Source organism: Heterocephalus glaber, unplaced genomic scaffold, assembly GCF_053883595.1.
Source record: "Heterocephalus glaber isolate CG9 unplaced genomic scaffold, H.glaber_assembly_v1.0 deba00001606, whole genome shotgun sequence".
NCBI lineage: Eukaryota > Metazoa > Chordata > Mammalia > Rodentia > Bathyergidae > Heterocephalus > Heterocephalus glaber.
In genome coordinates, this window is record NW_028258377.1 from 27,077,294 (window position 1) to 27,221,472 (window position 144,179).

At 35.0% G+C, this 144,179-nt stretch overlaps 1 protein-coding gene and 1 pseudogene across 2 annotated transcripts; one reads left to right on the forward strand and one right to left on the reverse strand.

The window, feature by feature from the left end:
* The first annotated feature begins 49,219 nt into the window (after positions 1-49,219).
* Positions 49,220-50,493, forward strand: LOC101725325 (heterogeneous nuclear ribonucleoprotein A1 pseudogene; annotated as a pseudogene).
* Positions 50,494-55,535: 5,042 nt separating this feature from the next.
* Positions 55,536-110,765, reverse strand: Gabra1 (gamma-aminobutyric acid type A receptor subunit alpha1). 2 transcript variants are annotated; one of them, XM_004836431.4, is made up of 11 exons: positions 110,551-110,765; positions 109,942-110,155; positions 107,530-107,618; positions 104,104-104,216; positions 90,791-90,858; positions 85,024-85,244; positions 81,809-81,891; positions 76,767-76,910; positions 65,405-65,557; positions 60,050-60,252; positions 55,536-58,395 (listed from the first exon to the last, which is right to left on the reverse strand). In XM_004836431.4, the coding sequence occupies exons 3-11, from the start codon at positions 107,601-107,603 to the stop codon at positions 58,084-58,086; spliced, it is 1,371 nt and encodes a 456-aa protein (XP_004836488.1). In that variant the 5' UTR covers positions 107,604-107,618; positions 109,942-110,155; positions 110,551-110,765; the 3' UTR covers positions 55,536-58,083. The 2 variants fall into 2 exon arrangements, with proteins under 2 accessions (XP_004836488.1, XP_004836487.1); XM_004836430.4 differs by lacking the exon at positions 110,551-110,765 and having other exon boundaries at positions 109,812-109,961.
* Between the last annotated feature and the right edge of the window lie 33,414 nt (positions 110,766-144,179).

Here is a 144,179-nt window from a genome sequence, read left to right on the forward strand (position 1 = left end):
GTTTCAGGCTGAGCCCTTATAGTTCACCATCATGCTCTTGCTTACAGTGATTTTTTAAAAAAATTAGTACATGTTTGCAGCACATACATTTTACAATCATGTCAGGAAGGTGGTACATGTACAGAGTACAGCTTGTTTCTTTTTTAAGAAAAAAGATTTTCCCCTTTCCTACCTTCTCCTCCTCTAGTTCCCCTTTCCCCTTTTCATTCTTGTTGATATTATTAATCTTATTTCATGTTTATGGTGCATAATGTCCACATCATTGAGATTATTAGGACCTTGTACATGGCATATCTTTATTCTATCTATTTCCTCATTCCCTCCCTTCACCCCTCGCCTTTGGTCCCCTAGACCCTTCCCATCTGAAAAACATCATCCTCTTGTCTCATTCTATCCTTCCTTTATTTTTCTCTTAGTTTGTACTTTGCCATACTGGAGATTTCTCAAAAAACTAAAATTAGAAATACCATATGACCCAGCTGTCCCCCTTCTAGGTATCTTCCCCAAAGAGCTTAAGACATCATACTACAGTGATACATGTATACCAATGTTTATTCCAGCACAATTCATAATACAAAAATATTCTGGTAATAGCCTGTATACCCATCAACAGATGAATAGATAAGGAAAATGTGGTGTCTATATATAATGTAATAGTACTGAGCTATACAGAAGGTTAAGTTTGATATACTTGTAGGCAAATGGATGCACCTGGAAAATACAATGTTGAGTAAAATAAATCAGACACACAAACTTGAATATCATGGTATCTCTCATATGATTTTCAGTAGCGTATGATTTTAAGACATGAGATCAATGAACCACATTCTCAAGACTTTGGTAGGATATAATTTGACTTTATGAGGGAAAAGATGATGACAATCATTTTACTAATTTTCAGCATGGTTCTCTATAAAAGTGAAGCTAATATTAAAGAACATGCAGTGGAGAAATAAAGAAAAACTGGCAACTGATAAAATTTTTTGATTCATGGGATTCCCAACATGACTAAAATCTGCCCTGAATATTTCATTTATACAAATTAATACTTTAAAGTATTTGCTTTATCATATTTGAGCTGGGTTTCATCACTGCAGCTGGAGGGCTTTTCAACAAATGCAATAGAACATCAACACAGTGTGCGAGGATCTTTAGCCTTTGATTTGATAGTCCACTATGTAGTTTACAAATTACCCACACGAATGAATTAATCTGCTGTGATTCTCAATACAAATTCTCTAAGAGCATGCACCATCCATGTTTAATCTCTGAAATATCTCCCACTGGATTATTATTATTATGTAGTAGATACTGAGTGGATGATGGATTCTAGTAAATATATTTGAATATTAGGGAACAATAGTAAATTATACTCTTCACTAAATTACTAAATTTAAATGTAATTTACTAAATTACATTTGATATATAAATGAGTCACCCCAAAGGAGAAAGCTATTCCCACCACAAAAACAAAATACCTTTAAGCTACATTAAATCAGAAGTACAATTCATTTATTTTTTCTTTCTGGTAGTTAAGAAATGATAACATTCATAACAATTGCCTAAATGTAATAATAATAATAATAATAATAATAATAATAATAATAATGACAGTAGCTAACTAATGTTAAGTGCAATTTCCATATGCTAGCTACTCTGCTAGGTACTTCATAGGTTTCATCCTTGTTATTAATAACAGTACTATGAAAATATATTATCCTTCTTTTGCATGTTATTTTCCTAATGTTTTGTACCTGAGGCTGAGCACGTTGTTTTCCTAACATTTTGTAGTGCTGGCACTGAGACTGAACTCAAAGTCAAACTCTAGATCCCAAAGACTGTGTTTTGAATAAAGTCCATAAATATTTTCATGATAGAACATGAATTCAACCACCAAAGATTTTATACTTTATTAGGAAGGAAGAAGTGCCTTTAAGTCAGACTTTTGTATTTCACAAAAAACTATCCAATCTTTTTGTATAATTTTTTAATAGAAAAATACTAAAACCCAATTTTTATTGATTTTCTAGGGGGAAAAACCTAAATACACTCAATGTGTCTAGCTCTATTTTTGCAAGAATTAAAAAGACATATATTTTTATAAAACAATGTCATGGTTATATTATTCAAATTTCTTCATTTCCTTGGAGCACCGCATTAGTGCTACACCCTGCACAGGGAATGGAGTTTATATGGAATGAGAGTTCATTAGTTTCCTGATGAATTAGAAGCATCTGTGAAGGTGAAAGACTGCTCTTCCAGAAAGGACAAAATAAAATAATATTAATTCTTTGTAAAGGAATAAAAGTATCAACATTCCCAGAGAAATTGATACACAGTTGGCCTTCATTATATTCTGAAGATTAGCTCCAGGACACAACCTAACCCACCCCCTTGCCATACAGTAGACACTAAAATACATGATGCTTAATTCTCTAACATAAAATAGTATAGCATTTGCATATAACTTTTGTACATCCGCTCATATATCTAACACAATGTAAATTATGATATAAATGGCTCTTACAGTCTATTATTTAGAGAATAATAACAACAACTAATCTATAAATGTTCAGGATACAGGAAAACTTTAAAAAGTATTTTCGACCCACAGTTTGTTGAACCTGTGGATACAGAACCCAGGAATATAGTAATCCTACTGTATCTATTGAACTAAATTTGCTAAATGTATTGAGTGTTATTTTTATGTGAGATTTAATTAATGCCTCTGTGATTTGTTTTTCTAGAAGTAAATATTTTGTTTCATTAACAACTAAGTATACATTTTTCCTAGAGAAATTTGGTTCATTTTTCTACTGTAATATGTGTCAACTACTTGACTTTGAAGAGCGAATACATGATTTAAACATTTTACAGAAATCAAAATATTTAAAAGAACTCAGTTGGGAAAAGTAAAAATGTAAACATGACAGACTCCTAACCTTAGGAACTATACAAAGAGTTGAATTTTATCTTCCTTCAACTCTTTTAAAGAACAGTTATTTCCTGAAACAGAATTTAAAATATACCCTAAAACTCTAGTAAATCTTGTATAGAGTTCTTCCTCCTTTTTTTTTCTTCTTTTTTTTTTTTTGGTACCAGGGATCGAACTCGGGACTCTGCGCTTACCAGGCAGGCACCAGAACCACTGAGCTAAATTCCTGGCCCATGTATGAAGTTCTTTATGGCGGCCTTTGAAATATCTTAACAATCAAGAAAATAGGATATTTATTCCTCTACTTTTGTATCAGATGATGTAAAGACCAGAGATAGGCAATACATTTTATTTTTATTTTTTTTACATTTTATTTTTAATACAGCATAATATGTATTTTTAAAGTTTCTTCTCTAACAACTATTTATAATGTAAATTATTTCCAGAGTCCTAATAAAAATATAAAAAGTGGAAATATTATAAAAAACCTATAATCTGTTTAGCTTGTTCTCATAAATTGACTTTCCTGTTGTAATTGTAAAGCAATGAGTTTCTTAACAAGGCTTATACATAATATGGATTTTTATGTAATTAAACCTATTTCATAGTCTAAGGTTTCACTTTCGTAACTGGACTCTGGTACAGTGTAAGGCAGTCCACATTTCAGTAAGAATAAAGCACATAGAAAATCTGATAAAAGGAGGTGCTTAAAACATCTATTTTTAAATTTTTAGTACATGAAGCAAATACCGAAAGAAAATTAGTCCGGTGAATATAATCCTTGGATAAAAGGATTATGAGTTACACATCATGTGTATTTCTGATTTGGGTAGGTGTTTATGAATATGAAAGGACATTATTTCTTCACAAAGAATGTGCATTACAAAGATATCTGCTTTCTTTCACAAGGCCCAGTGAATATCTTCATGAGATGACTAGGCTCCAGGTCAGAGTCACTATTGTGAATAGAAGAAAACCTAATTCAGAGGAAGGCCAAAAGGAGGCAGGGACAACAGATACAGGCTGAGGATGTGTGCATGATGGCAGGCCTAGAGACCCTACAGAAGGAGACAGAACAAATCCGTTAGTCCAACTCTCCAAACATTTGAGCCTGAAAGGTTTAAACTATTTCATTCTCAAGGTGCACATATTCTTTTAATTGAAATGAATATTTGAAGGCTAATACTGTAGATATGAAATCAAAATAAATAAATATATGAAAGTATTTCTAACATAGTTATTATTATTTTACTGGTTAAATTCCATAATATTATGAATGGAATCCAGTTTACACAAAAATGTATCGACAACTTATCAAAACCAAATCTATTTTCTAATTAGTGACTGCTATGGTTCGGCAATTCATATTCAAAAGATAAACTGTTTTAAGACCACAACAGGCATTAAGTCAGACACTCATCACTCAGAAATGGATGCCGTTATTTTTTCGGTTACAAATATAGTCACGGTGAGATTGAATAATTGGAGTAAATATTCATCTCCTAAGTGGTTGGAGTAAGCTTTGAATTCAGGAAAGCTCAAGATCCTTTCTATTTCTACCTCAGTAGATGCGGTTTTAATCACAACACTGAACTGCCTTGCTTATAGATAATATATATATGTTTCTTCCATCTAGCTGGTATTTTCTAAGAACAAAAATTCATTATACCTTTGCAGAATTCAAAGAAATTTAACCTGCTTGCAAGATTACTGTGACAGGATTTGTTATTAGATTTACAATTAAAATCAAATTGAGGCTGGAAATTTCAGATCTTTTAAGATATTCTTTTTATAGTTCAGTAAGTTATACATCTAACTTTTGTTTGTGCATATAGCTTTGATCAGATATTCCCTGGAAATTTAAAACATGGTTTTCTATAATTGATATTCACTAATCAATCTTTAAACTCTATTAACTCAAGATATCATTAATTCCTTCAAACAATATTTAGTGTTCTTAGCAGGCACTGGGGACAACATAAGAAGGAGTTGAGCTCTGAGATTAATGCACAAAGGTAGGGAGATAAAAAGGCAATTACAATACACAGTGTAGTTAGAATTAGATAGAGGAAATACAAGCTAGCATAGAAGCACATGAAGTGTCCCTTGATAAATTTTTAAGTAGGGGAGGAAAGGAAGTGAAACCTGGGCTGATAGCAAAAGATAAGAACAGTTTTCTATCTGGAGACAAGTGGAAAATATGTTTTAGCCTGTTAAGAGAACACATATGATGGTCCAAGATTCAAAAGACTGAGCATCAGTGACTTGAAGAGTGTTCTGAAATGAGAGCAGTGATGTGGCTGGTTGTGAGTTTAGAAAAACACAGTATGTATTTTGTGCCTGGAGAAGCCATAGGAAGCATTATAGAGTCCAGTCAAGAGGCTGTCATAGTAATTCAGGCTACAAAGAATGGCACTGATAGGAGTGGAAAGAAGTAAATAGTTTTGAGAAATGGTTGCAATAGAATGAACAGGGCTCTGTGAATTTGATAAGAATGAATATACATAAAATGATTTGAGTATAATGTCCAGGTTTTTGTTATGGTGTCTGCTATACTCACTGATATGTTGGTCAAATTAAGATTGCTCAAAAAGGAAAAAGTAACCTTAATCACATTTGGAAACAAGCAAATAACTGTGTTGTGAGTGTGTGTGTGTGCACGTGTGTGTGAATGTGTGTGTACATATATACACAAATGGCAGAGAGTCAACAGAGAATTTTGTTATTAAATCAACAGCAGATAGAAAATATGAAGTGGAAATAGGGTTATGGGAGCATCTACAGGGATTTTTATCCCTGTACTATGCTTGTCTCTTTCTAAATGCATTTGTTTCCTCAATCAAAAATGGCACCAAGGATAAATCTTTCCATTCAAAATCTTTCACTGGTAATAGCAATGTCCAGAAATGTGTGCATAGAGCAGGCCTGAATTGCTAGGGATTTAATGGCCTGGAAGTGATCCTCAATCAGTGAGGGACAAAATTGATGGAAAAGTAAACCAACTCGTATATCTCTCTGCTGGGAGTTGTAAAGTATGGTATACGCAGTCTTTCTGAGGGTCCCTAGCACACCTGAGCTGCCCCTTGCCACAAAGAATTCATTCATTAATACACCCTTCATTGACTTTCCCTCTTCCTCACCTTATTTTCCCTTTCTCTCATTATGCTCCCTTGAATCTTGTCACAAATAAATTGTTTGGGACTAAGATCTTTTTTCTTTTGACTGTAACTTTGTATATTATGATGTACAATATTTTCTGTTCATTTTTAAATTACATAAAAATATATAGATGAGAAACCATTTAGGCTAATTCACGAGGTCTTGCATTTCAGAGGGCCCTTACTCTGTTGTACAGTAAAGTACACTATCTTTAGTAGGCAATGTTTTTCTTGGTTGAGGATATGAAATATTTCATTTGATTGTGTGATTCTCTTTTACTCTATGGATGCTTTAGTTCTTACTATTTGATTTATTCATCCCCTTTCCCTTCAAGCTTCCAAGATGTATGGTCTTGCTGTAGAAATAGTTTTCTTTTAAGACTGGCAACTCCTGTTCTGAACAGTTTTCAGTCCCTTCCTGTGTATTCCCTTCTAGCCAGTATTCTGATCACCCAAAGCCTTAGACCCATTTCTATTATTTCCTCACTGGGGTGGACCTTCTCTCATAGGGAGTGCTTTCACTTGTGTTCTGCTATCATTGGATCCCTCTCAGTGTGGGCCTGTATTGATCAAGGGTAGATCAAGTTTGAACACATCTTCCTACCTACATGTGAACTGAGAGGAGTTTCATGCTTTGTCCTTCCACTGTACTGTCTACATGAGCTTATGAATTTTGTTTATTTAGATTCTCCTTTTATGGATCTGTATTATTATTGGTGAATGGAGATTAATTGAAGTAGTTGCCACTGTACTATTTTTTGAAACTGGAAACTCTCCTTTAGAAAATTTGAAAGTTCAGGTAAGGACCCTAAAATTCTGCTCACAGGCAATCTGGGATATCGACAAATAAGACAATGTCACTGGAGAAAATAGAACAAGATGCCTCTAGTACTAAAAAGGAAGGCTGTAGTAACAAGCTCATTTCCCCAATTTCTCTTTGCATTTTCTTATTTCACTATTGGGAGGGAGATAAAATGACGGAAGAGGTCTGGGGAAAAGTCTAGGTGAACATTTTTGAATTATAAATATTGCTGTTTGATACAAGATAGATTTCTCCTTTTACTGGCTGACCTAGACAACTTAGTTAATGGTCCAAGCTTTACTTACATCACACATTATTTCAAAATAAATAGGTTATACCTCTTTTAACTTTCTTATATTATAAGAGGTCAAATATAATAGTTTTCTATTACACTACATAAAAATGAACAATAAATTTGAAATCATATCGAAATAAGTATGTGGGTAAATTGTTAATCTGTTAATTTGGCTGCTGTGATAGTTGCTACTTTTTTGTCTGTGATTCTTCCAGCAGCATCTCTAAGGGTTCTAGTAAAAATGGACTTAGTTCCTTGTTTGTGGAGGCAAATGTGCTTGATGTAGCCCTATTGGTGTGTTTCAACCAAGTAGTGGGGACGCTGAGATATATACCAAAAAAGCTAAAAATCTGAAAACAAACAAAAACCTCCCCAAAACACAAAGCAAACCCTCCCCAAAAAACAACAAAAAGGCAAAACAGTACAGTTACTTAGAGAGAGAAATGACAGAAATGTGTGTGTGTGTGTGTGTGTGTGTGTGTGGTTAAGTTCAATGTTTTGTAGAATTGTGTAAAAGACTAAGCTACTTCGCTTGCCAAGTTAAACCCAGCTAGGCCAAATACTGTTAGAGCTCCCCCTAATGGACGTAACTGATGCAGGCAGACAGTTCAGCCTGCGTATTTCCCTAACGACTGAAAGAGCATTAAATGGGTAACATTTGCCACTTCTAACAGTTAATGTAATGGTTCAGAGCAAAACAAACGTTTCTTTCTTAATATTAGAGAAAACAATTGCACTTCTGAGGATAAAAAAGGCCCCGTTTTTCTCTGGATGTACAATCACAAATGTTCTTAATAGAGAGGTGACATAATTGAATGCTACCTTAAAATAATCATGGACATTTTTCTCAATGAAGTCATCCCATTTCAATTGATGCAAAATATATTCCTTTACAAAGCCTGAAAGGAAAAAAAAATCTGTATTCGGAAAGCATTCAAATTCCATTTACGCCATGAAAGGATATCCTGTTAAAATTAATGCGGGTTGATAATAAAATCTCAGGGATTCTTGTCCTACTTCAGGTCTAATGCAGCCAACATGTCTTTTCTTGCTGCCTCTTGAGAAGGGGCAGCCACAGTCCCAATATAAGGTGATGAGATACTTCCTTTCCACCCAATAGCAGTGATATAGCTTACTATGAGTGAAATGGCAATATCAGAATTTGCATGTTTGAAAGTAATGATTATTTAGCTCCACAGTTTACTTTTTGTTTCTCCTTTTGGATAAGAAAAATTATTTTGAAATACTTTCTAAAGTAAATCAATAAAAAGTCAATCACATTTCTTTTTTTAAAATTTTATTTTATTGGTACATTTTAGGTATACAATATAAAGACATTCATCACTGGAAATTTGCACCTTTACATAATCTCTCTTGGTTCTTATTTTTCCCCATTCCCCTGGCCTCCCTTCAACCCCTCCATCCCTCCCTATTTACAAAGACTTTGTTTCCATTTTTTCATGTTCTCATATTAATTCCATTCCTTTCTTTCCTTTCCCCTACCCCTCCACTTCCCTTTCCCCTTTGCCCCTTTTCTTCCTATTTCACATTATCTATTATACCTTTTAGTCCTTATTTACACTTTCAGTTTCTCACACTAGAGAAACTAATCGTATTTACACATGTGTGTCCTATTTATTTTACTTAAGAGTATTGCCTCAATGTACATCCATTTAGCAATAAATGTCTCTAGTATCTCATTTTTTATGGATGAGTAGTACATCATTTTATTAAAAAAACACATTTTCTTTATCCAGTCTCCAGTTGATGGGCATTTGGGCTGTTTGCAAGTTTTAGCTATTACAAACTGTGCTGCTATGAACATGGGGGCACATATATCACTTGGTGTGATTCTTTTAATTCTTTGGGGAAGACACCCAGGAGAGGAATAGCTGGGTCAAATAGAACTTCCGGTCCTAGTTCTTTGAGGTATCTCCATACTGATTTCCACAGTGGTTGCACCAGTCCACACTCCCACCAGCAGTGGAGCAGGGTTCCTCTTTTCCCACAGCCTCACCAGCATTTGTTATTGTTTGATTTCATGATGAGAGCCATTCTTCCTGGGGTGAGGTGGAATCTCAGCATTGTTTTCATTTGCATCTCTCGAATGACCAGTGATGTTGAACATTTTTTCATATGTTTATTTGCCATTTCTACTTCTTTGTCTGAGAAATGTCTGTTCATTTCAGATGCCTATTTTTGGATTGGGTCTTTACATTTGGGAGAACTGATTTTTTAAAGTTCTTTATAGATTCTACATAGTAGATTTTTGTCTGAGGAACAGCAGGTGAAATTTTTTTTCTACATTGTGCATTGTCTTTTCACACTGCTGGTGGTTTCTCTTGCTCTGCAGAAGTTTTTTAATAAGAAGAGATCCCACTTGTTGTTTGTTCATGGGCAACTGAGGTTTTGTTCATAAAATCTGGAGTTGTTTCTGCATCTTCTAATCTGTTCCACTGGTCCTCAGGTCTATTTCTTTGCCAGTACCATGCTGTTTTTATCACAGTAGCCTTGTAGTATAGTTTCAAGTTGGGGGTTGTGATACCCCCTGCTATGTCTCTGTTACCTAGAATTGCTTTTGGTATTCTGGGTCTCTTCTTGTTCCAGATGAATTTTTGGATTGTTTTCTCCAGGTCTGTGAAGTATGCTGCTGGGATTTCAATTGAGATTGCATTGAATCTATATAGCAGTTTTGGAAGTATGGTCATTTTCATTATGTTGATCCTTCCTATCCAGGAGCAAGAGATTTCTTTCCATTTTCTGATATCATCTTCAGTCTCTGTTTTCAGAGTGCTATAGTTTTCAGAGAAGAGGTCTTTGATTTCTTTTGTTGGGTTGATTCCTAGGTATTTCAGTTTTTTGAATGCTATTATGAAAGGAATTGTTTGCCCTATATCTGTCTCAGTGAGTCTGTTGTTCGTGTAGAGGAAAGCTATTGATTTTTGTGTGTTGGTCTTGTATCCATATACTTTACTAAATTTGGTTATTAAGTCTAGAAGACTTTTTCTGGAGTTTTTGGGGTCTTCTATATAGAGTATCATGTCATCTGCAAATAATGATAATTTGACTTCTTCATTTCCTATTTTTATTCCTTTTATTTCTTTCTCTTGTCTAATTGCCTTGGCTAATGTTTCCAAAACTATATTGAACAGGAGTGGTGATAGTGGACATTCTTGTCTTGTTCCTGATTTTAGTGTGAAGGATTTCAGTTTTTGACTACTTATTATGATATTGGCTGTTGGTTTTTCACAGACGGCTTTTATCAGATTGAGGTAGAGACCATCTATTCCAATTTTTTGTAGGGTTTTTATCATAAATGTGTGTTGGATTTTGTCAAATGCTTTTTCTCTATCTATTGAGATGATCATGTGGTTTTTGTCCTTGGCTCTTTTGATGCAGTGTATTACATTGATTGATTTGCATATGTTGAACCATCCCTGCATCCCTGGATAAATACTTCTTGGTCAGGGTGTATGATCTTCTTGATGATCTTCTGCATTCTATTTGCCAGTATCTTAGTAAGGATATTTGCACCTATGTTCATTAGTGAGATTGGCCTGTAGTTCTCTTTTTCGGTTGGGTCTTTCTCTGCTTTGGGGATCAAGGTGATGCTTGCTTCCAAGAATAAATTCGGGAGTATTGCTTCCCTTGCAATTTCGCTGAAGAGTTTAAACAGTAGTGGCAGTAGTTCATCTCTAAATGTTTTGTACAATTCATCAGTAACACCGTCAGGACCTGGGCTTTTCTTAGTTGGTAAGTTTTTAATTACGTTTTCAATTTCATTGATTGATATTGAGTTGTTCAGAATTTTACAGTTTTCTTCGTTCAACTTTAGTAGTTCATACATATCTAGGAATCTGTCCATTTTTTCTGTGTTTTCCATCTTATTGGTATATAAGTTCTGGAAGTAGGTATTGATGATCCTCTGGATTTCTGCTGGGTCCATTGTAATCTCATCCTTTTCATTCCTAATTGCTGGATTTGAGCCATTTCTTTCCTTTTTCTGATAAGGATGGCTAAAGGTTTGTCAGTTTTGTTTATTCTTTCGAAGAACCAATTCTTGGCTTCATTGCTTAGTCACATTTCTTGCGAATAGTCTTACATGGTTTCTCCTGTCAAATAAATTAAAAAGGACATTAAAAGAAAAGGTGATGATTTACATTATATTTGATGGCAGAAGGAGCAACTTACCCAAAGAATCATATAAATTTCTTTTTTTCTTTTTAATCTACTAAAAAGAAATTATTGCCTCAGTTCAGAAACTCAAAGTAATACTGTAATTTAAGAGCAAAGGCTTTACCTGAGAAACTGTACAATGTGTCCAATACTAACACAGGCACTTTGTTATTCCACACATCAAAAAGGACTTATCTAATTGGTTCTATTTGAAAATAAGGTTTCTTTCTTAGTAAGAAAATCTACCCACACAAAATCATCAAACAATCTATTTTCTCATTAGCCAGAAATTATATCAATAATAGAGAATAATTCTCAATTCTGGAGCTAAGAAAGAAAGCAAAATTATGGACACTAAGTTTCCGAATGTCTCTTAACTTGAAAAAGAGATAATATCCATGAAAAATGTCAATAGATTTATCTAAATAAGCCTCTCCTTACTTTTAGAGAATATTGATTAATTACTGATATCAACCAGTAAATATTTTGAATATTATTGATTTAATTAAGCATATTAAATAAAGTGATCTTTTGAATTTTGGAATTAGAAAATAATGGAAATATAACTGTTTCTTCAGGACAGGAATCATTTCTTATTATTTTGTGTATTGTTGGGATCTAGCATATACCTGACATATAACAAATATTACATAAATATTTGATAAATGAATGAAGAGATGGATGGATTCGTTAGTTGTGCTTACCCTGCCTTTCAATTTTCAAAGTTAGACCACAGAGAAAAGCTATTGTCAGATTCTTCTCTGATTATTAAAAAATGGTATTACCTTTTATTGTATTTCATGAGTTATTTTTATGTTTTCTCTTCAAACACAGACTAAAAAATACATCTTTTTCCACTATATATGGGGATCTTTTGTCCAAGTGTCAGGCAAATTATAAGGTAGTAATGATAATATAAAATGGATACATTTGAAATACACTTGACTTGGTAGTTCAAAGAGTTTAAACAATACATAATGCAGTTCCTCTTTTTTTCGGGTTTTTTTTTTTTTTTTTTGCTTAAAAGGAAAACCCAGGTTCTGTCTCTATGCCTACTTAAATTTCAGAAAAAAATTATTGAAGCCATAATCCATAGATCACTGAGTATTAACATGGTGCAGCAAAGTTTAAAAATGCCTCATGTACAGGAGGCATTCAAGAAATATTCTGAATGAATTACAAATGGCATTAAAGACAAGTTGATGACGTTGTAGGCATTTTGAAAACTATTACAGCTTTAATAATGTAAATGTAAAATTCATTCATGTTAAGATTTTAGTAATTCACCTCATTTTCTCCCATCACTTTTGGACATTTTTCCTGTTGTACTTAATTTTTATGGAGCCTTAAAATAAAAACAAACAAGGAAAACTGACAACAAAATAAGCTGCAGGCATCTTATTGCTGAAACCAGCAAAAGGTTCACTCATCTGACATGCACTCTTCTCATCAGGAACACTGGCTTTGGAAAAGAAATCCAATGTGCTAAAAGCCTTAGCAACAGAGATAGGGATGTCTTTATTTTCCCTGTAGCCAAAGTGAATAGCTGAACAATGGAAGCCCAAACTTCTAATAATAAGAAAAACAACAAAACAGGCACAAACCTAATGATCAATAGAATTTGAAAATTGTTAATATTTCAGCTGCTATCTAGAAAGCCACGTGATCAGCTTACTCATTTAACATGTTCAGATGTGTTTTAGAAAACAAACAAAATGTTTTCCTTTGATCCTAAATCTATGCGAGTCTATGTAATCTTGATGAATATTTACAGACCCTACCATTCATTACTCAGGAAGCAGCATAGAATAATATAATACTGAACTATTCTGATCAAACATTATCATTTATCTCTACACTGCAAGTATTTTTATACATGTAGGAACTGACTCACAGGAAGATGAAGAAACTTTTACAGAGTAGCACAGTGAGTAGTGGAGTTCACATATGAACACTGATAGTCAGCCCTTAGAACGTTCAGACCTCCTTTCCTAGAGGTTGGAACAGAGAAGATGAGATCTTGCAGGTTTATGTTCTCATCCTAATAATTCGACCTTTCTTTTTCTTTTTTTTTGCAATCATTTTCCTTATTACTACATGCTTGTAGTACATAATGTTTATGCTCCTTATGGGGAGCAGGTACACGTATATGACATATCTTAATTCCTTTTTCATCCCCTTTCCCTTCTCATCTTCCTTCATATCTTGGTTCCCTTCCCTTTTGAGAAAAATCTATCTCCCTACTCCCTATTAACTATTTTTTTTATTTTGCTCTTTATTTGTACTTTAAGTTTCTCATATGAGAAAAACCATACGCTACTTAAACTTGTCTGATTTATTTCACTTCACATTATGGTCTCAAGGAACATCCATTTTCCTACAAATTACTCATTTATCTTTCTTTATGGCAGAGTAGTACTCTATGGTACACATTTTATTTATGCATTCTTCAGTTGATGGGCACATAGACTGCTTCCAAGACTTAGCTAATAACCACTGTGCTGCTATATTCATGGGTATGCATGAACTGAATTCATCACTTTCAAAATAGATATTAATGCATTTCTTATGGCTTAATGCAGTGTTTGAAGTGTCCGTCAAGAACTGTGTTGTAGCCCTCACCATCTTCCCATCGCAGTCTGTCAGAGCTGACCCTGCCAGAGCACTTTCCAGCCAACTGTATTTTTAATCGATTTCCTGCTTGACTGTCTGCTGCTTCTCCTCAGCTAAGCATATCTTATGAAATACTCCATTTCTCTGGCACCATACCGCCATTCCTGATGCAGCATTTTTTGTATGTGTTTTGAGTAAATGGAATCTTTATTTTCCAGTCAAATAACGAAAGAGTCTATATGAGTGATTTCCAAAGCAAGGTGTACAAAAAGAGCATACAATGAAAAAAAAATAATAAAAGTGGCCAGTTTTCATAAGGGGAAATTTGTGTATTAAAAAAAATTCATTCTGAGATGTTTGCCAATTTTTTATAAAGTAAATCTTTCATTAAATGAATTGACTGTATTCTTTTTATCTAGAAAATAAAACAATAGCAATGTATTTTTATTGGGATGTCTATTTTAACTAGTCCATGAGATTCAAATTCCTGGTGTAAAGGAAACAGGACAGAGAACTAATGACATAGGTGGATAATGCAGAAAAGTAAGATTGTAAAAAGGCTTTGACAAGCATATAGGGTATATTGTTTATAATTTTGCTTACAACTGAGAAAATTTTATTGTCATGGATATAAATTGTATATTATAGTTATAATGTATAATATACATTTTTAACCTGTCCTAAAATATAGATTTTATTATCTTGAAGTCACAAGGCTTCTGCATTTCTGTAAGACATCTGACAAAGGTCCAAGAAATATTCTTGGACCAAGTATAGAAAACTTTCATAGCTAATAATAGAGATGGGTGGAATCATAACCTACAAGTAATGGGCATGCATCAATGTTAGGGTGTAGTATTATTGGTCTTTTTTCTGACTTTAGCATATTCAAAAATCTCTATTAGTGATTCAGATGATTATACTGAGAGCTTGTCTATCTAATTTAGAGGTGACAGATATTATAAACAAAATGATAGATATATCAAATATAAAAAAACTTCAAATAATTTTTTATTTTAAAAGAAAAATAATAAGATAATGATACAAAGTGCTATGATTGGTTTACATAAAGTCACAAGAAGAGTAAATTACTTACCCATTAAAATAAAGGTAAAAAAGTATTAAAAAGAATTTTAATTAAATATGAGCTAATTTTATGTAGTACCCAAAAGTTCTGTGATCTCCTTTAGCAGAAATGAATGAAATGACAAAGTCAGCACAAAGAAGAAATGATTTTTTTGAGTAGTGTTTATGACATTCAGAGATGAAAATATTCAAAAGAATCTTGATTACATTTCAGATATTTATATGTATATGTTTATATGATTTAACTCTTTTACTCTGGGGAAGGGGTGTGTGTGTATGTGTGTGTGTGTGTGTGTGTGTGTGTGTGTGTGTATGTGTGTGTGTTTAGGCCAAACTTAGAGATTTTGTAAAGGTATCATGAAGGAAAGATGTCTTTCATTTCTTTGTAAAAATGCTCTAAATTATGTAACATCAAAGTAAATGCCCATAGAAACAGTGTATTAGAAAGTAATAATACAGTTGAAGTTCATAAAAATAACCAGATTATATTTCCTCCCCAAAGATTGATGAGAGATGTAATTACTATTCATACTAATTTAAATATTGTGTGCTGTGAAATATACATAATGTCATAAGTGAATATGTGAGCCATATGTACAAGATAATAAGTCAGACTCAACACCTTTTATATGTTTCTGACTTTAAAAATGTATTTCATTCATGATAAATAAAGCAAATACAAGCTGAGAAAAAATGTGCTTATGAAGCATGTTCCCATTTAGTTAGGGTCAATCAGAAATTCAGTCTGGAAAATAAAGGGGTGGAAAGTTAGAGTTGAAAATCCATCTACCACCACAGGTTCTGTCTTCATTTGAACCAAAATCTCACTCTCCATCTTGTTCCTACTTGTTGTATTAGGCTGGTTAGATAAAACAGATATGCTGGTAAATTTGGTGACATCATACAAGAGGTATAGTCTCTAACTTGAATAAGTGGCTTTTCTTTCCCTCTTTGTTATTTCTTTTATTGTAGATGTCACACCGTAATAATTTATCCCAAGGAGAATATCACCATGACGAATGTCATCCACTTCTATAGACAATGTAGTCCATTGGCAGCTGTAGTTCACCCCTGATTTTAACAGACCGATTGAGTTACCTTGAGTAAATTAGGGTCATGCCAGCAGACTGAAGGCTTTTGGTTGCATCCTTACCTGCCTTGTGTAAAATGAATTATTTCATATGGTAGCCTTTCATTGTGAATAATCAAATTAGCCAATAATACAGATGCCATATTGCACTATTTTATATCTAGCATTCATAATTTCCCAAGTTCATTTCAAGAACTAGTTTCTTTGCTGCTCTTTGAATCTGCATGTTATGCATTCATCTGTATGTTTACTGATTTTGTTTAACATTATTTGGGAAATTCAGCTTAGAAAGTTGTTCTGAGCATGTTTACATCAGTAACAATTGCTGTTTAGCCATTGTAATTCCCAAAGAATTTAAGCTAGTAGTTAGGCAAAAAGTTTATTTATCTTATGTATTGATAAAAAATCAAGTTACAAGTTCATATTAAGTGAAAAATAAATCTCCCATTCCACAACAGTCAATTCTTCTTACAAAAATTATTTTACCATCTATTAATATTCAATATTTCTACAAATGCATATGTACAATTATTTGTTAATTTTAATGGTATTTGACTCAATCACTACTATACAATTTCTTATTAGTAAAATATCTTTGAGTTTATTTCACCTGAAAATCACATAGATTATTCTTTCGATGGCAATATATTTCATTATAGTAAAGAAACGTAATTTATTTACTCAATTATATATTAGTAGAAATTTAAGTTTTTGGGAACATTTTATGATTATAAATTCTGAAAAGAATATTTTTGCCTATATATTATTTTAGAAAAAATATTAAAAGTGGAATTGTAAATGTTAAATTGTTAAAAGTATTGCAAATTATCCTCCAAATAGTTATATAAATTCATCCAGCAGCAATTATGGTGAAAATACCTATTCTTGTACTCTCCCCCTATAAAATTCAAGCCATCTGAGTTTTTAAAAACTCTTATTGATTTATCACTTTATATTACCATAAAAACAAATTTTATTTGTAAAATAAATGCAGAAAGTATACAAACGGATAAAAATTGTTTACAACTTTGTTTTTATCACATGAATTTTTGGTTACTCAGTATCAAAATAGTGAAGACAGAATGGAGAAATAAAAAGCACATTGGTATCTTTGGCAATTGAAGCTGAATATTTTATAGCAAATGGAAAATTTAAATTTGTAATTATTCTCACAACATTTTGAAAGCCAAGTCATCACTTTTTGGATATTAGGGCTGAGATGTGAGTTAAAAGTAGTTGCTTCCTAGGGGCCGGGGATTTAGCTCAGTGGTTCCGCCACCTGCCTTGCAAGCACAAGGTCCCGAGTTCGATCCCTGGTGCCAAAAAAAAAAAAAAAAAGTAGTTGCTTCCTGAAATAATTAATTTTTAGGTTACTCATGGCATTTAGGAAAAAAGTTTTGGGGAGAATATGTGTATAAATCTAGCCAATGTACAGAAGGACAAAAATATAAAGGCATACAAGTACAAATCTATGGCCTTGTGTTCTCATGAGGATCCAAAGAAGGGGAAGGAATTGCTCAGCCCATTTTCCTCACTAGCCTCTGATTCATTTATTTGCTTATTCATTTAATTTAATATGTCTGACTCATTCATTTTGCTTGCTTGTTGGCTAATCTGTTTATTCCTATCTTGTTTCAACAGCCAGGATTAAGGTCACCAACTATATTTTTGAAATCCTCTCTTACTGTATTTATAAATACTAAATTGAAGAATCGTGATTCTATATTTATAGAAAATAAGAGTCCTGAATGAAGAGTTAGAAAATTATAAGTCAAATTTATTATCAGCTTCTGCCCTTATAGCAACTTTTGCTAATTCATTTAACCCTCAGAATCTCTTAACTTCTCTGTAAAACTAGTATGTGAAGAATTAAATGAAATAACAAACATAATCTAGTTCTTACTAAATACCATTACCAATCAGTTTTATAAATTGGGGAATGTAGGCTTAAAATTTATTTATAGTAGGTTAAGTAGTTTAAAGTAGACAGTGAAACCAGTCATAAAATTACCCCCAAAATAAAAACAAATAGAAATAATATCTGAAACTAATGTAAGAAATAATTTAAAAATTGGTGTTATTCTTTTTTTTTTTGGTACAGGGGACCGAACTGGGGCCCTTGCACTTGCAAGGCAGGCGGTGAAACCACTGAGCTAAATCCCCGGCCCATATTCTTAAATCAACTCTGCCTACTGTTTTCTATTTTCTAATGTACATTCAGTTGAATAGCATGAAGTAAAATTGAAGGTTATCTAATTCCTCATTCTATGCATTTGGTCATTACTAGTTAGTACTAACTAGTGTATAATCTGAAAAAAAGGATGTAAACTCTGTAAAAGCGGAAGAAATTCTTTGATAGAACAACAGCCATTCTTCTTCAGCAACTCTGGATGAAATAGAAATGCTATAAAAGGAAAGAACTAACAATTTCCATGAAATACAACACAATAACATGAGAGATGTTAGAAACTTAAAACTTAAGAATTAGAGTTGGAATAAACTGCAAGTCATTGATGAACATGAGCATGGTTTCAATGAAATGGGTGTGCTACATCCCAAAGGAACTAAGCTCAGTGCATAATAAATGACAGGTAGCAAATGACAGCATTATTAGTTCTAGATATAATGCCAGAAGTAGAAATTTACATAACAAAGCACAGTAGTATAAACTTTGGAAGACATATGTTAAGTGTTATAAAATTACATATAACTTTGTGCATATTGGATATTTATTTTTGGTTTGTTTCTTTGTTTCCATTCGGCTCTCATTCTCCTTTTTGTTGGAGAGGTGTTAGATAGGTCTTATCTTTAAAGTGGACTTATGATTCAGTGCAGGGCACTGAAAGCATGACATTTTCAGTCTAGTTATAGGTCTCAAGGCAAACTCCTGGCCCAAGAGAGCCAATTCTAGACTGTTTGCATAGGTTATTCAAAAGGGAGACATTCTCATTTTTATTGACTTTAATCTGAAAATGTAGACACAGGCAGGCAGCTCTCCTACTTCTATGAGAAGCTGGAGATGCACCTGAATTAAATATGTGAAAAGTAATTCTTTCCCTTTTTCCTTTTTTTTTTTTTTTTGGTACCAGGGATCGAACTCAGAACCTTGCACTGTGAGGCAGGTGCTGTGCCACTGAGCTAAATCTCCAGCCCGATTTCTTTCCCTTTATATGTGCTTAACTAGCTTCATCCTTTCTGTTTTTCTAAGTCTGATGGTTGTTTGTTTTTCAGTGTCTGGTTTAGATTTTACCAATTCTTTTCACCCAACTTCTCCCTTGAATTGTCAAAACACTAATAATGAAACATAGCAAATTTTTGGCACTTCCTCCATGTCTGCATTGGACCATTGTAGCTTGACACAATTGTTTTGTGTCCAAAACAGTTCTTCCCATAAAACACACATGGACACGCATGCACTTTGCTTAAAAATAATCAGAGCGGGGAATATATTTACAAATATTTTATTCCCCATAGGACTTATGTCCATTGCTTATTATTTTCACTAACAAGATTCCTAGAAAATACATTTGACTTTCAACTACTTCTCAGATATTTCTTTAAAATGCAAAACAAACAAAACAAAACAAAAAAGCTAATGAGCTTGGTCTCCTTGTGAATTTTGATATGCTCAAAAGTCTACATGCTTTTATAAAAGAAAACATGTTCTGATATTAAAGCTGACTTGATTTAAAGAAATGAGGTTATGTGCACCACCCGTAACTAAGAAATATTTCTCTAAATGTGTCTGGGAATAAGGAGACAATTTAGAGTCAGAAATATTCTTTGGAAAAATGCCACAGTAGTAAATACAAAAGCAACAATATTGCTTAAATAACTATCTATGAAACTTGGAATCAGTAAGTGATGTTTAGACTGAGAACTTTAGAATCAATGACCGTGCAAAATGAAGAGGTTTTTAATGCTATGCCATCATTTATGTCAACCAATTTATGCATTGGCATTCTGAGAAAATAAAGTTAAAAATAAAAATGTTGGCAATGTTTAGGATATTTAGGCTTAAGTGTCCTATATCCACTAGCTGTTTGCAAAAAGTAGCTAGGAAAAAAAAAAGGAGCAATACCACCTGTTACTTTAATTTTTTCACTTCTTTGACTTTCAATCATCCAAGAGATCAGTTGATAATAGTTGTGCTTTGATGTTAAAGATGTTTTTGATGGGATCTGTGAATGTCATTATTATTTTAGCAAGCATCAACTTGATCCCAAAAGCAGAGAAAGACCCAACTGAAAAAGAGAACTATAGGCCAATCTTACTAATGAACATAGATCCAAAAATTCTCAATAAGATACTGGCAAACACAATGCAGAAGATCATCCAGAAGATCATACACCCTGACCAAGTCAGATTCATCCCAGGGATGCAGGGATGGTTTAACATACGCAAATCAATAAATATAATACACTATAGTAATACAGCCAAGGACAAAAACTATATGATCATCTCAATAGATGCAGAAAAAGCATTTGACAAATCCAACATGTATTTATGATAAAAGCCCTACAAAAAATTGGAATAGACAGTCTCTACCTCAATCTGATAAAAATCATCTATGAAAAACCAACAGCCAAAATCATACTAAATGGTCAGAAACTGAAATCCTTCACACTAAAACCAGGAACAAGACAAAGATGTCCACTATCACCACTCCTGTTCAATATAGTTTTGGAAACATTAGCCATGGCAATTAGACAAGAGAAAGAAATAAAAGGAATAAAAATAGGAAATGAAGAAGTCAAATTGTCATTATTTGCAGATGACATGATACTCTATATAGAAGACCTCAAGAACTCCATCAAAAGTCTTTTAGACTTAATAACCAAATTTAGTAAAGTATATAGATACAAGGCCAGCACACAAAAATCAATAGCTTTGTTATACATGAACAACAGAATCACTGAAAGAGGATCTGGAGAAACAGCTCCTTTCACAATAGCATCCAAACAAATGAAATACCTAGGAATCAACCTAAAGAAAGAAATCAAAACCTCTACTCTGAAAACTATAGCACTCTGAAAAAAGAGATTGAACAAGTTATCAGAAAAATGCAAAGACATCCCTTGCTCCTGGGTAGGAAGAGCCAATATAGTGAAAATGGCTATACTTCCAAAACTGCTATATAGATTCAGTGCAATCCCAATTGAAATTCTATAACTATTCAGTTTTTTTTTTTTTGGTACCGGGGATCAAACTTGGGTCCTTGAGCTTGCGCAGCAGGTGGCAAAACCACTGAGCTAAATCCCCAGCCCCTAACTGCTTAGTTTTAAAGGTTACATGTGAAGATAACCTTGAAAAATCAATGTGATCTTCAAATGACGGCCACCCATGTTTTTCCTATGGAAAATCCTAACAGCAAGACAAATGGAAAACAAAGAGTAATTTCGCTCCATTAAATTTCCATGAAAAATATATGGACTTTTACAGAAATTGCTGATTAAAATACATTTTATCAGTCACTTCCAAGTCTAGTTGCTTCAGAAAATATTTTTGTCACATTTATTAACATTATTTGGGTTCTGCTGTCCACTTTAACTTGATTTTGCATACAATTTATTTAAAATTACATAATAATAATATCCGTGTTTACATATTCTTCATTTGGAAATCATTAAAATGTCGTTTTTCAATGTTCTATATATATTGTTAATTTTTGAAATTAAGCTTATCCTTTAATGTGAATCTTAGTAAACATAGCCATAGTTAAGTGTAATTAGATTAAATTATCATAGAGAATGTGTAAAAATAAACAAGTAACATACAGGAGTAAAGTTAGCACTCCCACATCTGTATGTCCTATGTCTTTATTCTTCATGCATGTGACCGTACTACTAACCTGTGTGAAGAATTCCTCATCAAATGCCCTGCCTGGTAAGGAGACAGTGCTGATGTCGGAAGTTGTATTTCACTCTATTAGAGAAGCATTGTTTTTTCAGATATTTTTCTGCACTTCCATAAGTGAAGTTAATTATTAAACACTTTCAAAAGTTCCAATGTACATCATGAATGTTACTTCACAATTATACAAATAATTCAATATTTGTATGGCCATTTTATTTCTATAAATGAATGTGGTACTGGCAAAAATAAAAGGAAGGAGGGGGAAAAGAATTGAAATGTGTTATGTACATATACCAATAAAAATTTTAAAATGTGATTTTTGAATTAATATTTTATATATATATTTAAATAGTCAACTCTTTGACTCTTTAAATTCTAGTTGAAAGATATCCAAAAGCTAGAGCATTGTAATGATTTAGCCATTAATTCTAATTTTATTAAAGATTATGATGATAACTCAACATTCTTTACACATGTTCCACTTACCAAACATTGTGCCAGGTAGTTTTAGGAGCTATTCCTTTGTCTAAACAGCAGAACAGGGAATGTGGTAATATTCCTCCAATTTTACATTGAGGAAACTTTGAGCTACGAGGATTAAGTGATTTAAAGCATAGATCCTCCAACTAATAAAGGGCAGATCCAGGCTTAAGGTAAGGTCTGTCTGGAGTCTGAGATAGCTATAAAGGGAAGAACAAAGTATCAAAAGTATGTACAGCTTTGGTTTGTAACAAGTTACAAGAATATGACAAAGAAATGGTACACAGTTTGAATTATGTTATTCTTTGTTTCTTTCTTAAACTGTAAAGAATTTTTAAGATGTAAATATAAGTTTTTTAAATAAAAATGTCACAGTCTAAAATAACTATAAGCAGAGGCAAAATACATTAGTGTATAAATATATTTAATGATTTTTAATTATTTATAACTTTTAAAGGAAATTGGAAGCCAAATGGCATATGTAACAGGATTCTTTCAATGTTGTATGAGAGAGGAAGGGAGGATATATGTAATTTTGACCACACAATTTGTTCTTATTCTTTTGATCCAGAACCTAACTGCTAGTTTAAGAGAGAATATTTTAACCAATATATAAATATTGATGGATTTTTAAAAAAATGTTTGTCTGATGTAAACCCAGTTACATAAATATTATGGTAAATATTATGATTATATTATGATTAAGACACTTTAAGTATTATTGTCAACAGGAAGAGTTATTTTCTGATATATTTTACAATGAATTTTAAAATGCTGAATTTTTGCTTAGTTTAAATTTGTTTGTTTGTTTAGATTTTTCTTTTTGGTACCGGGAATCAAACTTGGGACCTTGCGCTTGTGAGGCAGGCAGAGGAACCACTAAGCTAAATCCCCGGCCCTGTTTATTTTAAATTTTGTTGATTGTAGTTGCTGTGGTTTTCTTCTCAGTCCATTGTATTATAAATTGCAAGGGTGAAGTTGATAAGACAACAGTGTCATAAGAAAACAGAGAACAGATAAATAAGTTTCAAGGTATATATTTTCAGTAAGAATTGACTCCTGTCATTTTAAGGCAATGGTATTTTTCCCAAGTAGTTTTAGAAACTCCAAGTTTTATTATCTGTTAATTATTATTATTTTGTATCAATTGGTGTAATTTTTGAATGATATTAATGTTAATTGACTAATTTTTAGTGAATTTTATTACCTATATTACTAATTACTATCTATTTTGCTTTAGGTTTATGTTCTTAACCAATGACATGGCCTATTTGTTTAATAAAAAATTTATGTTTTGTATTTTACTTACTGGCTAATTTATATAAATTTTAAGCAAATTACTTCATGTTTTGTAGTAATGAATTATAATTGAAGGGTTTTTTTTCTATGTATTTCTGACCCCTTTGAATTCTGTAGTTAAAACTTCCATGCTATTTTCAAAACAAAAGCAAATGAGTAAAGAGATCAACATGTTTTATAGTAAACAAATCTTTATGACCAAATTAGTGTAGGTTGAAAGGCAAAGTCAAACCCTGACTTTACTGGAAAGATGTATACTCAAGTATTTAAAGTAATTCCCCTTGGGCTGAGTGATACTAGTAATATCAGTAATTTAATTTTCTTCTTTGTGATCCCCTGTCTTTCTATATTTTTCTGTAATGAGTATGTATTCCTTTTGAAACAGTGAAAATAAGTGAAGGCAGAAAGCAAGGAAAGAAGCAGAGATTAATAATATATAAACTTAGAAAAGCTATCTGCTTAATTTATAAATGGTAGCTGATATATTATAATTAAACATGCAGATTCAAATTTAGATTTTAAATGAGTCAGTATCTACAGTGTACTCAGTCCTCAGAAGTGGACCATGCTGGTGGCAGAGGACGATACCAGTTAAGGAGTCTATCATAACATTGTAAGTGAGGAATGACAACTGCCTGAACTGAGTAGTGGTGGGGCGAGGTAGGAGGTCAGTAGGCCAGCAGACAGATGTGATGGAGAAAGTCTTAAAGCCAGTAGGAATGAAAGGCAATAAGTATGCAAAAGGAGTAAGTTTCATCCTGAGCATTACAGAGAGAGAACAGAGTTGATAATCCACTGATAAATCTGAATATTTTCCTGGAAGTCTCAAAATGTGACCACTAATGGATTAGCTAGTTAGAATTAGGGTTACCAACATTCTTCTACAAATTAATTAATAAAAAATCATGGCAATCAATGGAATAGCTGTATCTGTGGAAACAGTGCTCATATGAATTCTGATTTTTTTGTCACTACAAGCTATATTCTTAGAAGGTTGTTGCAAGCTGTGATCGTTGTTTTAAAAAATTGTTAAATGAAACAATAGCACATTGAAGGAAAGAACACTGACTCTGAAAAATGTTTATGGCAGTTTCTTTCAAATAAAAAAAATAATAAAGATGTGTTCTCATTCACTTTATTCACCAGATCTGGCATCATGTAACTTTTGTTTTTTTTTTCTCAAAGTCAAAATGACCAGGAAATGTAAATGTTTTGAATTAATTTAAGACCACAAAGCAGCCCCAATAAAGTAATTAAAGACACAAAAGAGCACTTCTGAAATTGCTTCACAGAGTGGAAAGAATGATGGAATATGTATGTTTGAAGGAAGGACAGCATTCTGAGGCGGATTAATGGCAGTATGTCTTACATCTGTAATTCCAGTGTTCTAGGGGACTGAGGCAAGAGAGGATCACAAGTTTGAGCCCTACTTGGTCAATAGAAGTCAGGTGTTTTACCTCTGCTATTCATGTTATACCGGAAGTCCTAGCTGATCTAATGTGTTAAAAGAAATTATGCAGGTTAAAAAAGAAGAAAGAAAATTGTCTTTCTTTATGGATAATATGATCCTCTATGCAGAAATTCTCAAACAATTAACAAAATTACAGCAACATTGAAGGATAAAAGAATAGTATATGAAAGATCATTGCTTTTCTACAACAGCAATGAACAACTTGCACTTGAGATTTTAAAGAAAGATAGCATTAAATGAGATCTAAAAATTACATAATTAGGAAGAAATCTAGCAAAATACATGCAAGTTATATATGAGGCAAATTATAAAACTCTGACAACAGAAATCCAAGAAAATCTAAGTATATGGATAAATATTCCCTATTCATGGATCAGTAGACTCAAAATTATTAAAATACCAGATCTCCCCAATCTGATCCATAGGTTCAATGTAATTCAGTGTACATATTGTGATGTTAAGTAAATCACAGCAAGTTGGTTTGTGCACGTAGACAAATTGGCTCTGAAGTTTATATGGGATAGCCAGTGGAGTTAATGCAATACTAAAAGTAACATCCATGGTTTGGGTGCTGTGTATCCTCCATTATTTCATGTGTTGGAGGCTTGGTCTTTAGATTGGCAGAAGGGTGGGGCACTTTTAAAAGAGGTGGAGCCCAAAGGCAGTTCCTTAGGTAAACTAGAGACTGCTTTGAAGCCCAGGCTTCCTGTTTGGTGATGTGATCTCTCCACCCACTTTGCTCCTGACCCTGAGCTACACAACCAAAGGAAACCCTTACAAGAGCATATAGAATGCTGTTTGGATTTTCACCTGCAGAATAGTGAGCTAAATAAGCCTTTTTTTAAATCGATAAAGTTAGCCTCCCTCAAGCTTTTTGCTAAAGTATCAAAATGAATTAATAAAAAGCAAAATCAGATGATTGACACTACCTAAATTTAGAAAGCAATATTGTTACAATAATCAAGACAGTTTGGAGTTTATGAAAGAATGTATGGAAAATCAATAGACAATGAAATAGAAAACCTGGGAATAGGCCTAAGTGAAGATAGTCCATTGATTTTTGACAAAAGAGCAAAGAATATTCAATGAAGAAAGGATGATGTTTCTTTTTTTATAACAAATATTTTTTAAACAAGCAAAAGGACATCTCAGGCCTCTTCTTCCTGCCTCCCCCTTCACCAAATCTAGATAGTGGTCTTAATTTAAAAAAGTTAAAATGCATTTCTACCTAAATATGAAATATAAGACTAAAAAATACCTTAAGATAATGTAGGAGAAAGTCTAGTTGACCTTGGCTTGGCAAAGAGCTTTTAGGTGCAAAACTAGAAGCATCTAAAAGGATAGGAATAAGGACAAAATTTTCTCTATGTAAGATACTGTTAAGCCAATAAAAAGCTAAGAATAGATTTAGAGAAAAATCTTCTCAAAACACATATCTAATAAGAGAATGATATCCAAAATATACGAAGAATTCAACAATAAGAAATCGCCTAATTAAAAATTGGACAAATACCTAAAGAGAATGTTTTATCTAAGAAGACAGAGTGAGGTAAGTAGATGAAAGCGTTCTCAGACATCATAAAATGAAAAGAAAAGCAAAATGTAGAAAAAGAAAGAGAAAGTTGCTATGTGAGGTGATAAAGATGTTTCTTGGCTTGGCTGTAATAATCATTTCATCATGTGTATGTATATGAAACATCATGTTCTACATTTAAATATATATATATAATAGAATGAGCAAAAAGACTACTGTGATATATTTAAAAAGATATCAAAGTTGATAAGATTAATTAATCTTACCATTTAATATGGTAAACAATTTTACAGAGTTTATACAGCTACTGCAGAAATATTCCATCTAAAAAATTACACTTCCCATTTTCTCTCCTTTTTTTCAAAGTTCCTATATTTTTGATGACTATTTTCTTTCCCATTAGACTGCTTTTTTAATAAGTTTGCATTGCTCTTATCAGGATTTAAACTATTTAATATATGTGGCTGAAATCATTTCTTATGTCGTGTTTCTCTCCTATATAGATAAGAAGGATTTAGAGAGCAATAGGAACATCCATTTAGCTAATCAGTCTAATGAGAAATTTAGGTCTTTGTCTTTTAAAAAATTACGCTTACATCTTAAACCACAGCAGAGCTTATCAGATAATTTGGGACATTTTTCTATTACCTGATTTTCAGATAAACCATGTAATTGACCAAAATACATACAATGCATATAATCATCAAAATACAGTTAAAGAATGGAAAATAAACGTTCACTGAAAGAATAACAAAATAAGCTTCCCCAGAATGAACATTTGTAAACTATTTCTTAAATCCAAGTGAAGGAGCAGTTGTTTTCAAACTGCTTTCTGGGTAGTTTTAGGGCCCCTCAGAATGAGATCAGAGAAAAAGTGATAGAGATCTTATGTGGCAGGGACCCATGAACCATCAATACCTGTTCATATATATGCAAAACCTCATCGGCTTTCATGAGTGACCTCTATTTTCTATTTTATATGTTGATATGGTTGGCTTTGCTAGAATATGTTAGAAACTTTCTTAATAAAACAAATGGAGAAGTGTTGTCTTGGGTCATCCTAATAGAAAGTAAAATTTCAGCATTCAGACATCCTGAATCAAATTATGATTTATAAATCCTGGCTGTCCATTTAATAGCTATGTGATTTTTGGCAATCCGTACTTTAACTTACCTCAGTTCTTGTTATGTAAAATGAAAACACTAATAGAACCTATCTTATAACTCTATAGAGTTAAAATGAACTCAGTAAATTGATGCAAAAGGGCTAGAGTGCCTGGTTCATAAAAGCATTCATAAGCAATACTAACAACCATCTTAATATTCAATATGTAAAATTGAAGTTAAGAAAGCTAAAAGTATAAATAGCAGCTATTTTCTACATTAAGGTATCTGAAACTTTTCTGAGCAGGGTGTAGATCATTGTTTTAGTTCTGTAGTTCTTAGTATTTGCAAATTACTATTTCCATGAGTACCCAGAACACCTGGGTTTGTTAGAATCCATTTAGGTGTTGCAATTGAAGTATTTTCTTCATGTGAATAATTGCTATAGCACTTTGGAGCATGGTGCTTCTTTAAAGTCACTACTGGGAGGCTTGCTTTCAATTCATTATGGATCCTCTCTTTTTAAATTATTTTTCTAAATTTAAGTGTTGCTTCTTTCCTATCATTCAAAAAACTACAAGAGGAGGGGCCGAGGATTTAGCTCAGTGGTGGTTTCAACTGCTGTGCAAGCGCAAGGACCTGAGTTCGATCCCCAGTACCAAAAAAAAAAAAAAAAAAAAAAAAAAAACTACAAGAGGAAAGGAGAGGAGAGGGAAGAGGAGGGGAGGAGGGAAAGGGAAGATTTACTAGAAGACTGATCCATGATATTCTTTCAAACTTGAAGAGTTCATTTGAGCTGCAGCATTTTGTCAACTCTACCCCCGACAATCATATTTCCTTATTCAAGAGTCAGCTTCAGTTGTGCAAATAGATTATTTTATTTTCTCTTCTGAGGTCATCTTCTTACAGATAGAACAGGCTGTCACTGTATTTATACTGAAATGGGGTTTTGAGTTGCACAGGAACATAGCTGGTAATACACTGCATGATTACATTTAATTTATATTTCAATTCGAACTCTCTTGAGCCCTGGCTCTGCCTTCTCATTTTCCTTTCTTGTGACAGGGTGATAACTATAGATTTCCATCAGGAGCTCCCAAATCTCTACACCTGTTGGTATCCTGCAGCAACCTTTCTTCAGAATGTTTTTCTTTTTGTTTTGCTTTGGAAATTTTGATAGTTTTCCCTTGCACATCTTATTTTGTTCTAAAAAATAAATAAAATTTTATGAAATCTGGGCCACCATTACACAAGCTTAACAAGTGAAATGGCAATTCCTTAATTCAGATTATATCAAGCTTTATTAACATCCGTATCTTCTACTTCATTACTGTCAAATTCCATATGCTGAGAAAATAATTTTTATTTTCTCAAAGTGGGTAAAATTCATAACTGCCATTATTCCAGTTGTAGATGAGCAAGAAGCTGAACTCAACTTTGTAAAAGCTATTGGAACTAGCAAACCTTAAGTTTTTAAATATTTATCACTATTTTCACATGTCCCTTTACCAAGGTTTTCTTCTTTCCTTGCATTATAAGCATCACTAGCATGTTTGGAAGAGTTCCCCTACATGTTACTTTTTCTTCTCAGATAATGATTTTCCTTCTCATGAAACAATTACTGTTTCAAAACCAATGATTGTATAGTAACTTATAACTAGGCAATAAAATTATAAAATTGTGGCATTAAAGTAAATTATTATAAATGATGTAAAGATAAAGAATAATTTGAAAAAAAAACAGGGTATTGGGATGCATAGAATGTCTAATAATGTCAAATTTACTAAGTACTTTCTAAGCCATAGAGCTCTGTATTTAAATCATATTAATAAGTACTTGCTGAGCTGCTTCTTTGTTGCTGGACACTTGTTAGGTACTCTGCTCCACACAGCCTCTCTAATTCCTTTTCTTTCTGTAAGATTACCATCTCTTGAACCAATCTTCTCCTCTCTGTCTCTCCTCCCAGATTTCTCTTCTGCTATCTCCCCTGAATGCCAGGAGGTTTCCAGCATGGCCCATCCCAGTCCATTCACCACTGCTTCTCTTTAACGCAGACCTACGCATCTCCTCCTCACGAACTGTGCAGTGCCACACCACTAACTGCAGTTCAGCATGAAGATTTCTCATCGTGATATATTAGAGTCTCTCTGCAGTATGTGGCTCCAAATCCCCTGCTGCATTTTCTGTCTTTTTACTTTAACATGGTATCCCTCCCATGCATTTTTATTTGGAGGGAAAGTACTCTTCCTGTTTCGTAGTGTCATAGTGTTCTGTGAGGAATGTCAACCACAGTATCTCTCCAAGAAGGGAGCACAGAATCCAAACTAGACAATCAACATCTTCCAAGAACTGATTCAGAGTAGAGCACTGAACCGGACCCAAGGCGGTTAGAGCTAAGACAATGCAATAATTGTGCCCCAAAGAAAGTGGCATGGATCCTTGCTACCAAGATCCCAGGATTCTCTTTGTTCCCATATTTCTTGTTATCGGGCTACATAGCATCTGCTTTGATTATGTGATTTAGCCAGTTCCAGTTAGTTCCATAAATTAAAAAGTCATGGTTGAATTTGGTAGCTTTGAAAGATATTTATTAATACACTCCTTCATAGCTCTTCAACATCTCTTATCATCTCCCACCTTGAGTCTGACATTTATTAAATTTTCTCCCCATTCATTCACCACTTTTTCATTTGGGTCTACATAATTGCTCCTTACCTACTCCCAACTTTGGAGACAAGGTCTCTCTGTAGTTCAGATCAGCCTTGAACTCACTGTGTAGCCCAGGCTGGTCTGGAACTCACAGTAATCATCTCACCTCAGCCTCACAAGTTCTGGGATTGCAGGTGTGCACCACCATGCACTTCTTTTCATTTCCCCATTTACATGGAAACCCCAGTGCTATTATTTATATTTCTGTAATTTCTATACATCTTCAAGAACACAACTTCAGTTTCCTCAAGAAGACTTTATGTCCTAGGCAGTTTATTCTGATCACTTATAACCTATTTATCAACTTACAGTTGCTTCTGTGAAAAAAAAGAACTCCAGTAAGTGTAGAATCCTGGCTTATACTACTCATGTTTTATTTTTAGTGCTTAGCTCAATGCTTTATGTATAAAAATTTTACAAATATTTGCTGAATAATGAAAAATGAAAGGAAGGGGGAAAATTTATTTAACTGTATAATCATGCTCAAAACCAAATATAATCCAAGTCCAAGAAGTTAGGCCTGTGGTTAATACAAAAAAAGTGCTGAGCCAGATTTCTAGGAAGACTACAAAAAGAACATGGGGATTGATTTGGTCTAAGACAGACAGAATTGAAGGGATTGCCAGAAAAAGAAGGAAGACAAGAAAGAGAGGCAAGAGGAGTAGTGTTAAGAGAAAGAGGGAGAAGAAGAGGGAAGAGGAGGTGGAGGAGGAGAGAAGGGGGAGGGGAGAGGTAAGATGTGGAAGGGGGAGGGGAAGGGGAATGAAGGCAGAAGATATTTTAGCTCCAGCATTGCAGACTTTGTATTTCAAAATGATGCTTCTGAAGAGCTTTTTCTCTGAAGTAGCAACTCATCACTATGTAGATATGCTGAGAAATAAATTTTAGCTTATATGCCAAATCCTGAGTTTTAGTGCGATGAGGGCTCTTCTAGGCTTGGCATGAGTGACCATGGTGATTGATTAGCAATGTCTGCCCTGAAAAAATTTAAGAAGTGTGAACAAGTGTGATAGCTATTTTCTATTTATATGTTGGTACAATGCATTATCCTGTAATTACCTTTTGAATTAAATTATTCAACGAAATTCCCAGGGAGCTACAGAAAATGTTAGTTTGACAGAAAATCTATAGAGAGTGGAATGAGAACTATATGGAAAACTGATATAAAATTCTAGAAATATATGTGAAATTGTTAGGATGCATTGAATATAGTTACTCATTTTACACATATGCAGGTCAAGGGCTGGAGAGGATTAAAGATTTTGCCTAAGAATGCCTATCAATTGATCAGTGCTAAAGTTTAATTTTTTAATTTTCTGGTACAGATTTTTAATTTTGCATAATCCAATTTAATTTTCTTTATAAGTCAAAGACTGAATTTAAAAAAAGAAATTTATTAGTTATGATTAACTACTTAGTCTACTTTAGATCCTCCCTTTTAAGATCTATAAAATATGACCTAGGTCACATGATAACTATGTACAAGAAATGGAAAGAAATTAATAGGTGCGAGCCAATATTGTCATTGTGACATTTTACATTCAAGAATAATTTTAAAGCCACTCTACTTCCAATTTCCTTTGAAAGAATAGAGTGCTAGCTTTGAAACCTTCATAAAAATAGCTATTTTTAAGGGAGGAAGACAATATATTATAAAGGGCCACGCATTCCATTATGACTTCTTGCACAAAGCCTTTTTTGAATCTTTATATAGTATGAGGATGAAAATAGATTAGAATATTGTGGGTAGGATGGAATCATGGGAAAAGGTGGGAAGGAGAATTGAGAAGAGTCAGTTATCCAAGGAAGCAGGAAATGTGGAGGGAAACCAAAGTGTCATGCATGATATTTAAGCAAGGCTGTCTTTATCTTTTGTAATCTGGTATTCAATTTTCCAGCCAAATTTTTAAATTATAAATTTAATACATTATTACATTTTATTTACACAGGCAATAGTGGTGACTGCAGCAGGCATGGAGCCAGAACTCTGAAAAACATTCTCAAATTTAAAAATATTGTAAATAAAATAATCAGCACTAATCAGAGTTAGAAAGGACAGGTCTTTGTTATATGCCAAGCACTTCATTCATTCTTATTTAATCACCCTTATGAATCTGTGAGAAAAATTGTCCTCATTTTACACATAAGGAAATGAGGCTTGCACCAGTCAACTTATCCAAATTCATGAAGTTAGCAACTAGGTACAAAAATGCAGTCTTGCTATCTTCAAAGCCATTGAGTTTTACCATTGCAACAGACTGGAGGAAGCCATTCCCTCCTTCGCTTTTTCCTCAGGATCTTGGTAACAAGCCCCACACTCTCTACTTGCATCAGATTGGAACAAATGCAGATCTTTTGGAAACTCCACAGCCATCCTGCCTGGGTGGGTTCCAGGTGCACCATTTGGCTGGGCCTCTCTAATTATTTCTGAGACCTTTCCATCTACTGTTCCTTTTTCCTGAAAGATCCTTTCGCAGTCTTCTCAGCTGTTACTTCCATAGCTTGGAAACCTTACCTGATCTCTCAGGTGAGAACAAAGTGCTACTTCTCACCTCTTCAAACTTTAAAGCCAGGACCGGCCTACCCTACTGCAGCAGGGCAGGGCCTTTGCATATTTTGTCCAAGCACGCATCATGCAGTATTGAAACTTCTGGCAATTTCTCACTTGTTTCGCAGATAATGTGATGAGAACAGGACTTCAATGTCATTCATCCTTCCAGCCTTAGAGCCCAGGACAGAAAGTAAAAACTCACAGGTATTCCAAAAAGCTATTGAATGGACTGAATAATTAACAAAGCTTTCTGAGTGATTCTATGTGTGAGACATTGTATTTAGTTTTTCCATGATTTACCTATTTCAATGAGTCCAGTCTTCCTAGGAGGTAAGTAATACTATTTCTAATCTTAAAAATCAGGAAAATGAGGTTTAGAGAGGGTATGGGATTTAACCTTGTTCACACAGATGGTTAATCCCAGAGGGAATTTGAATTTTGCTCACTTTAAAGTAGAATCCATATTCATGAACCCTGCACTTTGTTAGATCCCTTTCTGAATGGAAATAATTCAAACATGAAAATGCATGATTTTGGAACACTGTCTTGCAAAGGAGGGTAGCATCTACAACTGCCCTCCTGTTCATAAATAAAATGCTTAAAAACCCATTTCCTCATTGTTCTACTGTGCGCCCCAGTTGGGCCTAAATTAGCACCTTTGTCTTTGTGCTCTCCCTCCCATGATGATCACTGCTTCTGGTCTGCTTGTTCATACTTCACCTCTGCATTTTGGGTAGATGAACTGACATTCTCCCTTCGTTTCTAAGCTCAGATTCTGTGCTCACCTCTGAACTCACAGTGCATTCTATCTCTTCATTCATTTCTTTTTTCTTGAGGTATTAGTGACATTTTGTTGAGGTTCATAGTACAGTTTTCTGAGTCCATCTGAACTAAGTTTTTAAGTGACTCAAAAGCATATTAGCTTTACTTTCAATGTGACATTCATCTTACATGTTTTTCGGGTCATCATGAGTCACTTGGCCAGTCTTGGGAGCCAGAGGTGGGTGTGTGAGGGAGAGATAACACTCGAGACCACTGTCAATAAAGGCTGTGCTGCCAGTGAAGAGAATAAGCAGAATAAGGAAAGATGAACTTGTCATTAAATGGGAGAAGTCAAGAATTAGGACTTAGCTAGAATAAAAATTCTCCCATTGAAGCTGGAGAAGACATCTAAATGGCTGAAGTATACCCACTGAGACAATTACTCGGGGGCCGCTAAGTTGTAGTAAAGAAATTTGACCAAGCTTTTGAAAGAGACAATCTGCTGAAGGTGAGTGAAAGGTTAAAACTCCACCTTCTATCTGACAAACCTCTAGAAATTTTTAGCCTTGGGGCTACTTTTGCCTTTTCTTGCTTCTGAAAAACAATTCTTTTATGTTGATATTTTTTTTTGCTTTTAGAATTTTTTACTTAATTTTATTAAAAAAGAATCATTGCCTACAAACTACTTTCTTTTAAACCATGCAAATACAATAAGCAAAACATCTGCAATATCAAATACTGTTTAGTAAATCAGTGAGGACAATAACAATTTTAGGAATATACAATGGGATATATAGAGAGAAAGAACAGACTTCAAATTATAGACATTAACTGAAATTTTAGAAAATAAACCTGAAAATTTAAAGCTCAGTAAATTTAAGTTCTCTGATTTTCAACAGTTTAAATCCAATTATCAGAAATGTTGATGTTTTTGGCTTAATTTTTCTGAGGTTTTTAAATTGATTTTTAAACAAATTTTATAGATGTTTGACCTCTCCTTAAAAGCAGTCCCCTTTGCTCTATAGGATATTTGTATCCCATGAACGAGAGCCAGTGGAACATTTGAGAAGAAAATATTCACGTTCTTTCCCTGTATTATACTAAAGTTCCCAAATTCAAGCCACCTGGACCATTTAGCAGTGCTGATTAAAGAGCACAGGGCCTGGCAGGCTTTAGAAGGCAGCTCCCTGTGCCGCCTGCACTGCCTTGGGCTGTCAGCAGCCTGATGGTCTCCATGCAATCTGTCATTTCTGTTCTGTCCCAATAACCTTTGGCAACCACAAAAGCAAACAGGTGCCTAAAGGCTGAGGGATTCCAATATATGGGTTTTGCCCTTTCTTAATTAAAAAAAAATGTAGGTATGGATTGCACCAGGAGAATTCATTTAAAGGTTTCATGTAGAATCAATATCACCTTTGGGCTTGTTGTAATTCTAGACCAAAGGAGGGGTGGTTACCATCTTTGTTATGAATTTTGCTGTCTTCCCTGAGAAAAAGAGGCTACATTTAAATATTGGGGAAGATAATTATATAGATATTTCTTTCTACATGTATATATAACTTTATATCTATATAAATAACTATATATAGTATTCAAGATACATTTTCTCTGTATATGACTATATTATTTTTTCTGTACCTTTAACTGAAGTTTCCTTTTTTTTTAATATGGGTATATTTATATAGAGAGAGATGGAGGTAGAGATGGAGAGAAAGAAATATACATAATGAATAACTCTTGGGTGTTGTCATCTCAATAAATATAAAAGAAAGAATTAAATATCCAGATACATGAGTAAGGCACTACATCAAAATGTCTAACTTGTCAGTTCCAGAGAGATCTAAACAAAGTTATTGCTCAAGAGTCTCCAAATGGTTGCGAAGTTGAGAAAGATGACCACGAGTAAAGCCAGAAAAGGGTGCTGGATGTTGAGAACAGTAGAGAACTGGGAGCTTCATGCCTAGTCTGGAAGGAGCAGCAACTTAACCCCAGTTCACTGTTCCTTTGCGAAGTGCAGGTCCAACATGGCCAGATTTCCTTTCTATTTGAAAAGCCCACTAACCAGAGTGAATACAGAAATGGATCAGCAGGTGTAATCTTGTCCATGAGTCTTACACTACAACCTAGGCCTTTGTGTCATGTTGAACTATTCAAGGGACTCTAGCTCTATCATTTTACTCCTTCATTTGCATTCCTTTTCCACTGTAAATATCTTTAAAATTTAAAAATAGTAACTTCCTTCGATTATTCCCTTAAATTGGAAAGAGTAGGACACAATAAGAACAGTATGTATTACCCATGTGTGTCAGTGCTCACTACAGAAACAGATTTAATTCAAGATATATAAATATATGAGGATTTACAAGATAGGCCATCTGCAGAGTCAGGTGTGGAAGAGTGCAAAAGAGCTGTCTGTGCATCGGGGATCTGAAGGATCCAGGTAAAGGTGAAAGGCCTGGTGCTCACAGTGGTATCCAGTGTGAGTCCATATCAGGAGGCTAAAGGGTCTGCATTGGAAGACAAGAGACAGATGTCCAAGGTGAAGACAAAGATGAGAGCTAGTCTGAAAGAACAGAAGTGAGCTTTCCTTCTTCTTTGATATTTTTATTCCCTTCAGACTACAGGCCTTTTGATTGATATCACTTATATCTAGGGTGGGTCTTCTGTCTGTAGTGAGTCCATTCAGCCACAGCCAGAACTATGGTAATCCAATTAGTTGGGTAGTTCTTCCTCAAATTGGCACAATAGTTAACTATAACAGCATACGCAGTATTTTAAACTTTATGCACCAATCATTAGAAAATAATTGAATAAGTGATACAAATCTGTAGGTGAAATCTCAAATCCTATTATGGACAGGATTCCCAGCCACCCTCCATCCCTCCACTCCCTGCCCAGAGGAAGGGGCAGCTCAGAGGAGGTGAGCTGCACAGGTGCCAACAGCACCCCCCTACCCCCCTGTCAAAATGAGAAGACACATAAACAAGTCTCCAAACCAGACTTCCAGATCACCTACAACAACCCCAAAGGGAAATGAGATGGAACACTCTGATAGTCAACCACCTGGACTCCCTGAACTGGCAATAAAAGAGGATCTGGAAAAAAATGAAATCAGAATTAATTTCACAGATAACAGCAGAGATTGTGCTCATAGTGCAAGATATGATTAATAATTCTAGAGAAGAGCTGAGGAACATGATGGAATCCTAACATAGGAAACAAATGGAATCCATAAAACAGATGCAAATAGATTTACAGGAGATCAAAAACTCCACTGAAAGTCTACATAGCAGAATGAGCCAATGTGAGGACAAAATTTCAGATATAGAAAATAAGATTGCAATTAGTGAAGAGGAAAAGAAAAATTGTTTCAAAATTGTAAGGGAACATGAGAAATCAATCCAGCAGCTGCTAGATAATGCAAAGAAGAATAACACAAGACTGATTGAGGTCAAAGAAGAAACAGGAGAGAGAGTACAGATGGCATAAAAAAAACTCTTCACAAAAGTAATGGCAGAAAACTTTCCAAGCAGGGGGAAAGAACTTGACATACAGATAAGTGAGGCATATAGGACTCCAAATAGCCTTGATCAAAAAAAAAAATCTACGCATAGGCATGTAATTATTAAGATTCCAGAAACTCAAAAGAAGAACAAAGTTCTACAAGCAGTTAGAGAAAAGAAAAAAATCATATACAAAGGAAAGCCCATCAGAATCACAGCAGACTTCTCAACACAAACCAACAAGGCAAGAAGAGCTTGGAGTGATGTATTGTAAGCCCTAAAGGAAAACAGCTTCCAACCCAGATTGATGTACCCTGCAAAACTATCTTTCAAAATTGATGGAGAAATAAGATACTTTCATGACAAAGAGCACCTTAGGAACTTCATGAATACCAAAGCAGCACTCCAAAAAATTTTAGATATCTTAGGAACAGACAATGAGGATCACAACCCCAAGAAGCACAGCAGAATGAACCCATCTGACACAACAAGAAATTAAATGTAAATGGGGAGAACCCAACAAAAAGAAAAAGTCATGACAATGATAAGTAGTTATAACCATCAATGTTAGTGGTCTCAATTCACCAATTAAAAGAAATAGACTGGCAGAATCAGTAAAGAAACAAAATCCAACGATATGCTGCATACAAGAAACACACTTGATTCAAAATGAAACTCATAGACTGAAAGTTAAAGGATGGAAACAATACTCAATGCAATGGGAACCTGAAAAAAAGCAGGAGTAGATTTCAAACCAACACTGATTAAGAGAGACAAAGGACACTACATCCTTGTAAAGGTAACAATCAAAGAGGAAGAGATGACAATCATAAACATATATGCACCAAACACTAGTGCACCCAACTACATAAAACAAATAGTAATGGACATGAAAAATCAAATAAGCACTAATACAATAGTAGTGGGGGTATTCAGTACCCCACTTCACAAATAGATCAACTAGACAAAAAATAATGAAATACTAGAATTCAATCTAACTCTTGAACAAATGAACTTAACAGATGTGTACAGAGTGATCCATCCCACAACATCAGAATACACATTCTTCTCAGCTGCACATGTCATTCTCCAAAATAGACCACATACTCGCTCATAGAACATGTTTAAGAAAGAGAAAAGAAATCGAAGTTATCCCCTGTATATTATTAGATGATAGTGTGATGAAAGTGGAGATCAGTTGCAAAAGAAACCACAAGAATTTCAAAAACACATGGAAACTGAGTGACACACTTCTGAATAACCAATGGGTCACAGAGGAAATTAAAGAACAAATCAGAAAGTTCCTTCTATTAAATACCAATGACAATACAACATATCAGAATCTATGGGACACAATGAAAGTAGTCTTACAAGGGAAATTCATAGCAGTGAATACTCATATTAGGAAAACAGAGAAAGCCCAATTAAACAACCTGATGTTGAATCTCAAGCTTCTAGAAAAAGAAGAGCAGGACAACCCCAAAGCTCATACAAGGGAGGAAATTATAAACATCAGAGCAGAAATCAATGCAATGGAGACTAAGACAATGATACAAAAAAATCAATGAAGCCAAGAGTTGGTTCTTCAAAAGAATTAGCAAAATTGACAAACCCTTAGCCAACCTTATCAGAAAAAGGAAAGGAAAGAAAACGCCCAAATACATGCAATTAGGAATGAAAGGGATGAAATTACAACGGACCCAGCAGAAATCCAGAGGATCATCAATACCTACTTCGAGAACCCATACGCCAATAAGATGGAAAACACAGAAGAAATGGACAGATTCCTAGATAACTATGAATTACCAAAGTTGAATGAAAAAGACTTAAAAATTCTAAACAACCCAATATCAACCAATGTAATTGAAAACGTAATTAAAACCTTACCAACTAAGAAAAGCCCAGGTCCTGATGGCTTCACTGCTGAATTCTACAAGACATTTAGAGAGGAACTACTGCCACTACTGTTTAAACTCTTCAATGAAATTGAAAGGGAAGCAATACTCCCAAAATCATTCCTGGAAGCAAGCGTCACCTTGATCCCTAAAGCAGAGAAAGACCCAATTGAAAAAGAGAACTATAGGCCAATCTCACTAATGAACATAGATGCAAAAATCCTTAATAAGGTACTGGAAAATAGAATGCAGAAGGTCATCAAGAAGATCATACACCCTAAACAAATGGGATTCATCCCAGGGATGCAGGGATGGTTCAACATATGCAAATCAATCAATGTAATACACTATATCAATAGAGCCAAGGACAAAAACCATATGAATATCTCCATAGACACAGAAAAAGCATTTGACAAAATTCAACATGCATTTATGATAAAAACCCTACAAAAAATTGGAATAGATGGTCTCTACCTCAAACTGATAAAAGCCATCTATGAAAAACCAACAGCCAATATCATACTAAATGGTCACAAACTGAAATCCTTCACACTAAAATAAAGAACAAGATAAGGATATCCACTATCACCACTTCTGTTTAATATAGTTTTGGAAACATTATATGGCAATTAGACAAGAGAAAGAAATAAAAGGAATAAAGATAGGAAATGAAGAGGTCAAATTGTCATTATTTGCAGATGACATGATACTCTATATAGAAGACCTCAAGAAGTCCATCAAAAGTCTTCTAGACTTAAAAAAAAAAGCCTTCTAGACTTAATAACCAAATTCAATAGCTGGATACAGGTCAACACAAAAAAATCAATAGCTTTCCTCTCCATGAACAACAGACTCATTGAGAGAGAAATAGGGCAAACAATTCCTTTCACAATAGCATCCAAAAAACTGAAATACCTATGGATGAACCTAACAAAAGCAATCAAAGACCTGTTCTCTGAAAACTATAGCACTCTGATAAGAGAGATTGAAGATGATATCAGAAAATGGACAGATATCCCCTGCTCCTGGGTAGGAAGTATCAATATAGTGAAAATGGCCATACTTCCAAAACTACTATATAGATTCAATGCAATTCCAATTGAGATCCCAGCAGCATACTTCACAGACCTGGAGAAAACAATCTAAAAATTCATTTGGATCAAGAAGAGACCCAGAATACCAAAAGCAATTCTAGGTAACAGAGACATGGCAGGGGATATCACAATCCCCAACTTGAAGCTATAATACGAAGCTACTGTGATAAAAACAGCATGGTACTGGCAAAGAAACAGACCTGAGGACCAATGGAAGATGCAGAAACAACTCCAGACATACTCAGCCATCTCATCTTCGATAAAGGAGACAAACACTCTCACTGAAGGAAAGATAGCCCCCCTTTTTTTTTGGTGCTGAGGATCGAACTCAGGTCCTTGCGCTTGCACAGCAAGCAGCAAAACCACTAAGCTAAATCCCTAGCCCTAGATAGTCCCTTTTATAAATGGTGCTAAAAAAAATTGGGTTTCAATTTGCCAAAGATTAAAACTAGACCTATATCTCTCTCTATCCACTAAACTAAAATTGAAATGTATTAAAGATCTAAATATTAAAATAGAAACACTGAATCAGCTGGAACAGAGGTTAAGTAGAACTCTTGAAGACATTGGTATAGGAAAAGATTTTTATGAACAAAACCTCAGTTGCCCATGTACTAGCACAAGCAATCAACAAGTGGGATCTCTTCTTACTAAAAAGCTTCTGCACAGCAAGAGAAACCACCAGCAGTGTGAAGAGACTACCCACAATGTGGGAAAAAATCTTTACCTGCTGTTCCTCAGACAAGGGCTTACTATGTCGAGTCTATAAAGAACTTAAAAAGATCAGACCTCCCAAATTTAAAGACCCAGTATGAAAATGGGCATCTGAATTGCACAGACATTCCTCAAATTAAAAATTAGAAATAGCAAATAAATACATGAGAAAAAGTTCAACATCACTGGTCATTCAAGAGATGCAAATGAAAACAACACTGAGATTTCACCTCACTCCAGAAAGAATGACTGCTATCAAGAAATCACCAATAATAAATGCTGGTAGGGCTGTGGGGAAAGAAGAACCCTGCTCCTCTGCTGGTGGGAGTGTAGACTGGTGCAACCACTGTGGAAATCAGTATGGAGATGCCTCAAAGAACTAGGATTGGAAGTCCCATTTGACCCAGCTATTCCTTTACTGGGTATCTTCCCAAAAGAATTAAAAGAATTATACCACAGAGATATATGTGCACCCATGTTTATAGCAGCACAGTTTGTAATAGCTAAAACTTAAGAACAGCCCAAATGCCCATCAACTGGTGACTGGGTAAAGAAAATGCAGTTTTTTAATAAGATGGAGTACTACTCAGACATAAAAAATGAGAAAATTAGTGACATTTATAGCTAAATGGATGCACATTGAGCCAATACTCTTAAGTGAAATAAACAGGACACACATGTATAAATACCAAATAGTTTCTCTAGTGTGAGAAACTGAAAGTGTAAATAAGGACTAAAAGGTATAATAGATAATGTGAAATAGGAAAAAAAAGGGCAAAGGGGAAGGGGAAGTGGTAGGGGTAGGGGAAAGGAAAGAAGGGAATGGAATTAATATGAGAAAATGAAAAAATGGAAACAAAGTCTTTGTAAATAGGGAGGGATGGAGGGGTTGAAGGGAGGGCTAGGAATGGGGAAAAATATGAACCAAGAGTGATTATGTAAAGGTGCAAATTTCCTATGATGAATGTCATTATATTGTACCAATATAATTAGAATGAATAACTGATAATGCAAAATAGGAAGAAAAGGTTCAAAGGGGTAGGGGAAGTGGGAGGGGCAGGGGAAAGGAAAGAAGGGAAAGGAAAAATTATGAGAAATGGAAAAAATGGAAACAAAGTCTTTGTAAATAGTGAAGGGTGGAGGGGGTGAAGGGAGGGCTGGGAATTGGGAAAAAATAAGAACCAAGATACATAATGTAAAGGTACAAGTTCCCAATGAGAAATGCAAATGTGTTGTATACCTAAAACGTACCAATAAAATAATTTTTTAAAAAATCCTATTATGGGCAATAAATATTATCAGTTATTTTTCTTGAAAAGATATGCTGACTTCACGCTTTATTGAGAAAATGTCTGTTTAAGGCCCAAACTTGAGCCTACCAGTTCTTTCTTTTTTGGTACCCCGGATCGAACTCAGAACCTTGCGCCTGTGAGGCTGGCGGCAGAACCACTGAGCTCAATCCCTAGCCCCAATCAGTTATTTTTAAGTAAAAATGATATGCCATAAAACAAGGGTTCCTATGGGAATTCAAAACATTGATTAAGTAATTTTCCTTGATACACCACTATTCATCATGCAACCAGTGTTTTATATACTTTCCATTTAATCACACAAGATTTAAGAAAATGTATGCTAAATGGTTGAGATTTGATAAAATCAATAATTTTGTTGCTTTTTCAAGGACATTGCTAGATGAAACTGTTTTTCCCGTCATGTAAAGTGGTAAGCAATGCAATGACTACCAATAATTTTGATTTTGACCAACTTTATTAATTTTAAAGTGCAGTTTTACAGTCATTTTTACATCATCAACACAAATGTTAATGCAATGAATCAAGGCAATAGTCTTAATACCATTAAATGTTTTACCATATGAATACCCTTTAAAAAAATCACAAAAATCCCTGAGATGCATATGATATCATTATCAACAACCAAACACATATCACAGCAGATGGCTTAATGTTCAGTTCACTTCAACTCCTTCAAACAAAGTTAATTAACATTGCAAAAGGTTAAATCAAACTTACTATTTCTCAATGAAATAGACAAACTCATAATATTAATAATTAAAATATATTAAAATAATTAAATCTAAATGGGAGTTGTGTCTCACAAAAATGTCCCTTTAAAATCTTAGCCACTTTGAACCTATTTTAAGAAAGCTAATGAGTAGCCCTGAAAGACTAGCTACAAAGTGAACTATAAAGTATCTTCGTTCTGGAATAATGGACCTGTGAGTTAATGTTTAATATTCTATGGATAAATGTATGTTCCTGTCCATAGTAGGAATTATAGAAAACTTGTTTTCACCCATTCCTGCAAAAGGAGTTCTGCTTTCTACATAAGCTAAACAAAAACCATGTCCTTAAATCCTGCTTTAATCATGTTATGAAAGTTTATAACAATTCCTTGTCTCCATTTCTAATCTTGCAAACTAATGGTTCAAAACACATTAAGTGTTGGATGAAGTGGCAGACATCTTCCACTTGTGAAGCTGAGGCAGGAGGATCTCTGCAAGTTTGAAGCCAGCCTGGGCCACATAGTGAGTTCGAGGCAAGCCTAAACTACATAGCAATACCTTGTCTTAAAAACAAAAATGAACAAACAATAAAGTCATATCAGGTTAGTGTGAGCTAAGATTGAATCTTGAAGTAGTAAAAATTTTTTAAAAATCTAGGCTACTTGCACATTACAATGGACATGCTTTTAAAATTGAAATTCGACTATATTTCAGAATACGTTTCCAGGATACATGTGAAAATCTAGCTTAAAATACTTTTTCTATATATTAATAGGAGAAATGAATTTGGCAAATAAAAAAGAAAGGCTTCAGAATTGTGTAAGTCTGAACTATTTAGACAATAAAGTTTCCTGATTATTGCAAATATAAGTCTCCATGCTCGCTTAAAGGATCATAGTCTAGGTAACATTCTGTTTCATCTAATTGGAGAGGAAGAACTCACTTAGTTATAGTGTTATTTTCTTTGAAGGATCATTTTCATCCAGTGATTTCCATCTCTTTATTATCATTCATAAACATACCTTGCCCCAATCGACAACTCGAAATTGTTGGAAATTAACAGAACAGTCTAAGCCTAGATACTGCAAGACACCTGAGAAATGTTAAGCATAAAAAGGCAGAGTGAGGGCCGGGAATTTAGCTCAGTGGTTTTGCCACCTGCTACACAAGCACAGGGACCTGAGTTTGATCCCTGGTACCAAAGGAAAAAAAAAAAAAAAAAAAGACAGGGTTAAAAAGCACTGATCTGTGTTGGGCAAGGTTGCCCTCCTGATTGATTGCCCCACTAGTCTGCTTCTTGGCATATAATGCTTGACTGTAACAGAGAGCTCTGACCTCCAAGTGGCCCAAATAATAAAGGAATGTGTTATCTTACAGAGCAAGAAACCCAGGGGGTAGCACAGCCATGCAGTTGGTTAATTCAGTACATTAACCATGTGATGAAGGTCTCAAGGTTCTTTCCATCTGTCTCTTCCTCCACCTGCACTGTCAGGTTCCTCTTGGGGGTAGTTCTTCTCAGGGTTCCATGCCAGCTGCTTTGATTCTAGGAGAAAAATGACATTCTTCCACATTCAGACCAAAAAACCCCCCACCTTTTCCTGCGTGTTTTCTCATGTTAACATGAGAAATTGTCCATTGCCCAGTAGTGAAATTCACAACACATTTTCAGAGTCAAAATTGTGTTATAAGATCATGCCTAATGATATATTGGCAAATACAATGTGACCATCATAAAGTACAGGGTTTTATGGAGAAGGGAACTTCATAGAATAAAGGAGGAAAAAATAGGATAGGTGTTAATTAAAAAGGAGGAAAAAGAAATGTAGATGTTAATTATGTGAGACTGAACCATCTTCAAGGCCTGTTTTAAATGTTTGCTAAAAACCATCCCTTTGATCTACCTCTCTCAATAAAGAATTTGTTGAATTTACTTATTTTAACTTTTTTGAGATATAATTAATATACAAAGTGCAAACACACTCCCTATTTATATTCATATACATGAATATATATATCTATATAGATTCACACCCCTATCTATGTATCTCTCTCTATGTATAGTTCAGAGGTATTCATAGAGCCATAAGATCACTACTATCACCATACCCATTACCTCCAAAAAAATCAGTTTTTGTGAAAATATTTAACATATAGTTAACATAAGGTCTATCCTATAAATAGAAAGTGTATAGTACCATATTGTTAGCTACAGATACCATGTTGTACAGCATATCTATAGAACTTATTTATCTTGCATACAAAAACATTATACCCATTAAGGAATGATTCTCCATTTCCTCCTCCTGCCACCCTCTGGCAACCATAATCCTATTCTCTGCTTCTATGAGTTTGGCTATTTTGGATACTTCTCATAAGTGGAATAATGAAGCAGAATTTCTTTCTTTTAATTTACTCTGTCCATCGTACCTTCTGCTCAAGTAAATTGACCTTTGTTTCCCTCATAAATTCTTTTATTGGTACATTTTAAGTATACAATACAGTTACATTCATCATTGGGATCTTGTACCTTTACGTGATGTATCTTGGTTCTTATTTTTTTCCCCTTCCCCTGCCCTCCCTTCACCCCCTCCATCCCTCCCTATTTGGAAAGACTTTGTTTCCATTTTTTTTCTTTTCTCATATTTTCCCCTTTCTGACCTTTTAAGATGAAAATTGCTCATAGTTACAGTTCAACAAGTATAATATTTATAGGCTAACATGTGTAGTTTAAATATATTTTATGCTAAAGGAATTGCTAAGATTGTATCTTTTACTTTTTGAAGAGTATATAAGATAATCACAAATGTCTGTATGACTTGAAAAGGATGTATAGCTCAAATAAATGATTTCATAATACCCAGAAAGGTGTTAAGAGATCCATGCTTTTGAGTGGACATCTTTCAATGGGCCATTAGTGGGTAAAAGTGGGATTTTAGTAATATCTTAATGCTATTAGAAAATATTATTTTCTATTAGAAAATTATTTAGAAAAATATTATTTTCTATTAGAAAATATTGCTTATTGGAGCATCACATTATTTTAAGTGAAAAAATAATTGTAGAACATCTATGATTACTAAATATTACTTGAACCACTGTATGAAGAGTACTTGTACAAGAAATTCATTAACATTCATTCTTATATCCAGTGGTCTATAACAAACCTTCAATTTTCTTGGTGACTTTGTTACTGATATACTCTTTAGATAGAAACATGTAAACACAACATAAAAATATCCTTGGCTAGGGAGGTAAGATCACATTTCAGATACCACCTTTGCCATAAATGGAGCAAACTGGGTAATTTACTTCCTTGCACTACAGGGACCTCATCCACGAAATGAGGTTACGGCCCTGCATGTACCTTTCAAATTCCATGACCTAAATTTTCACTCCTAAAATAAGTGGCTCTGATTCCTGTATTTAAATGTTTTGAAATGATCCACTACAAGTAAATAGTACTGCTGTATTTGGTGTTTTTGTTTAGTACCATCTATGACCTAGGATTTTAGTAAATCAAGTTTTGGAGAAGATGATTAGGAGGATGAGGATGAGGATGTTATTTTGCCCCAAAGATGCCATTTTCTCCCCAGAGAGACACAGTTTATACAAAAAAAAAAAATGTTGATTTTTTTTCTTCATTATCCTTGTTAGATGTTTAAGCTTAATACAAATAATAGTTGTTTATGCAGTTTTTGAATTTGTGAAAAGTTGAAATTATTTGATTTCAAATGGTGTCATGTCAAAGAGATATTGAGCACCATTAAGTAGATGACTAAACCACTATGTATTTATTTCTGTGATAAAATCTTAAACCTATACCACGCATCATAGTCACACACTTCAGTACTTCAAGACTCAGGATCCTTTCTAGACAAGCTACCTAGTAAATTACTTAATTGGAAATTTTAACTCTTAGCTGTCTTGTATATGTAAGATCTACATTGCTATTCAGATCACTAATATGCTAGAAGAAGCTTAATGATAGATATATTTCAAGGAACGTTGCTTATAGAGAACATTTTTTCTTCTAGGGCTAGGAAAACCTATTTATGGTCCTCTAATAATTTTTTAGGGTTGAAATAACAAATTATTACAACCTGATGGCTTAGGACAACAGAAATTTATTCTCTCAAAATTCTGGAAGCCATATCCTATAAATCAATCTGTCATCAGAGCAGTCATCTCACCAAAGGCTCTGTGGAGAGAATCCTTTCTTGTCTCTTCTACCTTCTGGTGTCTTCTTCAGTTCCCCACAGTCACATCATGCCACCTTCTACCTCCACCTTCATGTGGCTTCTCTGTCTCATATTCGTATGTGTCAAATTTCCCTATTTTAAAAATAATGACTCCTAAGCACTTGTCTTTTAATGTAGAGCCAGGCAACCCAGGATGACCTAATTTGAGACCCTTAGCTTAATTACATATTTAAAAACCTCTTTTTCCCAAATAAGCTCACAATCAGAGATTACAGGAGTTTGGACATATATTTTTAGGCAACCACTTTAGTTATGTCCACAAAATCCTTCCTCAATCTATTACTCTGAACAGTATTACCTATGTGTTCTTAACAGAAGAGATGTTCCTGGAAAAATAAGCCATATTAATCATCTTTCTACTCTGAAATAAAAATCAACTCATAACCTTCATCTGCTGTCATACCTATGGACTGAAAGCTACTTTTAAAATTTGTTTTGTGGTACAGGGGATTGAACCCAAGGCCTTCATACTGAATTACATCTGCAGCCTTTTTAAATTTTTTTATTTTAAGGCAAGGTCTCACTGAGTTGCTATATGGCCCTGGGTGGGCTCAAACTTGTGATCCTCCTGCCTCTGCCTCCCAGAATGCTGAGATTATAATCATGTGGCACAATGCCCAGCTCAAAAGCTACATCTTTTTTTTTTTTTTTTAATTTGGTACCAGAGATCGAACTAGTGTCCTTGCGCTTGTGAGGCAGGTGGTGGAACCACTGAGCTAAATCCTCGGCCCTCAAAAGCTACCTCTTTAGTGTTTTAAACATTCTTTTGGTGTCATCTGGGTTATATACCTATCTGTTCTGTAAAATGGAATAACTAAATGTTAAGACAGCACAGTGAAAAGTCCAACATAAAAGAATAAGTTTATGGATTCGTTTCTGGTTAGAATTTCAGGAATGTGTACCATAACCCTGTATCTGCCTTTACCTGAGGGCTTATATATTATAGCTTTCATTACTTTTTATTTATAAAATAAAGGAGACTTTATGAGATAAGTGACTTCCAAATATGTAGATTTAGATATTATTTGTGGATTCACCATCCACCAGTAATAGTCTGTGAATAAAAACCACATGACTGATATGGAACAGAGAATCACCAATATTATGTTTACATTATGAAGAGACTCACTGTATCCCTCTCTCTGTAATAATTGTGGTGCCAGAAACTCAAGCTATATTTAACTATATATTTTCACAACCTTCGCTATTATACATATCTACATAGGCAGCGCTACATTGGTGCATGCACATTTTCCATCCTCTAAAACAGGACCACAGTGAGCATAATATATACTTCATCTTTTAAGATTATAAAAAAATTATAAGCAATATAATATCCACAGATATTTTCTTGCTCCTAATTCAGTTGAAAACTAGAAGTAATGGTCACAGTAGATAATAGTCACAAATAGAAGGAGCAAGTATTACTGGTTGACCTACAAATTCTTGCGCTGTGGTGTGGAGAGGAGAGCATAGTTGCCTGAATAGTGTCTCAAATTGAATTTCCTATTTAAAGAACAGAGCAATTCGATTTTTGAAGATATTTGATTTGATATGTAAGGATAAAAACCTCTTTTAACAAGTTCGATGAATTTTATTCCTTCATCTTACCTGTACATTCTTTTCCATTTGTGGGTGGAATTTATTAGTTACAGCTTTATATTGAATGAGATACAATCTCCAAGATCTATTTTTAAAATGTTTGAATTCCTTCTCAACAGTAAAATGTGGAGTACATTTGGTAGCTCACCCCTTTGTGCTCATGGATGCCGCTGAGAAAGCATTATTAGTCTCCCTGCCTACTGCTGTCATGTCTAAGTCAGTCTCCAAGCAGCCCGAAACGCTGCAGGAACTCTTCATTGGAGGGCTGAGCTTTGAAACAACTGACGAGTGTCTGAGAAGACATTTTGAGCAATGGCGAACATTCACAGAGTGTGTGGTAATGAGAGATCCAAATACCAAGCCCTCCAGGGGCTTTGAGTTTGTCACTTATGCTGCTGTGGAAGAGGTGGATGCAGCCATGAATGCAAGGCCACACAAAGTGGATGCAAGAATTGTGGAACCAAAGAGAACTATCTCAAAAGAAGATTTTCAAAGGCCAGGTGCCCACTTAACCATGAAGAAGATCTTTGTCTGTGGCATTAAAGAAGATACTGAAGAACATCACCTATGAGATTATTTTGAACAGTATGGAAAAACTGAAGTGATTGAAATCATGACTGACTGATGCCATGAAAAGAAGAGAGGGTTTGCTTTTGTAACCTTTGATGACCATTATTCTGTGGATAAGACTGTCATTCAGAAATGCCATACTGTGAACAGCCACATCTGTGAAGCGAAGAAAGCCCGCCGAAGCAGGAGATGCCTAGTGTATCATCTTGCCAAAGAGGTCAAAGGGGTTCTGGAAATTTTGGTGGTGGTCATGGAGATAGTTTTGGTGGCAAGGACAATTCTGGTCACAGAGGAAACTTCAGTGTTTGAGGTGGCTTTAGTCATAGCCATGGTGGAAGTGGATATGGTGGCAGTGGGGATGGCTACAATGGTAATGATGGTGGTTATGGAGGAAGCGGCCCTTGTTACTCTGGAGGAAGCAGAGGCTGTGAAAGTGGTGGACAGGGTTATGGAAACCAGGGCAGTGGCTATGGCGCAAGTGACACTATGACCACTATACCAATGGAGGAGGCAGAGGCAGCTTTGGCAATGGTAGTGGAAGCAATTTTGAAGGTGGTGGAAGCTACAGTGATTTTTGGTAATTACAACAATCAGTCTTCAAATTTTGGACACACTCAGGGAGGAAATTTTGGAGGCAGAAGCTCTGGGCCCTGTGGTGGTGGAAGCCAATACTTTGCCAAACCATGAAATCAAGTTGTCTATGGCAGTTCCAGCAGCAGCATTAGCTATGGCAGATCCTCTTTAAAGAACAAAGCAATTCTTTCAAAAGGTGTGGCAGTGGCAGAAGGTTTTAATACTGCTGGGAAACAAAGCTTAGTAGGAGAAGAGAGCCGGAGAAGAGAGCCAGAGAAGAGACAGGAAAGCTACAGGTTACAACAGATTTGTGAACTCAGCCAAGCACAGTGGTGGTAGGCCATTGCTGCTACAAAGATGACATGTTTTAGGCAATACTCATGTGTATGGGCAAAAAATCTCAAGGTCTGTATTTGTGACTTATTGTATAACAGGTTATCTTAGTTTTTGTTCTGTGGAAAGTATAAAGCATTCCAACAAATTGTTTTAATGTAGACTCTTTTTTTGCACCCATGCTGTTGATAGCTAAATACAATAGTCTGTTCATGACTCCGAATAAATGTGTCTTTTGCAAAAAAAACCAAACAAACAATAAAATGTATATATTTTTCTCTAATAAAGCCATATTCTATTGTTTCAATGCTCGTTTCCTCTCCCCTCTTTCAGTCATGATTTCAATCACTTCAGTTTTTCCATACTGTTTAAAATTGATTGTTACCTTACAGTCTTGAAAGTGTAGCCTGTGGAATGTTGATATGTTGTATAAATTTCTCAAAATGTGGCCCATGATTGAGCAGCATCAGCATTAGCCAGGGACTGCATAAAAATGCAGATCTGTGGGCACCATCCCAGACGTGTTGAATTGGAAATGCTGAAGACTAAGTCCATCAATCTGTGTTTTAACAAGCCTTTTGTGCCATTCTAAAGCATGCCCGGAGTTGAGAAGTACTGCTATGACCATCCAGGATACTCCAGTGATGAATTCTTTTCCCTGCTGACAATATGTTTGTTCAATTTCAGAACTATGCACCCTCTAGATGAAATAAAGGGCTAAATCTCTTGACTAATGTTTTGGATGAGTCACCTGGCTCATGCGTAGGAACTAGATTATTTACACATATTGGTCAGTTTTGACCCTCAGCTTTACAATTACAGAAAAGAAATCCCTACCTCTGTTTTACTTTATGGTATAGCTGGCCCATTGAGGTTTGTTTGTTTGTTTGTTTTCTGTATTTAGACTCAATTACAACTACAGTGACACCCCCATTGTTGAGTGCCTCCAAGCTTGAACTTTCTATTACTAGAACAGCAAAGTTCAAAAAATCTTCTTAGTGTTTGTAACTTTACTTGGTGGTCAAACTGAAAAATCTGACTTGAAAAAATCTGTAAGGCTGAGAGTTGAGTCAAGTGTCGTGTCTGACAGCAGACATAAAGGGGTGATCCATCAGTCTAACTGCTGTTCTCTCCTAGCAAATTTTTAGTGAGAAAAGCTGAAAAAAGACTAAGAGAAAAGACCCCAGGAAGTATACTGTCAGCAGTCATTATGGAAGGAGGCTCTTCCAAAAAATAACATTTTTCTTTCTCCTTCAGTTTCTCTCCAGCTTCCAGTATGCTAGGAAGTCTCCAAGTCAAGGAAAAGTACCTGTACAAAATTTTAAAAAATATTTTATTTACTATATTATTGCATTTTGATATTTGATGTACTGTATTTATTATGTTTAGATGTTTTAGGGGTTATTTCCACAACCTAGGACTATTAACTGGACCTTGGAACCAGTTATTTGGTTTTTCATTATTTCCTGTGGGAAAAATATGTTCAGTTCTCAAGCTTTTTGGGGTTCGAGCACGAATTTGGAACAAATTGAGTTGGACTAAGAGGTATCTTTGTACTTATTGTCACATAAGGGCTCTATGTTGAGAGAATCCAGTTTTGTAAGAAACTGGAGGACAGGCAGTGTACTGGATACTCTGGTACACAATTGATAACAGTGATACTTCACAACAGTTCTCATTAACTATCATCTTTTATAGGTTTTAATGCAATACAATTTACAAAGCATAGAAGTTACATATTTCAGCCATGTGAGGTAATTCCAGCTACTTGAGATGCTCAGCTGGGAGGATTGCCTGGGTAACTTAGTGAGACACTGTGGAAAAATTTTTTTAAAAATTAAAAATGGGCTGGGGATATAAGTCAGTGGTAGAATGCTCCTAGATTTGCTCTCCAGGACTGCCAAAAAAGGTTGCATATTTAATATATACAATTCTATAAATTTTAGTAAAGTAATACAGTTCTGTATCTATGACCAAAATACAATTTTGCCATATTTTCATTGTATCAAAAAGATCCCTCATGATAACTCCAAACACTCCAGACTTGGACCCCCAGCTTCAGATATAACACTTTGCTTTGGCTTTCAGGACATTAGATGTAAATAGAATCATTCAATATGTGGTCTTCTGAATTCGGTTCACTTACGTATTTTTGAGGTTCATCTAAGTAGCTTCTATCAGCCTTTTGTTCTTTTTTAATGGATAATATTTTCTTTTTCATCATCCAGTTTATGGACATTTGGGATGTTTTTAGTCTGGAGTGCTTTTGAATAATATAATTTAATTCACATAAAATTTTATATGAGGATTCATGCCTTTTTTGTCCTGGGGGTTAGTGGAATCCTTACAACTTATGGTAAGTTTATGTTTAACTTTCTGAGAAACTACCAAACCATTTTGATAGGTGCTTGTACCATTTTGCTTTCTTGTTAGTAATGTAGATGGGTTCCAATTTCTCCACATTCTTAATGCATTTGGTGTTCTATATTTGATTATAACCTTTCTGGGGTATATTTGTTATAACATTGTGGCTTGAATTTGATTTTTGCTAAGGCCTAATGATATCAAGCATTATTCAACATGATCATTGACCATTTTTAAATATCCAAGTATTTAGCCTATTTGAAGATGGCTTGTCAGTCATCCCATGTAGTTCTACAAGCTCTTAATATATTCTAATATGTATGTCCATTATTAGATATACTTTCTATAAACATTTTCTCCTACACTGTGAATATGAGTTTTTAAATTTTTCTTCATTGTTTTAATGTTGTCTTTTGAAGCATAAAAGTTTTTAATTTTGATAAAGGATAATTTATCATGACCATTTTCTCATTGATCCTGACTTGGGATATACATGAACTGTTAACACACAATCATCAAGATTTTTGCCATATGATTTTCTTAGATATTTTACATTTTTACTGATGATTTAAATTATTTGTGTATATGATATGAAACAGTAATCTTTTTACTTTCTAGATGTCTTGCATCTTTTTGTTTTTCTATTTTTGTTTTATTATCTCATAAGCTACATATTTTTAGTGTGTCATTTTAATTCCTTTGATATTTTACTTATTTATTTTGATTTGTTTTGTTTTTAATATTTTGTTCTAATATTGTAAGAATTTATTTTTAACTGATAAAATATATCTATATATACATATATAGCTCATGTATAATATGTTGTTTTGAAATACATATACATTATAGAATGGCTAAATGGAGCTTATCTTCTTATATTTTACCTCATATATTTATCTTTTTTGTGGAGATAACACTTAAAATCTACTCTTAGGAGTTTTCATGAATATCTTATTAACTATAGTCACCATGTTGTGTAATAGATCTATTAAATTTATTACTTCCATCTAATTGAAGTTTGTATCCACTTGGCCAACATGTCTCTGATCCCCACTATTCTACTCTCAATTTCTACGAATTCAATGTTTTTAGATTTTACATTTGTACTAGATCATGTGCTATTTATCTTTCTGTTTCTGGCTTTTTTTAACTTAACATCATTTTTTTTCCAGGATCATATATTTTGTCACAAATAACATAATTTTTTTTTTCTGGATCATGGCTGTAATACTAGCACATGAGAGGATAAATTAGGAAGATTGCCGAGAGGCCAGCCTGAACTACATAGCAAGACCTTGTCTCAAAAAAAAAAAAAAGTCCCATCATGCCTATATATGTCACAATTTCTTTATCCATTTATCCATTAATGTAGATTGATTAATGTGTTATTGTCTTTGAATAAAAGGTCTATCTCTGTGCCAGTAGTCATACTCATTACCAAAATGCCTGAAAAATGTCCAATAATCTTTCAAAAACCTAGCTCAGCTAACATTTCCATATGAAGACTTTTCTCATACCATCCTCAAATATACATTCCCTATACCTGTTCATTTATCAGAAATCATCAATGTTATAGGAATCATTGTAATTATTTGCTGTAAAACTATGAACTTTCCTAGAGTATACTGCCAACTAAAAAAAAGAGATCATGAAATATTTATCTCATCCCCACCCTCTACCAGAAAATGCCGGTAGAATTTCATGTAATTAAACAAAGCAGTATTTAAAATTAACTTATTTATGTGTATTGTGGGTATAATGTAATCAAGTGAGATAGTATCTTTTGTTGGTTGTAAGAGCAGGACAGATTTTAGAACGCTCCAACAGGTTATTAGGTAACTGGTACAGTGAATTTCAAACAGATGATTGGCAATAATGATAATGCCAAGCCCCTTCTTAATCTGATTCCTTTGATAATTATTTGGTGAGCCTTCACATGGATTTGGTTTGATACCCAAGTAATCCTCATTTACTACATTCCTTTTTTAGGATCACCCAGAAATCAATTAATATAAAGGTTTAGCTGTTTCACATGGGCAGTTTTATCTGGATTGAATGAGTCATTTTGTTAAAAGACTTAACATTTTTAACTTTTCTGATTCTGAATTATCTTTTAGAAAGTTACTGTTAAATAGGTTAAAATACAAATTACTTGGTTTTGGTATGGTCACTGCCCCAAAGATTCTGTTACAGGAGGTCTTGTCTGTAGAAACTGGATATAGTTTTATGCCTCTCATCGAAATTTTGTATTTCATTTGATTATAAATACTTTGATCTGACTGGCTACAGAAATGGGGAGCAATTTAATAAAAAATCCCAATTATAAACAATGTTAGGTAATGATTCTCCACCTTGACTACACACAGACACCTAGAAAGCTTTTAAAACTACAGTGTTCAAGTTCTGTCCAGAGTACAATTGAACCAATGTCTCTGATTAAATTTTTTTGAAGTGCTGTTTGTAATACCTAATACTAGGTGTTTAATAAATTTCTGTTGTTTAAACAATTCTTTTCAAATCATAGTTTAGGATCAAACTTTTACTACATCTTGAAAAATCTTCTGAGTGGCCTAGATTCTTGCTAGTACTCAGTAATTTTCACTGCTTCTATACTGGGAGAGATGTTAAAACAGGTCACTGGATGGACTTTTTGATAATACGAAAAGACAGTCAGATATTCCATATAATATTGAATAATGTTAGCTTTATTATTATAATAGAATACAGTATGACATAAAATTAAGAGCTTTTGCTAAACTCTGTAAAGCAATACATGCATCTGCCATAAACAACCTTGATTCATGTTAAGTTTTATTGCCACTTCAGTGCACTAAGGTGCAAGAAACATTCAGTGTCATCTTTTTAAAAAAATTCCTGGGAGTACACAGGACCTGTCCTCTATAAGAGTGTATCTTTATTTTCAAGGAAGACTTAACTAGTATTACATGGTTTAGCAAAGCACTGTAGAAAAGCTACATAGAATAATTAGTCTTCAATAACTGTGCAATCAATTTATACAATAGAATATTACCCACATATACTAACAAACTAAGAAATGATAAGAATGCAGTCCTTGCATAGCAGAAAGCAGACTAGTAAGAAATGTTCACGTCTAATGAGCAAAATACAGACCAAAAGTTTGCCATGAGGAGTCTGGTAGATAAAATGCTCTCAATAAACACATTAGGTTAACGTCGAAAAATAACAAGATAAACAACAACAAAGAAGTTAGAGTCATATTTATTTTATTTCTATACATATATCTACACATAATGCCAGAGGATGAAATGTCCTTGGTAGGGCCTTTATGGGCCTAGCTCATGAAATTTAGGCAGGACCAATTCAAACAATGAAGCACATTTAAAATGAAAACCAGAGTTGGTTTAGGAAAACACAGTGTATTTTCCTACATCATTGGATAGCAGCTTTTTGAGAAAAACATTGCTTAAAACTCAGGTATGTTTCCCAACTGTCTTATTTGGTAATTAAGCTAAAAGTTTATGTCATAGTATTATAAATGTGTTTACACCATGACATGTTGGTTCTGAACACTAAATTTAAATATTTGTGAAACTCTATCAGACAAAGGAGACTTCAAAAATACCTTCTTCATAAATATTTATCTCTAAAACATCTGGGCAGTAATGAAACAGACTAGAATTTTATAGGGAGTATTAATGGACCTCTTTTATTTAAAGCCCTTACATAGAGTACCTACAAATATATTGCTACAATATAAATGAAATGTAATAATATTACTTGATAAAAGCTATTTTATGTACATTCTTTCATGTATTTTATATTGAATGCTACATATGGTACAGCACTTATTGAAATAGTTGGTATCAGCAAATATAGCAATATTATACAGTTGATTTTCTAGTTCCGACTAATGCTTCTCATTTTCTGTTTATATTACATTAGCCTACAATATGAAAGTGTAGTATGGCAGGACTTGAGCAGATAGCAACTCATATACTATTGAACACCAGACAATTTTAAATTGTGGGCTTTCTGCTCTAAGTTTCAAGTTCCATCTGCCTCCTACAGGCTGTTTTGTTCTTAAATGCAGACTCTAAGTGTATTTCTGGAGCATTTAACAACATTCTAACAGCTAAGAGTGGTGATTCCTACACAATATTTTAAGAACATAACTTTAAAAAAAAGTAAAAAATGTACAATCTCGTGCTTATTTACATATATAATTTATATATTTGATTTTTGTTTGCTAGTCATAAATTTCAATCTAAAGCTTTTAATGTTGTTATATAAAAGAATACATTCAGCAATTTCTAAAGCTTGCAAAATATTTTTGCCTTTCTAAAACATCTTCACAATGAGAGTCGAGTGATTATTGGACCAATGTTCCATCTGGAAATGGGGTGGAAAAGGGACTATTTTTAAAATTATTTAATTAATCAATTTATTTATTTTTAGCTTCTACTGAATAAACATCTCTATTAAGATGATTGTTCTTAAAGTCTAGTGGTAAAAGCTTAGATGATAGCAAAATAGCTTATTTAAAGCATTTCTCTCCATCGGATTAAATGTGTTCTGCAGTGAGCAACTGCATCTTTGCCTATGAAATTTCCATGAATTTTAAAATAGCATTAACAACAAAATAATGCTTTGGGGATTTTTTTTAAAAGGGAAAAAATAAGAATGGGAATTTTTTAGCTTTGAAAACAAAATGTTAAAGCTATACATCGGTCTAAAAAACAAAGCAAAAACATAAACACGCCATAGTTTGTGCAATAAAGACAGATTTTTATAAATTTTCTTCATTAAACATTTATAATTTATTCTTTTTAAACACCTTCACACAAAAATATTTTCACATATACAGCATCCTTTTTTAGAATATTTGGAAATATATATCTACAAATGACCTAGGGATTATATTAAACTCTATTTTTCTCTATATTTTTCTACGTTTTCTCACATCTTTGGATCTTCTTTCCCCTCCTTTCCTCCCTTGTCTGTCTGTCTCCTTCTGACACCATTCTGCTTGCTCTCTTGCTTCCCCTCTCAGAATCCTGTTTCCAAGCTGCATACCCTGCTCTGGCCTGGACTGCCAGACAGGGGTATCTTGTTCTTATATGAATTATGGAAATAGGGAAACCTTCAGATTCTTTAAGACAGACGCTATAAAGAAGATGGGAATTACAGTGTTGAGAACAGAAAGCAATTCCCATTGCGGAGGACTGAACAACAGATTGTGACTAAAAGAACCTATTGATGGGGTGTAGGGGCTTTTAGCTGAGGCTCTCTGTTTAAATACGTTGCCCAGTAGACTAAATTAAAGATTCCAAACAGCAGCGGGAAGGCTATTCTTGACAGTCGGTCAATTTTGCTGACACTGTTAAAGGTTTTCTTGGGCTCTGGTGGTTTTGTTTCAGGCTTGACTTCTTTTGGTTCTATTGTTGCACTTTTAGCAATGGTGGCTAAACCAGGATCACCTCTGGCCAAATTGGGGGTATAGCTGGTGGCTGTTGGAGCATAAGTGTTGTTTTTCTTAATGAGAGGATCTTTTACTTTCTTTGGCTGTAGAAGAAAGAGTAAAGCAATTTGTTTAGTAAAGTGAGAAGCAAAATTATAAGATGCTGAGCAAAATGGCCCTGGCTTTAGGACCCAAATGAGTGCTTTATTTAAAAAGCTGAGAAATGTAACTTATGATCATCTTATGGGGATAAATTAAAAACACAGACAATATTTTGCAGCCTTCATCATCAAGAAGTAGACTCTCTTTCCTCACTAGAATATAGACTAGAAAATGACTCTGCCAGAGTGATATTGTGTAAGCCTTGGATCTTAAACTCAAAAGGCTTCCCAGCCTCAGCCTTGACGTTGTGGAAATATGCCCTTGCCAGGAGACGAAGCTGGACAAGATTCCCGAATGGACTGGGCCCACATGCTCTGAGAGGCCCAGCTGACTGCCTGTACCAGGCCCTGGACATGGGAAAGAGGCCTCCACAGATCTTCCAGCCCCAGTTAAATGTGATTGTGTGAGCTAGCACAGGTCACTCCAACAGAATGCTACCAGACCGCTCCTGGCCTCTGATTCAAAATCAGGAGCAAGCACTTGTTGTTTTAGGCCACTAAGTTTTGAGGTGGTTTGGTTTTGCAGCCATAAACTGCTGTGCCAATTATCACGTGCTGCTTCTTGTTACATTTTAAGTGATCAAGTAATAAAGCAGGTTATTCAGGGTATCATGATTTCCATCCTTGTTCCATTTCAGCTGCTCAGCAGAGTAGTCTGTGTAATGAGTAACAACTACAGCTCTTCTCAGAGTTTCTTTCATTTACACAGTTCAAGAAAATGATCATGTTTAGAGCCATGTGGATCAATATAGCTGCCATTGACAATGTGTGCAAACAGAGTATTTGAAATGTGCCAGGTCTGATTTGTGATGTATTGCAAGTATAAAATATGCAAAAGATTTTAAAGACTTACTATGAAAAAATACAACCTAATATACTTCCTTAATAATGTTTTATATGAGTTACATGTTATAATGCAAATATTTTTGGACGCATTGGCAAAAAAATACATCACTAAACTTAATTTCACTTATTTGCTTACCCTTTTACATGTCACTACTAGAAAATTTTAAATTGCATATGTGGCTTATATTTGTGGTTTACATTATATTTCTGTAGGACAGTACAATCCTAGGAGAGTGGATCCTATTCTTTTAAGCATATTGAATTTTGCACATGTTTATTTTAGGAAGAGAAATACCTTGACTTTACAGAAAATTAAGGATAGTTAATTTTGCAACTCAATTCAATTAAAATATTATAGTAATACATTTATGACCAAAGTGATCAGGGTCAAAAAATAACCAAAGGATAATGGTTTTCAAGTTAAAAACTTGAAATATAATGGACTTAGAAAATATTGGAGTCAGGTAAGTTTGCTTCTAATTCAGATTTGTTAAACTTCTTATGTCAGTAGCCCACATCTCTTGTAACTCATTCACTCTACCTGCATATCTATTCACCCCAAACAACCTATTCTTTCAACAATAAAAAATTATAGTTGCACCTAGTCATTTACAATATAAGAAAACAAAGAAAAGAATTCTCATCACTCCCCTGTCTGCACGCTGTCTAATCCCTTTGGTCCCAAATATTCCATCTCAAAGGTTTAAAGAGACATTTTGTGATATATCGCAGACACTATTAAAGCATTTACCTTTTCTGGAACCACACTTTTGCCATCCCATGCATAACCTCTCTTGGTGAAATAGTTCACGGTGGCAAACTCAATCAGAGCAGAGAACACGAAGGCGTAGCACACTGCAATGAACCAATCCATAGCTGTGGCATAAGCCACCTTAGGAAGGGAATTTCTGGCACTTATACTTAAAGTTGTCATGGTCAGCACAGTTGTCACTCCTGTAGTAAAGAGATTAAGTAAATAGGTGGGTCCCTACTGTGAAACTTTACCACCAGAGGTCATCTTACTTGAGCAAAGGCAAACCAATAGCACCATGCACAAAATGTGGTTTTTCATTCATCTCATTTTGGTTTGGGATGAGTCCTATTTTAACCCCAGTGTAGTTTGTCATTCATGATGCGGCAGTGCAAAAGGGACATCTTGGAGGGAAAAACCACTCTTCTTTTGGAAAGATATTAATAAGATCATGAACTTTTAAATGGGTAACTTGGATGAGATAAGGAATGAGCTTCCTCTTTGTACCCAACTCTTGCAATAAAAAATCATAGATTGCCATTCCCTCTGGTCTACAAGAAATATCTAGATCCTAAGTCTTGCATAACGTTCTTTGTTCCAAATGTAGAAACCAGAAACTCAATGATTTCTAGATAATTGATAGGTAAATAAACAATTTCAGGATGATAATTTGCCATGTCATTAACTCTTCTTTCATACTGTTTTGTCTAATTCTAAAACAGCTGCCCACTTGAAGTTCTGGGACTGGTGTGTGTGTGTGTGTGTGTGTGTGTGTGTGTCTGTGACAGTTTGTCAGATTCAAATGTCTATGATCTTTTCGTTTCTGCAAATGCTGCTTCATTTTCCCTACTCTGTAACATCAGCCCTACTGATTAAAATGACCTATACTCAAGGTCAAAACACTTTTCAAGTTGGTCCCTTTTACTTTACGTAGGCAATTAGATGAGTTGATATGTGAAAAATGGTATACTTATTAACAAATCAATACTATTAATGTTAGCCTACAATATGCATTACACAGTAGGTACAATGTAGTTAGTATAATGCTATGAGATTTCTTTAAGTCATTTGAAAATGTTTACAGAACAATTGACAGTTACCCAGTCAGAGAGCATTAAGACACATGCGATGAAAATAATCCTGGCCTCTTTTCATGACTAGTCCCACCCTTACCACTTATTAGGTTTGTGGCCTGAGCTAAGTGAGTTAATTGACAGGGACTTCAGTCTTCCTGTGTGTACAAAAGAGGAATTGCTCTTCATTCTCTTTACTACCTACTTAGCAGTGTTGAAATTCTCAGAGAGGGCCATTTCTTCCCAATCACCTAAATGATTATTTAGAGGATTACTTGTAAAAATATAGAATAGTATTTCAAAGATTATAAATTACTATTACTATGGAAGGTATTCTCATTCCACAAGTCTAAAACTCCAATCTGTAGTTCCTCCTTCTGATTAATTTTAGGAAATCAGCGGATCCCACAGTTGATGGGTGGTTAGTTTTTGTAAGCTGCTTTAAACCAACCAGTATTTTCTTGTTTTCCATGAATTTCAAGGTAGGTGTTCTCTGTAACTACTTTAGGAAGTGATATGATTAATAAGAAATACTATGAAAATTTTTATTAAATTTTATTGTATAAGTTATATATATATATATATATGTTTGGTTCAGGGTTGTAGGAAATAAATCCACTTAGGAGCTTTGGAAACTTTACAGAAATTCTGGGTCAATATCCATATTATGTAATTAGCAAACAGTTTAAAGAATATCGGTTGGAAAACTTCCCTCAAATTTACATATCAATATTAACTAGAGCAAATAGCAAAGTAATTAAAAGTCAGTATTTGGGGAACAGAGCAACCCAGTTTAAATCCCAGTTCTGTAATTGCTGAATGACCTTGGGAAAATTGCCTCACAATCATGACCTTCTAGTTTTTTTTAATTTGTTTAACATTTTTCCTGGCTAATTGATTTTTTTAAGTCTATCTCAGAGAGATATTATTAAGAGAATAAAATATTCTCTATTAAATAAGAGAATAAAATTACTTGTTTAGTACTTGAGTGTCCATCCTTTTGCTTGCCTTAGCTGCATTACATGAAGAGGACTTATTTTGGGCCACATTAAAATTTATAATATAGTTAGTATATACTTTAACTTATTTCAACATCATAAATTATTTCATATCATAACACAAGCTCAAGTTTAATAATTAAATAAGAAAACTTCAGTGTCTGCTTAATAAAAATAAAGGCCTACTTCACAGGCCCACAAGCCTGGATGTGTTGAAATATTATTCCTGGCAATGGCTGCATTTTACTAGCCAAGTTGCATAAGTGCATGTAATGTCTATTACACTTGGGTTTCGATTCATTTGACAGTCCTAGGCAGCACTGTACTGCAACCTCCCCTACACGACATTCTGTTGTTGCCTACATAGTCTGTGCCAGAGCACCATGCAATCGAGTCACAAAACCATTACCAAAATCACTTAATGATGTTAAAAGTGTGTCATCTTGTGAAGCTGCATTACCAGCTCTCCATGGCTACATGGAGTCCACAGGAAGCAGGTCATATGGGCCTGGTTTACTACTTATCATGAGAGTTACAAAAGGCAAAGCAAATGTCTGCTATTATTGAAAATTTCAGTATCCTTTTGGATAAATCTCTACTATGATGAACTCTACTGTTTAAATAGTTTGGCTTCTGTAGGCAGCTGTCAGAAGTCATTTGACGATGGACATGCTCAGACAAATACATCCATAATCCAAGAGCAGTTGAGATGAGCATGTTGCTGGAAGGAGCAATATACTTACTGCCCTAGCGAAAGGGAAAGGAACCAATTGAATTCTAAGTACTAGGCCTGATACATATTTTTCTCATTTGATTCTTAAAACAACACTACTTCACTTTCCTTGTACTCTCACTTGACAGGCAACTGAAGGTTAGAAAGAGAAAATAGACTGGCCGAAGTGATGCAGCTGGTACGTGGTGACACTGAACCTAAAACTTAGCAGCAATTACAAAACAACACAGCCTGTAATAAGAGAGAGCACAATAAACCAAGAATATGATGTTTTCAGTCATAAAATAGGCTTCAAAGTTGTAAGGCTTTTTACTCAGCAGCATAAGGTCTGAACCCATGGCATTTCCAAAATAAACCTGGATAATTGTGTCTTTTACAAATAAATATGTGAATGTTATTTCTAAACATAAACTGTTATGGAATACAACTTGTGTTTGATCATTTTTATTTTTCTTTTGGTGTTTTTTAAATACCAGCAATCCTCTCAGGCATCTATGGCACTCAGAGAAATGTGCTGACTGAAGACTACAAGGAATTGAAACATGTGTACTAAATAAATGTTAAAAGGCTAAAGGTCTAGGGAAATTGTATTTGCAATTTTATCGAACTTAAACATTAGAAATATATAACTTGATACACAGAAATACTTGCCACCGCTGTTTACAGATATATAGTTATGTTCACCAAAAGGGCATGAGTCAACTGAGATTTGAGGTGGTTGAAAATGTTAAGAGCAATGTTTTGGACTTCTAAATCTTTCTGAAATACTTTGGAGACTTTCCAAACAGAAAGGGTAGGAATTGTTAGAGCTAAAAGGGGGAAAAGTTATCTTAAAAAATTTTTGGTTTTCACCATAGTGCTGCACTCTTCCCAAATTCAAGTAAGGCAAACTATAGATAATAAATACACTCTTGTGTTCTGATTTGCTTTTTATTTCCTGGTGAGTAAAAACCTCATCCTCTCAAGGGGCCAGTCTTTAGTGGCTTCAATTTTTGTTAATATTGACAAATGGTCATAAAGAAAAATGAGCTTGAAATGAACTCTCTTACTCTGCAGCTGAAAATCATCTTGCATCTTAATTTAGCTGTGTGCTTAGGCTATTGTCAGAGCACAGGTTTCATGGTTTCCAAGCTGAGACCATTTGCTAAGTTCAGAGGGAAAAAAATAAAAACACTTTTCTGGACATTTGTAGCAAACTTTTCCTTTTTTTTTTTTTTCCTGAGACAACCAGTTTTTCGTACTGTGCACATATGGAAGATATAGTGGGAATTTCTGCACCTTAATAAACTTCAATTTAGATTATAAACTTATTGCTTTTGATTCAGTGGCATAAGGTCTGGACCATAGCAAGTGCCTACCTGCCATTTCCAAAATAAACCTCCATAACTGTGTCTTTTACAAATAAATAAGTGAATGTTATTTCTAAATGAATGGCTGGCCATCAACCTTGTTCCATACTTGGCTCTGCACCATGTTTAAGGGCACAGTCTCCAGATCTAAGCACCTGGGCCTCACTCCTCACCCCTCTGCCTAATACCTTCTGACCTTGGACAGGTTGCTTGTCTCATGTTTCTTTGCTTTCATGTTTATAAAATGGTGCTAATGGCACTATGGAGGATGTTTTAGTGTTATGTAAGGTAATATAGGCTAATTACATTGAACGTGTCTTCTATAAAAAGACTCAATAAATATTCTGTATGGTAGATATGATTATTCAATTCCAAGCTTCAGAATATCACCTTCATGAAGGGAGTAGTCCATGTGCAGTTAACTACTACCTTCTGTTCCTAGGCTACAGCAGTGGCTCATAGTAGGTTTCAAATAAAAATTCACTGACTGAATGAGGTCATATGTTTATTGTAGTGAAATTCTGTGTTTTCATCAGTCTGAAAAGTACAATGGCGGGTACACCTGGAGGCAGTCAGAAATAGCCTTTCTATGAAATATAAACTCCAAAATAATACATGAGGAGGTGGGTTTTTCCTTTAGAAAAGATTATTTCCTTTTAAATAGTTCTCTATTAGATTGCCTTAACTTAAATATTTAAATTACTTAAAATAGTTATAAAAATGTATTTGTAATTCTTCAGAAGTGCGGGTGAAGGGAGGTGTCCCTCTGCTGATGTGTGGCCCTTGATGAGCTCTCCCTACCTAAGGAAATTCTGATTTTGTATATGTAAGGAATGCATTCTAATAATATTTTCTAAGATTCTCAAAAAAATACTGCTATACGTCATGCTCTATAAATGTCTATTTTAAGGTTTCTGTGTATGAGCTTTTAATCTGACATGATGCTTATTTTGCTTGCTTCATGGCTGCTTTGCTATCTCAAAATATGAAATCAAATGTCCATTAATCCCACCCATTTGCATGCACTAATGCAGCTTGCTTGTTATTTAAAGATAGTATTTTGTTTTACATGCCACAATAGCTATGGCAATTCCTTGAACCTTTCTGTTGTACTAACTTCAGATTTGCATGTGGGCTGACTTTTTTTTCATTCTCTCTGCAGGGTCACAGACTTTCGCATGAAGATCTCGAGTGACACTTACCAAAGACAGTTCTTGCTGGTACAGATTCTCTGTTGAGCCAGAAGGAGACTTGTGAGAGAATAACTGTCATTATGCATGGCAGGTATGTTTGAATCACAAAATAGCCAATCTTTCTCTTTAAGTGGAAGTGAGTAGTCATAACAACGTATTCTCCTGGAGGGTAAAGCAGACAGTAAGCTTGAACAATTTGACCTTGAAAAGATATTATTTCTGAGGTTTTCTATTAGCAGCAAAGTCCTGGAACATCCTTCTTTCTTCAGGTGCAGTCCAGCCCCTAGAGAGAAAAGCTTTTACCCAAGAAAGATAAGAAACATTTTCTAACACACACCAAAATGGCTCTCAGGATAAGAGGTACTAGATATTCTTACTACTAAATGCTGCTGCATCATACATTCAAATGACAAATCTGAGCATATATTCATATTTTCCAAATGACTTGAGTGATTAAGAAGGCAGTGTGCTGGATTCCATGACCTACATGGATATACTACAGACACACTAGATCTCCATCCAGTCTGACCACTGCAAAACAGATTCAGGATGTTTACTGGTCTTTGGTGTGCAAGTAGGGACAGCTAGATTCTAGCTCCAACACTTCTTTGAACTTCAAATGAGAAATTTAGCTTGATCTGATCTACAAAATGAGAAATTGCCTAGAATCCATTTTTTCACGTAATTTATTTCCCAGAACCATCCGGTAAGTTTTTAAAGGGTGCAATTTTTCAAATCCCACCCAGAATACAAATTATTCTTTGAATTGCCAAGGAAATCTGCATTTATATTCATTTTTTCTTTTTAAAAATTTTTGGCTGCAATTGTAGAAGTTAAACTTCCTGCCTCACACAAGATAGAAAAGTACTCTACCACTATCACAGGGCTACATACCCCAGCCCTGTAAGTTCACTTCATGGTCTTTCTCTACTCCAACTCCTGGCTTCATTTCGAGATGTGAAGCAGTAGATACACAACCCAAATGACAGAAGAAGGCTTTTATTTTTCTTCATACTGTATTTTTTCAATTACAAATCTTAGAAGATTTAGCCTGATTCACTCAGGAGATATGCTTCACTATCTGTGGGTGGGTAAGGGAAAGTAGGTATGTTCTCCATAAAACAGGATTACCCTATTTAGAACATTTCTCCACCTTTTCCTTCTTTCCCCCTTCAAACTTCACTGTCCTTGACTTATCATTTTTATCTCAAGCCAGGGACATCTGACTTCAGTCCCTATAATGTGACTACAACAGCAACTCAGGCCCCCTTGATCTCCATAACCAAACCCTGTATCTCAATTTGGCTGCTCACCTTCACAGCATTGAATGAATAATGACTGTTCCGACTATTCCTGCTGTTTTGGAGGGTGGGGGCAGTGTTAGGTATAAACCCAGGGCCTCTCCTTACTGAGTCTCACTCCTATTTCTTTCTTTTCTTTTTTCCCTTCCTTCCTTCCTTCCTTCTTTCTTTCTTTCTTTCTTTCTTTCTTTCTTTCTTTCTTTCTTTCTTTCTTTTTTTCTTTCTTTCTTTCCTTCTTTATCTTGTAATTTGCAACTTAGCCCAGGCTAGACACAAATTTTTGGTCCTCCTGCCTTACTCTCCCTTGATGTTGGGATTTTATGGATGAGTACCAGTACTCCCAGGCCCTAACTTCCTTTTCCTTTTTTTTTCTTAATTACTTTTTTTTTTTTAGTAGTAGTACTGGGGAATGAACCCAGGGCCTTCCCCCTGAAGTACATACCCAACCTCTTTTTATTTATTTATTTATTATTATTTTCAAACAGAATTTTGTAAAGTAAGTGAGATATGGTGCTATCCACAGCTTTCATCCTGATTATGCAGGTGTATAGACAGCGACTAAATGCACATCATAAGCAACCTGGTCCTCAAAATAGAGAGTCGTATTTTAGATCTAAGCTAGAATTGCTGAATTTCCAAACTTAGACCAGACAGTATCTGTCTAACAGATGTTTATTTTTCAGTGGTAGTATCAACTAAGTTTAAAATTCGGAGAGCTAACTTTTCCTAACAAGAATGAACAGCACAGAGTCAGGAGTGGCTGCACATACCTGTATTTTTGGTACTCTGGAAGGCTGAGGCAGAAGGACTGCAAGTTTAGCCTGGGCAATTGAGCGACTTAGTGAGATTCTATCTCAAAAGTAAAAATTTCTAAAAAAGGAGCTGGGTAGTTAGCGTTTGTCTATTTACTCAGGATAAAAAAACCTGGACTTGACCCTTAGACACTAGACGGTGATTTAGAAAGAGAAAGAAAAGCAACCATAGTTGATCACCAAATTTCAGTTACATGTGTGCATGACATGAACTACATGAAACTGCCACCTCCTCTCTGTCACCCTTTTCCTCCTCTTCCTTTCCTGTTCTCTATCTTCATCCTCTTATCCCTCTCTTTTCTCTACTCCCCCTCTTTTTTTTTCTTTCTTTTTCTTCTTCTCCTTCTTTTCTGTGTTGCCCAGACTAATCTCAAACTTGCTTTGTGGCCCAGGCTGGGTTCATATTCACAATTGTCCTGCCTCAGCCTCCCTCTGTGTTTTGCAGAGGCAGGCATGTGCCACCGTACCTGGCAATCTTCTGTTTCTTATCTCACGTTCACTGCCCTTCTTTCTTTGGAGATTTATTACAACGATCTTTTAAGCCCTTTCAGTTATATCTTACCTCTAATTTTGCCCTAAATTTTAATGTAGAATGAACTTATTACATATATGAAAAATGTCACAGATTTTCTTACTTAAAAATACATTAACGGATTCCCATTATGGTGGCTAATCCTCATCATCAACATAGCTGGGCAAAGAGAGGCCTAGAAAATTGCTTCAGCACGCTTCCGTGAGGTTTCCTCTAGAGACCATCTCGTGGGGGGCAGTTCACTGAGGGAGGTGGATGCCCCCGACTGTGAGTGGCACCATCCACTGGGCCCAGATGGGTCACAGAGCAGAAGGGGGAGCCTTTCCTGTCCAAGGACCCATGCTTGATTCTTCTCAAGACCTGTTTTTGCGGTGCCATCTTCACAGACACGAGCCTCCAAGCTCTTTGGCTTTTCAGCATAGACTTCCTTCCATCAGCAGCTCTCCGGGGAGCTTCCAGGGATTTGTCCTGAGATGGAGACTGCATCCATGTTCTCCTATTCTCAAGATTCCAGCCTCTTGGCCTGAGAGGCTTTGTTCTGTCACAGGTTATGTACCATGATCATCTACTTACTACAGGCCCCAAAGCAATAGTCACCTGACCATGAAACTCCTAAAACCTGGAGACAAAATAACTCTTTCCCCTTTAAGGGGTTTATCCCTTTGAAGTATTTTGTCACAGCAACAAAAAGATGTCTGTCACATCCATGATCTACATCAAGTTTCTCAATCTCAGGCCGTTAGCATGTTGGACTGGATAATGGCTTGTAGAGGGTTGTCCTGTGGAGTGTTTCATATGTAAGTACATCTCTGGCCTCTATTCATGAGGTGCCAGTAGCTAATAATTCCTCCTTCTCCGGGGTAATAGTAAAAGCTGTCTATAAGCCAGGCATGACAGTACACACTTGCGATCCCAGCACTCTGGGAGGCTGAGGCCAGAGGACAACAAGTTTGAGCCTAGGCAATTGAGCAAGATTCTATCTTAAAATTTAAAAATAAGAAAAGGACTGGGGTTTAGTTCAGTGTGAAGGCCCTAGGTTCAATCCCCAGTACCTCAAAAATAAACAAACAGCTCCCCATGTAGACAATAATGAGAAAATGTCCCAACTGGTGTTCAAGACTTGCCACTTGCCATTTCTTTTTTGTTTGTTTGTTTTTGTTTAAATTCTTTTACTGGTACATTTTAGGTATATAATACATTTACATTTATTATTGGGTATTTGTACCTGTACATGATGTCTCTTGGTTCTTATTTTTCCCCTATTCCCTGTCCTCCCTTCACCACCTCCACCCTTCCCTATTTACAAAGACTTTGTTTCCATTTTTTCCTTTTCTCATAATTTTTCTTTGCCCTTCTTTCCTTTCCCCTTCCCCTCCCACTTCCCCCACCCCTTTGGACCTTTTCTTCCTATTTTAAATTATCAGTTATGCATTTTAATCATTTTAATCCTTATTTATACTTTGCCATTTCTAATATGCACTGCATTCTCATATGTATCCATAGATTTTCATGTCTCAGTATCTTGTCCCAGAAAATTCTATTTGATATCTATGGCTGAATATTTGGTTCATCTATAGGTGGGGCCCAGCTCAGATACTAATTCCTCAGTGGAATAGAAAAAAATACCCTAAGGAGAAAGTGTATTAACCATGGAAATAAATACACTTTCGTTTAAAATTTAGATCTACTTTCTTGTTCTGTAGCTTTGGGCAACTTATGTAATCTCCCTTATATTTAGTTTTCTCTTCTATAAAATAGTACAAAATGTATTATGGCAGAATGAAGATGAATGACTTGCATGAAGATGACACTATATGTGAGTGTTAAAATGTATTTTCTAGTTTTTGTATTTTCTTCACTCTGCTCCCTGATCAAGATTGATGAGAATATAGGAAGAAGAAATACATTCACTCTTTACATAAATAATCATCCATGCTTTATTAATATTGCTAATGATAATACTGGCCACTTATTGAGCACTTACTAAGTTCATTAAGCTTTATAGCTCTTGTTTATATTTATAATTTCTCATAGTTTACATTGTAGTTATTTATGGATTTTATATTGGTCACACTAACTGTGGAGAGAAATAGGCATTTGGATATAGCATAGCCTTATATAGCTTCAGTATTCAACATCTGTCTTTGGTGAAAATGGAGCCTCAAGGTAGCTCAATAAAAACAAAAAACACAAGCACCTCTCTTTTGAAGAGCAAACAAAATGTTAAGTAATTAACTTATTAATTTCTTTTGGTGATGTCTCCAAGGTCATTTGAAAGGGATTGAAGCCATCCAAATTTGAGGGAAAATGCAGGAAATCCAGTTATCCCAAAGCTCTCCTAAAATATACCTGTGTGGACAAAGCCATGTTACATTTCCACCATCCCAGGGATGCACATTATTATTCCTAACCATGCATTCAATTGTGGCCTGCAAAATGTCATCAGCTCAAAGAAAAAATTTCTAGCTTTTCTATATCAGGAAGATGAGTGTCTACATATATTCCATTATCTTTTGTTGTTTGCAATGTGACATTTTTGCAAAGATTCTGAAAAGAATATGATTTTTAGACATCTGAAGAGCTATTATTGGATGTTATATTTATTTTATGAGCAATTTCTTTCCCTAACCTATTAGTGAAAGAATAGAACTTCCAATGTTTTGAAACCATCTTCCTAAATTAAATGCAATCTAAGAAGTTTGGCACAAAAGTTTTACATAAGAGACAGAAAGGTCAACAACATCAGAATCAAGCTGTAATAATTTAAAAATAAAAGAAAAACACAACCAAAAAGCCCTAGTTTCTTACATTGGATTGAAAGTGAGTCTAGACACCAAGTACTTAAGCACTAAGCATGTCAATCTCTTTTCCTCTAATTCAAGAGTCTAGAAGAATTATAATTCAAATATCCTTCTATATTATGTAGCCCCAAAGGAAGCTTGTAAATTATATGTGACAATATTTCTGATACTATAATATAAAATTAAGGAGAATGGAGGAAAAGAAACAGAAATATATTTTTACAAAACAACATTAAATGTTTGTCGGCGGGTACTTCTAATCTCGGCTTGCTCAACAATTAATTTCTGGGAGGTAAATACCTTGCTCATTTCATTTTGCTTCAAGTTACTGATTTGTCCAATTAATATGAGAGTATTCAACTCTCCTGGGATGCTTTGAAGGTAAAATTACATAATTAATGTAAAAATTTTTTTAAAAAATCTGAATATCATGCAGATATATAGTATAAATTTAGAACAGAGAAACCTGTCTTCTCTTTCAAGTTCAAGAAAATAAGCCTTCAGAGCCAGGGACTTAACTCAGTGGTTCCGGTGCCTGCCGCACAAGTGCAAGGTCCAGAGTTTGATACCCGATACCAAAAAAAAAGAAAAAAAAAAAAAGAGAAAATAAGCCTTTAGACATTCAATGAAATTTTATTGAACATCGATTTTATGTGAAGCTATGATGTTCCTTCCCTCTTTTTTTTTTTTTTTTTTTTTCAGCACTGGGGATTAAACCCAGGGCTTCCTGCTGAGCTACAGCCCCAGCCCTTTTTTATTTTTTACTCTGAGACAGGGCCTTGCTGAGTTGTTAAATTGCTCAGGCTGGGCTTGAGGTTACTATCTTCCTGCATCAATTCCCTAGAGTGCTGGAGTTACAAACACATGCTGCTATACCCAGCTTATTACAAATGTTTTTTTGTTTTCTTTGTTTTCAATTTTTTTATTCATTACGTTTATCTTTACATTTTAGGTATACAATATGATGACATTCATTATTGGGAATTTATACCTGTACATGATATATCTTGGTTCTTATTTTTTTCCCCATTCCCCTGCCCTCCCTTCAACCCCTCCATCCCTCTCTATTTACAGACTTTTTTTTCCATATTTTCCTTTTCTCTTATTTATTCCTTTCCTTTCTTTCCTTTCCACTACCCCTCCCATCTCCCCTTCCCCTTTGGACCTTTTCTTGCTATTTCACATTATCTATTATACATTCTGATCCTTACTGACACTTTCAGTTTCACACCAGAGAAACTATTCAGTATTTACACATGTGTGTCCTATTTATTTCTTTTAAGAGTATTGCCTCATTGTGCATCCATTTAGCTATAAATGTCTCTAGTATCTCATTCTTTATGGCTGAGTAGTACTCCATTTTATAAAAAAACACATCTTCTTTATCCAGTCTCCAGTCGATGGGCAATTGGGCTGTTTTCAAGTTTTAGCTATTACAAACTGTGTCGCTATAAACATGGGTGCACATATATCGCTGTGGTATGGTTCTTTTAATTCTTTTGGGAAGATACCCAGCAGGGGAATAGCTGGGTCAAATGGGACCTCTAATCCTAGTTTTTTGAAGTATCTCTATATTTATTTCCACAGTGGTTTCACCAGTCTGCACTCCCACCAACAATGGAGAAGGGTTCCTTTTTCCCCACAACCCCACCAGCATTTGTTAGAATGGCTACTTCTTCCAAATCTTAAAGATTTCAATGTTTTCTATTGCATGACCATTTAAAAATAAATGATATATTAAAATGGTGGTGGTATTTTACTGTTTTGAAAATACTGAACTAGTAATAAGGAGATAAAACTATACTTCTAGATTACTTGGCCTTTCTGAACTTGTTCCTTCATTTGAAATATGAAAAAGTTGATGAGACAACCACAAATGTCTTTTTCACCATTTCTGCCCTTCTATGTTTATAAATATTTCTCTAAAGACCGTGTACTGGGGTTTATAAATGGGTGTGCACTAAATCTCTTTTGATGAATGTTGATCATGACTGTTGCTTCATGATCAAAGAAGACACTTAATTTCCTCATTATTTGACCTTTCAGAGTCATCTTTAAATCTGCTCACCCAGAGAAACCTTTGCATTCTAGATAATAGAATTCTACAGTTTATCTTCATCATCTGTTCTAAGGATTAATGATAGTTGGCTAAGGAGACATCTTAGTTCCCAAATTAATCTAAATTTTCTGTGATCCCTTTTGGTTTGGAAATTATGAGAATTTCTAGTCATCACAGTGTATTTTAAGAATGTGGCATGCTATTACATTCTCATTATTTTCTGAACCCTGATATCATTCCTATGCCTAAGGACCAGTTTAAGTATTCTACTTTTCTGCATAAGTCATATCTCGTGCCCTTTAATCACTGTTTTAATTTTTCCACACACTCTCCTTAAAGAGTTGCTTAGCAAGCATCATGTGATGGAAGGGACAGGCTGTAGATCCAAAGAGCCTTTCTGTATACTTGGAGAAGCTTTGTGCCATCACATGGTTCTCTTGTACTTGATCCGTCATCATCACTAACAGTAATGCTTGGTATTTACTGCACAGTTCTAAGAAAACTAGATCCACTTCTAAGCAGTAACATACACTTTCTCATATCAGTATCACAGAAACTCATGAAATAGATACATGAATCAAATGAACAGACACATGCAAAGAGATGCCAAAGGTAACACAATAAGTGATAAAGCCACCATCTCCAGGCTGTACATTCTTAATAATTTTGTCTTCTCATCTCACATGTCTGTGTTGACTGTTAGTGGTCTGCTATATGGTTGAGAGCATGTACTCCACGGTCAGGCTACTCACCACATTCCATTTCTGCCTCTTCCCAGCTGTGTGACCTTAGAAAACCAAATAAGCCTCCCTGGACATGGAAGTAACAATAATATACAAATTCTTTGTGAGGATCTAAGATTAAAATAGTGCCAGTAATATGAGATAGTTATCTCATGCAGCCATGAGATTTTTTTAGGGCAAGGGCTCTTTGTCTTTCTTCTCTCTTATCTAGACCCATCACAGTGTTTGACAGGGTAAATGAACAAATGATTAAAGGAATAAGTGGGAAAGTGAATGAATAACAGAGACTTAGATTGGATTTGAAATCAATGAGAATTTATCCTTCCCATGCACTTATAACAGTTTAGCTCTGCTGGGTGAAAAAGTGCACTTCAAACTAAGCACTATAACTAATTTTCTTTCTCTAAATGTGATGTCAGACTCCACGAAAGGGATTATGTCTCTAAATGTGTTTACACTGAATTAAAAATTCCCAATATTGTGTTGAGATCCCCATTGTTTTCTCTGATGGCACTGAAATGACCTAGGTATTTTGACTGGACACAGGTCGCTAGGATTACATTTGTGTGTTCAGATGTGTGTTGGTGGCAGGCAAGTAGCTCAACTACTTTTAACCTTGTAACAGGTGATTGACAGTCTCCCCAGTGAGATCTCACCATTCTCCTTGTGAGTGCACCCTGCAGCCATCATTCTCTTGTCTTCTGGCAGAAATAAGGGAGTAATTGCCTTCAGGGTCATTTATCTTAATGTTTCCAGGTTCCACCAAGAGATGCGAAATAGAGACTTGAAGACCTAACTCAAGGTCTTATAGTGACATGGTCAAGGTTATTAGGGCCAGAACTTGAGTTCAGCTTTCCTCCTCTAAGCCATCTTCCAGACTTGTATATACTACTGCATACATAATACTGCATTTGAGTTGTTTTCTGGATGCCCTGCAACTTCTATGCTAGCAATAATGGGTGGAGTATTCCTTGAGCAAACAGTATGTGTCTGTTATTCTGAATGTCCTGGGCCTTGAACAGTGGTTATTTGTCCTCTAAGCATTGTACACTAACTAGAAGGAGAAGAAGAAGAAGAAGGAGAAGGAGAAGGAGAAGGAGAAGGAGAAGGAGAAGGAGAAGGAGAAGGAGAAGGAGAAGGAGAAGGAGAAGGAGAAGGAGAAGGAGAAGGAGAAGGAGAAGGAGAAGGAGAAGGAGAAGGAGAAGGAGAAGGAGAAGAAGAAGAAGAGAAAATCCACCTCCTGAAGCAGTCCTTCCTCAGCTATCCTAATTTATATTCATTTATTTATTGCATTAATTCAAAATATTTATTCAGTTCCTCCTATGTCTCAGGTACTACAGAAAATAATAGAGATACAGAAGACAGACTCACAAAAATGTTAATCACAGCCCTTACGATCCATTTGGATAATTACAGTTTATATGTTCTTCTGCTCTTATTTTGAATTCTATGAAAGCAAGGTCTGAACCTTGTCTATCACTGAATCTCTGGTGCCTGTCATAATATCCAGTTTATAATAGCATTCAATTTTTAAGAAGTAAGCACAGATTATTTTAGTATCTTTTTCAACAAAGCACATTGCGAGAAAGAAAACTCTTCAGCACTTTTCTCGTTTAGGATGTTTTCAGGACTAACAACAGCCACTTTGAGGACTTACTTATAGCATTTTGCAATACTTAGGATAGGGCCAGGGATTTGGCTTAGTGGTTCTGCCACTTGCCTTGCAAGTGCAAAGACCTGCGTTCGATCCCTGGTACCAAAGAAAAAACAACACTTAGGATAGTTTATTTTTAATGTAAAACTATAGCATTCCCATTCTATAGATGAGACCAAGGCTTCCATTTGAATAAATGACTTACCTAAAGTCACAAGGTTGCTAAGTGAGAGAGCTAGCCCTGAGTGTACAACTTTCTCACCGCAAAGCCCATGACCTTTCCACTACTCCACTTGCATTTCTAAGGGAAAAGGTAAGGATCAGTCTTCTCCATTGTTTAAAACAAGGCACATGAGTATTTAAGTTTCTAAGGTAGTTAAGGATATCTTTAAATAAGAAAAAGACAGATCTTGCTAAGGAGAACTAATCCAATATTGATAGTAATAGAATTAACCTATTATTTGAAGGTTCTAGAATTATGAGTGTTCAAATTATGAGCTTTGAAATCTAAAGAAGAAGGTTTTTTCAGAGGAAAATTGTATCAGTGTTCTTACATAGTACTAAAGTATCTTTCTTTAGAAATCACAAATGAAAGTGAACTAAACTGAAGTTTTATAAGACATCTTTAAAAATATTTAAAAATATTCAATATTGTAGTAATTCAACATATTTTAAAATTTTGGGCTTCGTGGGGGGGCATGAGTTTTTCTAATTGTATGTCCACATTTTCTCATAATTATTTGGCTTGATTCTGATATTTGAATTAATACAAAATGGTGATTTGCATAAATAAAACATTATTATTTGAAACTACTTTGAAATCTCAGGTCCATGTTTTTACAGCATCTAGTGTGGTTCTGAGAATGGGATTAGTGAATGAGTTACAACGCAGAAACGTGTAACACTTCATCTACTTTTAATTCCAAACTGGAGTGACCAGTTACATGGCTTCATCTCTACTGGCATTCAATATGGAAGATGCTTGGGTGGAGGTTTGTACAAACCGACATGTAGAACAAATTGGCTTTATGATGCCCCATGTATAATGGTTGCTGTCACAAGTGCACCAAGATTCATTAATTTAACATTTATTTAAATTTTTTATGGCCAAGAAATGTGCTACCTAATCTTCATGGGTTTAATTTGATTCCTTCCAGTGACACTGCACAGTAATGGCAATCACTGACAAAGTGGAGAAGTAAAAACTTAACCCAGATATTCCCCGCAAGGATTCACATGCCTGCCTTCTGTGCTACATTGGCCACATAGAACTAGATCCCTACTTTTGTAGAAACAGAAGCCAAAAGGCATTACATGACAGGTCCAACATTGCAGCTCAACAGATCCTGTTTGGTGCAATTTTCTCTCTCTTCTGCTTGTGCTACTGGAAGAGTCACTGAGGCCTCACATTGTCACAATATATTTTTCTATTATTTTTTTCATATTTGGATTGATCCAGAGATGCTTACCTGTGCTGGACTGAACAATCCCAGAGTCTACTGTTTGTCCAAGAAGATCATACTGGTTTAAGCGTGACCCATCTTCTGCTACAACCACTGAGCGTGCTGGCTCTCGGGTCCACTCATAAACAACTTCTGCTCTCGTGTAAGCATCTAAAAAGAAAGAGTGGGAAATTATGTGTATTTGGCCTCTTTGATTCTCCTAAGTTTTTGATGTGCTGTATCAGCTTCATGTTTCCTATCTCATGATTTCAGAGGGCAAGGGAGAAAACAAAAGCCCATATTCCTCAGTTTTGAAATACCAAAGTACATGTTTCCTGATTCTTTTAGTCATTTTTTTCACCCTTCCAATGAATGATGAATAGGGATCTACAAAGGCAAAGTACCGTGCCAGGTCTACAGTAATGAACATAACAAAAAAGCTGCTGATTGCAAGGGATATACATTGTAGTGGTAGGGACAAAAGCAGATAAGCCAACAAATGTATAATTTAATATAATATTAAGTGCAATAAAATCATACATTAATCAGTAGGAGATAGAGAATGAAGGGTGTGGGGGGTCACTTTAGGTGAGGAAAGGGACCTAGAGTGTCTCTGAGAAGGTGACATACAAATGCACGACAAAGAAAGGAAGAATGAGCTAAACGGAGAAGAGCTTGCTCAGCAGACAAACTAGCAAAGTTTTTCTTTTATTGTGGGTAAAAGATTAATTAATATGAGAGCTTGGCACAGTGGTACACCCCTATAATCTCAGCACTCAGGAGGCTGAGGCAAGAGGATTGCTGTGGGTTTGAGGGCCAGCCTGAACTACATAGCAAGACCCTATCTTAAAAAAATTTTTTTTAAAACTTAACTTGAGGAAGACCAATGTGTCTCCTCTGAAGGGCATGAGAGATGAAATGAGATTAAAGTTAATAGCCTGGGTCCATATTATGTCAAGCCAAGGGAACTTTATGGTAAATATGAAAAGTAATCCTAGAAATTTTGCTGCACAGCCACTTGCAGGGAAAGTCTGACTTTACTCCCTTTATATTGATTTTCTTTTTATTCATCTTTACATCATTATCATGATGATGAATGGCATTATATACCTCTTCTCATTTTCATTTGCCATGTTTCTTTTAACCTAGCCATCTTCTATATAAGAAGTTTGATCATAAATGTTTAATCTATGCAGATGGAGGAGGAAGATACAGGGTGAGCGAGAAAGAGAAGAAAAAAGAAATTCTATAGCTTTTCTGGCTTCTGGTCCCAGGGTAACCACTTTGAATAGGTAGAAATGATGATATATACTCTCCTCTGTTTAGATATAAAGTAATGTTCAAAATTGAGGGAATATCCCATTAGAAAAAGTAAGTTGCTTCCAGGGTGTGTAATGGGAGGGCAAAAGGTGGCCTGACTATAGGAGCCAGCCTCACTGGCCAGTGGCCAACTTCTTCAGTAGAAACAATGGGCACAGTGCCCAGGATCCACATACTTTTGGAAGGATATGAAAATGTTTTAATTTTTTTAAATCAGGAGATAAAACAAAAATAAACTATCTTGAATTATACTCATCTTCATACCGACCTAGTCATAACATACAGATTTTTTTTTTTTTGGTACCAGGGATCGAACTCAGGTCCTTGTGCTTGTGTAGCAGGCAGCAAAACCACTAAACTAAATCCCCAGTCCTTTTTTTTTTGTTCTCGTTTTTTTTCTTTTGGTACCAGGGATCGAACTTGGGACCTTGTGCTTACAGGGCAGGCGGCAGAAGCACTGAGCTAAATTCCAGGCCTCATAACATATAGATTTAAAGGAATGGTTCCCAAATGCAAAAATATCTATGGCCTACAAAAGCTATCATGTGGTCTTGTCTGACCCAATGCTCACCTCTAGGTGACCAGGCTTGAGAGCTGTGCCCAAATTTATATTTGTAGAATCTAAAATATTGTGAGTTATACAATTATGGTTCTTACATGAAAATGGGGTTGCCTAAAAATGATGTAAGTCATGATCCTCAGTCTCTAAATTAAGCTTGCTAAAATCTTCTTTTGGAAGATGGTATATTTTCCTCAAAAAGCAACTGAAAGATGACAACTGTATCACCTGCATGGTCTTTGGGTTAACTGTTCCTATGCAGAGGTCTTTATCCCTAACCAGCAGAAAGTAATGTAGCACTGACAGTTAGAGCCGAATGGAGAGGTAAGAAAAACATCTGCTTTACCGAGTTCTGTGCTCATCAATGTATGGATGGGGATGATTTGGAAGCTCCATAAACATTTGTTGCAGAGTGTCCCACTGTATTTTGGGAAACCACTCTTGCCTACCTTCTTTCCATATACTGTAGTAAGATATTCAGCCTAAATATGGGTCAAAGGATTTTTGTTCACTTTCTTCACCTTTGACATATGTGGATTAAGCCAAGTTAGAGAAAAGACCAGAGGACGAATGGACTGCGCCACTCATAACCCGTCACTTTGTTTCTCACTGAGCAGGACCTGCTGAGCCTGTGTTTCCATGGCCAGTCTTCCCTGTTTGTTTAATTCCCCACTGATCTTATGCTTATGTAAAGCATAAACACTGGGAAAGCATGCAAAACCTGATTACTGTAATCTTTAAAAAATTAATAAATATTTATTACACACATACTTTGTATTACTTTTGACACCAGGAAAAGCCGAGTGAAATTTATCCTGGTCTCACGAAGGTTACAGTCTTCAGATGATAAAAAGTATTCACCAATAAGTAAAACTAATCATTAATGCCACAATAAGCAATAAAAAATGGCAGTGGGCTGAAGGAAGGCTAGTGGGGAGCTGATGATGTAGCTCTCTGGTTGGGCACCCAACTGTCCTGTGCAAGGCCTGGGTTCAATCCCCGGCACAGCATTAAAAGAAGAAGGAGGAGGAAAAGGAAAAAGGGAGAGGACTGTAGGGGCAAATGCCTACGAAGTCAGCAGCGGAGGCCCTAGGAGTTGTCATGTATGTGGAGATGTGGAGACAGAAGAACCCAAGCACACTCCACACCAAGGGCACAGTGACCCTGGCAGAGAAAAGAGCACATGCAGAGGCCCTGCATGGAAAATGGCTCTCATTATTGCTTGAATTCCAGTTTTCCTGTTCCAGACTATTAACTTTCCACTCACAACCTGTTTCTTCCCAAAATACCTCTAATATTCTTCAGGTTACAAAGATGAAAATAGTTTCTTTCTAAAGTCCTTTGCTAATAGCATTTGCAGTGTGATATACACTTGATTCATGAAACATGAATAGATTCCTGCTAGGGTTTTAGAAAAAGCTTTTGTCTTTTTTATATAAGTATGACCTCTTTCTCTCTCTCTCTTTTCCCCCACCAATTTTTCCCATTCTTGATGAAAGTAGATGCAATGGTTGGAGTTTTAGCAGCCATCTTGTGATGGGAAAGAACATCTAAAGGTTACAGCTAGGCTTAGGATATCTTAAAATTTCAGTTTTGATAAGGATATCTTAAAACAGCAACATTGTTAAGATACCACACTATCCAACGATCACTTATCATCCTACATCTAATATGAAAATATAAACCCTTCTCTGTATCAGCTGTCCTTACTAAAGAAATAAATACCAAATAATATGAAAAATACATAATCTCTTGTCTAGATTAGGGGAATTTTAAAGGTAAATAAAAGGACTATTAATAATTATTCCAGGATATTTGGAATAAATCAGTGCTGTTTCAGGCAAAATATGATATGTGATCTTCCCACAAGGCTACAATATAAATGAGATTAGCTTATAAGCATATAAACATTTAACATATTACCTAGCCTGTAAATAACACATATTGTGTGCTATTGTTGTTATCAATGGAGCTGGTTTTCAAGAAGAAATGTAATAGTCTATAAAGTAAAATGTACATTAAAATGAGAAAGGCTGGGAAGAAGGAAGTTATCACCAAAGGCCTATTTAGGCGACAGTTTTTGGTGTAGTTTACCCTTGAGTTTCAGTACAGAATGAGATTTCAAAATAGAGAACGTTGTCTCTCCAAGACTAGAAAGCTAGGAAGCTGCTAGAAGCTGCTGGAAGCTGCTACGAAGACAAGGCCCTCTGTTATTTTCTTTGCTTGCTCTCTTCCTACAGTACCACTATTTTTCTTCTATGAATCATATCTTCACCAAAATAGTTGCTCAGACGGGATGTCTAGTGAGAACAGAAAGCTGGTTAGGTAGTCTGGGAGCTGACTCAGTCCTGGTATGTGAGTCCCCTGCAGGATACACAGAACTCATTATTCCCACTTATTTCAAGCATGTATGCTGGACAGATGCAGAAAGACAGTAAGGAGACCAGAGAACCCAGCTCCGAGGCCTGCTGTTCCCTTGCCTCCCCCAAGGGGCACCTGAATATTTTCAAACAGGAGAAACCCAAAAATTTACTATAAAGGAAATTTATCTAGGATATCATCAAAAGCATAAATATGTTCACAAACTCCACAGGACATCCCAACTCATCTAGAAATCTTTTATGAGTACAAGGAGGGTGAATTCTTTTCTAGAAACTTCCCTAAGATTAAGGTTTTATTATTAAGAAACATCTACTTACTGTCCTTTGCCACCTACCAATGTTTCCATCTGGGAAACAGGTTGAATTATTCTTAAGATCAAACAATGTCAGTAACAATTTAAGATAAACAAAATAATCTTCATTTATTTGCAGGGAAAGGTGTTTTCTGTTATTTTATGAAAAAATAAGACAAAATTTCATAACAAAATAATAACAGAATAACAATGGTATCCATGTGGTATAGGCATCCGTAGTATACTCCTTTTTCTATGGATACAATTTTAACAAAGATAGAATTCTTCCACTAAATGGCTCGATACATGCTTTCTGTTCTAGTAGATAAATAATAACCCTTTTCCTGAAATAATATTCAAAAGTTAAGTCAAGGATTACTACTTATAGGAAGCCTTTGCAATATATTGCTATTTGAATTTTCTTGATGTCTTTGTATCTGACAGACTTCACTAATTGGAGGTCTCTTTTCAATGTCTTAGATCCCTCTTAAGAATAAGAAAAATAAATTTACTCACAGCTTCCAAATTTTAGCGGACAGGCGTGGGCATCCATAGGGAAGTCCTCCAAATGCATTGGGCATTCGGCTCTCACTGTCAGTCTTATTAAGGGAAATATAGAATACAAACAAAAACTGTAAATTAGACACTTGCTGATCATCAGAGTGGGATGTTATTAAATATAGCAAATATATTAACAAGGCAGGAGAGGCGTAAGTTCCAAAGCTACGCTGAGTTCTTAAGCAAATGATCGCAAAATAATTATTTACAACAATGACTGAATTCTATCCATTTTGTGTTTTTTTTTTCTGAGAAAATAGGCAACATTTTGTTGTATCTAGTGGGCAAGTATCACTAACATTTTCCAGAACAAACACCATCTACAATCTACCTTTCCACAAATCTAGTTTATAATTAAACTAGATTTAAGCAAGTAATTCCCTTATCAGGGCAGGAATATGCTAACTACCCTGATTTCATCATTACACAATGTATACAAGCACTGAAACATCACATCAAATATCCAACATATATAAAATTATCATATGTCAAGGGGAAGTAAAATGGAGCAGGATGTGGTATGTACCTGTACCAATTCCCCCATGATAAATGTATTTGTTATGAATCAGAAATATATACTAATAGCAAAAGGAAAAAGTACATACATAAGTGCAAATTCATCTTTGGTAGAGAAGACATTATAGTAAGGATAAAAAAATAAATTATCTTTTCCTAAGGGGCAAAGGGGAAGGGGAAATGGGAGGGGTAGGGGAAAGGAAAGAAGGGAATGGAATTAATATGAGAAAATGGAAAAATGGAAATAAAATCTTTGTAAATAGGGAGGGATAGAGGGGTTGAAGGGAGGGCTGGGCAAGGGTGAAAAATAAGAACCAAGAGAGATTATGTAAAGGTGCAATTTTCCAATGATGAATGTCATTATATTGTATACCTAAAATGTACCAATGATTAGAATGAATAATCGATAATGCAAAATAGGAAGAAAAGGTCCAAAGGGGTAGGGGTAGTGGGAGGGGCAGGGGAAAGGAAAGAAGGGAAAGGAAAAATGATGAGAAATGGAAAAGATGGAAATAAAGTCTTTGTAAGTAGGGAAGGGTGGAGGGGGTGAAGGAAGGGCTAGGAATGGGGAAAAAATAAGAACCAAGATGCATTATGTAAAGGTACAAGTTCCCAATGAGAAATGTAATTGTGTTGTATACCTAAAATGTATCAATAAAAGAATTTAAGTAATAAAAAAATTATCTTTTCCTAAATGCAGCTCTCTGTCTCCTTCCCTAAACTAGCACTGAAGGAATAAGACAAAGAAGGAACAGACAAAGGAGGAGAGTCCTAAAGCTTCATGAGACTGAGACTAGCAGAAAGTCTCCTTGAGAATTTGTATTGATATTATTATTTTCCAACCATTTATTACCGTTTACCAACCCGTGGCCTAGTTAAGCCAGGACTCTACTGGGCTCCTTGTTAGTGCCTAAGATTTTCTGGGAATTTGAGTTCTGTTCTTAATTTTTAAAAAGAACTGTTAAGAAAGTAATTCACTGAAATGTTTGCTCTCAGTTTGTAGAATTGTGAAGGAATTTATATTCATTTCTTTTAAATGATTTCTAGCAAGGTTTTCATTACTCATTAAGTAGCTTAAAAACATGGTACGAGGGTTTTATAGCCAGTAAAATCAAGTGATTATAATACTGATTAAGGAAATATAAAATCTATAGGTTAATGATTAAATTGCATTTTTTTTGTACTGGGGCCTGAACTCGGAACCTTGTGCTTGTGAGGCAGGTGGCAGAACCACTGAGCTAAATCTCTTGCCCTTAAATTGGATTCTTAAGTGTGTTAAAATAATAACACATCAACAAAAATAGTGAGAAATTTCAAACAATGAAGGTATAGGTTACTTATTTATGAAGAACTTTACATTTATCTGAAAACTTAATTGGTAAACTATTCAGGATAAGCAAATCCCTCCCAGAAAATCACCACTTGGGAGTTACACAGACTGGATTTAGGCTCAAAGAAAAATGTAAGATTTTTTTAACTTGAGAAAATTATTTCAAATTTCAAACACATTTAGATCATGCTTGAATTACCTAGTGAGGTCTCAACAAATGTATCCACTAGTCCTCTATTTTATTTCTTCTTTAGCTCAGATATTTTTTCTTATTCTTTAAGTAGTATTACACTTTGACTAGTATAGTCCAATTTCTAATGGAGATTCTCTCTTTCTCTCTCTCTCTCTCTCTCTCTCTCTCTCTCTCTCTCTCTGGGATGCTTGAGTTTGAAAAGATAGTCATTTTGGCAGCTTTTACCCAAGGCAAAATACCACTCTATTCCCATGGGAAATACAGCCTACCAAATTGAGATTTTTCTCTTTATTACCTTTTCATATAAAGGGAATAATTGAACAGTCTGGATTACCAAGTGTTGGCCAGATTTGCAAATTCTAACAAGTCATCTGAGAATGAAATATTGGGGCCCTCCAGAATGAGAATTGGATATTTCAAATTTTCTTATGAGCTAAGAATATCTTTAATTACCTATTCTCGAAATTTTTCAAAATTCTTTTTTGTTTTATGGTGCCTTCAATTAACCCAATGGATATTGAGCACTTATTAGATGCTAAATTTTGCAGGCATCTTGAAAAGGAATAAAGGTTCATAAACCAAAAAATACACACAGTTTTCAGATTAAGCCAAATTTAAGAATATATGGCTAACAATACCATTAATGAATCCATATACTTCTTCACACACATATTCCACTGTGAGTCTGTTTTCTTTTCAGAATTTTATGATTTCCCATATCTTCTGGCTTCTGTTACTTCAATTTTAGTAGAAGTATTTGAGGATATACCACATCTGATAGCTTTTAGCAATTTAATTTAGACTTTTCTGGATATTAGGAGCATATAAAGTTTATAGTGGAGAGAATAGGTTCTACATATTGAATTAGAGCAGGTTGGAGAGATATATTTTTCTATATTGTATTTATTAATATATGTAAATGCTTTTTGTTTTTATAGTCATTTTACTGATCATTTTAATGCTTGCATAATATTTAAACATATTAAGATTTTTGTAGCAGAATAATTTCTTATGATTGAAAAACTGGAATAACAGGACACCTAGTGTCCCACCAGGGTCCATCAGCTTGATGCCTGCCTTTATGTAGAAGAGAAAGTACAAGAGCTGGGTGAACAGAAATGCAACTGTGCTTACCGCATGGTGTAGAGTAAGGTGCCGTCCTCTGTGATCCGCAGCAGCTTATTGGGCATTGTCATATTATGAGCCACAGACTTCTTTCCATTGTGAAAAAAGGTATCTGGAGTCCAGATCTTACTTGCCATTAGGTTGTTTAGCCGGAGAACTGTCATGGGTCCTTTAAATTTTAATCTTTCATCTTTCCAACTTTGACGGAAAAACACATCTATTGTATACTCCTAGGTAATTTTGGAAAATGGCAAAGAGTTCACTGTGATTTATTTTGTAATTCAAATATCTCACAGATAATGCATAATTTTTCTAATTTTGGAAGCAAAATGCGAGCTAGGTATGCTTCCAGAAGTATATTAATGTCAGGAGAATCACCTGTTTGTGTAATATTTAAAAATAACAAACCACAATGCCAACATATTTCTTTGGTGGAAACGTGTTTTATCCTTAGTTAAGTGGAAGGAAGATAAGAGCATCATGCTCCCTCCTCTATAACAACACTAGAAGAAGTAGACTATATTACAATTTAAAAAGCAAACTATGTATAGGAAAATATTTAAATCTGCTAACTCCAGCCATAAAGATAAAGCACAGTTTTAGAGAATCTCCCAGGGTCTCTGAAAACCTCCCAGCACAACCAAGTCAAACATAAGTCTACATAGGTGTGAAAATTCTCTCTTCTTTTTGACTAAGTAAATAATTTTTTCAAGATAAGGTATGTAGACTTCCAATTCTATGAAATTAAGATTATGAAAATGAATAATCCATGTTCAGTGGTAATTTGGATTCACCCCCACCCCCAAAAGGGGAAAAATGCAGAGTATATGGGTGTGTATGAGTGTGTGCATAAGTCATGTGAGAAGTGTGAAAAGTTCATAATCATTCACAGCCAAGGAATCTATTTGATTAAACACAGCATTCCTTATGGTAATACCCAGAGATCTACTAATCTGAAAACGAGCAATATGACTTATCAGCTCCTAAAATTGAAAAGGGTAATATTCATCTTCATTGCGGTGCTTGCTACGCTGGCACTCAATTTGGAACTCAACGGTTTGAAATAAAGATCACCACGTCCTCCATTAATCTTAGCATGCTCGAAACTAGAAGGAAGACTAACTTGAAAACACCATACTACATTTTGCTAATCCTCTAAGGCACACTGCATCTGAAAGCATCTACTTTTTAAATCTTTAGGACATATAAAATAAACAACCTCTGCTTTTAGGTATTTTATGCACAAATTTAAGTACCTGTCCTCTAGGATTTAAGCAAAACTGACACAGACTGAGTGAAGGTTTATCTTTGTGTCATGTGTTTGATATTGTTGAGGCCTTACTGATCGAGTCACCCACAGTGATCAGTGGATGGTTGATAGTACTGATTGCTGAGTGACATAGAAACAAGGAAGTTTAACGTGAAGCCATCCTGCTGATGTAAGCAAGACAAGTTACCTTCCTTATTGGTTAGGATTTTGTGGGGGGGGGGGTGGAAGTGTTACATGAAAGCCACTGTGATATATGATGGGAATTTACTTACCAGCAAGCATTTGTTAAGCATATGTTAAATTTAGCAGAAGAAGAAACTATGTAGGCTTTAATATTGTTAAGAAAACTCATGGAGGAGTAGGACAAGAATAGAATGGTATTTTCCATAAAGAGAGAAATGAAGAAAGAGATTGAATTATATCAGAAAGTCTTACAGTGTGGTAGTAATTGTCAGGGCAACAGGGTGGATGGATCTAGTCTGTACTGTGTATGTTCTCCTCCTCGGGACAACAGGCTTATTACCATTTGATATATGATGGAATTTATATTTCTCACACCCTAACCACATGGTTTCTATTCTTTATCCAACTGAACTGCTTTTGACTAGCCAATAGTAGAGGAAATGATCATTTGTAAAATCAAGATTCCAAAGATGTCTAACCTGTCTATAGTCATATGAATCTAAAATTTTGGTTCACTTGTTTGTTTGCTCCAAATAAATATTAAAAATTAACTTAAAATAGATGTTATCAAATCTTTGGCAAGGTATATCCCAAAGGCAATAATTTTCCCCCAAAAAATGTCTGTCAAAGCTTTCAGAGTCCTAATATTTACATACTTATCATGTTTGCAGCTTCCCTTGTTTACCTGTGCTAGTGGTAGACAATGAGATTTTCAGATTGATTTTAGATATCCTCCCTTTACATAGGGTATAATTTACTGCTGGGTGCATGTGGCAATGCTACCTAGATAAGCTTGCTTTACATTTTCTCCTCTGTGAGAAGTAGAAATGAAAAATGAAATGAAAGCACTTGGTCACTTGGTGGTGATCAAGAGCGTAAATACTTAGCCTCTCATTGTCTGAGAACTTCTCCTGTGTAATTGCTAGGGTACCAGTAAGTGGCTCCCAGTGGCTACTTCTGTAACCTGACCAGGCTCCATGGCCATAACCCATTAGTTCAAGAATGGGCATCTGGAGCTGGATGAGCCAGATCTTCCTCTTTAAGATTTCAGAACACAGAGAGGAATGAAGCAGAGTTGCAGCATTACTCGTTATGGATATAAATTGTAAGCTTTCTGGCTAACTGACCTCAGGTAATTTTTCATACCTTTATTAAGCCCCAGGTTCATCATATATAAAGTGAGGATAACTAACTTGGCTAGTATAAGAAGTGAGTTAACAATTGTGAATGACTGTAAGAATTTCTAAATTACAGGAAGTCTTAGTACATATTAGAAATGAGTATTAGTCGCTCATCTCATTTTCCAAACACAAATTTTTATTAGATTTCTATGTGACTGGGAAAGAAAAAAGTGCTATTTCTTTGGAAGTCAAACTGCAACAGAGGGAGCACCATGGAAGAAAGAGGAAACACATAAGATCTGTTCAAGTTCCAGCCCCCACCAGACAAAGTCTCTCTGAGTTCTATTCCACAGAGTATGTCTCTGAAAAATGTTAGCTTCATTCAGAAGATCTGGGACAAAATGTACACTATGTTCCTAAATAAATACTGTATTAAAGTGTTATCATTTGCATCATTTATTGCCATCTGTGTGTGCTTTCACTTAACACATTTTAAGCACTAGGGAAAACAAGGCCGTGTGATTGTGCTGCCTGGATATTTCTGTCAGAACCTAGTGCCCTGGGAATGTGCTGCTTGATGGCCAATTAATGGTTTTTAAAATGAAGTTAAGGAGCTGCCCTAAATTGTTTTCTATTCCAGATGAAGTCAAATGCCTTGGGAGTGGTGGAGCCCGTAGGGATGGATGGCCAGGGTTCTGCTGCTACAGTTAGGTAGTGGGTCACTTTCCTTCTCTGGAAAATATGGATAGGAATAATAGTTATCTAAAAGGTTTGCAATGAGAATTTAATGAAATGTCATCTGTAAAGCTTCAACATGGAGCCTAACATGTGTAAGCATTAAATAGTAATAAATGCTATTATGGTTATATTTATTAACTAGATATTTTATTGGTTTTTGCTTGAAAAACAACAAAGCGTTTCCTGTTTTGAAAAATACTTTTGTCATTCTGATTTCTAGTTTTCATTTCCTCTAAAACATACTACTCCTTTTTAGATGTAATTCTCCTATGATATAGTTTAAGTGATTAACCTTGTGAACAAGGTGATCAGGTACAGTATCTACTAGCCACTCTGTAGATCAATTGGCGCATGATGACTAAGCCTTTGACAAAAAATCAAACTTTGCCTGATTCAGAAGTTTTAGGCAATAGGAAGTATCTTTACTTAGACTCTCTGTTATCCCCATGAGATAGTTGACCAGAATTTATATGTGAGATGCAATTCATGATAAATACAGAGTTAATAGAGTATCAAAATTCCTATTTTGTAAGATAAAAAACTGAGTTTTTAAAAATCTCAATTAATTTGAACCAATAACTTAAGTATTTTTAAGGGAAAAGAAAAGTGTCTAATTACACGTGGCTTTATTTAGGCACTGTCCCTTAATAACAACTTTTGAACTTCTGTGATGTACCATCGCAGGTGCCAAAGACAGATGGAATTAAAATGCCATTTTATTATGTCTCTTTCCCCTTACTCTATTGTTTTGTTTCTCAAAATGTTGAGAATATGGAAAGAAAGGTTGAATTTAATGGGGCCATGAGATCTTAATTTTTCAATGACAATATATACTCCTGTCATCAAGTAAGCAGTAATTCAACACTTACTCTAAACCAGCAATGAACTAACACCCTGAGGTTTGTGAAACAACTACATCTTTACAATTTTGGGCATCATCTTACAAAAATAAGACAATTACTGATAAAAGAGAAATAATTTTACAAAGTCATATTATGTAGGCTATCAAAAACTAAATTATATTTTATATTCAGTAAATATGGATAATGCAAAAGGAAAGTAAATTTGATATTGTGTTAATAAAAATAATTTCATTAAACACTTGGGTGTTGATTTCGGCTTCTGTGGAAATACAGGATTTAGATGAGTGAAGAGAAAAAAGATGTGCATGAGGCCTACGTGGCATTATAAAAGACTCAGAAGCAAAAATTACAATGACTATTGTTTATCGAGTACTATAGATATACATTTATTTTTGCATCTTTTTTAAGATTTATTAATAATTTAACAGGTACAGGAAACTATAATAATATAAACAATTGAGAGACTTTAAGCCTGAAAAGCTTAAGTGATTTGCCCGAGTTCATGCTGCTGGTGGGAATAAGATTTGAAATCTGCTACTCTGAAACCTGCAGTTGTTCCTGGTCACCCGCAAAGTACATTGCCTCACGTGCATGTAGAACTCACATGCATGACTAAAGCAAGTGGTCAATACTGTGAACAAGTGAGGAATGGCCAAATCATTTATGGATTATGGAGAATAGAGGCATAAAAAGGTTAAATTTGATTTTAAACCTGAATAATTTTGAAGCTTTTATTCTAAATCACTCTAAGATCCTTTGAAATCAAAGGTCTTAATACTTAAATGCTAACAAAGAAGCATTTCCAAAGATAATATCCTATTAATATATCTTTGAAGTATTCATATGGTATGTCTTTATAACCTCTTTATTACGTTTTGCTTACATTGAAGCTGGGCTGTTATCCATTTAGGAAAATTATACAACATTGACAAAGCTCTACTAATTTACCAACTCCCACCAAATTAGATAGAAATTCACACTAATTTATGTTTGAAAAAGACAGGGCAGTTATGTGTTCATCTTATTAACATTTTTGGTAATAATTAGATGAATGTCTTTTGTAATAAGGCACGTTTCCTACTAGTGTATTTTCTTTTAACCATTTCTCTAATTCTGGTCAAGTATCTACTCAACTTCACACTCATTTCTCCTTCATAGGCAAAAATAGTCAGAAATCACAGTACTGATGGCTGTAGCAGTACTGGCTATTTGAAAATATGGCCTCCTTGTATCTGTATATTCTCCTACTTAATATGAAAAGTAACACATAATATAGCTTGCTGAACACAAGCCAAAGCAAGCCAGTCAGTTCAGGGATGGAGAAAAAGAAATAACAGAGTGGTTGACAGCAATAGAAATAGGGCTGACATGGAAAGCAAATACAATTTTTCTATTTTATGTTGTGTGTGTTATGTATGTATGCATATGATGTATGTATATATTATATGATGATATTATATATTAGATGTGATATACAAGGAGATAAAAAGATATAGCCCAACTTTTTCAGATTTTTTCCTTGAAGACTTAGTCTCTATATTTCTTTCAAATGTTAAATTTAAAATGATAGCCCCAGAAACCAAAGATGCAGTGTCACTTACCATATCATGGTCTGAAACCGGTCCGAAGCTCGTGACGAAGATGTCAGTCTTCACCTCGGTTACACGCTCTGATGGAGCAGGAAATTGGCCCAGTGAGTATCTATCCACAGCCCCTATTAGACTTCACCACCGCATACTCATGCCCAAATGGGAAATGTATTGGCTTTGATTAGCTATTTCCAAAACTGGTCCACTGTGTAGTACTGATAATTTACTGCTTACACATGAAATTTCACAGTTAATATTTTCAATGGAGAACAGAACCTAAATATACCACTTTGGAAGGCAGACTTTATGGAGAACTCAGCTGCTTCTTAATGACTTCTTCAAGAATGGACACACTTGCCTAAATGATGCTAAACCACTTCCCATAGTAATAAAAATGTTAGCATAGAGTGTGCCTTAAACTTAAATATTTTGACACAGTTATACAGATACTCCAGGTGTGTCGGCTACTCTTGGGTTATATGCAGCATGCCTTAGCAAGCTTTCTTAACTCTTTAAGGTCTCAAGAGTATGTTTTATAAATAATTGTTTTCTTTCAATAAATCAAAACTGACTCACCTAAATTACTCCCTAGGAAAAATATGACATCTTATGTAATTAGTTTCAATTTCAAGGATGAGGAGACTATATTGTGGCATAGAAAAGTTCATTTAATACATTTGCTTCAGATTCAATGTGATTTTATTATATTGGCCATCACAGGCTATATATATATATATATATATATATATATATTATATATATATAAATTCGTTGTCTTTCTGTGACGATGCAATACTGCTATTTTCAAAGAAATATAGTCACTTGCCAAGACATAGAAAAATGTTGCTTGTGGAAAGGAAAAGAATTTATGAGAGGTGAGAATGAAAAAGATAGCTATGTAATTTTCACTTTAGTTCTGAAAAATAACAGTCCAGTATCTTAAGCAGTTCATTTCATTTGTTTGTACATTTTTGTCTCCGGTGTAGGACATTATAATGTGGTCCTATATATGCAATAATATATTCATTTGAAAATGAAAAGCTGATCTGCCTCCTTCAGCAGTTCCCCTTAGTTTAGACATTCTGTATAATGTACATTCAGTATAAATTTCTTGCAAGATCATGTTATATGATATACATATGTGTATCTCAATTGATAAAACAACTTGGAGTTATCTATACCCCACAGTAACCAAACTGATGATATCTTGTTTCTGTAAACACAATTTGGTTGATTCCAAAATATTTAAGTCAGCCTTTTGACATAAGAATTACCTGGGATTTACATGTTAAGTATCCAAAATGATGACTTATATTGTGATGAACAAAGTAAAGTTGTGTGTTTAGAACTCACCTGCAACCTCAGTTTTCTCGGGCTGTAGCAACTGTGCATCACTTGAGAGCACAGATGTCAGCAGTGAGTCTCAGCCGTCTGCCCAGTCTCCTTTTATACTACCCTGTTCCAGTCCCTTTTGGCATTTCCTCCACATGTACACCTCTCTTCCTGTCACAACTCTCCACACATTACCTTTACTAGAATCCTTTTCTTAGAACATTCTTTATTCATTAAGGTACCATAAAGAGCTTAGATTTTATTAGAACATCAGAGGCACTTTTCAATTAAAAATATTAACAAGAACTTTTTTGTCCTTTGTCCTTCAGCATTTCCCTTTCTAGACCAAGCAAAGGAAGTATCACTTGAATTTTCTTTGATATAATAAGATAAATATTTATTATCATAAAAAATACAAAAAGAGAGACAAAGAGTAATAGAGATTTGGGTATATTTTTGCTCTAAATTCTTTCATGCTATGTCTCTATCATTAGAAGTAAGTTTGTTTCTTATTATTTATAGAATAATTTCTTGCAATTAAATGCTCGTGAAACTATATGATGAAGAGAAATGATACTTAAATTATTTTCTAATACAAGTTTTGATACAGTCAGATATTCCTTTTCTATTTTTATTAAAATTACTTAACTCAACCTTCCTTTGTTTCCATAGCTAAATTTTACTTTTCTCCTTATTATGAAGTATAGAATTCTCAGTGAATATCTTATGGAAATTAGTGACATGTATGGAAACAAAATTATGTCAGGTTTCTTTTTTCAGTTTTTAAATTCTTGAAATGCATGTTCGTTTAAAGAATACCTACAAATCCTGTCTGTACATTTACATGTAGTTGGCAACTTGAGACAGCGCCTCAGGGGAGATTGTGTCTTATTTATTTCTTGACTGTGCAGAGAGCATAGATTCTGCACTTTAAGAAAGAATTCCAAGGCATCAAGTTTTTAAAAATTGGCCCACCAGATGTTTTAGGAACAGCCAATTTGAATTACCTTACATTACAAAGTACCCTGAAGATCTGAGGTGTCCATTTACTGAAAATGGGACATTTTCCTTCCATTGTTTTTAGAGTAATAGATGACCATGCTACTTAAGCAACAAGTTAAAAGGTTTAAAAGCATATTTATAAGATTATTGTACCAATTAAATAGAATATTAAACATGGCTAAGTTTGGACACATTTATTGCCATGCATAATTGTTGCTGTGCCATATAGAGATTAGACATAAATGGAAAGCAATTTACATAAATGACTGGAACAGCATTGTAGTCTTTTTTTTTTTCCTTTTATCTATCCTTGGCCTTAACCTTATTTACCATACCAGTTCACCATCTTCAAACATTTCATCTTCTTTTCTATTGGCTCCTTGCCTCTGAAATTTCCCAAAATTCACCATTACAATACTGAAAGCCAAGGACCCTGTTCTCAAGCCCCATGACAGGAGTCTCTGAAATGACCTTCTGACCACACACTCCACTCATAGATGCGTCCTTGAAGACTTTCTGATTATTGTTTTCTGGCTCCTATTTGTCCCCTCCAAACATAAAAAATTTCCAAGTTGCAAAACTGATGGATGCCTGTGAGGGATTACAGTGGCCAATCAACTACTAAGTGGAAGGGGTGAGCGGTGGCCTAAGAAGGGAAAAGTGAAGGTAAATGTAATTCTGCATGCAGTTATCATTCTGCACACCTCCAGACTCTAGCATGCCTCTTTCTTAGGGCCTCTACTCTGTTTCTGTATATGCTTCAAAACTTCTGCCCAATAAATACCTTTAAATCTCTTTAGAAATAAAAAAAGAAGATTTATAATTCCAAGTGCAAAGATTCAAAAGCATTGTGAATAAATTTCAGCAAAATAGCAAAGAGTAGCATGGTTAACTTCCTTTCTAGGCAAAGAAATGGTGGTTTGAAATTAAGACCTCCTTCAATTCAGGACCAGGCTTAAATGGAAAATGTTCTTATACTTTTGTATTTTGGATAAGACTTAAGAAAATTGCTGATCCTTTGTTTACCCAGGTGCTGGGAAAATTTAGTCTTTTCAGTTCCCTCACTTCAGTGAGATTCCCACACAAAATCAATCAATCTATCTATCTATCTATCATTAGAAGTATCTGGAAGACTCCTAAGCCTTCCTGTAGATCACATGATGAACAGTCAACACATATTAATGCCTCTATGTATTCTGTTTTAGAGAATACAATATGAGTCAGGGATTTGTGATAAAATGGGTAAAAGGATTGAAGACCAAGCTAATATCAAATATGATTGAAACATCTATGAAGCTACGAAGTTGTCCGAACATACAAATTACTTAAAATAACTTGAATGTCAGACATGTTCAAAGAGCTAATTATTTAAAGAATTTTTCAATCTATTTCTTTAACAATGATCTCCCATATCCTTTATAAATAAAACTTGATAGATTCTTTCAGCAGAAATAGCCACAAATGTTCATTTTCAAGGGGAAAATAATTGAGTAGTTATGTAAAATGGATGACAATGATGATTGTTATTAAAATTGTTGAGATTACCTGAAAATAATAAATCAGTGTAAAATATTTGATGATAAATAAATCAATTAAACTCATTTCTTAAACACATCCTCAGACACTACATTGTGTATACACACATATACACAAGTATATGTAGAAACACGTCCAAATACTATGTTATATACTATTGATGGTCAGTAGATCTTTTTACTGGGAATTTTCTACAGTGTTGATACCCTGATGATAAGTATTGAAATAACAGATGTTTTGAAGTGATAATTCAAAAGGATGATTAGCATTGGGGGTAAAAATGAGATAAGAAGCATAGTAAAATAGTAAGCACATTGAATTAAGAGTCGAAGTGTTCAGATTTTAACCCTGACTTTTCTTAAGCACGAGCTGCATGATTTTTAGATACAATCCTTTAATCTCCCTGAATCTTTTGCTCACTTCTCAAATGAAGAAATAATATCTGCATAGTCAATTACATGACATTGGAGGGTTAAATATGATTGTGATGTCAAAAACTCTTTGAGAAGCATTTGTTGGGTGCATTAATTGAGTCAATAAAAGTTTCTATATGTCAGCGAGGTGTGATTCCGGATAACAGTAATGTAATGATGTATAAAAGTGCAAAACAACTACTTTGTAGCACAGATCACAGATTTTGTTAGGAAAACATATTTTAGATACATTAGATAGCTAGGCAGATAGGTATATAGATATAAACAGGTATAATTGCATAACAGTTATTTACAGGCACATGCATACAAATTATCCTAATTAAATTCAAACCATTATAAATGCTCTGAAAGAATGTCTTTTAAATGAACTGAAACCTAAAAATTGAGAAAAATTCAGTGATAACCAGATCTCAGGAAAGACATTAAAATAGGAAAAAAACAAAACAACAAATCTATGCTCAGAGTAGGTGTGTTTAAGAAAGAGAAGTCCAGCATATTCAGAACTTGGCGATGCCAATCATCACAGTACAAGTTGATTCTCTAGAAGCAAGTGGAATCACATCTGAAGAGTCTTGTGCATTTCAGAAAAAGGCTGGCCTTCATTCTGATGCACTACATGCCTTTGGGTGCTAAAATAACCGGATGTTACTTTTAGTTTAGGAGGATAGCTGACACTGTGAATAGTAGATTGTAGCACTGACTGCAATAAATGAAATGGAAGAAGAAATGAACAGGGAATAATTGTAGGTAATATTAACAATACCCTTACTATACTTTGCTCAATATGGCATTGTCTGTATTACCACTGTAAGTGCTGCCTATTGATAATATTCACTATACCAGGTTCCATGGACCCACGACTTAGCAAGGAGCTATGTCACCTTGTTTGAACTACTTTGTCTATTAATTCACAAGGGCAAACAGGACATGGGGATTAAATAGACTAATGTCGGTCATCATAATAAAATGAATCTCAAAGTTCTACTTTTAAATGGTACTGTTTATAAATTAAAAATATCTTAGGCTCCCATATAAACATCAATATATATTCCTGGATTAGGCAATGTTCCAGCTCTTTACTGACCTGTCTGGATCAACAGTTTTGCTCCCTGTCCTTGATTTCTATTTTCTTCCTACCTTATCAAAGTTGGCCATTTTCCTCTCACTGATATGTAAAGCTAGTTCATTTTGAATAAATTTTGCCACTAAATCTGGATATAGATATAAAGTCAGGCTTCAAGACATTTAATCAATTCCTGACCCTTTTTTGTTTTGGGGTTCCAAGAACTCAAATGACACAAGCATTTCCAAGAAAGAAAGGCCAATTTAATTACAGCAGACATTTATTCTATTTCTACTGAGAAGCTCCCCTCTCCCCTCCTTATGGGTATTTTCTATTTGGAGAGTGCTAACTCTATGGGAAGTGTATAGGCAGCACTGTTGGAAGAATTGTTTGGGGATTCCATATAAAATTTGATCTAAATTATCTAACTTCTTGTAGCTTTAGGACTATAGAAACATATCATGTTTCCTATTAGAGTATTTTAGTTACATGAAAGTAATAATATAAAAATCTTAGAGGAACATTCTATCATGTAAGACTTTGTTTTCTGTTACATTTTCCAAAAGTCAATCTGTGATGAGTAACAATGAGACTCTTATCTCCGGAGCACTACATTAGGTTTTAAAAATACAGAATACAGTTTCTGTCATGAAAAACAATAATCTATAGAAAATGTTCTTCTAAAAATCCCAAACTTGTACTAGAATCAGGATGGGAAATGGAAGAGTAGTTGCACAAAAAATAAACTACAGCTGCTTGCCTTCTTCCTAGCCAAGTCTTAGAGACTTCAAGGCCCTAATCAAGAAGATGACTTTACACAGCAGGACAGAGGAGACTAGCTGGTTTGGTAAACATGCTAAACCCATTGTTTGGGGAATCGAGGCTGGATTCATTAGACAAGTTGGATTCAAAGTGTTACTGGAGATCTTCACTACTATAGGTTAAAAGGTGCTCTATGTTCATTTTGAAAATCCCTCCTGAGCTTTTGGTAGCTGTCTGTCATTTCTCTGAAATTCAACTAAGTTACAGAATTTCAAGATAAGATTTTTCTCTGGAAGTGAGTTGAATTTGCCAAAGTCTGAGCATTTGCTTCATATCTTGCATTAAAATAACCAGATAAAATTACACAAATTAAAATGGAAGAGTTCTAAAAATAGAACTTCAAAATACAGTACTGAGGGACACTTTCTGATAAAATAAAAATAACAAGCAGGAAAAAGTATTGGGTAGCCCAAATCTTTTTTTTTTAAAATATTTTAGTAGAACCTTTTTATGTTATCTAACACTACCACATTGTGACAGAATATCTTGTCCTCTCTTTGTTGAAATTCATATTTGTCAATATTAATATGAGGTATTGTATTTAAACACTGGTTGAATATGAATATAGTTTTTGTCTCTGATCTTAATATCATATAGGATGCAAAATAGTAATAAAAGTTTTCATGACTAATAGGCATCTAATAATAACATGAATAATAGGCATCTAATAATAGCATATAAAAACCTGTGGCACGTGTGCTTCAGTGGGCTTGCAAAGCCCTCCCTATCAGCCAAGTTAGTCACCCCAGCATCCTAGCATTAGGTAACAGTTATTTTTCTAAACTAAAACCTCAGTACTCAGGTTTAATTGCAGTGTCGGCCCTTTGTGATAAATAAGTGAGTTCTGCTTTGCAGTTGGGCACCCGGTCTCTAAAAGGTTCAGCATCACTGATATACACAATACTCTTTCATGATAAATGCTTTACCAAATTCCATAAAATTTCACAAAATATAGTCTACTTTTTATTACATTTGTAATTTTTCATTTTTTTCTTATTTTTACATCAAAAAACACAACCTAAGAAAAAAGCTAATTCTGCTATATGCCAATACCATTTTCTCAGGAGTAGAGAATTTGGGGAGAGCTTTGGGTTCTTATGTTTTAAGGATGAGGTCTCTTGGGATCACTAGGTTAAAGATTCATCCAGTGGTTTTATGAGTGTATGAATAATCGGAGATTAGGCAAATGACAGTAAGTCCCCGAGTTGCCTTTTACAGATACTAACGGACCTCACATTAGGAACGTTTGTAGATGTGAACAAATCATGGAAGTTGCTCATGTGTTGCCAGACATTGTCATAGTTGTGCTGCTGTGTGCTCACTGTAAAATGTGATATTTCACAGGAGTACAAGGCTCAGTCAGAGCCAAGGATGTTCAGAAGCAAGAGGAAAAGTAGCGGTGATGTGGAGAGAACTGCTAGGAAGTCCAAAACAATAACCATGGAGACAGAAGTGAAAATAATAGAGAAATTGGATGGAGGCAAAAAGATGGTAGACTTTGCTTATTTTTATAACATGAACCATTCAACCTTATAACATGAATCATATAGGAACAAGTACAATATCATGGAATATATGAAGTTTTTATGCCTTACATTGTATATTTGTGTCAAAGGTGTATAAGACTCACTCTGTCGGACTTATGAACGAATCTGACTTAACAAATGTTCTCTCTGAAGGGAACTCATTTTTAAGTTGGGGACTTACTGTATAGTAAAGAGTCAAGTCGAAGGCATAAATTATTTTTAAAATAATCTGATAGTGATAAAATACCTTGAGAAAGGAATCTCCATTTGTAAATGTCCTAACTGATGCTTCCAATTAATTGCTTAGATTTCAGCTCTCAGTTGTGTAGATTTCCTTAAGCAAAACCTAAAACAAAATCTAAACAAAACAAAACTCCCAAAACCAAACCACTCAAATCCACAATACTTATAGATCAAAGAAAAAAACCTTTAAATATTGTTAAATATATAGCAGGGATAGAGTCCTCTTACTGTGTACAATTCTGTCTACCAGTCTACATATCTACCTCTCTATCCATCTATCTATCTGAAGTTGTCTCATCAGGGATGCACATTCATGTTTCTTTCCTTTGCCACTTTTATCTATGTGATTTGATAAAATCTTTGAGATGCATCCATCATGCAATTTATTATTTATCGAGAGTACATGTAAGACTGAATGTAAAAATTATAACCACATTTCCAGTAATTACCAAGAACTGGTAAGAAGGTAAAAATTCTGTAATCCCTCTAAAATGCACCTCAGTTAAGATTTTATTCCTTCAAATCCATCCTATTTGTGGTCCAGTTAAAAATCGATTCACCCTAATTTGTCTTCAAAGGAGTGAGATTAATTTGTCTATAGAAGAAACTTGGATGGTAAGGAAAGCCTGTGGACAGAGGGCAGAAGAAACCTTTAGCTTAATGACATAACCCAGACCATAAACTTTTTCCCTCTGGCTCACTTGGGAACTTCGGGCTATCATGAAGCATAGCCGGTAAGCACAGGAGGCCAGAAGAGAGGGCAAGGTTGCCCCCGAAGGGTATTATTTGTCCTTCCAAACCTGAAATCTGGGCCGGGGGTTTACCTCAGTGGTTCCATCACCTGCCTCACAAGCACAAGGTCCAGAGTTTGGTACCCACAAAACAAAACAAAACAAAAAAGTCAAAACCTGAAATCTCCCTTCAGGTTTAACCTTTGAATCTAAGCTATGGATTTTGTTTTCCTATTCCCAGAATGTTGGGAGGAGCCAATAGGAAAATGAATTGGATTTCACCCAGAGAGAGGGGTGTAGTTTCAGCAGGACCATTATTGAGTGTTTTAGGTAGTTAGAGAACATCCAGGTTTCCTTAGTTTATTCTCTCAAGTATTTATCAGAAAACTGGGGAAAATGAATTTTCTTAGGAGTCTTTTAGTTTGGTCTTGATTGAAAACAAAAAGAGGAGTCTTGCTTTTATCCAAAGGAGGCATTCCCTACCCATTCTCAGGTTATCTTTGCCCTTGTCTTTTTCATCTTCCTATTTTTCTGACTTTTATCTTTCTTTTCCTCAACTATAGTATTCTTTTGTAAGTATCCATTAAACTAGCATCTTTAGAAAAACATTTTTCAACTCCTTGCTGCAGGAAGAAGCAGTTCTCCATATTTTGCCAGCAAAGGAAGAGATTGTAAATAAGACTGAATTAAACGATTGATTATCCACAATTTTTTGTCCATTTATTTATTTATTTATTTGGTACCAGGGATCGAACTTGGGACCTTGAGCTTGCAAGGCAGGTGGCGGCACCACTGAGCTAAATTCCCAGCCCTATTCACAATTTTGATTTGTATTTTCTGTCTCCTGATAATTTTAATTCAAGTTTATTTGAAGTTGTCTTTAATTTACTTTATGAACATCGCTTGGTTTTCTCTTCATATTTATGAGTCAAGCATGTAAATTCTGATAATTCTTCATATTAAGCTATTTTTATTTTCCTATCCTTAAAAACATCCCTTTAGAGTATTTCTCTTCATGTTATCCTTTTATTCTCTTTTCTCAGGATGCCTCTTAGCTTTAGAAAGGTAGCCTTTTTAAATAGTGTTGCAATATTTGCAGACCTATTTCTACCATCTGGATCGAGCAAATTTTGTATTTTGTTTCCTCATTATTGGATCCAAGGTGCACATTCTGCAAAATTAATATTATATCTTCTGATGCACTATGAGCTTCTAAAAACAGTCACGATAAATTTGCATGTAGATGAAATTCTTATCTTAGTCTCAGGTCTCAGCTCACCAATTTTCAGAAAAAAAATCCCTGCTTTATGCAGAATGTCATTGTTTTTATAAGATCAAACTTTCCTCATAATAAAGAGGACAGTAGGTCACTTTCTATTGTAGGAGGATCTTATTCTAACTGATCACAAACTTACTCAGAGAAAACTTTTGCCTCCTTATGAGCAAATGAATCTTTCCAGTGTTTCCTCTAAATAGTCTTTTCATCTGAAAGTAAATGGCTTATATCAAAAACAAAAGGAAGGGGATTCATTTTGCAATAAGGATTTACTGGAATTCATGTTATATTTAAAGTATCAGTACTCTGTGGCAAAAAGGAATGAAATTAAATAATCCTGAAGAAAAAAAGCAAGATAATTGTAACATACTAGTTAGCAATTAATGGTGTTAACATTTTTCTCTAATTCTATGGTTATTTTTTAACAATGTTTAAAACTATACTTAGTATTTAAACTGTAGTTCTCTAGTGACAGATATTCTGAAAACGCATTTAAAAGTATAGATGACTCTCTGTAATAAGCACATGCCGCCTTTACCCTTAGGATTAAAAATGCACTCGAAAAATATAAAAAATTAAGTTTAGTCAGTATTAAAACCTTACAAAATTCTCAAATTTACCACATTTAGTTCTACTATATTCTTGGAAAATATTTGAAATAGGAATATAGTAAAGATTTGAGCTACTTTTCAATTTGTTTTAATATTCATCATATTGTGTAAGTCAATGTTTCCAGGAATAAGAAATATAAAAATAGAACAAGGCAGGGGAATGGGGAACAAAATAAGAACCAAGATATATCATGTAAAGGTACAAGTTCCCAATTATGAATGCAACTGTATTGTATACCTAAAATATACCAATAAACTTAATGAAAAAAATCTTTAGTAAAGACAAAAGCACATCCATTTTAAAAAAATAGATTTCCTAAGTCCTGGAATTCTCTATTACTACACCATATTATATTCATTTCAATGTAAAAGGATATACCAGGTCTGTATTTGGGCAATGACTACTTTTGCTCTTTAGTTTACTTGTTGTTGTTGTTGTTTTCATAGATTAAGTGGATAATAAAAATAGATTGAAAAATAGTAATGTTGAAGCTGAATCAGTGTAGTCATTTCTGTAATCAAATTTCCCACTGTCGCAAGTATTGAAAATGAACTTTTCAGCCTATTCTTAGTCCATATATCTACAAGGTCCATGAGTCTCTATGGAATATCATCCACATAAAGATTAGTTCAAATACTTCCTACTTACATTATATTCAAATAATGAGTTACTGTATATATTTATTGTTAAAGAGTTATATGCTATTAGACAAAAATTAGCAGTTAATGCTTATTACATCTAGCCGAAATAACAATATGACAACATAGCTGATGTTAAAGAAATTGTGCATGTTTGTAAAATTCTTTAACAAACTGAAAACTACACACAAATCTTTGAGAGAATATTCATATACCCACATTAAAATGGTAAATAGGGTTTCCTAAACTAGGATGAAGAGAAAGGTTTTAGATATGTTTTACAATTCTGATTTTTTCAGAGAATGTTACTGTGAAGCAGGAAAGACATGAAGTAAAGGAATCATATACATTTTATCAGTACTTTCATAAGTATTGCTTTTAAAAACCCACATCAATAACCTGTTTCTTGCTTTTTCTACATCTCTCCCCTAAGGACAATCTTTGCAATTTATTTCAAATTCTATGAATTGAGACAACTTTCCTGGAGCCAATCCAGATGTCTAGATATACACAGACATTATATCGATACATCATGTAAACAATTATGCTCTCCATTTATGACCACTTCAGTTTGACTTTAAAGACTTCTCTCCCTCTCTTTCTTCCTCTCTCCTCCTCCCTCCCTGCTTCTGTCCTTCAAAGGATCCTCCTGCGGCAGATTCCAGAGTAGCTGGTACTACAGACACATCACCACATCTGACATCTTCAGGATTTTTTTAAGAACTTAAATAAAAGCTAGGTAAAGGTACAACTTGAAGAAATTTGTATAGGATATCTTAAAATGAATGCTTTAAACTGTTAAGAAAGGACATCAGCTAAGACCTGTGGCATATATTCGAGTAGTGACTGTGACAAGGTAGTTCCTCTTACACCTCTGAGACACTTAGAACAATGACATAGCTTCAGGACAGACCATTACACCCATCCATGTGCTTGCACTGTGCCAGGTATTTTTTTAAATATTCTAAATTCTGGCTACCATTCATTGTAAAATTAGTGTCAGAACCCCTAAGTTTCTTATTCTTTGCTTATTTGTGCTAAGTGAAGAAGAGGTGGCTTCCTTAATATTGACATTTCATTACCATTTAAATATTGCTATTAAGGAGTTTCTACAAGTGAGTTGGAAAAGGTGCAGTATGAGCTACAGCTGGGAATCATAATCATAGTGTTGGATTCTCCTGTGACTGTAAACTATCATTTATTTTCTTGATGCACTACTTTTTTTCTAAGATCAATATTTTGATGCTGTTTCATTAATCTTTCTTTAACTAATAAAAGAGCTTTATTATTTCATTCATGGGTTGATCAAATATGTGTATAATTTCTAGAGCTATGTAACTGTTGTTACTATAGTATGTTTTTTTTATAAGCAGAAAATCATCAGTATAATCAATTAATTGATATGCCAAGAGAAATAAAAGTTTAATACAGAAAATTAGAAAGTAAGCTCAAATGCAAGGTTTAAAAAATCAGTACTATTTTTCTCATTTACCATTGATCCTAGAGGTGGTGGTAATCTAACACAAAATTGAGTTGTGTATTTGTAATACACCAAAATAAATATTTATTTTTTGCTTGTTTAGATTTTGAGACAAGGTCTCTTTAGGTAGTTTTGGCTAGTCTTGAACTCACTACCTAACCCTGGGCCAGATTCAAACTCCCTGTCATCCTCCTGTTTCAGCCTTCTAAGTGTTAGAATGACAAACATGCATCACTAAGACCAGCTTCAAAATAAATGTTTAAGCAATAGAAATAAAGATGTCTTATTTGAATTCAGTGCAAAAATAGCAGTGTCAGGTGAAGTAGAAGCAGTCAGGAAAGAACATTATCCATACTTGTCCACACATAATCAAATTAGGAGACAGAAAGCATTGTTAAGTAAATGTGATATCTTTGTCATGTTATGAGAATTTTGTATCTCTTACTACATACAGATATGGGCACAAAACTACTATGGTAAACTGAACCAACAATGAGTAATCTTTTAAAAATAACTTTGGAAACTGCATGCTCCCATTTTCATGAGATTACCACTGAAAGGGAAAGGGAAACTGTAATGGTAAAGATTTAATATTAGTCTCTAAAACAAAAGTAAACTAAGGTTACTCGCCTCCCAATCCTGGCCTCAGGCGATTGTCATATCCATCTAGGAGTCGATCCAAAATCCTGGTGAAGACAGTGGTATTGTCTTTGAGTTCATCTTGTACTGAAGGCTGTGCAGAGCTGAAAATAAATATAAAGAGAAGTAGTGTAAAAGCTATATACATTTCTACTAAAACCTCTTTCTAATTCAAAACTTTTCCAAATGTTCCTACTTTCTGTTGAGTTTTTGAAAATTCTTTCTGGTAATTTTTTTTTAAAATCCCATATTTTAGCTCTTGCCATTTTAAAAATATTTTTCCTCATCAATGATAGGCTCTTTATTCTAATATTTCTAAATTTGAAAGGAAAATAATACAAAATGAGTTTTGTCTTCTTATTTTTTTAAAATTTTCAACGTGTGTATTATGTTGTAGTGTATACAGTACCTTCTCAGACCAAGCAAAACTGTTAACTCAAATTAAAAAAAAAAAACCTAGGAAACTTCTTTTTGAGTTGAAAAAAATATATATCTATGTCTATGTGAGTTACCAGACAATTTGTAATTTTGTTTTTAATTTAACATATATTGACTCAGTTTTCACCTTCTCAGCATTCTTTTATCATCCACTTCCTATAACCTTGCTTTGATTTTTTTGTTATCCTTTTAAGACATTTAGATGAGAAACATAGACAAAAGTTATTCTCTAGGTTATGTTTTAAATCAACACGAAAATTTCCATTCCCTGTAAGATTTATTATCTGACTTTTAAAATGTTTTTATTCAAATTTAACCAATTGAATTTTGTCATTTCTGGGTTTAGACACAAAGAAATTCTTGGAAAAGATCAAGTTCAATGCTCTTAATTTATACCTCACTAAATGGTTACAGTTTTAAGGTGTTATTTAAGAATACACTACAGTTTGTGAGCAAATCTGATCTAGAAATGAGCTTTTATCAACTTTTAGGCTAAAACTTCATTTCAATTTTTCTGTGTGGGAATAATTATTCCTGTTCAGATCTTACTGTTTAAGAACGTAGCTGATGTGTTTTGCCAGCATTATTAATTAGTCTTTTGATTTTCACCCTCATGGTGACCTCAGTTCAAATATTATTTCCCATATCAGTCATATTAATATCTATGCTCCTTGAATTATATTTTATGTAATGATTAGTATGATGCCTCCAAACTCCTTTGAGAAAAGAAAAGAATTTTTTATCCTAGTGTGGATCACACTCACTGATAAACTTCAACAATACTCTGACCTTGAGTACAGTGATAAATGAATATAGTGGATAAACTGAGAAGCTGTCACAAATCGATATTTCCCATTTTCTATTTAACAGATTTTTTGCTTCACTTTCATGTGTTTATATTACTGAGAAATATAAGAAAAACAGCAACTTTTTAACAAAAATTTATTTATTTGACAGGAGAAGAAATATAATCAAATTATCCTTTCATAAACTTTTTCAGGTAATTAATTTGTATCAGTAACATGCAATGGATGTCCTTCTGGCAAAGTTTTAATTTAACAAGTTATTATATCTAAAAGCTACCCATGACATTATATATATAAAGTGTGTTCCTATGAAACTATACTTTATTTTTCTAAATTCAACATCTGATGCAACACAAATTGAGGGCTTACTCTTCTTTGGCAAAATTAAATATCTTGCTTTTTAAAATCAAATTTTCAATGAGCTCTGTGTCTTCAAGTGTGTCTTACTGGCAGATGACAGCAGTAATGCAAAAATAATTTTCTGGATGGAATTGTTTATGAAAACTCATTGTCACAAGAGCAACTACCATGCATGCATCTTTCAAGGATATTGGAAGGTCATCTTGATAAAGATGGAAAAGAACTGGTAGCACACCTTAAGTTGTGAGGAGCTCCTGATAGAGAATTCTAAAGAAGAAAGCAGTAATCAAAGGAGAGAAAAGATGACATAGGATGGCCTGACAGAGTACAATCAGATTGTTACCCAATCTATGGGATATGGAGTGTCTTTTACTCTTACCTGTGTTTCCTATACTTTCACAGCTTATGCAAAATTCAGGAAATGTTTTTCTCTCTGGTTTTTCCTTCTAATTTTTTACTGTTAACAATCGTGTACATTGAGATACACTTGTCAAGAGATTCCCCCCTTCCCCAGGGAGACTAGTTTTGCTCTCATTTGGAATGGAAATACTTTATGTGATTTTTCTAATTTCTTCATGTCTAATTTACTATGTCAAATTGTAATTGCCAGAGAAGAAACCTAGCAAAAACATCACAATTATTTATTTAGTGATGAACACTCATGCCAACGTAGTGTTTCCTAAATGGAATACTTATTTTGAAAAGAAATGTCAGTTATATTACCTGATTTTGATTCCATATGAACCACTGTATAATAAAACACTGTGCACTAACTCCATCTACAGGTCATTATGATAGTAACACTTGATACCATTTTTCAAAAGCAGAATTCAAATTAAGAGTATCTGACAATAATTGCTCTGTTCATCTGGTGGTCAGTATTTACTGTGCACAATAGGAAAAAATAACAGATAACTTCGCAATTAAAAAAGTTGTCCTACTAAATGTATATATCTTTACAGGCTAGTTCATCTTTTTACTTTAACTCATGAGGGTTCATCTTTACACTTGGAGAATCTCAGCTTTTTAAAATATGTCTAATATTTTCTTATGAGCCATAACTCCAGGCTGTATGAGACATTTTAAAGCAGGTAAAAAATAATCTAAAATGTTTAGTAATTCATATAGTTGCAACTATAATATCATCTGTTCTTGATTGGATCATTAAAAATATTTTGAACATGGTTAAACATATTAAATTTTGTCTAATAACTTGCCTGCGTAATAATTATGATTAAATTAGAGAAGTTAGATTTCACCTAATATTTTTACATATTTGTCTAGTACATTCTCCTTTCTTGGTTATACAAAAATGGTTTCAAAACATCACATGCACATTGATATACAGAGGCTTGAGACTTTCAAATTGCAAATATTATTTTAGACTTTCCCCCTCCATATCTTCACAATTTACTCTATAATCTTTACAATTGGCTAGAAATTTTCTTTTGGAGAATCAACTTGCATGGTATGCAGACATTAATTTGGGTAACTTTTCCATGAATTGAGGAATCGCATGTTTTGTCAGTTACAACTAAACACTGAAAAGTTTAATTTAAGACTTAAATGTTGAATTAATACATTTCTTACCAGTGATTTAAGTGTATAATTAACATTCTAATAAGATGACTATATTTTCATTCTATTTTTCTTTATTTTTAGCTGGAATTTTATTGCAGGTAAGGGTTTTTTTTTTTTTTTTTTTTTAATTCCCTTAGTCATGAATTCATCTGTGGACAATTTTCTTCCCCCTAAAGGAATAAATGAAAAGTGACAGAAATTGCCATGCAGATTTAAAATAAAGTGTTCCCACCTTCTTCCAGTCAGTGTGCTCAGAAGGAGGGTCCAGGCCCAAAGAGAGTCAGAGAGACCCGGACTCCTCTTCATCGCGGGCTTGAGCAGCTGAAAAGTAGAATAAGTAGAGATCAATGTGTCTTGCAAGAAACATCAGGTGAGAACCACTAGGGCTGACTGAGGCAGTTCAGATGAATGCTTTGAAGTCAGGAAATGACCTCACTGGAATATGACACCTCATTGGAAGCAATGGAAACCTGGACCATCCATCCTCCACTTTCCCTTCCATTCCTCCATTCAAAAACACATCCGTATCGTATCTTAATTTCTCTCATCAAAGAATACAAGTTGAAATGCTTTCAGGTGACAGTATTGCTTAACATAAAAAAGTGAGTCTATTTCTCTAGGTTTTGTGTTTTATCATAGTTTGCTTTGTTATCTTCTTGTTGTTTACTATATAAAATTTTTTACCTTTCTGATTTGAACCCCTATTAATGAACTCTGCTTTAAAAAATTTTTAGCTGGTGACTCTAAGAGAAGACATTTGGAGGTGGGATATGGTAGCTTAATATGCTCTGTTGACTGAATTCATCTCTGAATTCTGGATGTACCTTGCTTTCAGAAGCAACTGTATTATGTCTTTATAAAGACCATTGGAAGCACACTGTTGAATGCCGAAGTCGTGATTCTATTCTCTGTCTGTGATTGCCTTGTTAAATATGCTCACTAATGCTTCTGTGAGGCTAAAGGACATACTTTATAGTCAAACCATGTGCTGCTGATCTCTCTCTCTCTCTCTCTCTCTCTCTCACACACACACACACACACACACACACACCACACAAATGCACACAAACATCCCCACACATATCTTTCAATCCCTCTCCAATTCTGCTAGGATGCTGCTCGAAAATGTTTCTTCTCAAATAGATGGAAGCTGCAATGCTTTGCTTTTGTATGAAAAAGGTTTTTTTTTTTCCTTTTAGGTAAAGTGCAATCAATCAGGATCTGATTGTTGAATTTAGACTTGGTGGTGGGATGCTAGAGAAGTGGAGAAGCATAGAAACCTTCCAGAATTAAATGTATGTATAACCAATTTGTGGAGTTGGTTTTGGAAATTCAGTGCACTACCTGGTTAAAGAACAGATATGGTAACATTTTAGTTCAATGTGCTGTAATTAATTCTATCATAACGTGAGAAATGTTAAAGGTATTTGTTAGGACTTTCATGAATCTACACAAGTATTTCAAGCATATTTTTTAGTAAGGATTCTATAATGTAATATGATACGCCTTTAAAATGTTTTCTACACTCTCAGGGATCATTTTAAATCAGTAAAAGCCATTACAAACAGGCTTGTAAGCAATGAATCATAATTAATGTGCCTAGAGTGAAATGGTGTACAGATAGCTGTGAGCCTCTCCTAGCTCTTACTTAATTTAATGACTGGCTTTGACAAGATGAGTAGAATATGACAAGAAATCTTGGATAAATATCATTATGTTAACATACTGCATCTAAATGTCACAACTATAATTTACCCTTCCATTAATCTTTAACATCTATTATAAAAGGGAAAACAACTTCACTCAGCCCTATTAATTCTTGTTGATCTTTATAAAAAGAGGAAACTCCTAAAGGGGTAAACAAAACCAAACAAAACCCAAAAGCAAGAAACCATAGCTTTTTGCCCTCCTCTGTATTTTTAAAAGAGAAAAATAACCCTATCATGGCACTTCAGTTGAGCGAGAAAGTTTCTTGCAAATACAAACATAATAGTTTAAGGAAACACTGAGCTGTCTCCTCCTTACCCTTTTCCACCTTCAACCTCCCACCCAGTAGCCCGCACTCCAGACCCCCAAATCCCCTGCCACGCTATCAAATCATAAGTTGAATTTTTCCTGTTCAGAATGGGAGAGACCGCTACACCAGAGCGTATTTCAGCAGCGTCCACTGGAGAAAAAAGAAAAAAAAGAGGCTTTTTTTCCAGCCAGGATTAGATAGTGCCTTCCCTGGGATGGAACAAGGAAGCAGGTTTTCTGTCCCAGCTTCTTAACTTTCGATGATGGCCCCCAACACCCCTCCCAAACTCACCCCGACTCCCCCTGGCACACACACACACACACACACACACACACACACACACACACACACACGACCAAAACAACATGTCACCACCCACCACCCCGCGGCATAAATCAAATCCGCCTAAGAAACGAGAAGAGAAAAGACAGGGAGAAAATAATGCTCCTGGATCGCTTCAGTTTTCACCCTGAAAGAAAAACATTCATTGCTTCTACCTGCTGGGCGATCGGGCTCCTGTCCTGCCCCCTCTTTCTCTCTTTAACCCCCACGGTAGCATTCCCGTCTCTCCAGCTGGGAAAAGCCGTGCTCCGAGGTCTGCGTGTCGCGGTCCGAAGCCGCACTTACCTCGGGCCCCTCTGGGCAGCGGATCGCTCCGGACCGGGAAAAGTCTGCGAGAGATCGCTGGGAGCCGGAGCCGCGCGAGTCCGCCAGTCCTGGCGCGCCGGGGCGCAGGGGCGTCCAGCTCTGCCTCCCGCTCACTCGGTCTGAGCCATCATGGACTCTGCTCCTTCGCTGAAGATTTCACACCCAAATTGGCTTCCCAATATCCAATCTGCAGCTATACAACAGAAGATTTCTCTTTACTGAGACAGTAGTAATACGTCCCAGGGCAAACCGGATGTGAAATAGGCGGTGACTTCATGCCAGAGAGATTTTATTTTAGAAAGGAAGGTGGTACCAGCCCTGGATCGGGAGACCAATCCGCCCATTTATTATATGCAGCACAATTTAACTTGCACCGCTCTGGCCCTAATCTTCTCTCTCTCGCTGCAGACTCAAATCCCACAATTTGCTGCAAGCCTTGCTTTTGGGGGGAGTACGGATGGGGAGGAAGGGTGAGCGCGGTTAAACATGAGGGGCTACACTCAGGATCTTTCCACACTTGCAATTTCTGCACACCTTATTTTAAGGTGTGCCCATTAAAAACACAACGCGTCGGTGTCACTATCCCACCTTTGATCAGATATTTCACCGCTGCGTACATATGAATGAACCGAGGCTGTGAGGCAGGAGACGCAGGTCACACGTGTGGCGAGCGCACGCTCCTCTACCTCGCTCCCGGCACCCACTCCTGCAAGTCTGCCCGAGTCCCCGTGTCCTGCAGAGTCACGAACGCTGAGCGGCGGCAGGGAACTGGCCGCTGGGTTCCGAGCCCGTCGCACTTACTCAGGTTGTGAGCGCTTTCCACCCAACCTTAATCCGTAGCTTAGAGGACAAGAAGAACACCCTCCAGAACAGGGTGTTTATCTTTGGAGGCAACAGTGTCAGTTATCATGAAGAAAACACAGGCGCCTTAACTCTCAAATTGTGCTGGGTTCCTAGCGAGGAATACTTAACTTTGAATAAATCATTCCCATCCTTTCTAGATTTGACAGTCGCATCTCCATTTCCGGAATCATTTCTGTGCCTTGAATTCCATCATTTCTCGGATTAGGAAAATGGGAGAGGGAGAGGAAAAAATTTTAGAAGCAGAACAAAGCCCATTTGCACTTTTTCCATCCCTCTCTGCCCTCTCCTGTTACCCTCTCTGATAGCTCTCCACGCGTGAATAATTACACACTCAGGGAAGAAGTGTGTGTGTTTCAACATCAGCCTAACTAAATTTTGAAGGAATCGGGCTGACTGTGGTTCCCTCCTCGGATTTTGTGAATGGCTCTTTGGAGCAGAGTGGCTCGGTCCTCTCTTCTGAGATCGATACTTTCGGCCCGAGATCACTGGGAGCTGTCCTTTCAGCACTGTGATTCGGACTCGGTAGGAGGTGCTGAAAAAGAGAGAAGGCCCCTGGTGATAACTTGTAGTGGAGAAGCTCACTGGCCATTTCCTCAAGTAGACTTCTACCAGAGGAGATGTTAGGGATTGGGGTGCAGCGTGGCCGGGAGAAGAAAAATCTAAATAGCCAATCCACATCACTTCTGGGTTTTTGATTCTACAAGTGTCCTTTGACCTTGTGCTGAAATGAAGAGTGCATGGGATTAAAATTTGTGTCAGGTGATTGTAAGGATAGGGAACACAAAAATGAAGACTATTTTTAAAATTTGAGCTCAGTTACCTTCCGTGTTGTGAGGTGAAACGTTACTAGTGAATGACTCTGGAGATAAACTTTTGAAAGGGAAACATGAGGAGCATCCTAGGATGTTCTTGGTCTAGGTAGCAGTTAGTTGCCAAAAGACGACAGAACAAATGCCAGTGTATTCCTAAGGATATATATTGAAGGGTCTTTGCGACTTCCTTGTGTGGCACTACCCGATGTTTGTGTACTTTACTTATTCATCATTAATTTATTTTTATAGGACAATTTTGAGAAGAAAACTGACTGAAAAGGTTTTGAAACTCCGAGTTAACAATTAGATAACATGATTTTGTTACCTCTCCACACATAATACAATTCCCTTTGTGGCTAAATCACTTCAGATCCTCTTACCTTCCTCACAGATTAAGTAAAACTTGATGTCATCTATCTAGTGTCACAACCAAATAACTCTTACTGATTATGACATTGAAAACACAGTTCCTGAAACTTCATCAGTTGAGCAATAGACTCTGAAAGCAATGCCAATCATTCCTACTTTGGACTAAAAATGTTATAGGACTGCAACAGGATACAATTGAACAGCACTTTCATCTCTTTGAAATAAGTATTTATGAATAATCTGGAGTCTACAGTATTTATATGAAATGCAATTGTCCTTTAAATAACAATATTTGCAGGTAGGATTTATTAGATAATTCTCCATAGATGTCATATTGGAGATATAATGCATATATACATAATCTCCATATATATATATATATATATATATATATATATATATTGTTTCAGGCATCATGTTATAATAAATAAAAAACAGTTGTTTAAAGCACTGATAATTAGGCCATTCTGAAAACAATAATTGGTACTATAAAATGTGAAGGTGCTTATTATTTCTCATCTGAGTTGTCATTACTGTATGCACCTATTACCAGAGAATCAAATACAAGAAATTAATGACAAGGAAATTATTTGTTTTTATATTGTTATATTGAATCTTCTAGATAATTGTTGACATTTTCCTTTCTTTCTTATACTAAAGAAAATTCCTTCAAATATGTGTGCACTTGATGAAAGAAGTTATTAAAGTTATAATAACCAGAATGTTTAATATTCTTAAAGTGTTTACCTGGTTAAATTAGTGTGCTCACTACTTTCCATACCTCATTCAATTTAATTATAGAAATAAGTCTATATGGGAAACAATCTTAATAACACAATTTTACAAACCATTCAGTGAATGATGGATCAGAAGACTTGCCCATGTGATGGTCACACAGCCAGTAAGCATCCACACTAGAATGCAAACCCAGATCTTCTAACTTTGAAGCTTATTCTAACTGCACTTTCACATTGCTGTGTCTCAGAGTTTGTAACTTCACATTAAAAGCTTTTTCATTCACTGTGTATTCTACCTTTACCATTTTTAAATCAGTCATAGAAGAACTATCTCTAGATATTTTTTTTATTATTTACTAATCGTAAGAGTCTTTCTCTGATGATCTAGTGAATCCAACCACCACACTGTGTGAGCTTTAGCTTAGTATTTCCAAGGCTTCTGTTATTTTCCATCTGTCTCATGAAGTTTCCTGCCAAGACTCTCCTGAAAGTTGCTAGTTCTTGGCAGAAATGATTTGAGGTCAAACCCTGGACCAAAGATCATGGGGAGGTCTAATAGCTCTATCTCCAGTGTTGCAGTCTAGTACCTTTGGCTTTTTCTGTCAGTTTTAAATGGCAGGAAGCCCTAACCTAATTGAAGAAATAGTGGTGATTTTATTCAACAGAAAAATGTTTTTATTTTCTCCAACTAACTGGGAAGCAAATGCAGAAAAAATAGTGAGAATGTTTCCATTTATTTAGTGTGGAATCTTATCATTTATAAAACAATTTAAGGTGGAGAACAAAATAAGTAAAAATAATAAAATGTCAAATAAGCTTCTGCTGAAACCTAAAATAAAGTAATCTTCTAAAATGTATTGGCATTGAGCTGATCATGCCTCATGCCTATAATCCCAGCACAGGCAAGAAAATCACTACAAGTTCCAGGCCAGCCTGAGGTACATAGTTTACAGCCTAAAGTACATAGTGAGACCCTATCTAAAAATATATGGTTTATATATATAAATATATATATATGTAAAATATATATGTATATATACTGACATGGCTCAGAAATACACACAGAAAGTATCTCAATGTTATCATCTTGCAAAACATAATTACCAATCTAAAACGATAAGTATAAAGGTAGCAACCCAAATCCTATATATATTTATATATAAGTGTTTATTTATATGAAATATTTTACTATAGTCATTAAAATATCTCAGTTTTTAAATTTCCCTGTAGAGATTACAGACCATCCTTTAAAATGAACTATACTAGAATATCAAAAGAGATAGTTCTTCTTTTGTAACTGACATTAAAATAATAGCTCAGTTGGAAAATATAAATATGATTTGATGAATGCAATATTTTAAATGACTTAATGTAGACAATTTTGTTATTTGGGTTACTCAGATGAGTTAGTTTTCTAGGTCTGAAAGCCAGTTTGACATTTTCAAATACTGAGAGAAATGGCAAATGTTATATACAAACAAAAATTTAAAAAATTTTTATATTTAATCATAAACAATCTTCACTTTAGTAAGAAGTAGAGATTGTTTATCCAAACCACTGTGGAATATTGTAAAGATTATGTAATTTCCTTCCCTGATATTTGCAGAAGTGAAACCCAAGTTAGCATGGCATAGTAAGTAATCATGCAAAAATATATGCCTAAAATTACTGACACTTAATAGCTGTGTGGCCTCATGTACATTCATGAGCTTTTTAAACCTCATTTTCCAAAGTTTTCTATGAGGAAATGATACCTCATATGTTATTTGTGATATTATATAAGAAAATGAGTGTTAATCACGTAACCCTTCTGTGTGATAACCTAAAGGTATTTCATGAGTACACATTTCCTTTTCTTTTTTACCCTAAATTTATCATTTTCCCACAATTTTATTTTATCCCTTACAACATGTTTGTATAATTCATAATACTGATGCTATTGTCCACATTTTGCATGCGGTATAACTGAAATAGAAAATCACCAATGATCAGACGAGGTATGGAGACTGGTAAGTCCTATATCCCCTTAATTAATCCTAGGTCTATTTTCTTATTTTCAAGGTGTTCTGAGGAAAAAACTTATTATTACTATGACTGCCTTCCATTGAGGGTTTTTTAGGTACCCAAAACAGGAAGATTTAAAGAGAGTACGAGGCCATACAAAGCCAACCACAGCAATGCCCTGCCTGATGCCTTATGTCTAGTGAACAGTTGGGTCCATGTTTTCTCCACAACACTGTTTTCTCCATTAGATTTAAGACATGTACAACAAATACACAGTCAGACACATAGATGCCAGAGTCTGTTTAATCCTTACATATGTAGGGAACTAGCCCATTTTTCTGTTAGCAATTTTCAGTTTATCAGCCACTCACCTATTGCTTGGATTTACCCACTTTCCTTCAAAGACTTCTTTTCACAGATACTAAATCCACTGACATAATCAAGTAAATACAAATGTATTCAGGATTAGGGGAATGATTAAAAGCATTTATTTATTTTTGAAAGTGGATAATAATTATACAAACTCATGAGGACAGTTTTTTTTGACTTTGTAGGTCCAACTTATAACTTGAAAATGAATAATGTAAGTCAGGGGAAAGGTAAGAAAATGAACAGGCTGTTCAAAGGCTGCCAGCTGGGTGTGGTGGTGCATGCCTGTAATCCCAGCAGTTGGGAGGCTGAGGCAGGAAGATCACCACCCGTTTCAGGCAAGCCTGGGTTATATACTGAGAGCCTGTCTCAAGACAACAACAACACCAACAACAAAAACAAAACAAAAAGCTGCCAGATAAGATATTTTAAAATGTTATAATCTGACAGGCAGGCTGCCCCACTGGCTGGGAGAAGGGGCAGAGAGGTGGCACAGAAAGTAAAGTGACAGCTGAATCCCACTCACAGGCTGGGCCATGGAGGGCATGAGCCAGAGGCATCCAACAGGGAAGGACCAGCAAGCACCCAGGGAGAAAATATCAAAGTTGGTGTTTAGTCCTTGTTCATTGGCAGCTGGGAGCCAGAATGCAGCAATGTCAACTTCCACCTGTGAAAAGGAGTGAAAGAGGTTTCACTGCTTGACTGCTGAAGGTGGTTCCAACAACATGACAAGAAACTACCAAAAGGGAGGTAGGGGCTTCTGGGCCACCATTCCACCTCTCCCAGACCAGAGGAAGGGGCTTCAGGACTGCCATTCCACCACTCCCAGTGCAGAGGTAGGGACTTCCAGACCACCATTCCAGCACTCCCAGCCCAGAGGAAAGGGCTTCTGGGCCACCATGCCACCACTCCCAGTGCAGAGGAGGTGAGCCACACGGGAGCCACCAGCACCCCCTCCCCCCATTGAAATGAGAAGACATGTAAACAAATCTCAAAGACAGACTTCCAGATCACCTACAGCAACCACAAAGGGAAATGAGATGCAACACTCTGAAATTCAACCACCTGGACTCCCTGAACTGGCAACAAAAGAGGATCTGGAAAAAATGAAATCAGAAATAATTTCTCAGATAACAGCAGAGAATGTGCCCATAGTGCAAGACATGATTAATAAATCTAGAGAGGGCACAGATAAAAAAATAGAGGATCTGAGGAACATGATGGAATCCCAACATAAGAAACAAATGGTATCCATAAAACAGACACAAACAGATTTCCAGGAGATTTAAAACACCATTGAAAGTCTACAAAGCAGAATGAGTCAATGTGAGGACAGAATTTCAGATATAGAAGATAAGATTGCAATGAGTGAACAGGAAAAGAAAAATTGCTTCAAAATTGTAAGGGACCACGAGAAATCAATCCAGCAGCTGCTAGACAATGTAAAGAAGAATAACATAAAACTGATTGGAGTCAAAGAAGAAACAGGAGAGAGTGCAGATGACATAAAAAAATGTTCACAGAAGTCATGGCAGAAAACTTTCCAAGCAGGGGAAAAGAACTTGACATACAGATAAGAGAGGCATATAGGACTCCAAATAGCCTTGATCAAAAAAAAAAATCTACACATAGGCATATAATTGTTACGATTCCAGAAACCCAACAGAAGAACAAAGTTCTACAAGCAGTTAGAGAAAAGAAACAAATCACATACAAAGGAAAGCCCATCTGAATCACAGCAGACTTCTCAACCCAAACCCTCAAGGCAAGAAGAACTTGGAGTGACATATTCCAAGCCCTAAAGGAAAACAGCCTCCAACCCAGATTGATGCACCGTGCAAAACTGTCTTTCAAAATTGAGGGAGAAATAAGATACTTTCATAACAAAGAGCACCTTAGGAACTTCATGAATACCAAACCAGCACTCCAAAGGATTTTACACAATATCCTAGGAACAGACATTGAGGATCACAACCCCAGGAAGCAAAGCAGAATGAACGCATCTGGCATGACAAGAAATTAAATGGAAAGGGGGAGAACCCAACAAAAAGAAAAAGTCATGGCAATGACAAGTCAATATGTTTCAGTTATAACCATCAATGTTAATGGTCTCAATTCACCAGTCAAAAGAAATAGACTGGCAGAATGGGTCAAGAAGCAAAATCCAACAATATGCTGCATACAAGAAACACACTTCATTCAAAAGGAAACTCATAGATTGAAAGTTAAAGGGTGGAAAACAATACTCCATGAGACAGAAACCTGAAAAAAAGCAGGAGTAGCTATCCCCTTTGCAGCTCAAGTGGATTTCAAATCAACACTGATTAAGAGAGACAAAGAAGGACACTAAATACTTGTAAAGGAAACAATCCAAGAGGAAGAGATGACAATCATTAATATCTATGCACCAAACTCTAGTGTGCCCAACTGTATAAAACAAATACTAACAGACAAGAAAAGTCACATATGCACTAATAAAATAGTAGTGGGGGACCCCAATACCCCACTGTCACAAATAGATAGATCAACTAAACAAAAAATAAATAATGAAATATTAGAACTCAATTGAACTCTTGAATAAATGAACTTAACAGATGTTTACAGAGTGTTCCACCCCACAAAATCAGAATACACACTCTTTTCAGCTGCACATGGGTCATTCTCCAAAATAGACCACATACTCATAGAACATGTCTAAGTAAGTGCAAAGGAATTGAACTTATCCCCTGTATATTATCAGACCATAGTGTGATGAAATTGGAGATCAATAGCAAAAGAAAACGCAAAAATTTCATAAACACATAGAAAATGAACAACATAGTTCTGAATAACCAATGGATCACAGAGGAAATTAAAGAAGAAATCAGACAGTTCCTTCAATTAAATGACAGTTACAATACAACATATTGGACTCTAAGGGACACAATGAAAGCAGTCTTACGAGGGAAATTCATAGCAGTGAATACACAGATTAGGAAAACAGAGTGAGCTCAATTAAATAACCTGATGCTCAACCTCAAGATTCTAGAAAAAGAAGAGCAGGACAAACCCAAAGTGGCGAAGCCCAACCGACCTCCAATGCTGCTTGACAAAGTTCCAGCTGGGGGAAAGAAAGGGTGGAACACATCGTACCCTCATGTTTTATTTTTTCTTGCCATAGTGTTTTTAATTGTTACTCTGATCACAGAAGTCCTTGTGTTTGTAACTAACAACAAATTCTCCATGAGGCAAATTGGTAATGATATATTAAAATCTGATCTGGCTCAAAAGTCCCAAATTCCAGTTTCTCTTAGTTCTATTGCCACATCCACTCCTAAGGAAACCTCTCCTAAAACCCCCTCTGTTTTCCCACTACTATAACTCCTTCTCTTGTTGCTGACATTCTTTTTACTAAAGGGGTCTTATAAAGAGATTGGAAGGATACACCTTAGATGTAAGAAATAGTGCAAAATAGAACATTAAGACAGGTAAATACATTAAGGGGGCAAGTTAATCAATATTTCTCAAAGTGCTGTAAGTATCTCCTGCTCATGAACTATGAACCTAAATGACATTTAGTTAAGATGAATAGAGGTATAGAAAAATAGAGAGCTAATAGCAAACTATATTAACCATTGTGCAGTTTCTCAAGGGCCAGGTGGCGACCACAAGTTTGACATTTAATTAATTAAATCTTGCTTATACCCCCACTGATATAGAGATTTTGATTAAGTTACCTTCTGTTCTGCTTAGGTATGGGAAAATAAGGGGACAATTGTAATTTTTAAAAATGTATTCATGATGTTCAATGAAATGAATTAGCTTAGAAAAAATATACTCTGTTTAGCAAAAAATAACCTTTACTTCAATAGATATTGCTAAGGCAACCAAAAATGTAAACATGTTCCACCCAATGCCTCCTAGCTATTGCTTAAAGATATAAAAATAAATCAGACCCTGAGACTTCTCAGAGGGAGCCTGAACATTGCTTGTGAAGGTTCTTTTCTCATCGCCGGCCCAGGACATCTCCCCTTCCTACCCTACATCGACAGCGACTGCAGCTGGTCTGGGGCACCAAAGCTCATACAAGAGAGGAAATTATAAAGATCAGAGCAGAAATCAATGCAATGGAGACTAATAATGATACAAAAAATCAATGAAGTCAAGAGTTGCTTCTTCGAAAGAATAAACAAAATTGACAAACCCTTAGCCAACCTTATCAGATAAAGGAAAGAAAAGGCCCAAATCCATGCAATTAGGAATGAAAAGGGTGAAATTACAACAGACCCACCAGAAATGCAGATGATCATCAACACCTACTTTGAGAACGTATATACCAATAAAATGGAAAACACAGAAGAAATGGACAGATTCCTAGATAAGTATGAATTACCAAAGTTGAGCAAAGAAGACCTTATAATTCTAAACGACCCAATAACAATCAATGAAATTGAAAATGTAATTAAAAACTTACCAACTGAGAAAAGCCCAGGTCCTGATGGCTTCACTGCTGAATTCTACAAGACATTTGGAGGGGAACTAGTGCCACTACTGTTTAAACTGTTCAATGAAGTTGAAAGGGAAGCAATAGTCCCAAACTCATTCCTGGAAGCAAGCATCACCTTGATCCCCAAAGCAGAGAAAGACACAATTGAAAAAGAGAACTATAGGCCAATCTCACTAATGAACATAGATGCAATATTCCTTAATAAGGTACTGGAAAATAGAATGCAGAAGATCATCAAGAAGATCATACACCCTAAACAAATGGGATTCATCCCAGGGATGCAGGGATGGTTCAACATACACTAATCAATCAATGTAATACACTATATCAATAGAGCCAAGGACAAAAACCATATGAATATCTCCATAGATGTAGAAAAAGCATGTGACAAAATCCAACATGCATTTATGATAAAAACCCTACAAAAAACTGTAATAGATGGTCTCTACCTCAAACTGATAAAAACCATTTATGAAAAACCAACAGCCAATATTATACTAAATGGTCAAAAACTGAAATCCTTCACACTAAAATCAGGAACAAGACAAGGATGTCAACTGTCACCACTCCTGTTCAATATAGTTTTGGAAACATTAGCCATGGCAATTAGACAAGAGAAAGAAATAAAAGGAATAAAGATAGGAAATGAAGAAGTCAAATTGTCATTATTTGCAGATGACATGATACTCTATATAGAAGACCCCAAGAACACCACCAAGTCTTCTAGACTTAATAACCAAATTCAGTAAAATAGCTGGATACAAGGTCAACACACAAAAATCAATAGCTTTCTTCTCCATGAACAACAGACTCATTGAGAGAGAAATAGGGCAAACAATTCCTTTCACAAGAGCATCCAAAAAACTGAAATACCTATGGATGAACCTAACAAAAGAAATCAAAGACCTCTTCTCTGAAAACTATAGCACTCTGAAAAGAGATTGAAGATGATATCAGAAAATGGACAGATATCCCCTACTCTTTAGTAGGAAGGATCAATATAGTGAAAATGGCCATACTTCCAAAATTGCTATATAGATTCAACACAATTCCAATTGAGATCCCTGCAGCATACTTCACAGACCTGGAGAAAATAATCCAAAAATACATTTGGAACAAGAAGAGACCCAGAATAGCAAAAGCAATTCTGGGTAACAGAGACATGGCAGGGGGTATCACAATCCCCAACTTGACATTATACTACAAAGCTACTGTGATGAAAACAGCACAGTACTGGCAAAGAAACAGACCTGAGGACCAGTGGAACAGATTAGAAGATGCAGAAACAACTGAAGACACACTCAGCCACCTCACCTTTGACAAAGGAGCCAAACACCCTCACTGGAGGAAAGATAGCCTCTTTAATAAATGGTGCTGGAAAAATTGGGCTTCAACTTGCCAAAGATTAAAACTAGACCTATATCTCTCACCATGCACTAAAGTAAAATAGAAATGGATTAAAGATCTAAATATTAAGAGAAACACTGAATCGGCTGGAGCAGAGGTTAGGTAGAACTCTTGAAGACATTGGTGTAGGAAAAGATTTTATGAACAAAACCTCAGTTTCCCGTGAACTAACACAAATAATCAACAAGTGGGATCTCTTCTTATTGAAAAGCTTCTGCACTGCAAAAGAAACCACCAACAGTGTAAAGAGACAACCCACAATGTGGGAAAAAATTTTCACCTGCTGTTCCTCAGACAAAGGTGTACTATCTCGAATCTATAAAGAACTTAAAAAAATCAGACCTCCCAAATATAAAGACCCAATCCAAAAATGGGCATCGGAAATGAACAGACATTTCTCACACAAAGAAGTAGAAATAGCAAATAAATACATGAAAAAATATTCAACATCACTGGTCATTCAAGAGATGGAAATGAAAACAACACTGAGATTCTACCTCACCCCAGAAAGAATGGCTGCTGTCATGAAATCAACCAGTAACAAATGGTGGCAATGCTGTGGGGAAAGAGGAACACTGCTTCACTGCTGGTGGAAGTGTGGACTGGTGCAACCACTGTGGAAATCAGTATGGAGATACCTCAAAGAACTAGGATTGAAAGTCCCATTTGACCCAGCTATTCCTCTGCTGGGTATCATCCCCAAAGAATTAAAAGAATAATACCACAGTGATATATGTGCACCCATATTAATAGCAGCACAATTTGTAATAGCCAAAACTTCGAAGCAGCCCAAATCCCCATCAACTGGAGACTGGATAAAGAAAATGTGTGTTTTTTAAAAATAAAATGTAGTACTCAGCCATAAAAAAGGAGAAATTAGAGACATTTATAGCTAAATGGATGCATATTGAGGCGATACCCTTAAATGAAATAGACAGGACACACATGTGTAAATACCAAATAGTTTCTCTAGTGTGAGAAACTGAAAGTGTAAATAAGGACTAAAAGATATAATAGATAATTTGAAATAGGAAGAAAAGGGGCAAAGGGAAATGGGATGGGGGAGGGCTAGGGGAAAGGAAAGAAGGGAATGAAATCAATATGAGAAAAGGAAAAAATGGAAACAAATTGTTTGTAAATAGGGAGGGATGGAGGGGTTGAAGTGAGGGCAGGGGAAGGGGGAAAATAAGAACCAGGAGAGATTATGTAAAGGTGCAAATTTCCAATGATGAATGTCATTATGTTGCATACCTAAAATGTACCAATAAAACAATATTTTAAAAATATTATAATCTCTATAACTTGATAGAAAAACCATGTATTATCTATTTTATTGTAAAAGTAAGACATGAAAAACACTATGTATACATACCTTCTTTGGTGAAGTTAAAGTGTATGTGTGTATGTGTAATTTATATAGATTCATTTACAACAATAAGAATGTATGTATGCTTCATATTTTTGTTATGTTAAAAAAAACAAAAGATACTCATTTAGTAATACTATCAGTGTCCAAGAGTCAGGGAAAATAATCTGACTTAGGGAGTCAATTTAGAGAGATTAGTTATCAGAAACAATAACAAAAAATAAACACGTTGCTACCAAGAAATTTCATGGGATCTTCTCGCATAGTTAGAATAGGCCTAGTTTGAAATATTTGATGAGTGAAATGTGGTCTCATTATCCTGTTGGACATCTTCATTTACATATTTGTTTGAAATCATGAAACACAAAAAATGACTCTAAAATTAAAGCAGCATTTAAAAATACATTTCTCATGCCCTGAATGGCCACAGGATTTGTGGAAAAGATCTGAAGCAGAAGGATTTACCAGAACAAAGATCAAGAATTAAGATGCTAATGCCCCATCTGTTTAATACCTTCCCAATATTTACAATAATTGTGTTTTGTGGAATGAAATGAAAATGAGCTTGTGGGTCTGGGTGCATTTTTATTATGATTGCACATAAACATATCCAAATGTAACTGATGCCCTGTGTTAAACGTAGAAAATGGAAACAATGAGATTTGGAAACAATGAGTTTTGTTTACTATAATTTGCAAGTACACAAAAGAACTTCTCTTCACCTCATTCAATTTGTTTAGAATAACATAAGCCATGTTGTTTTTCTCTAGAGAAAAGTCCAAAATATCTCTACACACACACACACACACACACACACACACACACACACACGCACACACACGGAAGGTAGAAACTAAATGTTTTTTAAATGACTGCCAGTTACTCTTGTGTAACTATTTATGAAACAATGACAAGCTCATGCAAATCTCAAAAACGTTCACTATTCCCCTGGAGAACTTGGGATTTGGCCCTGAAAGCATTACTTTGTATGAATTAAAAAATAAATGAAGAACCATATACCTCAGCCAGGTTGGTGGTGGATGCCTGTAAACCCAGAAGTCTGGAGGAAGAGTGCAAGTCTGAGCCCAAGTTGGACAACTTAGTGACTTAGGAAGTCTTTCCCTTAAATTAAAAAAAAGGGGGCTTTGCGGATATGGTTCAGGTTAAAGGTTCTAGGTTCAAACTCTAGTGCTTGGGGAAAAAAAAACCATACATACATATAGACACACACACACACACACACACACACAAGATACATACCATACACACACAGTAATCAAAATATACAGTGAATATTTAATTTACAAAAATCATTATAGTAAAAAACACTTTACCATTAAGCGCCCTCAAAATTTTGCCCCTCACTTTGAACATACTTATTCTATAGATCCTGTCATTTCTGAAGAAGTCCTGGAAGTCCTCTTTCCTGAGGGTCTTTATCAGTATGATCAAAAACGTAGGGAATATTACTGCCTACTACCATCCAATGGAAAGGCAGGCTCCTAAAAACATTAAGCATTCAATCACCTTGTGCACTGGATCTGGCATTGTGTGACTTCTGGCTCTTCCCCAAACTTAAAATGACCCTGAAAGGTAAATGTTTTGAATCGATTCAGGGCTTCCAGACAGCCATGAGAACACAACTAAAAACACACACACAAAAGGCCAGCTAAACAAAAAGAATCAAGATGACAAATAAAGATATATTCATTTGTCCTGTACTTTAACTGCTTATAAAGATGACAGCACATAGTTACCTTGAAAGACGTAAGGTGAGATTTTGAAAGCAACTGAGGGAACTTACTGCTTGTCACATTCAGTGTTACATTTCAATATAAAGTAGACCACTCTTAATTCCTTCCAAGGGGATGATAGAATAAATTTCAAAATAACTATCCCTTCTCTCATAGAGATTAGCACTTGTTTAATAGATATAAAATATCAGACACTACTAGTTTTTTCCCTGTAATCTTTCATTACATTCTCACAGATAGATAAACCACTTTTAAAGGAATAAGGGGCTTTTCCTAAAGACGCATGGTTTATAATTCAAGGTGGGATTTGAGCACAGCATAAATTTTGTTGCCTCTAAAAAAATAATAATCATAAGGCAATGGAGATAAATCTCTTTCACATACCCTGATCTTTCATGAGAGCCACTTTTGATCACAAATATTTACAACAACAAAATATATTTATTGAGAATTTTAAGAGTATTTACTTTAGGGGAATCATCCTCTGTTAATTTTGGAAAGAGGTATTTGGAGGCAGAAATTTCTTTCATTCCCTGTGAATTATTTACAGTTTAACCCCTTTCTCCGAACTTCCATTTCTTTATTTTGAATAGAAGATTCATGTTTTCATCTTACATAGAATTTTTAAAATATCTACAGAGTAATTCAACTTCTCAACATTTGGTGGCTCTGGTTATTGTAAACACAATCTTTTCACTGTATCCATCTGTGATATCAAGTAACTTTTTCTAGAATATTTCTTAGCTTTTCCAAATAGCAATTAATTCAGCTGAGGCTTTGCAGTCCAACCAATACAGTTAGCCAAAATATTTCGAATACCAGATTGACCACTTGGGTTGTTTCATTATACTGTTAAAGTTTGAACCTTTGTCAGGAAAGTGAACTAATTATTTCAGAGAAATTCGACTCAGCTGGTGGTAAGGCATAAGACATAAAACATTTCAGGCTGAAACCATGACAAAACTCAACCATAACCCACAGTAAGAGGTGAAAAATTCCATCTTCATCCAACTTCTGCACAATTATTTTTTTCCAGAAAGATAATGTAGGTTTCACGAGGCGGGAAAAGAATACTCAATACTCACCTTTAAAATGGAATAAAAATAAACGGGATGAAAAATAATGAATCAATGAGATGCTAAGAGAAATAACATACTCTCGCGGTGTCCTTATGCTCTTACCAACAATTGGAATAGACACTATTGAAGCCGGAAGCAACTCACAAAACTTCAGAAGGGAGTTTGAAAAAGAAGAAATTTAGTTTGAATTCAGCAAATTCTGAAATTGAAAGGCAACTTGTAGCATACGAAAGAAGGAACCCAAGCAAACATCTATGGAGGTCCATTTGTGTACCATGTTGTTCTGTTTTGTTTGTGTAGAAATGTTTTAGCAGGCAAGGTCACTCCATAATGAACAAAAGGAATCATATATTTGTTTGGAAATCCAAAATAAATGCAAATATTGACTATTATTGTATTGAAAATCAAAGAAAACTGTTTGATTCATTTTCAATTTCTTTATATAGATCAATTTGAGTTTAAAATGAGCTTGTATTGAGCCGGGTGTGGTGGTGCATGCCTGTAATTCCAGCACTTGGGAGGCTGAGACAGGATGATTATCACAAGTTTGAAGCAGTCTGGGCTACATAGTGAGTTCAGAGCCAGCCTGAACTACATAGTGAGACTCTGTCTCCAAAACCAAAACCAAAACCAAAGCAGAAAAAAAGTGCTTATGTTTATTCTACAGTATAAGAGTAGAATAAAGCCAGAATATAGAAGTAGTGTCCGAAAAGCAGCTTAACTAGACCAAGTTCTGTTCTTTTTCTTCATCATCAGGCCTGTGAATCATGTTAAAATGCTGTACTTACTCTTCTGGTGACCTTGAGATTCCCCATACCTCTAGGAAAACTAGCTGTTTTATGGATTGAACTGTCCTAAGTTAGTCTGACAGCCATATGTTTAAACCATGATTTCAGTGCCTGAAGAAATTTTTGTCAGGATCCCAAACAAGTCAGCAGATTCTGTAGAGTTGCACTGAAGCTTGGAGGAATGTGATTGGGAAGGTCAGTCAAGGTTCAGTAGCCTTTGTCAAAAGCTTAAGATGGGCTCAAATGCAAGCCCTGTTTTCAGGCTGAATGGCATGTGATTGTCATACATATGCTCAAGAAAAGCCCCACAGATTACCAAGAAAATTCGTTATAAAATATGGTTACCTCTCCTCAGATTTCCTTGTATCAGTATGTAATTTGAATTTGAGCAATGTATAAGAACCAAGGAAACGTAGAGTAAAAATAGGAGCTAGGCTAATGCATTCTATAATAAGAACTTATGGGGCACAAGGGAATATGGAGGGAGAAATAATTAGGACTTGATTAGTCTAAACTTCAGCAGTTGCTGTATTACAAGCATGGGTGAAGTAGTGAATAAATATATTTGTAAAACTTGAAATCGTGCTCCCAAATTTTCTTGTCATTCTTTCCCTGTGAAATGCCACTCTTACTGCCAAGTTTCCCCTCTTTTAAAACACATTCCAGACATGGGAAAAGTACATTTCTCAGAGTTCATTACATCAAATGCTATACAAAAATAAAATTCCATGTAAAACAAAAACCCCACAATTCCCACCACTATAAATAATTTGTTCATCCCATTTCTTATTTGAAGAAGCCTCATCAACCTTCTTTGTCCAGATCATTACTTTTACCTAGTTTACAATTCTAGATTCCAAACTGAGATTTGCTCACTTAGCATTGCCTCCTGGGGTCACTTTCTCATGCTCCTTTTCAGAATTGATATTATATGAAACTCCTTTGGAGTATCCAGAAATGGTTTCATACAAAAATATTTAAAAGCTCTTTGAATAAACTAATCAGTTAAAAAAAACAGAACTGGTTAAGTTGATTCAAAAGTTCTCTGAATAAGTTAATGTTAACAAAATTATCAAGATTGTTCTTTAGAAAAAATAAGTTGAGGCATTAAATTTGTTCTGCTAATTATAAAAATGTACATAGAGTGATCGTAAGTATAATACCAAGAGCTTGGACAATCATAAACAAGACAATCATTGAGAAAAAGATCCATGCATATGTGGGAAATGTTATATGGAAAGGTAAACTAGTGTAAAGTAACTTTTTAAGTTAATACATGGAATGGATTAGAGAACATGTGTTGAAACAAAGGAACCAAATTGAACCAAACCAAACCAATCTGACCAACAAACAAAAAAATGCCCTGAAAATTAGATACACACTTGGAAATAAATACAAATTCCTGGTGAAGTAAAAATAAAAAAACTATGAATACTGTATACACCAAATAATAAAACAATACAAAGAATAAAATGGTACTTTAAGAAGTTTCTGCTCGTGGCCGATGAACATGAGAATGGATATGCAACTACAATTGTGATCAGAGAGAGGCAAACTAAAATGATGTGATATGGTTGTCTAAAAGGGAACTTTTAAAATTGTTACTGTTCAGTATTCATCTGAGTTTCCAGTAATAAAATTGGCAGTCAATCTTTTCCTTTATATCAATGGCAAATACATATAGAATTGTAATCACTATACTATTTGTAGAAATCTATTCCATCGATGCCTAATGCAAGTACTGAAGTGTATACCTAGATGGAAGTCAAAAGTAGGATTATCTTTAAGTATCTCTAACATTAGAGGCATCTTAAAGGTCTAAAAATAGGAAAGTAGCTGAATAAATTTTGATGCTGTTACATTGTGAAATTATACATAGTTTTTTCAAAAGAAGTAAATCTTTACCCATTAACACAAAAAAGAATGAACATTGTATTGTTCAAAAAGTAAAGATCTATTTTCCTGCAAATGACTCGGGTTTATCTTTCTGTATGGCAGAGTAGGACCAACTCTACACAAACATTATGTACTGAAAACATGTACAGGGGTGGGGTAAAGAGATGGGAGGGAGAGGAGGGAGAGAAGGAAGAGAATGGTCTGAAAAAAGGAATTAAGATGTATTATGTACAAGCACCAACTCTCCACAAGGAATTAAACATTTTGTACTATATAGAATTACTAAAAAAAAGCAAAGATCTAAATACTATAGTTTCTGTTTTTAAAAGTACATATTCAAGATAAAATATAGGTCTGAAATGTTTCAGATAGATAAAACTGTCAACAGATTATCCCTTTTATTTTATCTTATGATATTTCATCTATACAATATATCCTTTGATGACTATATATCGTCTGTAACATTTTAATGGTACAATAACAAGATGGAAAAACAGAATGTGATTTAGATTCCAGAGTACAGAAGAAATGACTCAACGATACCTAGTTCACTTGAAATGCTAACAGTCTAAAAGGCTGAACTTCTTGCAAAGATGGGTTTGTTACAATTATCACCCAGGAAGAGTTGGAGTCTCAAAATTGCTGAGATTTCATGCACTTCTAGAAGTTGAAGAGGAAGTGGCAGCATAGTGCTAGAAGCTCATACTCACTTTTTTTCTCTTCCTAATTATATAGTCACTCAGGAGTAACACTTCCCCTCAGAAATAAGATACTTAGTTTTGGATATTAGTCATTCCTCCAAATAATGTGCTTTTATGTTCACTGTAAATTCAACATCAAATGACTGAAAATAGAAATTGTCAATCATGGAACAGAGAGGTTAGAATAAGAAAGACTCTGGTGCATGCTATGAACACCAGATCATTTTTGCAGTATTAAGATGATGGTGACTGGTGACCACTTCTTCTTCTTCTTCTTCTTCTTTTTTTTTTTTTTTTTTGGTCAGGGAGAAATCATTTTGTGCCTGTATATACCCCAGGGAGCACATGTTTAAGTATGTTAGCATCATGTTGACGGGAACCCGAATTCTTTGCCTACTTCTTTATCTATGCACTCAGAAACTCCTCACTAGTCACATAATTCTCATAGTCGGAAAGTTAGAAAAATCACCTCTTACCTCCTATGTCGAAGGGCATATAAAGTTGGATTTTTAGTTTTCCACAACAGTTATACAAGTTATCAGCTCCAAAATCCCATGATAGATGTTCTTTCTCTCATTTACAAGTAGAATTTTTTCCACTCAGCCTCAGCAAGGAGATTATTTTAAAATAAAGAATAAATTCAAATATTTTAACTTTTTAAATTTTCACTCCTACAAAATGTATGATACTGATTCAGTGATTATGGAGACAAAACATTTAATCTCATAGTCAAGACAAAAGTATAAATCTTTTTGCATCATTATACAAAGAAAGACAACAATTCTTCCATTTTTGAATATATACTTTGGATATCTATTTTCTATGTGTTGAAAGCATAGTATGTCTAAAGAATGAAAGCCTGCTTGGGTCCTTGCACTTGCGCAGCAGGTGCAAGGACCCGAGTTCGATTCCCGGTATCAAAAAAAATAATAAAGAATGAAAGCATCAGGAGTAATTATTGATCAATAACATTTCAAGATTCTATTGAAATAACTCTAAGTTTAAAACTGCAATTATTATATTTAACTGTTGAGACTTAGATGTTGTTAGTATTTCTTATTTGATGATCAGCTTAAATAGATTTGAATTTCAGATAGTAGAAAGGGAGATGAACTTGACAATTCTCTGCAAGGTCCAGTGAAGTATGGCATACATTATTCTGTAGACAGGTTATAAAGAGGATTTTTCTTCTGCTCCTGAGAGTATATGTCAAAGGTGGGACTGAATATCAAATCTTGGGTGACCATAAAGGTGGCAAAGAGGTATTTGTTCTTGACAAATTCAATGAAACAAATGTCCAAGTGCAAATAAATTTGAGAAATTTCAGCCAAATGGGTTCATAACCTAGCTCAGCTAATTACTAAGTTAAGACAAGCTGTTTAATCCTTCTAAATCTCTGATTTTTTTCACCTAAAAATTAGGAACAATCACCACCACAAATTTTTTCTTATAAAGTATAAATAATATAGCTTAGATAAAGTTCTTAGCATAATGTCTACTACTAAAATGCTTAGTGAAAATATTCTAAAATGTCACTGATAGTATATGTCGTCTTATTAATATTATCACTGTTAAAATAAAAGCCCTGAAATTCCATTTCTAAATCTGTAAATTGAGTTAATAGATATTTCTCACAGTAAAGATAATAATCAATAACCCATAGGAAACTGCTGTTCTTTTGCTGGAGGCACTTGACATTACAACATTTTCCTCTAGGGAAAATATTATGCCACCATAAGTTTGAGAATTTACAAAATATCTGTGTAAATACTGTGTACCAAAGACACAATTTCTCCTTGACTACACTATTATATTTAGGATTTCAGCAATTTCTATTATTAGTTGTAATACAATTTAAGATTGAATGGATGAATTCAAAATGATCTTCTAGGAGAATGGATGCCTGTTTACGTTAGTATGCATAGCCATTACAGCCCACAAGTAGATCTATCCTCTAGACTACATTCCATAGTCATGAAGGCTTAGACAAATGCAAGTGATAAGATCATTGACATTGGATCAGTCAGAATGCATAATTACTCCTGGAGTCCTTGAATCTCTGCATAGGTAAAATATGCTAATGTCACAGTTTGCAGAAAATAAATGGCTCTCTTCTATTTCTATGATGAATAATAGTAGTTGTGTTTATTTTTGCAGAAATTAAGCAAAAAATTCTTTCAGTGTACATCAGCCCATGCTTTCAAAACACCTTTCCACACTGTTTGAAAAACATGGAAGCCCAGGTATTGATGCTTAAATTTCTCTGGGACTAAAAACTTTCCTCCTGCAATTCTGGCCCTATAAATATAAAGTGACTGTATTCTATACTATGATAGGCACATTTCTAGCTCCAAGATACTGGAGCCATACTGAGGATGCTCTGATCATTATAACTGTCAGTAATAGTTATTTTCACATGGAAGTTTTCTTTTTAGTGCAATCATGCTTTAACTTCTACTGCTGGGATTAGTATTGAAGTGTTTCAGAGAACAACCATTCCTCCATTCTCAGTAGAAAGAATTCCTTGAGCTCCTCCTTTCTTCAATACTTAGGGAAATAGCCCTGGGAAGCAGTGGCAGCTACTGAAACTACTTGATAGTTCATGTTTATGAGGTTGTGGTGTGGTAGTGAATACTTGCTCTGGAGCGGGGTAATTTTTTAAAAAAACTCATAAATACTAAACTGTAAATTCCACGAAGGCTAGAAATAAAAAATTACATTGAAAGAGCTGAATTTAGAAAAGTAATACAGACATTGAGATGTAGTGTAAGACTTCGAGAACTACTGAGGGGTAATTCTCTGTGGGAACACTTCTGCACATCTTGTGAACAAGACATTGCCTATAGTCTAGATTATCTTGTTACAGATGTTTCTCTAGTAAACAGCCTTGGAAGGTAGAGATAATATTTTCTTCCGGAGCAGAAGGGCAGGAAACTTCTACTAAGAGATGAGGTAGATTGCCTAAGTTGAGGGTCCCTGTCTTGTTGTGCACCCTTCTCCACCTCTAGGAATAATCTACTCTCCTTGTGTCACCCTGTGGGAAAGGAAGTGAGGAAACTGACACAAACATAATACTGTGTCTTGAATGATAAAAGCCCTTGTCTTTAACCCAAGAGTCTTATGCCTTCTACCAGTACCATGACACTATCACAGGATAAAGTGTCAATCTGCAAGTAGGGTAAAGAATTAGACACTTCAAAGTTCTTGACAGAACACAGATAAATAAAGTTACACAAAATATAAAAGAACTCTAGAAAGGAAAGAGTAAAAAAATAGCTGGGGGGGCCCCTTTATTCATGCTTAATAAAGATTCACCATTAATTCACCTATTCATGCATTAACCACCTTCCACATAGCAGGTATTGTTCCAAGAAACAGTGAATGATACAGTACTATCAGTGATGACTTCCTTCCTCTATCCCTGCATGCTTTCTACTGAGCAGAAACAAATTCATGTATGTTAATAAATGTGTATTTTAGCCGGAGATTTAGCTCAGTGGTTCTGCCACCTGCCTCGCAAGCACAAGGTCCCGAGTTTGATCCTTGGTATTTTTATTTATAAATAAGTAAATGTGTATTTTAATTCCAAATGATTATAAAAGCTATGAAACTAATTTATAAAGATGGTGGAATGAGAGAATACTCCTTTCATTAGTGTGATCACAGCAGTTCTTTATATGGTGATAACATTTGGTACAGAAGCTCTTTGGTACAGAATTCAGAGGGAAGGACATTCTAGATGCAAAGGGAGAAGAGGAGAAATAGAATGAGAGGGAGAGTGAGAAAACAGTAATAGAGATTGATCAAGTTGATTCTTTTCCACAAAGAGAGTCAGGGAGAGAGGGTGGGATATAGAGAATGAAGCAAAAAGAGATACGCGATAGATTCAACTATTTCTGCAGATGTTAGGTCACTATGAAAATTATAGACTACAGTGCAGCAATTAAAGATACTGTCTCTTTTCCTTTTGAAGTTACATTGGGACACTTTCCTCATTATTTTTAAAGAGACACAAAACTTATTGATGCCACGCACATTTTGAAAGGAATACATTTACACTGTAGAATGCAGGTATATGGATTTCTAGAACACAATAAGAAATAGCAAAAATATCTACACAGAAATGTCTTGAGAAATAAGTACAATTATAAATAACAATCACAACTACCATTGCCATTAAAATTTGAATGATTTCAATTCTACTATTAATGACAATATAAACAGGCAGCAAAGGATGATAAAATGATAAGCAGAAGTACCTAAATTGATCATCTATTATAATGATATAACTGACCCATGCCTTATTCCAGGTGCTTCTAGACTTTGATCTTTTAGGGAGAAAAAGCGATGTTTGTGGAAATTACCTTTAAAGAAAAAGGATTAATATTGTACTAGGAAATATTGACAAATATACAATCCCAAAGGAATGGATAAAATTATCTGAAAAGGATAATATCTGATCTAATACCAAATCCATAAGAATCTGATCTTCACATCTCAAATGATTAGTAACCAATGATACATTGTTACTCTGGGAAAATAAACCTTACTACAATTGAGTAGACAGGTGTTTCCAACCTGTATTGCAAAGAATGCATGTTTCAAAAGGTGGTAATACTTGATGAAAGTAATATATAATAGCTTTGGAAAATCTCTATCAGAATGTATCTATCCATATTGCTTTTTTCTTAGTAACAGAACCCTATTTAGTCTTATCTGGGGAAGAAGTGTGACCTAACTTATACTATCTATCTGTATGTCTGTATTTTTCAGCCTATTTTTCACTGGAGAAGTAAAAAAATGTAGGTCTAATTTTGCATTGTACTATGAGACAAGTTCAGTAAAGGACTATAAATGAACTTAGAAAAATACTCTTTTTGTCCTTCATGTTTTATTTTCCAGCATGAAAACCGTGGTGAGATGATGGAGTTCCAAACTATGACATTGAGTTCTTTTGGGGATAAAACCCACAAGTTAGCATAATACAACTTACATTTGAAATTTTAATTGATTTCATGGCATTACCTTACCATCTCTAGTGAACCATTTATCTGAATTCAATTTTGCTAAGAATATAAACCCTAATGTGTTTCAGCTATTTTAGCCAAGTCTCTACTACTTATTAGGAATTGTACACGATTCCTGATACACTTTGTATATTCCACTCACTGTGAAGTTTTTCAGGCATATTTGATGATTGAAGATCCCAACAAGTACTGTCATAAATAATACTTACATGAATTAAACAGATGTTAAGAAATTGCCATGTGCCAGATATTTATTGTGCTAGATGATGAGGATGCGGGAAGGTAAAAGAGGCCACTTGGCTTTGCATGTGTCAAACAGAAAGGCCTTCCAGAAGAAAATCAGTTAAGTTTTGAGGGAAATATAGGAGTTTTCTTAATAGAGCAAAGAGAAAAAATACAACACAGATAGCAAATGTAATAAAGGAAAAGAGGCATGATATTTCCCAAGAATTTCATCATCTTTGATGTAGCCAGAAAATAGAAACGAGTTGGTCTTCTGGATAGATAATGTGGTCCTGGTATATGTGGTCTCCTACATATTTGGAGTGAAAGCTGAAGGCAAATCTAAGAAACTTAGGTGTTGAGCTTTAGGCAATGTGCCCCAAGGAGAAATGAGATTAAATTTGTCTTCTTGAATGTCCTCTCTGAAAACAATCTGGAGGATAAATAAGGAAGGCTATGAGAAGTGAGAAGTGTGCAAGGTCAATAGGAAACCAGGTAAAAGGAAGCCAAGCTGAAGTCTACCAAAATTATGCAGAACAGTGATCAAGAGGGTCCAGTCACTGCAGCAGCAGCTTTCTGACTGATGGATAAAGGACTCTAGTGTTTATTAGTAGGACAATATCAATTTTATAAACCTAATGGTCACAGGAAATGGAGGAATGTGAACTCATTCTAAATAAAAGCCATATATGAAGAAACTGAGCCCATGAATTAAACTTTTTTAAAAAATCCCAGCTACTTTGAGAGGCTGAGGAAGGAGTATCGCAAGTTCAAGGCCAACTTGGTCAACATAGTGGGCCTGTGTTTCAAAAAATAAATGAAGAAAATCACATAAAGATGCAGATACAAATTTGATTCGTTTTGACTTTCCCACTAACAGCAGCTTTCATGCTGGAAACAGGTGTGATTTTACTGCCACTTTTCAGACCATTCACTAAAACTGCATGACTTCCTTTGCAATCACCATATCCTTGGATACTATAACAGCCTCTGAATCCGTTAGCATCGCTAAAATTAAAAAAAAAAAATCTAAATCCAGTTTCATTAGCTCTTTTGCAACAACCTCCTACTATACCAGATTCTGAGTGATCTTGAACTTCAGGACAGATTAGCATCCTCAAACTGGGGTGTTTACTTCATAACCTTTCAAGAAGGGCTGAAAAACACATCTTAGTGAAATTTCCAGCTGAAAAGTTACATTTTATCTGATTCTTCCTCCAGGGATAGTTGGAGGTAATTGTCTTCGTTATTATAATAGTGTTTTCTGCTATCCTTTTTGTTCTACCCACAATTCTTTTTTCATCCCAACTCTGCAAACAGGATTTCTGGGGAGAAATCAGTCAGGGTGAGTAAAAATATTTCCTGAGTAAATCTATGCTGTTTTTGTCTACCATATGTATTTTTTATAAAGATATTTGCCTTTAATTTTATTTCTTTAGGAACATTTTCCTTTCAAGTTTATGAGATATATCACTACTTGAGAATATATCAGAGAACTACTACTCAAGGCAAAAAGCACTGTCACCTCCACCAGTATAAAGCAGCTACTGAGTAAACAGATTGGGAAGGGGACTGTGAAATGGCTTTGCATACCTGGCACCCTTACTAAGTAAATATTTTAATTAGAAATAATGACTAAGTATCTTAGAAATATATTACATGAAAATAGGATATTTACTTAAAGAGCCTATTATAATTTACTTTATTTGAACTCTACCTTTTTTCCAAAGAGAATTTTAAGTGGCCATTCATGTACCTTACATCTGTTCTAACATTATTCTATTAAAGGTTCTCTTGGTTTCCTGGATTATAAATTCAATAGAAAAAACACATTACTGAACATGGTACAACTCTCTGCCCTTTTACTTCAGTTAACTTCAATGTGCTAGTTCCATAAAAACAATAGATTCAATGAGACAAAAAAGCAGTCATAGGCAATTTTGGTATTGCACGCACTGATCTTTGTTTTTCAGAAACACATGGGACTGAACCAGTAAAACATTTATAAAAGAAACTTTTCAAGAAATAAGAGCATTTCCTTAGGTCTAGGAAATAATCTTGATTACAGCCTTATAACATTAATAAAAATCATAAAATCTCACACACCTTGAAATGAAACCATTTATGGAATGGTGATTGTTAGGGAATGTTTAATTAAATATATGCAATTCACAGATAAGGAAACAAAAATCCCAGAGCAGTCAAGTGACTTTTCCAATGTCACACAGTGGCACAGGCTAATTGAGGCTGTCTGAATCTAACTGCAGAATTATTACTAGCTAATGTTCTTGCAGGCCACTTATTCTAGGGAAAAGTTCTGTGAAGATTCCAGTTTTGCCTCTTCCACAAGATAGATAGGTGACTGTGTGAACTGAGACACATTTATTTTCTGATTTTTTTTGTAAAATGTACAATTCAATATTTTAAAAAATCTAAGAAAAATCTGCTAAAGAAACATTTGAACCAGTGTCCAAGATCAAAGACTGAAAAGTTATCTGTTTAGAAACTAAATGTGACCTAATTCAAATCAGATTTTAAAACTAGATGAAATATTTTATGTAGTTACTTCTCTTAAAGAAAGAAGGTATGAAAACACATCATTTCAAACAGTAAAAAAAGCCTTTATGATATTCAGTTGAGAATCCACTGGTTAAAAGATTAAAGCATTTTCCTTCGATTTCTAGAAATACTTAGTAACCCAGTTTCATAAGATCCCATTATATCACAGCAGGGTAGGAGTTTGAGAACTCTTGGATGTAAAAGTTTAGCCTTCGGGAAAAAGAAGAGCCAATCTACTGAAGGAAACAAGTTTCATCTTTAGTAATTAAATTAATCAAATGGATTTTTAGAAATTTTTCTTCCCTAAAGCACATTTTTAGAGATGATTCAAATACAAATTGCTCTCAGAATCATGTTAATTGGCTCTCTGGTCATTCCAGAGACACCTTCCTGATGAAGAAGGAATGACAGCTTCACGAGGAAGTACAGTCTTATTTGTGGTGTTAGGATACACATAAGAAAAAAGCACTTTTAAGTGTAGCCTTGAGAAGGATTCCCTTAAAGGCACACACTACTGCTGATATTCCTCATCTCTTATGCTCAGGGTAAAAAGGAGGAGGAATTTGAATACAGCCTTATATACTAAGTAAGAGTATCAAACTTACAGATACTGAAGTTGTGTGTCCTACTTAACTCTTGCAGTTCTCTCAAACTGTAAAGATTTTGTACTTGCTCATTTTCCAGTGTCTATTTGGAATAAAAATACTATTTTCTACTGTGTGCTACCAAAAGAAAAAGTTTATAGAGCAAAGAATTAGAAATGTTTGTGGAATCCGTGAGTCTGATCATCTTAGCTGTTTGCCTCATCTTCCTATTTCTTTACTACAGAACCTCATTCTGGATGTTTCCACCCATGTGGCTCTGAAAAGACAAGGAGAGAATTATGATCTGTCTTATACTCTTTGGTAACCAGGGATAAGGTATGATATGTGTGATTCATTCCTGATCAAAGAAACAAGCAGGAAAATCCATTAATGTGACTTCACCAAGGGACATGCCAAGAGTAGAAACATCTTGTTTTCAGCAGATGTAGGCAGCTATCTATGGCTTGTGTCCTCCAAAGGTGAATTGTGACCAAAGTCATAGAGCCCAGGACAGTGCTGTTAGGAGATACTTGAGCCTTTTGGAAGAGGCACCTAGTGGAGGTCCTCGACCATTGGAAGTGTGTGCCCAGAGGGATTGTGGGAGCCCAATCTCTTGCTCTCCCTGACTTCCTATTGGGCAGCATAAAGGCTTCCACAGATGTGCTTCTGACATGATTGCTGCCATTCACTGCCCTCACCAGAGGCCAAACCATTGCTCACCCTACCCAATCTTGGATGTTGGACCTCTAAAACTCTGAGCTTAATAAGCCTTTATTTGTAAGTTAGTTGGTGCAGGTATTTTGTTGGATTAACAGAAAAGTTGAATAATATATGGCTCTATGGCAATTCTATATGAAGAAGTTGTTGAAAATACCCTTCCATCATGAATGAAAACAGTGCCAAAATGCTAAGGAGAACAGGGAGAAAAGTATTAAGTCTCTGTCTGGGTCCACAATGATACTGCTGATTTGCTAATCCAACACTGAAATCAACCTATAGCTGGGTGTCAATTTTCCCCAGGTCCCTTAGCTTCCTGTAAGTCTTGTAGGGACATATATCCATTCATATAGAAAGATATACATTTCCAAGCTCCACTGACTGAAAGGGCCTGGAAATAATGACACCCCTGAAGTAAAAACACAATGAAAGCCATGGCTATTATTTCTAAATGCCACACTCACTGCAAGAAAATAGGACACCTTAGAGAAATGACTGATTCTAAGCCTAAAGCAGGGAAGGTACAATAGGAACTCTGTATATCATATTGTACCTGATGTTAATCCAATGTTCACTGAATTTGGGTACATGTCAAAAGCACATACAAGAGCTAATTTGAATGGGATTTTGACATCAAAATTAATAATAATAAAAATAATAACAATGGACTTCAACCTTATTGAATGACATGGTTATCTATGACTTTATCCTAATATAATAAATGAAATAATTCAGTTATGATTTCCATTATAGGTACATTGCGTCTATTATATTATGGATCAATAAAGAAATAAATGATGCTAAATAAATACAAAAATAAAATTCTTTCTTACAATAGAATGCTAATGAATTTTGAAGGAATAATGGAAATCCTAAAATTGCCTTTTGGTAGCCATCAGAGAAAATGGTTAATGAAGACAGGGGCTGTCAATGCATACAAAAGCCATTCGACAGTGATTCATTTGAGGGGTAGGTTTATGGCCTAACTAGAAAATACTTTTCTGTAATATACTAATCAATTCAAATGATTAAGTCACAACATCACTTCTGTGGAACTTCTTTCACCCATGCTTAACTTGAGACAAGGCATGGAGAGACAGCAAGCGAACCCAGAGTGAAGGGCATCTTCCAGAAGGGAAGGCCTAAGTTCTTTAAATTTGTCAGACATGAAAGACAGAAAATGACTGATTCAGCATGAGGAATCTGAAAAGACCTGGCTATTAAATCCAAAACAGTATCCTGAGTGGAACCAAAACAACAGGGGGAAACATCATTGTTAGAGCAGTTACTAAAGTCTGAATGGAAACCTCCGTTTAAAGGGGTCACACCGTGAAGAATTTGGTTTCCTAGTTTGGAAGGGCACAGTATAGTTATTTGGAAAAGTGTTTTTGTTTGGGAAAAGTAAATACTGTACTTTTTGAGGTGAGAAGAGGGCTGTGACAAAAGATAATGGCTTTATACTCATATAGAGAATGACAGATTGGGAACTAGAGCTAACATGGTGAATTCTTAATAATTGGAGGATGAATAGAAATGATCGACTCAATTAAAAGTTCTTTACAATTAAAATATATATATCACCTGATATTGAAGATAACATGATTACTGAAATGAATTCCGATTAAAATTTAAATTTGAGATTCAATGCATGATTTCTTACTTTAAGAAATGCTAACATTTTAGTAGGTTTGCTCCATTGTTTTAGGGGCAGAGTTTAGTGAAGAACAATTCAAACAATGACTGTGCCTCACATATGTAGTCTCTAGTGAATTTTAGATAAGCATGTTGAGGCTTTTGGGTCTTCCTCTAAAGTAATTCATTAGCACAATATTTTCATTTATTTTTAGACATTCCAGTGGCTTTGTGAAAGAAAGTGAGGAAATCCAAAGAGGGATGATAATTTTCAGCTAAATACTCAATACCTGCGCTGAAACCTTTGCATAGCAAACATACAGTATTTTCTAATTTCTTTATCTTGAGCATAGGTAGGATGTATTTCACATTACTGAAATTATGAATAGATTTTAAAAAATCTATTCCAAATACCTTTGCAAGCATGGTCTCATTTGTCAGAGCTGGAAGCATTCTGATAGTGCACTGCTTTCTCAAACCATAAATACTGTATTCTTTCTTTCCAACTCCCAGCTTCTTAAATTTCAAAGGTCAGCAGCATTCTGAATAAAAGAAAAAAGACCCTTATAAATTGTGGTGGAATACCTCAGTGGAAACATTATTTTTAAAGTATTTAAATCAAAACAATAGAAGAGGTGGTATCCACAGTATATTTAAACATCTTTTCCCATTTCTGCTTTTTAAAATAGTAAACCAGTTTATTGACTAAAATTTATCCTTTATGTTATGCCGCCCAGAAATGCAGACTTCCAAAGCTACAAAGTAAAAATTATTAAAATCCCTAAGAATATTTGAAATTCATCTGAAGATTTATGTTTTGTTTTCTTTTGTGAAGCTTCACTTATGTTTTGTAGCTAAAATTTCACAAAGGACTGAAAACAGTTATTTTGATTTCACTCCTCATGAATGACATGAACATGTATTACTTCTGCATGTATATTAGTTTCTTGGAATGTCCAGATGCATGAAAATAGAATTTAACCTAGAATTTTTTTTTGCTTAAATGGGTAAACCATTTTGAGCTCAATCTTATCACACATAGGAAACATCAAACAAATGAAATACAGCCCCAGAACAGCAAACTCTCTCTGGTATTAAATAAAAATAATTCAATAAAGAAGTGCAGTCATCTATTCATGAATAAGGGGTAGAAAAAACATAGAGAAATGCATGGCTACCTCCATTTAAGGATGTAATAGGGATGGCTTCTGGAGAAGATTAAGAAAACCAAAGTTTTAAATTTGTCAGACTAGATTAACAAAAAATCCAAAGATCCAAAATCATGGGGAAAATCATATAATGTGACAAATACATTTATTACTGCCTTAGCACAGTGTGGGGGAGATGGCTGATAAAGTTGCTGTAAGTACTTGCATTTTATCACTTAAAATAAAACAGAGAACTGGTGGAGAATATTAAATGAAGATTCACAGAATCATAGAAAAAAATTAAATAAAACCATAGTCAGTATCTTTTTAGTATGCAGGATAAGCTGCCTTGAAACAGGAAACATAAGTTGCATTGACCACTGATGTTTTGCCTATGAAATTACATCTAAGTTAGAGTTCTTCTTGCTGCTATCTATAGTTTAGGTCCCATTCTGTGTGGGATCACTCACTGGACAGACAGCAGGACAGTGAAGGAAAGAGACAGTATCCTCTGATGCTTGGAGATTTGGGATGCTATCATTGCATAACAAATTTCATTGTCACTATGTGACTAAACATGGGTAAAATGGCCCCTTTTACCATTTTAAATTTCCCTCTATCGTTAGTGTGTAGAGTATGAAAGTACATGCATACATACGTGATTATTATATTTATATTTGCCTTTTCCTAGTCTGTTTTCCACACAATATTCAGAGTGACCTTTAAAAACTCAAGCCATATAATGTTATTCTATTTAAAATCTCCAGGAACTTCCTATTGCACTTGGAATAAAATCTGGCTGATCATGGTGGTGCACGCCTGTAATCCCAGTGCTCATGGGACTAAAGCAGGAACATTCCCATGAGTTCAAGTTGCCTGGGCTCTACAGTGAGTTTAGCTAGGCTGAAATACATAGCAAGACCCTGTCATGAAACAACAAAACAAAGCAAAGAAGCATCAACTCTGAATATCTTCACATGACTTTGCTTGCTTACTTCTACTCATTCTCAAACCTTAGTCACAGAGTAATTTCTGAGCTGTTTGCTTTTGTCAGTTTCTAGAAGAACCTGGGATTTTCCATGGCATATGGACCTTTGAAGTTACTCACTGTTCTGTAAAAAAACACACGCTTTCTACTAGCAGGTGGCTCTTTTAATATATTTCACGTTATAGATTAAATGCCACTCAACTCAGAAAAACATTCCATTCGGTTCAACCCAATATTACACTGTGCTTCTGTCTATGGTCATGGAGACATTAATTTGAAACTAAGATGGGAATAGTTGGCACAATGCGATACCCACAGAATTTGACCGCAAATCTCTAGTGCAAATTTCAATTGTACAACAAGTAACCTGTGAGTACTTGGCTTAATTCCTTAAAAATCTGTTAGCCTCATTTATTCCATTTTGCATTAACAGCTTCATTCATTCATTCATTCATTCATTCATTCAAGCACTGCTCTATTCCACTGGAGACCAAACAGTGAAAGACAGACAATACCCTTTGCTTTGATGATGTTGTGGGATACAGATATATATTTCAATGTCAGGGAGCGATGATTTGTATGACTAGGATGTAATCTTTTTCCGTATGTTGGCCAACACAGGTCTTTCTTAAGAAGTAACATTTTAGCCAAGTGAAAAGTATCATTTTTCATTTTATATTGTGATATAACTTGAAAGAGTTGCAGAGAAAATGTCAGCAATGTTGTTCAGAAGCAATACTGGCATGCTCAAGGACTAAAATGTATAGATACTGAGACCTGGTCTGCTACACAGATGCTGCTGCAGGGGTGAGTGAAGTGTCTGGTGTGCAGAACAATACATAAAGCTTTGTCAGCACTTGACACATTTCCATTTTCCTCTCTGTGGTTCCTATCATCTGTCCTATCCCCTAAGATCAAGAACATGTTGGAACTATATAAAGTTACATTGAAGTTGACCTAGCATTGTTACTTCCTGTAATCTCTTCCCCTCTCATATTCTGTGCATAAATGTGGCAAGTCAGGTCTCACTGAAATATAACACATTCAGACAAAAAGTTTTTCCTTGCCAAATTCATGATCAGATTTCCAACAGCATTATGGTAGTTATTAGTAACAATAAGAATTTTCCAGTATTGTGTAATGAAACAAATATCGAAACAAAAGAATTTGAATTCAAAGCAATCTTACTGTGTGATTTATCATTCATTAGCTGTATGACCTTTGTTTAAATCATCTTAAGGTTTTGAATCTTAGTTTCTTCATTTGTAAAACGAGAATAGATTTTTTTTGAACTATTGTGGAATAAACACAGGGGCACTCTACAACTGAGGTGTATACTCAGTCATTTTTACTTTTAAATTTTGGAACAGGGTCTAGTTAAGTTCCCCACCTGTCCTCCAACTTGCAATCATCCTACTTCAGCCTTCCAAGTAGCTAGGATTTATGGGCATATGCCACAGTGCCCATCTGAGATGTAGAATTTTAACCATAAGTGTCCTGGTCATGGTGTTAAGCATGCTGCATGTGCTACCAAATGTATTCTTCATGGTCATCTTCTGAATCATTTGTACTGTTTTCATTCCCATTTTACAGATGAGGAAACTAATGTACAGAGAGTTATACCACCTGCCAAAGCCATATCGCTGTTAACTGTTGAACCAATATTTGAAACCTCTACATGTACTATGAATGGAAAGTAAATGTTCGTTGTTGTAAACTCTTGATGTTTTGCAGTGTTTATTATCATAATGCAGCTGTTCTGTTGTTGGATCTCTTAACACATTACTCATTTATTATGTCACTGTGCATGAGTCTAGTGCATTTTAGTTAGTATATTTAATGTGAGCAAAGCTCTAAGAATGTTACGCACATTTTGTTTAATATGCACATCAACACAGTGAAACAAATACTATTAATGTTCCTACTTATCAGCTAAGAATACTGAGGCACAGAGAAGACAAGTAACTTACCCACAGTCACAGAGCTATATGTGGCAGATCCAGGTCTTTGAACTAGAGAATCCGAGTAGGTTGTTTTGACCATCATGTTATGATGGCATGCATGTATTTGGTAACTTAGTCCATAAATCAGGGACAAATTTCTTTGGAATTTGCATAGTCAGCTCCTGAATGTTGGATTTCTTCAGTAGGGAAGGATCTCAGACAAAGTCACAGTGGCTGGAGCATTACCACGGGTTCTGTAGACATCCTCTGGGCTCTCTACTAAGTCTTCTTTGAATGAGGAGGCGCCAATGTTTCTTTTGTTCTTCAAGCAGAATCTTCTCTATATTTACTAGTCTTTCCAATGTACAGGTTGTTGTGGAGTTGAAACTGTTGTATGATTGAAATTTTGAATGATGTTAGTAGGTATTTTGCTAGAATATAAATACAGCTCTCCACTCTTGAAATGATTTCATTAGCATTTAGTAAATTTGAGTGGTATTAAGGTGCAGAAAGTGAATGTGATTTTTTTTTTAAAGAAGCTTTCTTACTTGAAAAATTCAGCTATTGGAGTGTTTTTAGAACACAATCTCTTGGCAAATTGTGTGTATTAACAGTTTTACTCTAGCACTACATGAATGAGAAAGCTTTAAATTTTATTCTGAAAAAATAATGTAAAACAACAGTTTCTGAAAACCACAGCAAAGAAATACATATTACTATGAGTTAACATAGCAAAACATTTATTTTGGAAATATCTAAATTCTG

What these genes read in the sequence shown, in the direction of transcription:
- Gabra1 (XM_004836431.4), bottom strand. Translation starts at nt 107,603, where the DNA reads ATGAAGAGGAGTCCGGGTCTCTCTGACTCTCTTTGGGCCTGGACCCTC. An exon ending in AGCACACTGACTGGAAGAAG is followed by an intron (nt 104,217 to 107,529) that starts GTGGGAACACTT and finishes ATTTATTTTCAG; the next exon opens with CTCTGCACAGCCTTCAGTAC. An exon ending in ACCAGCAAGAACTGTCTTTG is followed by an intron (nt 60,253 to 65,404) that starts GTAAGTGTCACT and finishes TCTTTACTACAG; the next exon opens with GAGTGACAACTGTGCTGACC.